The sequence below is a fragment of the Giraffa tippelskirchi genome, chromosome 3 (assembly GCF_054371585.1).
Source record: "Giraffa tippelskirchi isolate mGirTip1 chromosome 3, T2T-mGirTip1v1.2.pri, whole genome shotgun sequence".
NCBI classification, from domain to species: Eukaryota; Metazoa; Chordata; class Mammalia; order Artiodactyla; family Giraffidae; genus Giraffa; species Giraffa tippelskirchi.
The window spans coordinates 180,420,547-180,564,725 of record NC_137277.1 but is presented as its reverse complement, the minus strand read 5'-3'; the positions used below and the strand labels follow the sequence as shown (position 1 = coordinate 180,564,725).

The 144,179-nt window shown below is 47.8% G+C and overlaps 1 protein-coding gene, 1 long non-coding RNA gene and 1 pseudogene across 3 annotated transcripts in view; 2 read left to right on the top strand and 1 right to left on the bottom strand.

The window, feature by feature from the left end:
• Positions 1 to 342, bottom strand: part of LOC145543775 (uncharacterized) — a 3,553-nt gene extending 3,211 nt beyond the window's left edge. Inside the window, exon 1 of one of the 2 annotated variants that reach the window (XM_081586441.1) lies at positions 168 to 342. The gene's annotated coding sequence lies outside the window, so the exon portion shown is untranslated. The remainder of the gene's footprint in view (positions 1 to 167) is intronic. The other variant, XM_081586443.1, reaches the window with a different exon arrangement.
• The window catches only part of LOC145543776 (uncharacterized), a 7,399-nt gene extending 771 nt beyond the window's left edge, over positions 1 to 6,628 (top strand). Inside the window, exons 2-3 of the long non-coding RNA XR_014081040.1 lie at positions 3,250 to 3,447; positions 5,801 to 6,628. This is a non-coding gene — a long non-coding RNA (uncharacterized LOC145543776). The remainder of the gene's footprint in view (positions 1 to 3,249; positions 3,448 to 5,800) is intronic.
• A 51,004-nt stretch (positions 6,629 to 57,632) lies between these two features.
• Positions 57,633 to 129,290, top strand: LOC145540507 (cytochrome c pseudogene; annotated as a pseudogene).
• Positions 129,291 to 144,179: the final 14,889 nt, after the last annotated feature.

Sequence of the window (144,179 nt, the reverse complement as noted above, 5' to 3'; positions counted from 1 at the left end):
GATGAGTAAACAGAGAGGAACCTGGAGCCCAGAGGTTCTCAGATGATCTGCATGTTATGGGATGTGCCTGTCTGGTCCACGTCTGGGTAGTCAGAGCCCAGGGATCTGGCTTCCTACATACTGGAAGGGTACTCCAGATCTGTGATAGGTGGCATGGAGTGACTCACCCCACAGGGACCAGCACCCATGGGGGCCTGGAAGCAGCGGTGCACCTTCTTGGGTGACCTGGTTCCAGTGGTGGCATCACTTGGGGGGCCCTAGCTACACTGAAGTAACCAATGGCCACAGCATCCCCAACTCAAGAGGAGGCCCCCTCTCTGTGCTGCCACGCCCAGGGCAAGTGACCAGCTCTTCTCTCTGCAGTCACTCTGGGCTGACACGGCTCCACCTCCATATGGGCTTTCTGAGATCACTGAACAATTGTGTGCTGGCTCTTAGTGCTCCCTCCTGGAAGTGGCAGATGCCACGGCCTCTCATGTCTCACTGGCCAGAGCAAGTCACAATTAAAACAAGTCTAACTGGTCACACAATGTTGCTGTTGTTCAGCCACCAAGTCGTGTCCGACTCTTTGCGACCCCGTGGACTGCAGCACACCAGGCCTCTCTGTCTCTCACCATCTTTTGGAGTTTGCCCAAGTTCATGTCCACTGGAATTGGTGATGCCATCCAACCATCTCATCCTCTGTCACCCTCTTCTCCTTCTGACTTCAATCTTTCCCAGCATCAGGGGCTTTTCCAATGAGTCGGCTCTTTGCATCAGGTGGCCAAAATATTGGAGTTTCAGCTTCAACATCAGTCCTTCCGATGAATATTCAGGGTTGATTTCCTTTAGGATGGACTGGTTGGATCTCCTTGCAGTCCAAGGGACTCTCAAGAGTCTTCTCCAACACCACAGTCCAAAAGCATCAATTCTTCGGTGCTCTACTACTCCAATTACTTGACCTCTCTGGACTGTCTTCTTGATGGTCCAACTCTCACATCCCTACATGATTACTGGAAAGACCATAGCCTTGACTATACAGACCTTTGCTGGCAAAATGATGTCTTTGCTTTTAATACACAGTCTAGGTTAGTCATAGCTTTCCTTCCAAGAAGCAATCATCTTCTAATTTCATGGCTGCAGTCACCATCCGCAGAGATTTTAGAGCCTAAGAAGAGGAAATCTGTCACTGCTTCCACCTTTTCCACTTCTATTTGCCATGAAGTGATGGGACCAGAGGACATGATCTTAGTTTTTCTAACATTGGGTTTTAAGCTGGCTTTTGTACTCTCCACTTTCGCTATCATCAAGAGGCTCTTTAGTTCCTCTTCGGTTTCTGCCATTAGAGTGGTATCATCTGCATATCTGGAGAGGGCAATGGCACCCCACTCCAGTACCCTTGCCTGGAAAATCCCATGGACAGAGGAGCCTGGTAGGCTATTGTCCATGGGGTTGTAAAGAGTCCGACATGACTGAGTGACTTCACTTTCACAATTAACTTTCATGCGTTGGAGAAGGAAATGGCGACCCACTCCAGTGTTCTTGCCTGGAGAATCCCAGGGACGGGGGAGCCTGGTGGGCTGCCGTCTATGGGGTCGCACAAAGTCGGACACGACTGAAGTGACTTAGCTGCAGCAGCAGCAGCAGCAGCAGCATCTGCATATCTGAGGTTGCTGATATTTCTCCTGGCAATCTTGATTCCAGCTTGTAACTCATCCAGCCCGGCATTTCGCTTGATGTGCTCTGCGTATAAGTTAAATAAACAGGGTGACAATATACAGTTTCGTTGTACTACTTTCTCAATTTTAAATCAGTTATTTCAAAATTGTTCCATGTAAGAGTCTTACTGTTGCTTCTTGACCCGCATACAGGTTTCTTGGGAGACAGGTAAGATGGCCTCGTATTCCCATCTCTTTAAGAGTTTTCCATAGTTTGTTATGATCCACACAGTCAAAGGCTTTAGCATAGTCAATGAAACAGAAGCAGATGTTTTTCTGGAATTCCCTTGCTTTCTCTACAATCCAGAGAATGTTGGCAATTTGATCTCTGGTTCCTCTGCCTTTTCTAAACCCAGCTTGTACTGCTAAACCCAGAATTTCTCGATTCAAGTACTGCTGAAGCCTAGCTTGAGAGATTTTGAGCATAAACTTACTAGCATGGGAAGTGAGTGCAACTGTCTGATAGTTTGAACATTCTTTAGTACTCCCTTTCTTGGGAATTGGGAGGAAGGTTGACCTTTTCAGTCCCGTGGCCACTGCTGGGTTTTCCTAATTTGCTGACATACTGAGTGCAGCACTTTAAGAGCATCATCTTTTAGGATTTTAAAAAGCTCTGCTGGAATTCCATCACCTCCACTAATTTTATTGGCAGCAGTGCTTCCTAAGGCTCACTTGACTTCACACTCTAGGATGTCTGGCTCTAGGTGAGTGGGAGGAAGTAGCCCAGGTTTAACAGACCTGTGGAGGAGGGCGCAGTTCCTGGGGCGGGGTTTTCCTTTGCCCTGGGCTTTGCCAGTGTGATCTCTTTTGCTCTTTTCTCTGTTCTCTCACCACACCAGTGGCCTCTGAAGGCTTCAGGCTTCTCACAAAGCAAGTGGAGTCTGCTGACTCCCACCTGGGACTCCTTGATGCCAGTGAGCAGGATATCTGGCTGGCGCTGGACTTTATGGCCGCAGGGACTTGGTGTCAGTGCTCAGTGGGCCTGGGTGCCAAGCAGCAGTTTTCGTCTGATGTCTGGCTTTTTTTTTATCTCTTAGTGATTCCAATTTCAGGATCATTTTTTTGTGTGTGTCTGTGTTTTCCTTCTCTTGTCTTTCTTCCACTTTCTCTCTGGGTAATCCGAGGCTTGCAGGCAGCTAAGTACGACATGTACATTTCAATGAAATGCAACAGAATATAATTGAATATAATTGAACATGTTTCTCTCATGTCTGGGCGCTGGATTAATCTCCATGACACACCTGTTTCCTCTTCACTCTCTTTGCTTTTTCTCTGAGATATTTCCTCCTCCCCCTAGAATCTCGGGGGTTTGAATGACTAAGCGTCCCCTGCTTGATACAGACACACACGAGATGTTGAGTTTACAGCCCATGTACCTGTGATCCATAGATCAGCTGGAGCTGAGGAGAGGGAACTGCCAGCCACCTATGTGGGCTTGGGAGAGGTCTTCACTGTTGTTGCGGACAGTTGTGGAGCCATGGGTGGGACTGGGAGGGTTTCCTGTGGATGCAGAAACCATCTGAGATACACTCTTTGTCTTTTGTTGCTCTAGGACTGAGACTGGATGTTTGCGATCATGACTTTCAGCCAAAGCAGCCATCCTGGGTCCTTCAGTGAGTGGAGCGGTCAGCCGGGAAGCCCCAGACACGACTGTGAATTATGAGCTTAGCTCAACCAGGAGACTGAGACATTTCAGATGGAGCTGAGCAGGAAGGTTCTACTGCCTCAGCTTACTCGCTATGTGATCTTGGTAAGTGACCCAAACCCCTGGGTTTCAGTTTGCCCATCTGAATGATGGGCATGTATCAGTACACTCTACAAGGGGTTGTAGGGAGGATTAAATGAAACGATGCTTGTAAAATGTCAGCATGGTGCCTGGTACACAGTGGGTCCTGAATAAGTGGAGGCTAGTCATATTCATTCATTCATTCACTCCCTCAATCATTAGTCTAGACTACTTTGAGAGTTACTTGGTGATAGGCCGTGTGCCAGGTATCAGGGAGAGAAGAAAAAACTTCCTGTCACCTCCAGTAGCTTGTAGTCTAGTGGTGAGACTAAAACAAGCTCTGTAGGAGGGACGTCAGCTGAGTTTTCTGGGAACGGAGGAGGGACAGCAGCAAAGGGGATCAGAGAAGGCCTCCTGGAGGAGGTGACAGTCGACCTGAGCCTTGAAGGGGACTTGAGTTTCAGAAGGTGGGGTGGGGGGAGGGGCATTCCAGGAGAGGGGTCAGGAGAGTAAAGGTGGGAAGCATGAATGCAGTGTGGTGGATTGGGGACCAGGGGGTGGTCTGGAGACCTGAAGCTTAGGTCTGGAGGGAGGTGAGGCAGGGAAGGTGGGTTGAACAGGCAGCGCTGGGAGCCATGGATGGTTCTGGAGCCTGGCAGGGATGTGGTCAGAGTGGCGGCTCCTCCCACAGATGGGAGACTTGAGCAGAGATCTTGTTTCTCTGGGGAGACCAAGTGTCCCTCCCATCCCTACCACCTCCCCAGAGCAACTCTCATCCACTGTTCCCTGACATGGCCTCAGGGGCTCCTGGCTGGAGATGATGTCCCCCGAGTTCCCAGCTGTATCTCAGGGCCCCTCTCTGCCCTCCTAAAGGTCAGGCTATGTTTTCCTGGTTTCATGAATGAGGACACTGAGGCTCAGAGACGTCAAATGAGGCCATAAGCAGTGGAGTCGGGGTGCGCCTGGTTCTTTCCCCAAAGCCCTACTGTCTCCGAGAAAATAAAGGCTGCTCTGAAGTGAGCACTGATCTTGTGCCAGGCTCTCCCCCAGACAGAGCAGATCCTGTTCTCTCCACTTTTTAGGTGAGGGATGTGACGCTCAGGGAGGTTAAGTTACTTGCCTGAAGACACACAGCTGGTGAGCCCTGGAACTGGGATGCAATCCCAGGTCTGTCATTATCAGACTCTGTGTCTGTAACCATTGCACTGCACTGTCCCTCCTCCCAAAGTTCTTCTTGAGGTCCGCCACCCTGATTTTTAGAACAACTATGTTAGAGTAAGAAACAGATTATAAACCTTCAGAGGGCAAGGGAGTTTTATTCATCTTGGTATGTCCCATAATAACTGATGAATGAATGGATGGACATGCAGTCATCTGTATGTTGGTAAGGAGGGGGCCAGGCAGGTAGGAGGATGTGGCTGCCAGGTAACTGATGAGAAGAAAGCACTCAGATCTGAGGGGTAGGAGATGTTCGAGACCATCATATTAGAGGAGGCATTAAAATTGATCTTGGTGCAGCTAATACGAAACTATGTGTCAGGCCCATAAATTGCCCATTTAATGGGCCAGAGATGCCATGGTGGGGTGTGGGGTAGGGTTCAGGCCCCACTTGGAGAACCACCAGCATCCAGGGTGATGCTGAGAGTGCATAGATCATGGGTGGTGATCTGAGCAGCCAGGATGGGCGTCAAGGGGTCAATGTCCAGCCTCAAATCCATCCTCTGGTAAAGCGATGGGAGCATGGGATACAGGCCCAGAGGAAGCTCGGACATGGAAAGACAGGTCGGACCCTGGAGCCCGTTACTGTTCAGGGCTCACATTTGCCAGCTTCTCCAGGTGACTCTGAGGGCAGGAGGGCAGAACAGTGAGGCCCCTGTCTGTCTGCTGACCGCGCCCCCCCCCATTCTCCCCACCACGGCCCCAGGACCTTTTCCAGACACCACAAATATCAGACGTCAGTGGAAAGAAAATGACTTCTCATTTTGCCAAAAATCCAACTCTGGGTGAAGCACAATGATGTCAAGCGGTTAACAGAGTTCTCGTGGCGGGCTGTGTTTTGCTTTCTTCTTTGATCTTGTCTGCTCACAAAACGAATTCTGCCAGCCCCCTTGAAGCCAACTGTCAAATTAAAGCATTTTAGGGGAGACAGATCTCTTACTCTGATGGCAAAATTCATTTGATTTGATTCTTTAATCCAGTTTCTCTGAAAAACCCAGAGCTGAAATGTTAGAGTCTGTTCATCCTAAATGGTTTTTTCCTCACTTCTCCCGCCGCCTCCTCTCCCAGCGCCCGGTCCTCTGTCTCTTACAAAATAATGCAGTGAAGAATTGCATCTGGTGTAATGATAGCCATTTGGTTTCTCGAAACAATTTTTTAGGGGGAAAATGGCAGAGCACAAAGCCTGTCTCTCCGGCTTGGGAAAGGAGGCGCTGGCTGTCAGAGGCTCCAGTAGCCAAGGGAGTGATCCTGCAGGAGATGGACGGGGTCTCCCACCTGACCTCTGTGCCAGCAGCATGGAGAGAGTGGGGGACATCTGGGGGGACATTGGCCTCATTCCTGCTGAAACAAAGGGGCTGCCACGTTTCCTTCAGTCCCTGCTCTGCACTCTGGTGGCTCAGAAGGTAAAGAATCTGCCTGCAATGTGGGAGATCCAGGTTCGATCCCTGGGTCGGGAAGATCCCCTGGCGAAGGCAATGGCTACCCACTCCAGTATTCTTCCTTGGAGAATTCCACAGACAGAAGAGCCTGGCGGGCTACAGTCCATGGCATCACAAAGAGTCAGACATGACTGAACAACCAACACTCTCACTTTTCACTGCACCCTGTATCTCTTGCAACTGCTATTTCTGTCCACCTTTCAGATCTTAATCCTGCATTTGGGCCCAGCACTTTACAGTTTGCATTTTCACATCCATTATGCTTACCTGTTCACCATTTGTTCACTCATTTGTTTGTGCGTTTGCTCATCATTTACTCATGTTACTCTCCTTGTGGGGTTGGGTTGACCGTGTGTCATGCCCTGTTTGCCCTTGGGGCCAGGGAGGTACAGAGATCAGCAAGACAAAACTTCTGCCCTCTAAGAGTTCAAGGATTGGTGAGCGAGACAAAGTTGTAAACAAATAGCTGGGTGCTTGATGCATAGTGGGGTGCTGCCATCAGTTAAGATTTTCTGAGCAGCAAGTAATAAAAAATTCAACAACAGTAACTAAGCTATTGAGACATGAAATAATTTCACATAAACAGGTGTTGGAGGGGTTTCCAGGGTGGTCAGAAGCTCAGAGATATCAACAAACCCAGGCATTTTCTCTCTCTTCTTTACCATCTTTGGCCATCTTGGCCCAGGGTCTGATATGGGAGTCTGAGGTGTAGATGAATAGCCCTGACTCTGTGTTGGGGGTTAGGGTAGACAAGAGCTGGTCACATGGTAAGTGCTTCCATTAGTTGGGATGTGTTGTGTATCAAGTAACAGAAAATCCAACAGCAGCAGCTCAAGTTATTGAGATAAAATGATTGACCCTAGAAAGATATCTAGAGGGAGGGAGTTCTGAGGTGGGTCAGATACTCAATGATGCCAAAAATAAGGTCTTTCTCTCTTTTCTGGTTATCATCCTTGACCATACTGGACTTTTTCCTTACTTGTTGCCTCACGGTTGCAAGATAGCTGTCACAGCTCCAAACATCATGTCTCACACTAAAACATTCAAGTTGAGAAGAAGGGGGGGAGTGAAGTGAGACAGAAAAAATATTTCCCAGGAGCAGTCCCTCTACCAGCAGATTCTCCCTTACATCTCAACGGCCAGATCTGGGTCACACTCTCACCCCTAAAACAATGGCTGGAGAAGGGGGCTGGGGTGCCAAATTTGGCTTTATTTTTGGGCTGGGGAAGCCCACCAGGTCTGAGCCTGTTGCTGCAGGACAAATTCAGGGCTCTGCAAGTGAAGGAAGGAGTGGTGGGGTGCTGGGTGGGCAGTTATGAGTGTCCACCACCTACTCATCAGTGCTTGTGATTGAGTGTCCTGGGCTGTGTGAAGTGGTGGCCCAGTCCGGGCCCTGAGGCCGAAAGCCCTGCTCTGAGTTTCTGCTCCTTGCGGGCTGTGTGATCCAGGAGGTACTTGACCCGCCCAAGGCACAGCCTCCCCTCCCCCTACCATGGAGGGGGGCAGTCAGAATAGTGCCTGCTGTGTAGGGCCCTTGTGAAGGGGACATGGGGTCAGGAGTGCAAACACCTGGCCCAAAGACTTGTCAGCAGCTGGGAGTCATCGCAGCAATTAGCCTCATCTGTGAAATGGGCCCATGCACCTCCTCTGTCTCAGTCCTGGGATGACAACAGCAGGAGCATCAGTTCACACAAGTGAGCACTTCCTATATGTGCTGGGTGTCCTTCACTCACACATGCTCCCTTAATACTCACAGTCACTCCTCAGAGAGGAACTACTTTCATTCCCATTTTAAAGCCAAGGAAATTGAGACTCAAGGGTGACCCCAGGCGAGTGAGGACAGATGGGGCTCCAGCTCTGACCCCCTGCAGCACCCTGGGTGGAGCCACAGGCAGATGCTCAGGAAGCCCCTCCTCTCCGTCAATCTGGTTCAGGCTGGTGGCTACTGCTGACCTCTCTCCTGACCCTTCACTCTGTCTCTCCTGGAGCTCCAGGACCTTCCAAAACTGTGGGGAAATTTGCCCACTGTGCCCACTGCCCCCTCCTCCCCAGGACGATGAATGGACATGTTCCATGTCCTGGGTGATGGAGATACATGACTATGAACCTGGGGTCCCTGTGTCTTGGTTTTGAATCGGCAACTTGCATTCTCGGGGAAACAATGCACACTTATGCAGAACATAAGCATATGCTAATGATGGTTAATTACCATCCATATTTATAGATTTATCGAAATATGCAAAGCCATCTGACAATTACACACCTACAGCAGATCACAGTTAATAACTGCACGCCAGGCTCCTGGCCAGCACCGTGATGCAAGCTTGGACACCAAACGTGAGATGAAACTGCCACTCAGCCCTGTTAGGGGGCCTTGGCTGTCAACCCATTGGCTCCCTGCTCAGACCTGTGCTCATCCCCATCATTTCTGGTCTTTCTGGTCCTCCTGGCTCTCAGACAGACAGACTTTGTGGGGGATAGACATGGGAGAGACCCTGAAGACCACAGAGTGAACTTCCCCTTCCCAAATGGGGAAACTGAGGCTTCACCCATCACTCTCACACCCAACAGTGTGCTGAGTGCCTGCCACCTGCCAGACTCTGTTCCGGGCACTGGGATGAGCTGATGTTCCCTTTGGGGAGACATAGAAGTGCCAAGTTGTGATGGGCCACGTGCAGAGACCTGAAGTGGACGAGGGGAGAGACTGATGGGAGGGGGCAGCAGGGGTCCAGGAAGACCTCGCTGAGCAGGTGACATTGAGTAGAGAGCTGAAGGGAGTGAGGGCCTAGCCATGCTGGCTCCGAGGGGACAAAGTGTGTAGGAACTCGGTAGGTGGGAGACCAAGCCCACCCAGGAAGGATGCCCCTCCATCTACTCTTGGATTTTGCAAACCTTCAAGTCTCTAGGTCACAAGTGGGGTCCTCATCCTGAGGGCAAGGGGGACAGAGAGGAGCAAGGCTGGGTCCTTGGCCTCAGGGGTTCCTTAGGGACATGGCAGTTAGAGAAATGATTACAGTCCATGGTGATCAGGCACCAAATAGAGCGATGTCCCAGGAGCCGAGAGAAGCAGAGGGTGGATCCCAACAGGCCAGGGCTCAGTCCTCACACCGACACTTCCTTCTTCAGCCCCTGTAGCCTCTGTTTTCCCATGTGTACAATGGGTGGGTGAGGGTGTGTGGACATCAGGCTTATTTCAAAGCCGGTGATGCTAATGGTCACAGGATGAGACCCCTCATCTGGGTGGTCTTGCAGGCGTACTTCCAGTCCTGAGCGGATAGATAATAGACATTTAGATGGCCAGGAGGATGGAAAGACCTGAATTCAGACCTCTTCTGAAGCTCTTTCCTTTAGCTCCCTGCCCCTCTTGAGCTGTCCTGGATCATCTGGGACTTTCCCCTTCCTGATCTCAGGAAAGCATCTGAATATAGACGCTTGGGGACCTTTCCTGAAGGGTTTTCTATTAAGATTCTGAACCCCAGTAGTGGAGACTCAGTCCCTGTTAATGGTCCCTACCCCCAGCATGGTGGAGGGAGGCAGTGTTGCCTACTGGTTAGATCACAAGCTCTGGCCTGACCCTGGTTTCTAGCCAGGACCTCAGGAAAATTACTTAACCTCTCTGAGCTTGGCCCCCTCAAGTATGAGTTGAAGATGATAAAAGCGTCTGCCTTATGGGTTGGGGGCCAGACTTGGATGTGGTAGCACAGGTGACAGCTCAGTGATGGAGTCTGTTATTATCAATATTACCCCTGAGTTGTGTCATGGCTGGTGATCTCTTTGGCCCTGACCCCACGCAGGTGGGCAGCTCCCCCTCTACCTGGAGGGCTTTGCCTCCACCTGGGCCTCTCACCACTGAAGCAGTGAGACGAGACCAGCCTCACATCCTAACAGGCCTGGGTTAGATTCAGTCTCCACTGTTCACTTGCTGTGTGACTTGGCCAAGTGGCTTAACCTCCATGAGGCCCATCACTTTTCCTCTCTGTATAATGGGCGCAATAATACTGACCACATCTGACTACTGTGAGGGTTTGATGAGGCTACCTCGGTGGGAGGCAGGTCCCTGGGCTCGCAGGACACTTCCAGGCAGCACTTGGAGGTTGGACTCTGGGTGAACCCGGAGCTCTCTGTGTCTCGGATGCTCATGTGTATCTTGGTGACTGTGCTGGTCACTGATGTTGAAGGATGTAAGGATGTATTGAAGACTCTGTGCCCTAACCAGTGTTAAATGCCTGATGCACGGTGAGCCCTGAATGCATGGTCACTGGCTTTGTCACCATTATTATGATGATCATTTATCAGTTTATAGGCAGATGCCCCCATCTAGACTTTGAGCATCAAGCCCAGCCCTGGCACAAGGTCTGGACACAGTAAAGGCTGACAATCAACAGAACAGGAAAGCAGGGACTGGGGAGCAGACTGCCAGGGTTCAAGGCTCCAGCACTTCTGAGCTGTGTGACCTTGGATGAGTATCTAAACCTCTCCATGCTTCAGTATCTTCATTTTTAACATGGGGATAACAACAGTGCCTCATTGACAGGATTGTTGAAACGATTATGTGAATTAATGCATGTAAAGTGCTGAGCACATGGTCTAGCACAGAGTCAGCTCTCACTATTCCAGGCCCCAAGGGAGGGTTGGCATTGAGAGGCCTCTAAAGATCTCCCTTTCTGCTGCTGCTGCAGTTGAAGATGAGAAACTGAGGCCAAGAAACACTAAATTAAACATTTGAGAACAGACAGTATATGACCGTGCTAAATTATGCAGGGAGGACAATTGGAGAACAAAACGATCAGTAATAAAGGGCTAATTGGGCAGGACAGACGCTCTGCATGCCTGGAGCCCAAGATACAGCCTGGGACAGGATGGCCTCGCCAGGGCCCAGCGCTCTCGGTAATAATACTGACCCTTCCCTTTAGAGAGAGTGATGCCTACTTATGGTGAAGCATTTGGAAAGTGCAAAATGGTAAATACATGAATCATCTAATACCAACTTCTCAAAGATGGTGGCAGGTAAATTATTGGTAGGGGCTTCCCTGGTGGCTCAAAAGGTAAAGAATCTGCCTGCGATGTAGGAGACTTGGGTTTGAGCCCTGGGTTGGGAAGATCCCCTGGAGAAGGGAATGGCTACCCACTCCAGCATTCTTACCTGGAGAATTCCGTGGACAGAGGAGCCTGGTGGGCTACAGTCTATGGGATTGCAGAGCTGGACATGACTGAGTGACTGGCACTTCTACTTTTTTTTTTAATTGTTGATATCCTTTATTCTTTTGTTCGTCTACGTACATTTTCACTTTCATGTGACTGTCAGGGTAAGCTCGGATATGACACAATAATAAGCAACCCTCCAAACAACAAGCAACCCTGCTGTCCACTGGGATCAGCAGGGAGGGCTTGGCTCATCATGTGGGACCCTCCCTGATGGAGGCACCACTGTTTCAGGATGCTACCATCTTCGCGTGGTGACATCATGCCACATTCCGTCTCAGCTGTTACAGGGAAGATCGGAATGTTGAAGTCTGACCCTTCAGTGCTCCTTTCTGGAAAGGACCCAGCCCACCTCCCTTCATGCTTTCTTAGTGAAAGCAAATTTCACCAAGATGGACATGAGGGTGTGTGTGTGGGCATGCTGCTTCCCCATTGCAGGGCAGTGGGGAGGGGCTCAGGACAACCGGGTCTTAGAGAACCCCAGCTGTGCCCTCCAATGTCGCACACGCAGATTTGGGTCTTGCTTGCCTGACACTCATGTTTGACCAGCTTTCCATCTCATAGTTTCCTGAAAGTAGTCCATTTGATTAATGTTTTGTAATTTAACATCCTATTTATGTGATTTGGATGATTTCATTTTATATGACTATGAATAAAATGCAATTAATATTTTCATTCTTTAATCTTCCTCTAAGTTTCTGTTTTGTTAGAATAGCCATCTATAGGGAAGGAAATGCTAAAGCAATACGACGTTTTAAGAACTGATAATGCCTAACATACAGGGAGTGAATCATTTCCATTTGGTCAACTGTCACTTAACCCCAGAACTGAGATCTTCTCCTGCTGTCCATGCTGGTCCCACCACCATCACGCCTGGGCCGGGGCAGTGGGCTCCTGCCTGGTCCCCGCCTCTGCTCTGGCCCTGCTCCTGTCACTCTCTGCAGGAGCCGGGTGACCCCGTGAGACTCAGGACGGAGCCATCCCTGCTCTGCTCCACACTCCGAAGCTCCTGTTTCATGGGGACACAGTCCACACTCACAGCAGTCCTGGGTCCCAAGGTCTCATACCATCGCCTCTAAGCACAAAGCAGCCAGAAGCAGCTTTAAAAATACAACTTTAATATACTTCAATGACTTACTGTGGCACTTCAACTCAAGTCCTGAATTCCTAATGCAGCCTCCAAGGCCCAGGGAAGTCTGGCTGTGTCCACCTCTGATCCCCCTGTTCAAGATGGTTCAGTCATGTTTGTCTTTCTTTTGCTACCCAAACGTCCGAGCCTTGGCACATGTTGTTCCCTCTGCCTGGAGCATCCTCACCAGGGAGGCTGGAAGGAATGACAGCTCAGGAGGCGTGGGCCTTGTGGGACACACCCCACAGGTTTGCAGGAGAGGCTGGCAGCTGGACTGGTTAGCAGGTGGTGGCGGGTGAGCAGGTCATGGGCTTGCCTTACTGGGCATGGCCATTGGAGACCCCAGGAACGTTCCTCACAGAAGCTCTGCTGGTGAAGGGAAGAGTATCTTCCCCTGGGGTCAGGAACGTCACTGCTCATGCCCAGGCCGTGATGTGGGCTGGCAATTCACCTCTTGGGCAGAACAGGGCTGTGAAGCTCTGTTCTACTCACTCTTTGGGAAGCAGGTCTGTGAGGGACTTGGGACAATGCAGAGGTTGTCCAGGTTACCTGTTACCAGGACAACCGTTATCCAGGGTGGGAGGAGGCAGGGGGCAGGGGTGGGGCTGGGGCGGGGCAAGCCTCCAGGTCCTGCTCAGGCCTCTCTCCTCACTCACTTGCCTCAAGCTCATTCCTGGCATCTCAGGGACCCGTGGAGGGAGCTGGCTGCTTCCCATGGGGCAGAGGAAAGAACTCATACCAGATTCCTAGCTGCCCATCAAACTGGAAGGAAAGGCGTGACAGTTATCTATGTGAAAATGCTAGTCTGAAAATAAAAATAAAAGCAAGAAAGGCCATCTACCCTCTGTCTTGAGAGAGACTGCATGGGGACCACTTGAGACCAGGTCTCTCCCACCTACAAGTTCCATACTTGCATCTCTGCTCCCAGCCTGCACAGAAGATCTTTCCAAACACATCTGGTTTTACAGTACACCGACCCTGAGTTTTCCACTGGGTGGAAACACGGGGGTCGGCCCCGTGTTCCCGGGCAGAGGTAGTGAGGGCTGAGGGCCATGGGGCTGGATGGATAAAAGGGAGGAAAAAATCTCCCATCCCAGGAGATGGTGAGGCTGGCCTATTAGTACATGCATGGAACTAACCCCTAGTTAAGAAATGATTGGCTGAAATAACAGGCTCCCATCTTTTCCCTGTAATCACCGCCTGCTCCATGGCCGCCTGTCTCCTCTCTCACTCCCTCCCCCTCAGGATGCTTGATTATTTTCTCCTTCTTTTTGCTTGACTCTAAGACAACACTTTTGCCACATCATTTTCATAAAAATCCTCCAGGGAGAAGCACAGCCGAGCTGACTGTGTAGCCCCTTTTGCAGGAACCAAAGAAACCGTTTTGCAAATTGCACAAAATGATTAGACATTAGAACAGCATTTATGTCAATTACAGCTAGAGAGGGAGAGAAGGGTGGTCTGTGTGGGGGTGAAGCTGGGCTGCATTAAGCTCTCCTCTGTAATTGGGGGGGGGGGATGCAGCAAGGGTTGTGGAGAGAGCACTGGCCTGGGCGCCCCGGGGGGTCTGGAGTCAGACCCTTGTGGGCTCCACCCAGAACCTCTGTATGTGTGCACATATGCTCAGCACACACTTGGACACACACAAGCAGAGACAGACACAGATACACGTAGACCCACGCCCAGATTCACCCCAGATACACATACACACATCCACCCTGCACGTACATATTCACGGACGTGTGTTCATTTGTCCAAGGTCAGAGGCAGAGGTAGCTAGAGAAGCCTGGTCTGCAGGGGAAGACAAACCCTCCAGGCAGAGAGGAGTGAGGACTGTGAGTGTCTGCCCCTGCCCCCTGCTCCCCGACCCTCCTTGGGATGCAGAGGATGAAGAGGGTAGAGCTGGAACCCTCACCCTCTCAGGAGTCAGGAATGGGTTCTGCTCCCAGCCCTGATGAGCTCCCCCCCGAGCCCCCTTCCTCGAGCCCCTGGCCCCACTGCTGGAGGCAGAGACACGTCCTGTGCTGTCTCCGTTGCCCAGGCGAGGAAAGAGCTCTACTTGCGTGATGACAGGCAACCCACACGTGATTCAGGGCAACCTGCAGACATATACAGATCCGAGAGGCTGAGGAGTCTCAGAGTCAAGAGATGAGGTGACCCACCCGTTGGGTCTGGCTCTGGGGGCCCATGACCTGAGGATATGTGTTAACAAAGGAGGAGGCAGGTCATGCTGGCAGTGAGAGAAACGAGCTGCAGAGAGAAGGATGAACAGGTGCCCAGAGAGAAGCTGAGATGAACATCCCTCCCTGGATGGGGTGGGCAGTGAGCAGCTGTCTCAGGTCCCAGTAGGGGCTCCAGCCCTAAGTTTTAGGTTCTGGTGAAGCAGGGCCTTCTGAGAGACACTCCCCCCACCCCACGCCTGGTAAAATACTCCATCCACACACCGTTTCTTCTTATCTAAGCTAGACTGGATGGTTTCCTGCTACTTGCAAAGAGCCTTGACTCAGACACCAAGGAAACCTTTTTATTTTTAAAACTGTTCTTTAGAAAAGCATCATTTCCAACAATGAATGTCTCCCGCTCATAAAGGCCTCGACAAACATGAGGATTGAGGCATTTGCAAACCTATATGAAAATTAAATCCACAATCTGGGCACACACTTGTTTGACAAGTGATAATTAACTGCTGACAATATAATTTCAGTTTGGATGCAAATGTGCTTTTCATTAAAAAGTAATCAAAGAAGAAGATCTATGAATGGCCAATAAGCACAAGAAAAGATGCTCAACATCGTTAGTCATCAAGGAAATGCAAATTACAGCCACCATGGGACGCCATTACACACCCACTAGAGTGGCTAAAATTAAAAAGACTGAAAATAACAAGTATTGGTGAGGATGCCGAAGAACAGAGCTTTTATCATTGCTAGTGGGAATATAAAATGTTACAACAATGATGGAAAACAGTCTAATGGTTTCTTAAAAACTTAACTGTCTCTACCGCATAATCCAGCTGTTCCACTCCGTTTACCCCAAACTCTGGGCTTGACTGTGAGAACTCAGCTCTTCTGCTGAAAAGCTTTTCAGAATAGATGTTATGTTCACTACCTTTTGCTGGGATGAGTCTCCCCTGAGAAATGACACTGGGATTATGTGCCCCTGGACCATTGCTGACCCATAGACCTGGGGGCAGTCCCCAGAAGACAGCTCAGACAATCTGTCTCTTGCTGAGGGACCGACATCCTCCTTAGACCACGCCCAGCCATGAATGTGCCCAGATCCAGCTGGTGGGGGCTTAGCACTGACTCCAGGTTCAGAAGAGATGGGCATCTCTACAGCCCCTACCACACTCCAGGTCCTGCAGATGTCATACCACATCTGCCCATTTCACAGAGGAGGAAACTGAGGATCAGAGATCTGGAATTACTTAATTAAGACCACACAGGTGATGAAGAGCAAAACAGGGAGAGGTGTGGACTCTGATCTGCTTGACTCTCAAGTTCGTGCTCCTCACCTCACCTACTTCTCTTTCCCGTAATCAGTTCAACTCTTTTGTGTCTCAGTTGTCTCGTGTATAAAATGGGAACAACAGCGGTACTTAATCTCACGGGCTTATCATGAGGATTAAATAAGTTAACACAGAGAACATTGCTTGGTACATAGAATGCTGTCAATCCATGTGAGTGATGATACTTACTATTAATTAATTTTGACAATTAAAAATATCTTGGTGCCATCTTTATTCCTTCCCCCAGTGAGACAAATTGGCTCTATTCCCCTTAATCATCTCTGTATCCCTCTGGAGATTTCACCCTGGTTTCCCTCATCCACTTAAGAGGGAGACCAGAAAGGGACCCGGTGACATGGAGTGGGGGGTGAAGATTGTTTCCCAGCCTGTAAAGAGGCAGACTCCTCTGAGCTGAGAATCCAGGATTCCTATACCGCTAAAACAACCTGAATCTCCAGTTGCTTAGTTATAGTAGAATATACTCTAATCGTGTGAAAGGGGATTTTAAATTCCCACCTCTGATTGTGTAGAAGGAAGCTTGATCTCATTTCAAAGAAATCACCTCTATCTATTTCTCTTTTCTGTTTTTAACTTCTTCCTCTAAGCGCAATTTGTCACGATCAAGGACAATTTGAAGAATGCAGAAAACTTAAAAAGAGGAGCCTGGTCTCCCTCTTGGACTGTCCTCCAACTCTCCCTCTCTCTGGAAGCAAGCAGAAATTTTAGAATCACTGATACAGCCTGGATCCATGGCATTCAATCCACATGATGGACAGCAGGGGTGGCATCAAGGTTATTGTCAGGGAACTGGATCCTCCATCTTGCATCCTCCAGATGCTCACGAGGGACTTGGCAGGTCTTCCCCTACCTCTTGTCAATGCTGGCACCAGGTCAGGGTCAATATGGGTGCCTGGAGACTTATTAACCCTCATGCCCTTTGATCAGAGGATGAAATAGTTAGATAGCATCACTGACTCAATGGTCATGAATTTGAGCAAACTTTGGGAGATAGTGGAGGACAGAGAAACCTGTAGTGCTCAGTCCATGGGGTCGCAAATAGTCGGACACGATGTATTGACTGAACAACATCGCTTTGATTAGGTCAGAAAGCAGCCTGTCAATACTCACTCTGTGCACAGTTATACCAGCTTGTTTCCATACTTTCAGGTCCACCAGGTCCTACAGGAGAGGGGGATGGGCTGAGACGGGCAGACACAGGTGGAGTCCAGGGAACCAGTGATGCCCGAAACAGCAGCAGCAATGGGGCCACCGTGAGAAATTCTGTGAGGACGTGGTGAGGTCACCTGCTCAGCAAACTTTGTGGTTCTGAAAGAGACTGAAGCGGTTTCTCAAACCTGCACTGCACACTGCACAAGATTCACGGATTCCTCCCCCAGCATTTGCTGAGCAACTACCATGTGCAGGCCCTGTGCTGGGAGCTGAGTGCATGTTGAGGACCAGATAGGTCCTGCTCCCAGTCTGATGGGGGATAAATGGAGACCCCGTTACCCCATGATGAGGCTGCCTGAGCTGTGGGGACACAGCACAGCTCGGGGGTCACTAACTCTGACCTTGACCTGGGCCTAGAGTGAGAGCTCCTGGATAGCCCAGGGAGTTTGGGCATTTGGAGACCATCTTCATGTCACAGGGAGGCTGACCAGGCCCAGATGGGGGAGGGACTCACCTGATGTCCTGGACCCAGGTTTCCCCAAACCTGAGCTCCGTCCCCAGCATCACCTGGCCTCAGGGGCTCCCGGGATGATCACGGTGACGTGCCAACCCCCTTCCTCATTCCCAGTCCGCTCAGCAAACTTTCCCACGCTGACAGTAATTATGCTTACTAAAGTCTTATTTACGAGGAGACAGTGAAAATGTGTTATTTAAATAGCGATTATTAAAATCATGCTGGGGGTTTGCTACATAATAAGTAATTATCTTGAACATAATTGGGAAAACAGTATAATCAAGGCTATTTAGCTCTTCCCACTGAACCCAGAGTTAATCCTGGGGTGCGAGCAGCACACTCAGTGGCACAAGTGATATTTGCAATCGTATCTTATTACTAAACTGAGTGGAGGACTTCCCAGGTGGTCCAGTGGTTAAAAATCTGCCTGCCAATGCAGGGGACACAGACTCGAGCCCTGGTCTGGGAAGATCTCACATGCCAAGGAGGAACTAAGCCCGTGTGCCACAACTACTGAAGCCCATGTGCACTGATGCCCGTGCTCCTCAACAAGAAAAGCTGCTGCAATGAGACGCCTGTGCATCGCAGCTGGAGAAAGCCCGCATGCAGCAACGAAGACCCAAGCACAGCCAAAACACAAATGAAAAAAATAGAGTGGAGACATTCCTCAGAGTTACTTCCCCTCCTGCTCAGCCAGAATGCATCATCAGACCATTGATCTATTTATACCACATTATTGGATTAGCCAAAAAGTTCGTTCAGGTGTTTCCAGCAGATTTTATGGAAATATCCAAATGAGCTTTTTGACTAACCCAATGCAATTATTTATCTGCTTTTTGTTTTTTATGTTTTTATATGCACCTACTCTTGTAATTTTATTTTTCATACATTTGTTGCTTCATTCGGTCATTTATTCAGACACTCATCCTTGCCTGGAAAATCCCATGGACAGAGGAGCCTGGTAGGCTACAGTCCATGGGATCACTAGGAGTCGGACACGACTGAGTGACTTCACTTTCACTTTTCCCTTTCATGCACTGGAGAAGAAAATGGCAACTCACTCCAGTATTCTTGCCTGGAGAATCCGGGGGACGGTGGAGCCTGGTGGGCTGCCATCTATGGGGTCGCACAGAGTCGGACACGACTGGAGCGATTTAGCAGCAGCAGCAGCAGCAGCAGCAGCATTCCTCCTTCCATTGATTGTGCTTTCATTCATTTTTTACTTTCCTTGTTTATTTATGTACCCAATTCCTTACTCAGTCAACCAGCAACCTGTTCATTCTTTCTTGCTTTACTTGGTTGGTTCACTCATCTGCTCACTTATGGATGTGCTCTTTTGTTCCCCACTTCATTCTTTCATTTATCTATTATTCCTTGGTTCAGTCATTTATTCAATGGTTCATGCAGTTGCCCACCCCTTTACTCATTCATCATTCGACAGCAAATTGTTTTTCTATATACAATGTGTAGGATGTATCCTTCAGATGCGATGGCAGCCATGCCACACATCTGGCATTTTCTAGACATTTCAGTAAAAGGGGCCTTGGGACCTATATATATATCCTATACATATATATTTAAAATTTTATTTCTCTATTTATTTTTGGATGTGCTGGTCCTTCATGGCTGCATGGGCTTTTCTCTAGTTGAGTGGGGCCTACTCTCTAGTTATGGTGCGTGGGCTCGCTTTTGCAGTGGCTTCTCACTGTGGAGCACAGGCTTTAGGGCAAGTAAGCTTTAGCAGTTGTGGTTCCTGGGCTCTAGAGCACAGGCTCAATAGCTGTGGCTCACGGGCTTAGTTGCTCCGTGGCATGTGGGATATTCCCGGACCAGGGATCAAACCTGTGTCTCTTGCTTTGGCAGGCAGTTTCTTTACCACTGAGCCACCAGGGAAGCCCGGGGGTTTATATTTTTTTAAAGCCAACTTTTTATTATGGGATAATATAATGTAAAATTCAGGTAGAGCAAAGTCCTTAAATTGTAAGCGTATGTATGGATAGAAGAATTTTCAGAAATTCAATATACTTGTAAGACAAGCACCAGGCCAAGCAAGAGAATGTTACCAGGAGCCCAGCCTGTTACTATCCCTCCAAGCCTAGACTGGGAATCAGCAACCAGACGTCTAACACTGGATTACTTTTGCCTGTTCCAGAACTTCATCCAAATGGATTTGCACTGTTTTGTGTCTTTATGAGTCTTTTTTGGGTTTTGTTCAACATTATGTTTGTGTGGTTTATCTGTGTTTCTGCATTCTGAGTTACACATCATTCACTCATGTTGATGTGTGGTATTTGTATATTGTATGAATATGCAACTGTTTATTTACCCATCTAACTCTAGAAAAGACTGAGCACTGCCTAGATTCGTGCTATTATGAACAGTGCTGCTATGAAATTCTTGCGTGTGTCTTTTCGGGAATACATGGGTGAATTTCTGCTGGGTGGACACTTAGGAGTGGAATTTCTGGATTTCATAAACTATTTCATGGACATATGCATAACAATATACACATATACTGACACATATCTACATAGTATATGTGTATTTGCTATTGTTGTTCAGTCACTAAGTCATGTCTAATTCTTTGTGACCCCAGTGGACTGCAACATGCCAGGCCTCCCTGTCCCTCACTATCTCCCAGAGTTTGCCCAAGTTCATTTCCATTGAATCAGTGGTGATATCCAGCAGTCTCATCTTCTGCTGCCCTCTTCTCCTTTTGCCTTCAATCTTTCCCAGCATCAAGGTCGTTTCCAATGAGTTGGCTGTTTGCATCAGGTGGTCAAAGTATTGGAGCCTCAGCTTCAGCGTTGGTCCTTCCAATGCATATTCAGGGTTGATTTCCTTTAGGATTGACTGGTTGGATCTCCTTGTAGTCCAAGGGATTCTCAAGAGTCTTCTCTGGCACCACAGTTCAAAAGCATCAAGACTTTGATGCTCAGCCTTCTTTATGGTCCAACTCTCACATTTGTACATGACTACTGGAAAGACCGTAGCTTTGACTATGTGGACCTTTGTCGGCAAAGTGACGTCTTTGTTTTTTAGTATACTGTCCAGGTTTGTCATAGCTTTCCTTCCAAGAAGCCAGCTATGACTATATATGTTCAGCCATCGGAGATACTATCACGTAGTTTTCCTAAGTGGTTATTACAATTTGCATTCTCACCAGTAGTGTGTGGGACCCATTCTTTCCCCACAGACTTGCCCTTGAACCGCTCGCCCTCCCCGTGATCTCACCTGGTCATGTCTCAGGCCCCTTGGCCCAGCTACTCAGTGTTCCCTTCCAGTCTTGCCCTTCCCTGGGGCTTCAGTGAAGGTCTTTCTCCTTCCTGGTTCTGCTGTTGACTCCTTATAGCCCTGGTCCTGTGGACATATTCTCAAGCCACTCTGGGTGACATTACCTAGACCTGGCCCAGCCTGGCTGCCTTTCCCACCCTGGGGATTCTGTTGGGAGATAGGGCTCCCAGGCATCCTGACCTACCTCCTGGGATAACTGGCCCATGAGTCAGGCCTCCTGATGAGCACTGGGGGTCTTTGATAAACCTGTCCTTGCAGTTTACAGAGTAGTGTCTAAGATATTAAATGGGTTCTTTTTTTTTTTTGGCTACGACTCAAAGATGCGTAGTCAGATTGGAGAGGAAGAAATGGATGGAGGCAATTTCACATGGAGAGAAATCATAGAACTTGGCATTTGATCTACTGAAGGTGGTGATGTTATAGGATAGAAAGTACATGGACTTTAAAAATCAGTCAGATGTGGGCTCAAATTCCAATGCATTCATGTCCAGCTGTGTGACTGGAAGATGACAGCCCTGATTTTGGTGATTAGAACACGTGGAATTGCCAGCAGTGCACCCAGAAGGAGGTGTCCAGTAGGTTGTTAGGTATCCAGAGACTGCTGGAAGGAGCCCTGGAGTTGGAGCTGGGGAGTCTCACCTCTGTGACCCTCTCTGGGGCCTGCAGCCAACGGAACCCACTTTTCCTTCCATTTTCCCCTCTGATTCTCCAGCAGTGTGACCTCAGGCAAGTCCCATCACCTTTCTGAGTCTCAGATGCCACAATCATGAAGTGTGGATAAGAAGACCAGCCTCCTGGGAATATGGGGAGGATTGAGTGAGACGATGGGGGTGACAGGTTTGACAAATCCTGCTGCCTCATCCATCCCAGGGTTGATCATCTCATCCTCACAAAGGGTAGTGTTTCCCTTACTTTGGTTCTGTGCATCACCCTTTAGGATTCCACTTCTCTCCTTTTTACTACCTGCTTGCTTACCTTCCTTTATCTCAGTTTTGCTTTGACTTATTTTTTTAGAAGAAATCAAGATCAAGCCAATCATTTAAAAAATAATTTTATTTATTTATTTTTGTCTGTGCTGGGTCATCCTTGCTATGAGGGTTTTTCTATAGTTGTGGAGAGCTGGGGCTACTCTCTTGTTGCAGGTGGGTTGTGGAGCACAGGGTCTAGGGCCCACGGGCTTCGGTAGTTGTGGCACATGGGCTCAATAGTTGCAGCTCCCACACTCTAGAGCACAGGCTCAATAGTTGTGGCAAACAGGCTTAGTTGCTCTAAGGCATGTGGGAAGAAGCTGACTTGAAACTCAACATTAAGGATCTAAGATCATGACATCTGGTCCCGCCACTTCATGACAAATGGAAGGGGAAAAAGTGGAAGCAGCCACAGATTTTATTTTCTTGGGCTCCAAAATCCCTGTGGATGGAGACTGCAGCCATGAAATTAAAAGACTCTTACTCCTTGAAAGGAAAGCTATGACAAGCCTAGTCAGCATGTTGAAAAGCAGATATATCACTTTGCTGACAAAGGTCCATATAGTCAAAGTTATGGTTTTTCCAGTGGTCACGTATGGATGTGAGAGTTGGACCATAAAGAAGGCTGAGCACCGAAGAATTGATGCTTTTTGAATTGTGGTGCTGGAGAAGATTCTTGAGAGCCCCTTGGACTGCACAGAGACCAAACCAGTCAATCCTAAATGAAATCAACCCTGAATATTCATTGGAAGGACTGATGCTGAAACTGAAGCTCTAATACTTTGGCTACCTGATACAAAGAACCAACTTATTGGAAAATACCCTGATGTGATGATGGGAAAGATTGAAGGCAAAAGGAGACAGGGATGGTAGAGGATGAGATGGTTAGATAATATCACTGACTCAATGGACATGAATTTGAGCAAACTCTGGGAGACAGTGGAAAACAGGTGAGCCTGGCGAGCTGCGGTCTATGAGATCACAAATAATCAGACCCAATTCAGTGACTGAACAACAGCAACAGCATTTAGGGTCTTCCTGGGTCAGGGATTGAACCCATGCCTCCTGCGTTGGCAGGCGGATTTTTTACCACTGAGCCATCAGGGAAACCCACTTTGACTTATTTTTAATTTTAGACACAGAAGTATTGTTAGAGACCAGCTGGTCCAACCCCCTTGCTTTACACATTGGGGAAACTGATGCTGGAGAAGTGGGGCAGGGGGTTCAAGGTCACCCAACCAGCCGTGGTCCAGCTCCTAGGTCTGCTCAGAATCAAAGTCTTTGTTCAATGCGGCTCCTATTCTATGCTCCAGGGAGATGTTCTACCTCGTCTGGGAACTTTCTGATTGATATTCTCAGAAAGAACAAAAGCCAGCAAGCATAAATGCTGCCTTTGAAAAGTTGGAGGCTAATATGCCTTGGGACCATATTTTCTTTTCAGACTCCACCCAAAGCCACATTTTCTGATCTGTACTGGCTGTCAGCTTCACTCCAAAACAAGCACGTTTGATCTATTGCCTATGTGAACATTGCATGCTATTGATGTAATTAAAATGCCATCAGAAATGTTTATGACAAAAGAAGGGCTTTGATTTGGGAGAATTCGAGTTGCTTTCAAAGTTTGAATTTAATTTTTAAATCAGGAGAGAGCAAATTATTTTAAAAGGTTACCTTCCCCTTAAAAAGGCTCTGGATGTATGTCATTCAAGCACATGTTGAATGTGTGAAATGCATTTTATCACTTGTTGTTGTTTAGTCACTCAGTTGTGTCCAACTCTTTGCGACCCCATGGACTGTAGCCCACCAGGCTTTTCTGTCCATGGGATTTTCCAGGCAAGAATATTGGAGTGGGTTGCCATACCCTCCTCCAGGGGACCCTCCTGACCCAGGGATCAAATCTGCATCTCCTGCATTGGCAGGCAGATTCTTTGCCACTGCACCACCTGTTTTATCACTATCTAAGCCTTTTTCTAATGAAGGGAAGACCAAGGCCTTGGACTTCCAGCTGTACTGCGCTGTCAGCAATTTCTCTTTGCAGCCCGAGCATTGGTTTCTTCAGTTTCCTCCAAGAGACCAGATGGACGAACTGGACTCAGATGAGGCCAGGCAGCTGCAAGACTTGATTTCAGATTTATCAGCCCATTCCATTTACTGCTAATAACAGCTATCATCTCTTGAGGACCTGTGATGTGCCATGTACTCTTCTGGGTGCTTGTTTGTTTAGTTATTATTATTCATGATCCTTATCATAACCCTGGAAAATACATTTATTTAAGCTCTCACCCTGGTCACAGCCATATCTGTCTGGATTATTGCAGTAGCTGTTCAACTTTCTCCCTGGTTCCATTTTTTACCTTCTTTGCTCTCATCTCCATGGGCCAGAAAAAGAGTCTTTTGCAACCAGGTCCTTCCTTCCTCTGTTCACAACTTCCATGGCTCCCATCTTCCTCAGATGAAAGAGGTCTTTACTGGCACCCAAGATCCCTGTGCTGTGACTCTCTCCTCTCCCCTCCCCCATCTCTCCTCCTGACTCTGCTCTAGCCGCATGGGGGCTGGCCCTCCTTACTGACCCTCGACTATGCCAGGCACACTCCTACCTCCTGCCTCACACCTGTGGTCCCTGTGACTTGGGATGCTCTCCCTAGGTACACTCATGGATCACACCTTTTATGATTCAGCTGAGCTTTAGAGATCAGGGTTAGTGAGGGTTTGGGTGATCTGTTGGATGCTGGTTAATGTTAAAGGTGATGCTCTTGAAACTTTTCCTACAACACTGTCTTAGGGCAGGGTGCTAAGAATGTGCTCTGGGACTCTGAGGGCATCAACAGAAATGAACCATCACAGAACATAACATTTTCAGGACTGCTCACGATCTTTAAAAATGTCATGTTAATTTCCACTGTTTTCCTTTATATATTTTTTCTGTCTTGAATTAAAAAAAAACTTTCAGTGGTATAGATGTTCTAGTAAGGATGGTTTATCATTTAAAAAACTGCTGTGCTTGAAACTCCACCAACTGGAGAAGCAAAAATCTGGGCATAGGAGAGATAGGGTGAGGTCTTGAGGTAGATAGGATAAGGTGAAGCTAGAGGTGACATAGAAGGTCTTTGAGAAATAAAAAGCATGTAGTTAAGAGTACTTGCATATACTTCATATTCCACACCAACCAGCCAAGTGTTTCTAATCCTCAAGTTTCTTATCTTTAAAATGGCACTAACATTGGGGATTACTTCATAGGGGCTGCCGTCAATGATCAGTGGGATAACGAATGGCATCATTGCTGTTGCTCCCTATTACCATAACAGGGCTGATCTTTAGGGTCTTCCACCCAGGAACATGATGGAAATATTTTGGGTTGATTTCTCCAGCACCTGCAGATGGAAGTGAACAGGGATGTCAGCTGGGGACCAAGATCTGATCTTGGGTCTGGTTCCAGCTCTGTCACTAACTCATAGAGAGACTTTGGCAGGACTTTTTCTCTCCCTGGGCCTCAGTTTCCTCAACTATAAAATACAGAAATTTGGATAGAACAATTGCCAAAGCATTTCCAGCTGAAACGTTCTCTTAATCTGTGAGTTGCTTTCCTGACCTGTTGAAAACCATTTCAATGTCTCATGAGGTCTCTGAGATAGAAGCCCCTAAAAATCTTGTAATTAGTTTGGTGTTGATGAATATGGCCACATTTCTAACCACTCACTAATGATTTTCTATATAGGAGAACAGAAGGGTTAAAATACTTGGAGCACAAAATACAATGGGCAGTGAGCAGACTCACAGCCTGTTGGATGCCCTTCCCCATATGAGGACAGAATTAGGACTATGGAACTCGGAAACAGCACCCGCATTGTACCTCAAACCAGGCATGCTAGAATCATAGCATTTGGGTGTACTGTGGCTCATGCAGGGGATCTATTTTGCCCGAGGAGACCTAAGACTGACCTAAGATATGTGCCTTTTAGTTCAGTGAACTTTTCATCAACATCGCTACTCAATTCAATACTCCTGGCATCTCTTCATTTGTAAAATGAAGAGAGAAATTGTTAAACTAAGATGGTCTCTGAGATTCCTTTCCACTATATTAATTTACTATTCTTTGAGTCATGAAAGACATACAGAAGCTGGGGTTAGAACCTAGGTGAGCACGGCTACTGTCCAGGGTCCTGAATGAGCATGAGGGCCAGGCCCACAGCCAAGGGGACGAGGACACATGGGCTTGAAAGTTCCATTCCATTCACCTTAGAATCATTATTTCTACCATCTCATGGCTTCCCAATGTGCCAGGCTCCTGGTGCCCTCCCCAGTCAAACCTTGGAAACCACATATGAACAGAGGCCTTTAGAGGCAGGACAGCAGTGGTGGATGGTGCTGTAGTTTTGTTTTCTCACTGATGAGGCACTGAAGCTGTATATGTCCTAGATTTGGGTGGTCCAGCAAAAAGGATGCCAAAGCCAAGTTCTCTCTATCAGTCTTGATATCGCCATATGATGGGGGGAGAGGCATTCTTGGGTACAGAAACTGGAGCATTCACAAGCTGTGGCCAGGTTATTATCTAGGACCTCAGATGGACAACTGTCAGGACCCTGTATAAGCACTACAGCCAACAGGGTAGGAGACCATGGATGTGGAATAGATGGGCCAGGAAGAGTACGAGACCCCCGGGTTTAGACTCACAACCTGGAATCAGTTGGGCTGGAGAACAGCAGCAGAGAAGGTAGATTTGAGGAGGCTGGAAGGTAAAATCCTGGGAAGCACCTGATGAAATCATCTCCTTCCAATTTAGTTTTATAATTACAGAGTATTTACTGTGTTACACATGTGGTTTCATTTAATTCATGTTAGTTACACAATAAAGAATGCAACATTGTCACCATTTTACAACTACATAAATGCAGCCTCAGAGAGGTGGAGGGACTTGTCCAAGCTCTCTCAGTTGGGGAGAGGACAGAAGTGAGGTTTGAAATAAACTCTGTCTGCTATAAAACCCTTATTCATTCCTCAGCAAACACGCCAATCCCTGACTCTGAATGCAGTGGAAACAGGGCTGAACTTGGCCAGAATGATTGGGCAGGGTGGGCATAGCAAGGTGAGTCCCTTCTCTTGCCACTTGACTTTTGTGCAAATATAACATTGAATTAGAATGACCTGGAAGCCTATTTCTGAGAGAAGAGGTAATGTACACTGGCTGGCATCTTATGGGTGGCAGTGACTCTAAGTTGTTCATGGGAAGAGTGGTGTGGGAAATCCTCCGGTCAGTTACTCAAAGGAGAATGGTGTATGGGTCATACTTGGCCTTTAGGCCAGGAGTCATAAATACTGACTCACCCACCAGATGTATCTGGGACATCAAGTACCTTCTCTCCCTTGAGGTCATATGATTCCTTGAATAGATGAGAGCCACTATTTGATCATGGCACCCCACTCCAGTACTCTTGCCTGGAAAATCCCATGGATGGAGGAGCCTGGTAGGCTGCAGTCCATGGGGTCGCTAAGAGTCGGACACAACTGAGAGACTTCACTTTCACTTTTCACTTTCATGCACTGGAGAAGGAAATGGCAACCCACTCCAGTGTTCTTGCCTGGGGAATCCCAGGGACGGAGGAAACTGGTGGGCTGCCGTCTCTGGGGTCGCACAGAGTCGGACACGACTGAAGTGACTTAGCAGCACTATTTGATCATTTACTGAACTCATTCAACAAATATCTATCGAGCGCCTACTAGGTGCTGGGCACGGTGAATCCTGCAAAGTGGGCAATGACAAAGATAGGCTGGCCCGACTGCAGCTGTATCCTCTGTGAGTTGCTGCTTTGTCACCACATGAGACCTCTGCATTCACACTCTGGCCTCTCCCACTGCTCAATTTCAGATGCTACCTGCCCCTGCTCCATCATTTGCTGATCCTTGGTCTTAGAACTGGGGCTGGGGATGGGAGGAGGGAGACAACAGGCACGTGGAAGACAAATCACAGAGCCAACGTGGAGATTTTCTTCCTGTTTCTTCCTCTAAGAAATGACAAGTTTAACTCAAATTAATTCAAGCTCAGTTTATACCTGAAGAAGAAAAAGGAGCAGGTTAGACTCAATTTCTTGGTCGGCTTTTCAAGCCTGTATTAACCTATTCATCAGCTTAGTTCATCAGGAGAAAACATGCTTCTTCAGGAGTTTTCTAACTGAAAATAATGCCTCATTAAGTTAAACATATTAGTCTGAGAACAGTATTGATGTCAGACAGACTAATGAATGTCATTATAGGGAATGCACACTGGTCCTCGAGGAGCCTGACTAGCCAATAGAAACTCCCTGCAAATCCCACTCAGCTATTGTCCCATGAATGTGGAATCTTGAGAAAGGGAGGGAGGGAAAGAGGAAAGGAATTGGCATGGATCTGTGGTCATCCTGGGGAGCAGGGCTCTGATGAATCCCAACACCTTTGAATGCTGTGAAGGGCACATGGCCAAGGGAGGCACCATGTGTAAACTCACTTATTGCTGAGTCCAAAGGGAGAGACACTGGGTTTCGCTTCTACAGCAGAAGGGAAACAGAAGGGTCAGAGCTCAGGCATCAGAACCCTGGGTCCTGATCCAACGTCTCCTCATCACAGTGGATGTGGTTTGGTTCCAGCTCATGTTTAAAACTGAGCCAATGCTGTGCTGGGCACTTTCACATGCATTATATTCATGCAACCCCCACAGGATGCTAGGGAAGCTGAGGCTCAGAGGGATTAAGGAGTTTCCCAAGGTCACCAGTGGGGGGATGGGAGAGCTGAGGCCGAGGGTCAGTCTGGCTGACCCTGATGGAGGCTTCCTCTCCCAGCCCACCCGACCTTTCCCTTCTGGTGGTCTGTCTTCAAAGCCCTCCAGAGTCCATCATCCAAGACCCTGCAATTCCTTCATTACAGCTGTGTGGGACTCCTCTGATCTGGGGCTGGTATCCTCCCTCACAGAGGGAGCAAAGCTGTTCACATAGGCGTGTGAGTTCCCCTCACTGTGCACATCTGCTCTCTTACAAGATGGGCTCGGAGCATTCTGGCTGAGTGTCATGGCTGCAACTTAATTGCAGGTTGGGGATATTTTATAATGCTAAATGGAACAAATTCTGGGTGAAATGCTATGTACTCCACTGTAATTATTTCTGCATTTATTTATTTGATGTTCATATCTCCTATAAGTTCTTTGGTGGCAGGTCTATCACTATCTTCCTCATTGTCTATTCTTCTGTGCCTGGCATATGCAGTGGCACATTTTAAGTATCTGTTGGGTGGCTGAATAAAGGGTGCCCTGAAAGGGGGAAATGAGTTCTACCAGTTCAATTACAGTTTCTTTAGGCAGAGGGAAATACCTGTGGAATCTTAGGGACAAAGATGATGGTGAAGGGATGATTGGGAAGAATCCAGGCACTAGAGTAAACAGTGCAATCCAATAGCTCTGCAGTGAGAGATGTGGTGTATTAGTTAGCTAATGCTGCATGACAAACCACTCCCAAAATTATTGGCTTAAAATAATGAGCTCAGGAATGTGAAGGTGAGCTGGATGCTCTCTTGATGGAGTGGGTCTGCTTGATCTTGGTTGAGTTTACTCAGGCACCTGCAGTCAGCTGTGGACTGGCTAGGGTGTGGTCCCTGGTTAGCAAGGCCTCAGCTGTAATGGCTCATTTCTGTTTCACATGGCCTCATCTGACAGTGGGCCTGTCCCTATCTTCATGGTGGAGATAGAAATTCAAAAGAGAAAGTGAAAACATGCAAAGTTGTTTTGAGACGTGGGTTGGCAGATTGACCATGTACTTTTATTTTCCCTCTTCTTGATGCTCTGTGTTGGAGGCTGGTCCTCTTCAGGAGGGGCTAGCTAATTCCTAGAGATAACAAGTGACTCCCTTGTGAGCATGGCTTTGGTGTACAAACCAACCAACCCAGAGCCCCAACCACCCCTATCTAACTCTCACATACCACGTCAACATTCTTCTTGCCCTAAATCACCCCAGGCCAGGTACTGGCAACCAGGGACCACCCCTACTGCCCAGAGCTGCCTAAATTATTTAAACTATCTGATCCTAAGCTCACTCAGTGTTTCTACCTTATCTTGCCCATTCCTTCCCATTAAAGCCCCAATATAGGCTCTGGGCCTTGGCTTCTTCTCCTTCTGCCTCCTGCCTCATCTTGGTGCTTCCCCACATGGCCCTGCATGCTGTACTGTGCCTCCTGTTTCTAGGGATCTCTGCCTATAAACTTCCTTCTTTACAACAGTTGTTTGTCCTCATATCTTACCATACCTGGTTAAAACAAAACCTGAGTGTGTTAGTTTCAGGTGTATAGCAAAGTGATTCAGTTATACACACACACACACACACACACACACATATGTATATATGTATATATAGTTATATAAATATTCAGATTATTTTCCATTATAGGTTATTACAAGATATTGAAAGGTTGTTGCTGAACCCACAAAAAGACGCCAGGATTCTTGGCCTCCGGAGGAGAAGAATTCAATCTGGGGCCAGAGACGAGGCTTGATCGCTCAGAGCTTTTGTGCAATAGAGTTTATTAAAGTATAAAAGGGATAAAGAAAGCTTCTGACATAGACATCAGAAGGGGGCAGAAAGAGTACCCACTTGCTAGTGTTAGCAATGGAATTATATACTCTCAAATTAGTTATTACAGTGAATCAAAAGAATGTCTGGAGGTTGTAAAGACCTCACCAGACCCACTCCCATAATTTACAATTTAAGATAACAGAATTAGCCAGAAGGTTTTTTCCAGAGACTGTCCTCAAGCAGGATACATTATTGTTATATAATCCTAAGGAATGTAGAGGGAAAAAAATAGTTTGTCCTTTCTTCCTCCTTCAGAATTTCAGACCCCTCACTCCTTGGGGACCCCTAGACTTCTTATCAACCTGTCTAGGAAATGACTCTCTGAATATTGGATGTAGTTCCCTGTGGTATACAGTAGGTCCTTGTTGCTTATCTACTTTATGTATAGTAGTGTGTATCTGTTAATTCCATACTCTTAATTTATCCCTCCCCCTCCTTTCCCCTTTGGTGACCAGAATTTTGGTTTCTATGTCTGTGCGACTTTTGTGTATAGATCCATTTGTGTTATTTTCTGGCCAACAGACCCATGAAAAGATGCTCAACTTTGGGTTCACTGTAACACAGCTGGTAGAGCAGGCAGGGTGGTTTGACTCTAGATGGAGATGCTATGTCTTCAGGCTGCTCTCTGCTTACTAAGCAGACCCCATAGACAGAGGCCACTATCTGGAGAGGCACAGCCGGCTGTTGGGGGGCATGGGGCTCGAGGGTGGCTGCATCTCGTTGTTTCTGTCGAGTATAGCTGTGATTCCCAACTGAAAGTTGTGGAGCTCAAAAACTGGAGTCCTTCCCGAGTTGCCAGGGGGCTAGAGTTTCAGGTGTTCAGGACAGAGCACCTGGGGATGTGGAGGTAGTTAGTTACTACCATTTCCCCATGCGGTCCCTCTGAAGGGGATGAGGAGTGACCACCCTCCTGTTGCCATGACCTGCTGACCGGTCAGGACTTACAAGCTGTGGGGTCATCTGAGTGGTTCAATGAATGAGTCTAGCGCCCAGGACATGGTGTGCTCCTAGGGACACTCCACAAACCATTTCCCCTTTTCCACTGGAGCTTCACAGAGTCACATTTATGCTGTTTTTTTTGAGAAGCGGGGGAGTGAACATTTGCTACATGCCAAGGGCTGTTTGTGGGGTGCTTTCGAGTTCCTGCTCCTCCTCCTTCGGGTAGTGTGACACCCTGCAAACCTCGTGGTTCAGGCTGCATGCTTCTCTGAGGTCCTCTGCTTGCTGCTGTTGCCATTTGTCCCCCGCTCCACATGGTGAAGCGGGCCACTCTCTGGAGACCAGTGGCTCAATGTTTAATACAAGAGGGAGAGGAGGAGAGGAAAGGAATATTCAGTCCTAGACCCCCTCAACCCCCCTGGTTATATAGTTCAGTTAAAAAAATAAAACATCTGTAAAGCATCTAATCAATGTGCGAGGGTTCTCTGAAGTGGTGCTTGTCAGTATCAGTCAGTTCCACACACGAAGGAAAAGAACTTGATGAAGAAAGCTGATCGCACTGGCACTCACTTGGATGTAAACCCCACCCCCTCTGAGCCTGAGTGGGATGCCCTAGAGAGGGGGCCACTGCTCACGGCAGAGGCCACTGGGGACCGCCTGCAGCCTGGCTGGTAAACACCCTAAGGACAAGGGGAAAAAGGAAAACTATGCTCAGGGACAGATAGAGAAAAAAGGAAAAAAAAGTACACGGCTAGAGATACGAGCCAGATTTTGTTTAAAGAAAAGAAAAAGATTTTTATTTAAGAGAGAGAGAAAAGGAGAGAAAAGGATAGGTTCAGACCGAGGGAAAGAATGGTCTGGAGGCAGGTCCACAGGCCTCTCCCTCTTCTTCCCCTCTTTCCTGCTCATCATCAGACAGAAACTATAAACCATGGGTACGTGTGGTTAAAAGCCTAATATACAGGGAAAAAATAGATATAGATTTCCCTGCTAGATATAGGGGAAAAAAGTAGCTAATTAAAATATACATATAATATAGCATAAAAATGCACATAATATAAAAATATAATACATATAATACATAAAATATACATATAACACAAAAATATAATACATTTAATACATAAAATATACATATAATTTATGTACACATAAATATACACATAATTTATGTACACATAAATATACACATAATTTATGTACACATAAATATACATATAAAATATGCATAATTATGTAAAATATACATATAATAAAAATATATTAGTCTTACATATATATATGTATGTATGTATAGGGCTTCCGTAGTGGCTCAGATGGTAAAGAATCTGCCTGCAATGCAGGAGACCCAGGTTTGATCCCTGGGTCAGGAAGATCCCCTGGAGAAGGAAACAGCAACCCACTCCAGTATTCTTGCCTGGAGAATTCCAGAGGAGCTTGGTGGGCATGGGGTCGCAAAGAGTTGGACATGACTGAGCGACTAACACTTTCACTTTTTTCATATATATTTGTATATATATGTGTGTGTCATAAAATTTTGGTATATAGATGTTAGATTTCCAATAAACCAGTCCTGAATATTCATTGGAAAGACTAATGCTGAAGCTAAAACTCCAATACTTTGGCCACCTGATGCGAAGAACTGTTCCTTGGAAAAAACCCTGATGCTGGGAAAGATTGAAAGTGGGGGCAGAAGGGGACGACAGTGGATGAGATGATTGGATGGCATCACCGACTCAATGGACATGAGTTTAAGTAAACTCTGGGAGTTGGTGATGGATAGGGAGGCCTGGCGTGCTGCAGTCCATGGGGTCGCAAAGAGTTGGACATGACTGAGCAACTGAACTGAACTGAAATTAAAACAAAATTCCATAATTTGATCTGGTTGGAATTCTAAAATTTATATACTAAAATTGCATGTAACAAATGACATGTATAATAATTATATATAACATATATTCAACCTGTACATACTAAAAGAATTTACAGAACAGAAAGATAATAGAGGTGCTGATTGACTTTGTGACTCTGTAGCCTAGATTCCAAATTAATTTTATTTATTTATTTATTTTAAGCATTTGTTAAAATGCACTGATTGACAAAACACTTTATCAGTAGTGGTACTCGAAATAGTTATACTTGGGAGTCACACTAAATTTAAACTTGTCACCCCAGCATAATCCTAGGAAATTAACTAAATATCAAACAGGGAGAAATAGACATGTCTCACTGTAATTGTGGTTTCCCTGATAGCTCAGTTTGTAAAGAGTCCGGGCTGCAATGCAGGAGACCCCGGTTTGATTCCTGGATCAGGAAGATCTACTGGAGAAGGGATAGGCTAACCAGTCCAGTATTCTTGGGCTTCCCTTGTGGTTCAGCTGGTAAAGAATCCACCTGCAATTCGGGAGACCTGGGTTCGATCCCTGGGTTAGGAAGATCCCCCGGATACTCACTCCAGTATTCTGGCCCTGGAGAATTCCATGGACTGTCTAGTCCATAGGGTCTCAAAAAGTTGGACACGACTGAGCGACTTTTCACTTTCACTGTAACCTTATCTAAATTTCCCATCATCATAGTACCCATTGTCCTAAGAAATCCCATGCTATGCATAGATACTCTGACACAATGAATAATAAAATTAAATCTTTGGCTCCCACAAGTGAAATTATATTGAAAAAAATGAGATCCCATAGGATCTCTCACTCTCCTCCCCAGTTAAAACTGTTAATATGGCCCAATGGCATTTAATACAGGCCCTTGCAAGTATTAAATTGTGTTACATACATCTTAATTAATAAAAAGTGATTATCCCCACTTCTCTGTTTGACAGCCCAATTTTGCCTGCTTTTTAAATTGGAAAAAATAAAGGGCATGTCATAGGGGATTGTTGCAACTTGAATGCTGTGGTTCCATCCTTTAGGGCCCTCCTTGGTTGTTGTTGTTCAGTCGCTTGGCAGTGTCTGACTCTTTGAGACCCATGGATGGCAGCATGCCAAGCTTCCCTGTCCATCATTATCTCCCAGAGCTTGCTCAAACTCATGTCCATTGAGTCGATGATGCCACCCAACAATCTCATCATCTGTCACCTCCTCCTGCCTTCAATCTTTCCCAGCATCAGGGTCTTTCCCAATGAGTCAGCTCTTCACATCAGGTGGCCAAAGTATAGGTGCTTCAGCTTCAGCATCAGCGTCAGTCCTTCCAATGAATACTTAGGTTTGATTTCCTTTAGGATTGACTGGTTTAATCTCCTTACTGTCCAAGGGATTCTCAAGAGTCTTCTCCAGCACCATAGTTCAAAAGCATCAAGTCTTTGGTGCTCAGCTTTCTTTATGGTCCAACTCTCACATTTGTACATGACTACTGGAAAAACCATAGCTTTGAGTAGATGGATATTTGTCAGCAAAGTGATGTTTCTGCTTTTTAATATGCTGTCTAGCTTTGTCATAGCTTTTCTTCCAAGAAGCAAGCACCTTTTAATTTTATGGCAGCAGTCACTATCTGCAGTGATTTTGGAGCCCAAGAAAATAAAGTCTGTTACTGTTTCCATTTTTTCCCCTTCCATTTGCTATGAAGTGATGGGACTCGATGACATGATCTTAAGTTTTTTGAATGTTGAGTTTTAAGCCAGCTTTTTCACTCTCCTCTTTCACTTTCATCAAAAGGTTCTTTAGTTCCTCTTTGCTTTCTGCCAATATGCCAGTATCATCTGCATATCTGAGATTATTTATATTTCTCCCAGCAATCTTGATTCCAGCTTGTGCTTCATCCAGCCCAGCATTTCACATGATGTGCTCTGCATATCAGTTAAATAAGCTGGGTGACAATATACAGCCTTGATGTTCTCCTTTCCCAGTTTGGAACCAATCTGTTGTTCCATGTCTGGTTCTAACTGTTGCTTCTTGACCTGCATACAGGTTTCTCAGGAGGCAGGTAAGGTGGTCTGGGAGTCCCATATCTTAAGAAGTTTCCACAGTTTATTGTGATCCCTCATACCCAGTATCAAATATTATTAAAATTATTGACTCCTTGTGGCTCAGTGGTAAAGAATATGCCTGCAATAGAGGAGACACGGGAGACCCAGATTCGATCCCTGGGTAGGGAAGATCCCCTGGTGGAGGGCATGGCAACCCACTCCAGTACACTTGCCTGGAGAATCCCATGGACAGAGGAGTCTGGTGAGCTACAGTCCATGGAGTTGCAAAGAGTCAGACACGACTGAAGCGACTTAGTACATCCAATCAGCAGCCAGTAAATATTTTGCTCCTAAAAATTTGGCTAATACATCCTGCTCAGCACCAATTTCTCCAGCCTCTCAGCTGTGGTTTGCCTTCACCTTGGAAGAGATACACCTTTTCCAGACCACCCACCGGGCCCCTTGAGCTGTCACAATCTTCACAGACAAGATCTTCACTACATCCACTCTTCTCCAGGAGAATAGCTGTCATTATATTGATGACATACTCCTTCAAGGAGACTTATTTGACACTTATTAAGGCTTCTCTGGTGGCTCAGACAGTAAAGAATCCACCTGCAATTTAGGAGACCCGGGTTCAATCTTTGGGTTGGGAAGATCCCCTGGAGAAGGGAATGGCAACCCACTCCAGTATTCTTACCTGGAGAATTCCAAGGACAGAAGAATCTAGCAGGCTACAGTCCATGGGGTTGCAAAGAGTCAGACACAACTGAGCCACCAACAGTTAAGGGCATTTAAGCCCAGCTTTTTTTAGTCATTTTGGGGTTCTGATGGCAGCAAATTTTACTTCCAAAATGGATCAACAAGCACTTAGACTTTGGCAGCCTCTTCTCAGGCCTTCTCAGCCTCTTGTCATGCCCTCCACCAGGGGATCTCTGGACCACTTATGACAGCCAGGTTTACCCAAAGCTTCCTAATGCAAGAAAATGCTCTCAGCCTCTAGCTACACATGATTAAAACAGCAAATAACTGGCTCCATGCTGGGCTCTCTGGACAATGGAGGCTCTCACAGACCTTGAGCTTGTGACCCTCTGTACCCAGACATGCATTACACTGGAGCATGGAGACAGAAGCCTCCTTAAGGCTTAAGACTTTGAGACATGGTGGAGCAAAATTTGGGCTCTCTGGCATGTTCCTCCTGCAGAAGGGGGTGGCTTCCCCTGTCCTCAGTCCTGTGCCAAACGCCACGTGTGAGAGGATGTCACCCCTCCCCCCAACTTTTTGGCTACTTGGAAATCCCTGCAGGATTCACTGAGTGAATAGCAATGGAAGTTCACTGATTACGTGAATGGTGCTGATAATCATCATGGATGATAGAAGTATGGTAAAATGTTGCTCTTTTCTATCCTTCAGCCAGGATGATCCCAATAAAGGAGGGGACCCAAGAAACAGCACACTTAGCCACACTTCAGGCAATCATCTCTGCACTGGGTGTCCTGGCCAACAAGTGGCTCCCACTTTCACGTTTATTGTACATTGTTGGGCCATGGCCTAAAAATCGTTCCCTTCAAGGTAAAATTCACCTGCAGTGCAGGAGGCACAAGGGACTCAGTTTTGATCCCTGGGTCAGAAAGATCCCTTGGAGTAGGAAATGGCAACTTGCTCTTCAGTATTCTTTCTGGGATAATCCCATGGACAGAAGAGCCTGGCGGGCTACAGTCCATAGGGCTGCAAAAAGTTGGACATGACTGAGCAAGCGAGAGCTTCAGGGTAAAATCAAATAAAAACAAACAGAACCAAAATCATGACCCTGGGAAACTTTTGCCTCACAGACATCCAAAATATAAATCAAAATCACTCATTTATCTGTATACTAAGGCCACAGTGCAAGGTCTAACTATAACACTTCTAACTTTCTTTGGGATTACAGATATTACTTGTAGTAACAAAGACATATACTCACTTTTCAAAATACACAATACTGGGTACTTGTAAAAGGTATTTAATAGGACTTTCTTGTTCCTGATGAGTCCCAGATAACTGGTTTGATTGAGAGGCGTAATGATCTTCTTTTCAAATTCTATTCCAGGTGGGGGGTCCAGGAAGGGGAACACATGTAAACCCATGGCTGATTCATGTCAATGTATGGCAAAAACTATTACAATATTGTAAAGTAATTAGCCCCCAACTAAAATAAATAAATTTATTAAAAAAAAAAAAAGAATAAAACCACACACACACACAAAAAAAATTCTATTCCAACAGTGGACCCCTAGATAGGTTTCTATCTTGTCCTAGGTTGTAACCTGTCTTTATAAATTTTTTATCTTACTTCCATTCCATAAGGGTTGGAGGCCAGATGGAGGGTGCATACTTTCCTGGGACATATTACCCAGAGGTTATGCCACAGACCAGACAGCTGCTCATCTGATATGGGACCCCTTTGAACTATTTAAACTTCCACCAAAAAATAAGAACAAAAACGCTCTCAAGTGAAGTTGTATATCCTGTTGACTGAGTCTTCTTACTACTAGTCTAGGTGTTTTCATTAGTTTACAGTCTGGAGGCTCAAGTCCTCAAAGTAAGCCATTGTTTTCATCCAGAAACAGCAAATGCTGAGACTCACATCAGCCTGTGGGTGGGTGGTATCCACTTGGTATCCACTTGGACAGGTCACTCCAGTCCCACATCCTAGCTGACAACTCCTTCCAAGAGCTCATAACTGGGGTGACATGGTCCCAGTCAAGGATCTCACTGTTGGAGATGCCTTCGTCCCCTGGATACAACTTTACCCTGGATGATGAGATCTCTGCCCCAGCATTGCCCATAAACTCATTGTCTCTCTTAAGGCGCATGTTGGACACAGGACATTTTTGCTTTTCTTCCTTTGATATTAGTGATTCTGCTGTGCTTCTGACCTTGCTGTCTGCTTAGCCCATGCCTATGCAAAAGAGTTCATACCTTACATCACTTAAAAACTTAATTCAAAATGGATCACAAATCTAAGTATAAATCCTAAAATGATATAACTTCTAGAAGAAGAGGAGAAAATCTTTGCAACCCTGGGTTAAGCAGAGCTTTCTTAGATATGATACACAAAGCATGATCCTTAAAAGAAAACACTGATAAGTTGAAGTTAATGACAGTTAAAAACATTTATTCTTTGAAAGATAATAAGAGAATTAAAATACAGGTCATGGACTTGAAGAAAATGTTTGCAAAGCATGTATATGACAAAATATTTAGATCTAGAATATATAAAGAACTCTCAAAACAAGCAACCAATAAGCAATAGGCAAAGGAGTTGAATACTTCATCAAAGAAGATCCATGAATGGCAAATACATAAGTGTGTAAAAAATGCTGAACATCATGAGTGATTAGGAAAGCTCAAATTAGAACCACAGTGAAATGCCTCTGCAGACCTGGGGTATCACAGTGGCTAAAATTTAAAATATGGATCACACCAAGTTTTGTCTAGGGTGTGGAAGAACTGGAACTCTCACACATTGCTGGTGGGGATGTAAAAAATGGTACAACCAGTTTGGAAGACAGTTCGGCAGTTTCTTATAAAGCTAAACATCTACCCTGTGGTCTAGCTCTTCCACTCCCAGTTATTCACCCAATGGAAACCTGAAAGTCCACAGGAACTTTAAACTCAACAGCCTCAAGCTAGAGACAACCCAAATGCCCTTTGGCAAGTCAATGGATGAACAACTTTGACCTGTCGGTATAATGTGATGCTACTCAGCAATAAAATAACTATTGATACATGCAACAACATGGATGGATCTCAAAATAATTACACTGATGCCAGATATAAAGGAACACGTTGCTCTGTGATTCCATTTTCATAAAATGCTAGAAAATGCCAACTTATTGATAGTGGCAGAAAGTAGATCCATGGCTGTCCAGGTAATGGGGACGGAGGAGGGCAGAGATGGACAGGAGAGAGGGATTATAAAACAGCACATGAAGACTTTGGGGAGGTGATGGGTTCATTGATTATCTTGATTGCAGTGATGAATGTATACCAAAACATTTTAAATACATGTAATTTATTTTATGTCAATGATACTCCAATAAAGTATTAAGAGACTAAGACGAAGAAACACGTGTAAAGCACCAAAAGGATCAGGCACGTATATGATCCTAGTGGCTGGAAGCTGATGTCATTACACTTTATTTTTATTGAGTGGATCTGTCATCAGATGAAGGTCTGGCTGTTGCTCTTTTCAGCACTCCGAGTCTTTGGAATGAACCCCATCATTTATCTCTAACAGTTAGTGGTCTGCCTCTCTAGGCTCTCCCCTAGCCCTCTGTCTCCTTCCAGAAATGATCTCTGCTCATTCACAACCCCAGATCTGGCCTTCCTTACCCTGGTGAACTCAGGCATCGAGGTGACATTCAGGTTCCCCTGCTCCCACTGCTAGCTTGCACATGAGGATGATTGATTCACACTGCGAGGGGCCCCTCAATCCACACAATTACCAAAATATTTTGTGTTTGCAGAGCACAGACCCTTTCCAGGGAGAGACCTGGGAGCCCCTCCCCTGCTGACCACACCGGACTGGCTATTTGTACTTTCGATCATCTTCTTTGGTCTCCAAACGAACTTTAATTTCAGGCAAAGGGAAAAGAAAAAGCTTACGGAACCTTGTTTCAGGGCTCCCAGCAGAGCTGCCACTTCTCGGTCTTAGTCAAAGGCCCCCTCCGTCAGCGACTGGCCACTTAGCATTTGTTAATGGATCTATCTTCCACAGGCTTTAAATGTTTTCTTGGGATTGATCTTCCCCTGAAAAATATGCTTTGGAGACATGAAATAACCATGAGAACCTTAAACGAATTTCACTTTATTAAACAGAGAAAAACAATGCTCTTAAATGTGCGATGCAGGGAATAAAGGGCTGTCAGGCATCAAGACAGGGAGGGTGATGAGAGGGCCTGTGGACCACTTGCGGCTGAACTCTCGGCTTGCCACAGATGTCTGCATTTGCATTCGAGAGGCAAATGTACACTGTGAATCAGTTTCAGTGCCTTGTGATACAGCACTTCCTGCTCTGTCCCCACCCCAGGCCTGCCCCCACTAGGGTGGGGGAGTATCTGAGTCACTCTTCTCTCTTCCAGAGGGTGATGGCTTTGCCTGGGAAAGAAAGATGAGGAGGCATCCTGCTCTCTCCTCACCGCTTTCCCCCATCTGCTGCAAAGAGCTTGTAGACCCTGGGAAAAGGGGGTGTTGGGGCCCCAGTTCTCCAGGAACGTGGTGGTGTGGAGACATCTCATCAGGATGGGAGAAGAGAGATTAGCCCTCCGCCCATCTTGTCCACCCCTTCTTCACAGAAGTGCGTGGGGAGGGGGCTCCATCCCTCTGGACACTCCGTCAGCAGGTATTGGCCGAGGGCAGCCCGTGCCCAGCTCTGTGTGGGGCCAGAGGTTCAGGCGGGACGAGCCCTGGTCCCCTCCTCACTCTGCGCGCAGTGAGGCCACATCAGCCTCTGGCCCACATGCTGTCAGACCGTCCCATCACCAGCCCTGTGTTCCCTTAGCTCGTGTCACCACCTGCCTCTGGACACAGCTGTGTCTGTTCGTGTTTCCCCACAGAATGTCAGCTCCACGAGGATGGGCCTTTTCTTGTCCTGCTCAGAGCTGTGTCCCCAAGCCTGGGGCAGCTCCCGGCGCGTAGTGGACACTCTGTTTTGTGAGCGAATGTTGTTGGACATGCTCTAGTGGAGGAAACAGGAGGCACAGAGGTGCGGGTGCCCTCAGGCACCTTGCCTTCCTTGGTGTGTGAGGGTGAGTGCCCAGGGGACACGGGACGGGCTCCCACAGCGTCTGCTATGATCACCAGAAAACATTCCCATGCATGGAGCACCTGGGCTCTGAACAGCAAACTCCATCCTCACTTAACTGAGGCCAACCCAACTCCCTGCCAGTGACAGACAGCCTCCCACTGCCACTAGGCCACTTGGATCTGCACGCATCCCGCCCAACCTGGCCCTGTGCGCAGAGAGAGGGCCCCGCTGGGCCTTCCGAGCTGTGTCTGCTCAGGTCATTGACCCTGGGGTCGTGCAGATGTGATTCTGATGCAGGAGGCTGGGCGGGCTCAGAGACGCTGCTCTTCTAACGTGCTCCCAGGTGATGCTGCTGGTCCACAGAGCACACACAGGGTAGCAGGGTGTTAAGAGGACACCTTGTTTGTACATTGATGTGATAAGTGCTTACAGAGGGCCTACTGCGTGCTGGACACCAGGACATGGTGGCGAGCAAGATGGGCTTGGCCCTGCCCTGTGGAGCTCACACTCTGTCAAGAACACAGAAAGGGATGAGCCAGTGACATGTGCCTTTTTTGTTTTGCAGTTGTTAGAGGGGAAGCTGAGGTCTAAAGACGGAAAAGGATCTTATGATGAGGGAGCTGGGATTCAGAGAGGTTAGTAACCTGCCTGAATGACAGACAGGAAGTGGTGGAGCAGAAGGATACCTAGCAGTGTGATCCCCAAGCCCGCACGCTCACTCCAGGGTCCACCCCGGGCGCTGCCTACAGAGAACCTGCAGGGGAGCCCAGCTCCTCCTGCCAGGGTGTGGGGTGGGGTGGCCCAGGGAACAGGCTGGCTGGGCTCCCGAGCCTGGTCTTAGGGTGCATCCTGAAGGGTCAGGTCAGAGGATGGCTCCCATCCTGGACAGAGCCCGGATTTGGGACAGGAGGACTGTTCCACAGCAGAGCCTAAGGGGGAGCTGGGAGTCAGGCCTAGGAAAGCTGAATCCCACAGCCAAGGCAGAGGGGAAAGCGAGGAGTAGTGCCTGGTTAGGAGCAGGGTCCCTAGGGATGCCTGAACACCCAGGAGTGTCCCTTGATGGGTCTGTCCAGGCCAGGTGTGACGGGTCTCAGGAGCCCACTGGGAGTGCACAGCCTGGAGCTGCTACTGGCTGTGTACCGATCCCTCTGAACCCACCCACCACATTCTTGGCTGTGCAGCAGAGTCCTGGATTGACCTCTTGGCTCTGTAGAAAGCTGGGCTTCAGCCCCTGCTCCCTCCCAATGCAGGTCCAGTGCCTGTGAGGATGGGGTCAGGGTGGGGATGCACCATGTCAGGGTTTGCTCAGCTCTGGCAGAGGTTAGCGGTGTGTTACTGCAGGGGCTCCCTTTGCATCCCAGGGAGGCAGGATACCTTCAGTTATCAGAAGCAGGTCTTCTGGGTGTGCCTCCTGGATCAAGTCTTCTTTGGAGGAAATAATTAAAGCAGGCACATTAAGAAAGTGACAGCCCCGGGCTCAGGGGAGGAGGAGAAGGGAGGATGGGGTGCAGACCTAGAAAGAGGGATCTGGGCACCAGGACAAGATATACTCAGATGGAGGCTTCTCTGTGAGCCCAAGACTCCCCCGCGGCCCCAGGGAGGAGGGGGTCTCAGTCTGTGTCAGTTCCTTGAGCTGTAAAACAGCTTAACACAGTCCCTTCCTTGGAGAGTGGTGGTGAGAATTAATGGGGTGGTACACACGCAGCCTGGGACCCAGTAAAGTCCCTGCCCCAACCCCCTGCCCCTCTGCCGATCAACCGTGGACAGTATCACTGGTGTTCTGAACGGGACCTGAATCGGAGGCGTGTTCAGGCTCCTGGTCTCCACTGACTCTGACTCTTCATAACTGTAGGGCCTGGTCTCGCTCTGCTTTGCTCTCTCTGCTTTGGGCACCCAAACAATTTTTTTCCCTCATGTCTTGGGAATGACCAAGGGAAGAGAGGAGTTTGGATTGCACTTCCCCAAAGAAGCCTTGTTGTCACGCTTAGCAGTAATAGAAGCCCTTAGGACTTTTGGATTAACCCCAGTCTATAACAAAGCTTTAGGGAAAAAATATACTCTCAGCTACCAAAAAAAAAAAAAAAATAGGAACATGACATTCCTAAATTATTGGAGAAGAATAAATATCTGTCATGCACCCTTGCATGCCAAGCATGGGCTAAGTTCTTGCATATATTAATTTACCTAATTCTTACAATGATCCAATGAGATTGATAGTGTTAGTCTTATTTATTTTTTTTCTGGCATACATTTATTTTATTTTAAAAATTAACCTTTTAGGGGGTGGGGATAATTGAAGAGACCTATGAAGTTATACTTTGACTGTGTGGATCACAATAAACTGTGGAAAATTCTGAAAGAGATGGGAATACCAGACCATCTGACCTGTCTCTTGAGAAACCTGTATGCAGGTCAGGAAGCAACCATTAGAACTGGACATGGAACAGCAGACTGGTTCCAAAGAGGAAAAGGAGTACGTCAAGGCTATATATTGTCACCCTGCTTATTTAACTTATATGCAGAGTATATCATGAGAAACGCTGGGCTGGAAGAAACACAAGCTGGAATCAAGATTGCCGGGAGAAATATCAATAACCTCAGATATGCGGATGACACCACCCTTATGGCAGAAAGTGAAGAAGAACTAAAGAGCCTTTTGATGAAGGTGAAGGAGGAGAGTGAAAAAGTTGGCTTAAAGCTCAACGTTCAGAAAACTAAGATCATGGCATCTGGTCCCATCACTTCATGGGAAATAGATGGGGAAACAGTGGAAACAGTGGAAACAGTGTCAGACTTTCTTTTTTTGGGCTCCAGAATCACTGCTGATGGTGACTGCAGCCATGAAATTAAAAGACGCTTACTCCTTGGAAGGAAGGTTATGGCCAACCTAGATAGCATATTTAAAAGCAGAGACATTACTTTGCCAACAAAGGTCCGTCTAGTCAAGGCTATGGTTTTTCCAGTGGTCATGTATGGATGTGAAAGTTGGACGGTGAAGAAAGCTGAGTGCCGACGAATTGATGCTTTTGAACTGTGGTGTTGGAGAAGACTCTTGAGAGTCCCTTGGACTGCAAGGAGATCCAATCAATCCATCCTAAAAGAGATCAATCCTGGGTGTTCATTGGAAGGTCTGATGTTGAAGCTGAAGCTCCAATACTTTGGCCACCTCATGTGAGGGGTCGACTCATTGGAAAAGACCCTAATGCTGGGTAGAATTGGGGGCGGGAGGAGAAGGGGACAACAGAGGATGAGATGGTTGGATGGCATCACCGACTCGATGGACATGGGTTTGGGTAGACTCCGGGAGTTGGTGATGGACAGAGAGGCCTGGCGTGCTGCGATTCATGGGGTCGCAAAGAGTCGGACACAACTGAGCGACTGAACTGAACTGATGAAGTTATAGGAAATTATACAGTGATCTTTCCCTGTTCCTCCCTAGGATGTAACTATCGTTGTTGGAAATAACAAGAGAACCAAAGGATCACTCTGAAGAGAGGACAGAGGAATGCAGATGGGCCAGGAACCCCAGGCCTGGAGGAACAACATGGTAGCAGGATGTCTTAGACCCCTCTCCCCAGCCCTGCAGAAGAAGGAGACCCAGGCCCAGTTTCTCTATTAGCCCCACTTGGCAGCCCAGATAAGCCCCTTCTTCCACTGGATCTAATGGGAGCCCTGCCCACATCATTTAGGCCAGATGGATGCTACCACAGCCACCAGCCAGGAAAGCACTTATCAGCCTGTGGAGGAACTGACATTTAGTTTAGTTTAAAAAAAGAAAGTAATAAGAGAGATCTTATGTGCCCTTTATCCATTTCTCCCCAATAGTAACATCTTGTAAAGCTGCAAGACAATATCACAATCAGGAGATTGACATTGACGCAACCCACTCATCTTACTCAGATTTCTCCAGTTTTCACTTGTACTCACTCATAAGCATGGGTGTGTGGGTGGGGGGAATCTCTGGGCACCCTGAGCCACCATGCCCACACCAAAATGGTTGCTTCTATCTGCCCTGAGCTCCTTGTACTTCCAGCTTGCTACCAGAACTTGGTGACTGATTCTACGTCCCAAACTGAGATTTCCAGGAGGGGAAATTTGATAGCTGGGCCAGTGTGGACCCCCTGTTCATCTCAATACTGTTTGTAAGCTGAGGGTTGCTGGTGGTGGTGGAAGGCGGAAAGGAACTTATCAGGGCTATGGGCTCAGCCGGGAGGGATAGGCTAGGAGAAAATAATCAGCATTTCTAAAATGATGGGAATTATAGTCCTTAGTTTTCAGATAAGGAAATTAAAGCTCAAAGAGGTACAGTGAGTTCTGAAGATGGCAGAGTGATCCCAATACTCATTGCAGCGCTGTTTACGGTGGCTAGGACATGGAGCCAGCCTGGCTGTCCATTGATGGATGAGCTGATGGAGAGGCTGTGGTGCACCTGGGCAGTGGAGTATTACTCAGCCATTAAAAGGGAATGTATTTGAGTCAGTTCTAATGAGGTGGATGACCCTAGAGCCTATTATACAGGGTGGGGTGGGTCAGAGAGAGAGAAAAAAATGAATATCACATATACGTGGAGTCTGGAAGTGTTGAGGAACCTATTTGCAGGGTGGCAATGGAGATGTGGGCTTCCCAGGTGACTCAGTGGGTAAAGAATCTGCCTGCCAATGCAGGAGATGCAGGAGATACAAGTTCTAACCATGGGTCGGGAAGATCCCCTGGAGGAGGACATGGCAACCCACTCCCGTATTCTTGCCTGGAGAATCCCATGGACAGAGGAGCCTGGCGGGCTATGGTCCATAGGGTTGCAAAGTGTCAGACACGACTGAAGGGACTTAGCATGCATGCACGCATGCAATGGGGATGCAGACATGGAGAAGGGAGAGGGTAGGGTGAACGGAGAGAGTAGCATGTATGCAGAGTAGCATATACACTGCCATATGTAGGGTAGCATATACACTGCTGGGGGAATTTGCTGTGTGACTCAGGGAGCTCACATCCGTGCTCTCTGATGGCCTGGAGGGTTTGGGACGAGATGGAAGGTGGGAGGGAGGTTCAAGAGGGAGGGGACGTGTGTATGCCTATGGCTGATTCATGTTGACGTGTGGCAGAAACCAACACAATTTGGTAAAGCCATTATCCTTCCTTCAGTTAAGAATAAATAAAAAAAGATGGTACAACCAGCAAGCTGGAGAATCACGATTTATACCTGAGGTTCAGCTGCCACCCAGCCTGCAAACTCAAGCCCTCTTGCTTTTCTGGCTGTTCTCCCATCTGCTCCTCTCACCTGCCACTTCCCACTGGGTCAAGCAGAACAGGAAGTGGGGAGAAATGACTTCCCTGAGGGGAGGGATGAGGGGGAAGCTCCTGGGGCCGGTGAGGGTGAAGTCCCACCACGGCCCCCTGTGGACCTGGGGCGTCGGCAGATCCCCCCAGGGCCCTGCTCCCGAGGCGGGCCGAGGCTGCCCCAGCTCTCCTTCCCGAGCAGGCCTGAGGAAGTCAGCGACCCTGACTCTCGCGCTCAATTATTCACGCCAGGAAGGGTTTAATTAAAATTTCATGACAGTCATCTTGTTTCACCCAGACAGCTGATGGCCTTGCGTTTTTGCCTGAGTCCAGCCGTCCCACCACTGAGATCTTCATCCAAAGCCTTTCAGTCTCCACAAACCGGTTTTGATAACAAGCCCTCTTGTGATTGCTGCAAAGTCCAAGCAGGCCTCCTGTAGACCCAGAGCCCTGGTGACTGTGGTTAAACAAGGACCTCTCTGGAGCAGGGCTGTGGGGTCTGCCAACTGTGTGGTCCTACCCTCGGGTTCCAGGAGACAACTCTGATCTCTGCCATTTACTCAGCGGGACCCATGGGATGATTCCAGGTAAACAACAGCCAGTTATAGAAGAAGGGAGACTGTACCTGGAGGTTACAGAAAACCACATCTCTGTAGATGGGGGCAGTGGGAGGAAGTATATGCAGCCCCTTAAGGGTGTCTTAGGGTCAGGTAGGTGACCTTGGGGTACATCCCTAGTTTCCCCACTTGGAGGGAGGGCTGATGAACGCTCCTTCACAGAGCACTAGTGAGGGTCCCAGGAGAGGGGCTGTGGGAAGCTCTCGGCATGGAACTGTGCACAGCACCTGCTTGGATAAGTGGCTGTTGACTTGTAGTGGGTGCCAGATGACTTGCTCAGCTGGGTGAGATGGGGATGGGGAGCCCTGGCTTCTGGGCCTCCCCTCTCCCACTGCTGATTGTCTGAGGAGGCTCTGGGCACCACTGGGCAATGAGAAGGTGGATCTGCATTGAGCAGAACCAGACATGGAGAGTCAGGGATGTGGGCAATAGACTTCTCTGCTCTAACAGACAAGAGAGCTTCGGAGGGAGCCCAAACAGAGCTGATAGGAGATGGCATTTAGAGAAACTGGGGGCCGGTGAGAGATGGCCGGCAAGGTCAGTCCAGGCCTTCCAGAAACAAAACAGAACAGGGTGTGTCCTGAAAGCCGGCAGAGCTCCATCCACTGTGAGGGCTGGGAGCAGGTGGTGCCTAGAGATCCGGGTGAAGAGAGCATCCATAACATCTGAGAAAAGGGGCGGTGCCTGAGCTCAGAGATTCAGTGCAGGCCCTGGGAATGAGTGCCGCAGACCCCGCGGTGTCCATCTATATCCCCTCTGCATCCACTGATGCCGGGCCTGCTGATGGGATAACTGGGAAGACCTGGCACATAACTTGGAGCATTCAGTGTAGTGTAGGTTCTTGGAGATAGCAGGGATTCTGTGGGACCATTGCTTAGGACCTGGGGAGGAAACGCGTCTAATCCTGGGAGGGAGCCATGGTAGAGTGAAAGGAACACCTGGACCCAGAAGAGGGATATTTGGGTTCTGGGTCTAACTCAGTCTCCAGACCACTGTGTGACTTAGGGCCAGTCGCTCAGCCTGTCTGTCCATGTGCAGAACAAGATCATTTCTAAGACCTCTCCCAGAGCCTTGATTCTAGAGGGTTCGGCGTAAATGCTTCTCCTCCACCCCCACCTTAAACATGACCAGTGGCTTCCCAGCTCAAATCCTCTTTCTGCCAGAAGAAGGCATGTCAGGACCAGGAAGCCATAGCGCAGAGTTAGCAGGCCTCATGGTCACTGTGTGATGCGGGTCTGGCAGTGACAAGGCTGCTCGGTTCATTAGGGTCTGGGGATAATGTGCCCTCGCCCTTGGAGATACCATTACAGGGTGGTTTCTGCAGCTTCCTCTGTGGGAGGAAAGAAAATAGGGAGAAGGGGCAGCGAGGGATGAACCTGACTTACATCCCTGGGGGAGAGGCTGACACAACAAAGTTTTGTGCTGGTCTCAGCTTGGAGACCTGGATGCTGGCGGGGAGGTAGCCATTAGGCTCTTTCATTTCCTGTGACAGGAACCTCAGGGCAACCTGGCTTGAGCTCAGAAGGGATTTATTGGTTTTATGCCACTGACAAGCTCAGGGATGAGCCTTTAGTTCGACCTTGTTGCAGGGGCTCAAATGATGCTATCAGGACCTCCTCCATCTTTTAGCATCTCCACCTCCTGCAGAGTCATGCTTAGATCCCCCTTCTTGGAAGCCAGATGGTTTTCCATCCAGACTGAAGTCCAGCAGAGAAGAGAGAGCTTCCTCAACAACGAATTGAAAGTCCTGGGCCGATTTCTATTGGCTCCAAGGGCCACACACTTATCCCTGAACTGATGTGGGTCAGTGAAGAGAAATGTGGTGATTGGCTTAAGCCAAGGAAGAATCATCCTGCAGTCTGGATGTAGCATTGATCCAGCCTAAGCCAGAGATGGGCTGAGCATAGGGGAGGAGGAAATCCTCAGGGGGAAATTACACCTTTACTAGTAAAAAGGTGCCAGTGCACTGGGTAGCAATGGCTTACAGATATCCTCTACTGGCCTTAGGGTGGAGGGCAAGAAAAACAAATGTGTAAAATCAAGGGGAATAGCGGGGAGAAAAGCCTAGCAGACGTGAAGTATGGCTGATCTTATATCATCTTCCCAACAGTTTAATGAGAGTGTGACTACTATTATCCTAAACCCAGAATCCATTTTTTCGTGTTGGAAGAATCTTCAAAAGCACATGGTCTGACATCCTTGTGTTCAGAGATAAGGCAACAGACCTAGAAAATTTAAGTTACCATCTCAGGGTCCCACAGTTCATTAGCAGAAGACTCAGGTCTTCCCAGAGAGAGGCTGTTCCACTGGTGTCCATCTGCTCAGAGGAGCTGCAGAATTACAATGAAAGCTCTGCAAGGCAAGCCTGGCTCTCACTCAGATAGGCAGGACAGTCTACGTGGGCCAGAGTCCACTCTGCCCTGGCTGAGTGGAAAAGGGAATCCCTCATCACCTCCCTGTCCCTCCCACCTCCTCTCCTACATGAGCAGGTGTCTCAGTAGATACACCCAGCTGGGCCCTGCTCGAGACTCTCAGAGGATCCTGGGGCTCTTCACACTTCACACTCCTGAGCGGTAATTGATGCCAACCTCTGCCATCAGATCCTATTTCCCTGCAGGTCTGTGAAAGCAAACTAATTAACTGCGGAGTATGAGAGCTGGTGAGGCTATCCGCAGTCATCTAGCCAAAACCCTGCATCTTATAGGAGGCAGACTGAGGCCCAGGAGAGGTGGGGCATTGCAAGTCAGGCAGGGCGAACCAGGTAGAAGGGCTCCTGGCTCCCAGGCTAATGCTCTCCCACCATCCACTGATTTGGCTGACTGCTTGAGCCCTCAGCTGCCCTTCTCATGCCCCCTGGTCCCCCTTCATCAACCCTCTTAAGTTATACACATTTACGCACCAACAACCTCTCTCCCATAAATGAGGGAGTGAGTGAAAGTCACTCAGTTGTGTCCGACTCTTTGCGACCCCATGGACTATACAGTCCACGGAATTCTCCAGGCCAGAATACTGGAGTGGGTAGCGTTTCCCTTCTCCAGGGGATCTTCCCAACCCAGGGATTGAACCCAGGTCTCCCGCATTGCAGGCGGATTCTTTACCAGCTGAGCCACGAGGGAAGCCCTTTGCAAGGTGTACCCACCCTCCTATTTAAACGTGAAACAACAGGGCCAGAAAGCAGTTAGGGGTTGAGCAAAGTCAGTTGCCCACCATTCAGAGATCAAGGCCAGCTCCCTGTGTCTCAGGACAGAAGCCTTCAGAGTTTGTGTCACTGTTATCCTCCTAGATCCCAGCAAGGCTGGAGTCCCTGGAACTGTCGCCCTACTTGTAGATATAAGAACCAGGTTCAGAGAGGCCCAGCCCTCTGGGCTCCCTCACACAGCTGATCAGTGGTGACGAGGGTGTGGTCAGGTTGCCTGGAGTCCAGTTTCTGGTACCTTGTCACCTTGAACACTGCCACTCCTACAGCTGGGATTGGCCTTCCCAAGAGCAATGGAAATCTGACCAAGAGAGGTGCAGAAACTTAGGGGTTATGTTTTTCATCCAATGAGACATCTGGGTGGGGTGAGGGTTGGGGTGAGGGTTATGAAAACCCAATAGCTTGAAGATGCTATCAGGCCAGCCTCCTCCTCTACCTCCTCTCAGAGTTCTTGGGTGTGTGGACACCATTGAGGTCATAGCATGGCTGTTCCACGTGGGCTTCAGGCTCCCTTTCAACCTGGGCAGCTGGTGGCCAACCAGGAGAATCCAGAGGTCCCTGAACTTCCAGGGAATTTCCCAGAATGCCCCACAGCAACCTCAACCTCTGTCTCATTGGTAGGAATTGTGCCACATGACTTCCTGCAGGGGGCGAGACTGTATGTTTTCCCATCTCATTGGCCTGAGCAGTATGACACGACAGCCTGCAGAAGGGTGGAAAATGTAATGTTTTTAAGCAGGGGAAATTGTTGTCCCCAACCAAACTGGGGTTGTGTTAGTAAGAAAGAAGAGGAAGATGACTATCCTGTAGTTTCTGCCCCCGCATTTACAATCTCATTTTCATGCTTGCCACCGTCATGGATCCAGACAGCTGGTAAAGAATCCTCCTGCAATGCAGGAGACCTGAGTTTGATCCCTGGATTGAGAAGATCCCCCGGAGAAGGGAATGGTTACCCACTCCAGTATTCTGGCCTAGAGAATTCCACGGTCTGTACAGTTCATGGGGTCACAAAGAGTCGGACACAACTGAGCAACTTTCACTTCCACTTGGATCCAGACAAGCACATTTGTTGTGGTCAGGAAATGAGCAGCTGAACCATTTGCCTGGGTCCCCACAGCGGTGATTTGAAGAACCATGTTAGAGCCCAGTTCCCTGCCTTGGACACCCAGTAGCTCTTCAGATCTGCACTCCTGCCGATGTTGTCTGCTCTCTCTTCTCTCACTGTTCCAATTCTCTGCCTTTTCAGCTCCCCAGACCTGCTGGAGTCAGCACATTTCTGCAGCCTGAAGATGAGAGGACAGAAGTTGGTCACTTATGGCTCTGACAGATACATTCAGGCTGAACTACTTTAAGCAAGTTGGTGATGGAAAGTCCAAACTCAAATCAACCCCCTGGTGTTATACTCCTTCTCTCACATCCTGCTGGTGGGATATTCACTGGGATAACCTTAGCAGGGGGCTTCCCAGGTGGCTCTAGTGGTTAAAGAACCATTCTGCCAAATGCAGGAGATGTAGGTTTGATCCCTGGGTTGGGAAGATCCCCTGGAGGAGGGCATGGCAACTCACTCCAGTATTCTTGACTAGAAAATCCAGTGGACAGGAGAGACTGGTGGGCTGCAGTCCATGGAGTCACAAAGAGTCAGACACAACTGAAGCAACTTAGCACACACACGCATGCCACCTTAGTGGAGGACAGTTGGTCAGTGTCTACCAAAATTCAAAATGCACATATCCTTTGTCTCAGCAATTTAACTTCTAGGAGTTGCTCATTCTGAAATACTCTATAGAGTACAAAGCTATGTAAGGGTCTTCACAACGGTGTTATTTGTAATAGCAAAATTGGAGAAATCTAAATGCCCATCAGTAGGAGATTGGTTACTTAAATTATGGTACAGTCATACCATTGAATACTGAGCAGCCATTAAAATGATTGAATTTGGCCTCTAGGCTTTGACTTGGGAGTATATTCTTGCTGTGTTTTTGAATAAAGGAAGTAGCGTGCTGAAAAATGTGAACAGCATGACAAAGATTCTAATAGTCTTGGTTTGTACACAGATAAGTATCTGGCAGGGTGTATATCTGTGAGAGACTCTCAGGAAAATTTCTCATGCATTGAGGCCTGTGTGTTACCTGAACTCTATGTCCCTTATTCAAAGCTGTTTGTGCCTGAGATCCCTTCCCATTTTGCCTACATCATCAATGTTCCCATCTCTCCTGGATCATTCCAACTAGTGTACAAACATGTGCATGCTCATTCACTTCAGTCATGTCCAACTCTTTGCAACTCCATGGACTGTAGCCCGCCAGGCTCCTCTGTCCATGGGGATTCTCCAGGCAAGAACACTGGAGTGAGTTGCCATGCCCTCCTCCAGGGGATCTTCCCAACCCAGGGAGTGAACCTGAGTCTCTTAAGTCTCTTGCATTGGCAAGTGGGATATTTACCACTAGGGCCTCCTGTGTACAAACACACCATTCTCTAATCCCCCCAAGTAAAAACAAGTCAATATTAAATCTCTTCTGCTACCTTTGCATCCCTTTGCAGTAAAAACAGAGGAGTCACTGTTCTTACTATCTTTGATTTCCCTCTTTTCATTTTCTTCTTACTGCACTCTAATTGGATTTCAGCCCCTCACACTCCACCATAACTGCTCTTGACAAGGTCACTAATTACCCATGAATTAATAAACCTAATGGTCAAGTTTCAATGACATTTGAACTATCAGTATTTGAAATAGTTGCTCATGCCTCTCTGAAACCTTTTCTCCTCTCTGCTCTGGGATCCCACCCTCTCTTGGTTTCTACCTCCCTGGTTACTTCTCCTCTGTCTCCTTTGCTGGTTCTTTCTTGGCTCCTCAACCTGTCACCCTTGAGTTATTCTAGGGTTCTGGCCTATGTTCTCTGCTCCTTATCCTCCCTCACCCCCTTGGGCACTTCACCAACTTGTGGCTTTATATGCCTTTCATATGCTGATGGCTCCCGAATGTACATTTCAGCCTGGACCTTTCCCTGAGCTCCAGGCTTGTATATCCAACTGCTTGTTCACCCCTCTCTCCCTACCTTTCTGCCTCCCTTCTTCCTTTTCTTTCTTCTTCCCTAACTCCTTCTCTCTCTCTTTCTTTCTTTCTACCCCAAATCACATATTATCTCTGTAATTTGTGCACACAAGCTCATGTGTGTGTGTGAAACAGGCTTACAAAGAAGAGCTGTTCACAATAGAAAGCAATTCCACACTTGACAGAAAAGGTTTGCCAAAGCCTTCCTTGAAATGCTGTACTCACCAGGGGCCTACAGAAAAAGATTTTGATTTATAAACCCATTTCTTTTATGCTTCAATGCAACCCTTAAAAACATGCTCAATTTCTGTTTCAAGTTCTGTCCAATTCAACGAATATTTCCCCAAGTTCTTACTAAGAGCTGGGTGCTGCGCTCGGCATTGTAGGAGAACAGAGATGAATTAGATCTATATTCCAAGGGAAGCTGGCACTGTCAACTTTCTCACAGAGAAGGCTTTTAAGAAGAACTTACCTGGGGAGCTGATGCCACAGGAGATTTAGCAAAGGCTTAAACATCACAAGTAGGTTGAACTGGCAGCCCAGAATGAAGACATGCCCCTGGTTTCTGACAAAAATCCTTTCCTTGATTGAACTCTAGCCTGGTCCCTCTGAGCCCTCCTCTTACTAGGCCTAACCTTAGCCTATAAAGAATTGAACAAAACACTAACATAGTTTCTAACAGCTCAAGGCCACATCCCTAGGATGTCCACAGCCCTTCTTAAAGAGCCTGCCTGACAAAACCCAAGGCTGCTAAAAGCAGTTATTGTTTGGTCTTCTAGCCAACACCTGAAGATATGGCTGCAGTCTCAGCCTTCCTGGGAAGGCAGGAGCTTAGTTCATTGAGCGCCACTGAGAAAACCCAGATGGGTTTTACATGGACCAATCTTCCTTCTCACTTTTTGTAATGTTTCACTTGCCTGACTCTGCTCAAACCCCTGCCATCTCCCCTCCTCCTCCATCATTCTCTCTTTAAAATGCCCAATCAGAAGCAGAAGATATTAAGAAGAGGTGGCAAGAATACATAGAAGAACTATACAAAAAAGATCGTCATGACCCAAATAACCACGATGGTGTGATCACTCAACTAGATCCAGACATTCTGGAGTGTGAAGTCAAGTGGGTCTTAGGAAGCATCATGATGAACAAAGCTAGTGGAGGTGATGAAATTCCAGCTGATCTAGTCAAACCTAGTGTCACTAGTTACTGAATAAATTCTGTTTTCACTGGGTAACTAACGTCCAACTGTGTTTATCTTTCATCGTCTCTCAGACTGGCGGGGTAGCCAGAAGGGTAGCTGAGGAACGGCAGAGTGAGTAGGTGCCAAAGTCACTATGATTTCCTCCTATGTTTTCTTCTAGAAATTTTATAGTTTGCATTTTACATTTAGGCCTATGATCACTTTTGAGTTAATTTTTGTGAAGGATGATGTCAGGCCCTTGCTTAGGTTCATTTTTTTTTTTTTGCAAATAGGTACACAATTACTCCAGCACCTTTTGTTGCAACCACCATTTTTTCTCCATTGACTTGCCATGCCCCTTTGTAAAAATTCAGTTAACTGTATTTATGTGAGTCTATTTTGGGGCTCTCTGTTCTGTTCCATTGATCCAAGTGTCCAGCTTTCATTATCTTGAAAACTGTAGCTTTACTGTTAATCTTGAAATTGGATAATGTGAGTCCTCCAACTTTGTTATTCTTTTGAGCATTATGTTGGCTCCTCTGGGTCCTTTGCCTTTCCACAAAAATCAGTTTGCCAATATCCATGAAATAACTTACTGGGATTTTGACTGGTATTGATTTGAGTCTATATGTCAAGTTGAGAAGAACTGATGTCTTAACATTATTGAATCTCAGTTCATGAATATGAACTGTATCTTTTACTTAGACCTTTAAAATTTTCTTTTACCAGTGTTTTTACTATATAGACGCTAATTGTATTTTGTTATGTTTATATATAAGTTCTTTGGTTTATTGGTGCTACTGGAAGTGGTATTTAAACAATTCAAATTCCATTTGTTCATTGCTGGTATACAGGAAAGCAACAGACTTTTGTATATTAACCTTGTGTCATATGGTCTTCATGAGTTATAGGAGGGTTTATTTTGGCTGAATTTTTTTTTCCTGTAGAAAACCATTCCAACTATGAATAAAGACAGCTTTATTTCTTCCTTTATGACACACCCACTTTTAATTTCTTTTTCATGTTTCTTTGTACTAGCTAGGATTTCCAGTATAATGCTGAATAGGAGTGATAAGAAAGAGACATCCTTACATTATTCTTGACCTTTCGATTTTTCAAAGTCACTCAGTCGTGTCCAATTCTTTGTAACCCTATGGATATAGAGTCCATGAAATTCTCCAGGCAAGAATATTGGAGTGGGTGGCTGTTCTCTTCTCCAAGGGATCTTCCCAACCCAGGGATCGAATCCAGGTCTCCCACATTGCAGGCAAATTCTTTACCAGCTGAATCACAAGGGAAGCCCAAGAATACTGGAGTGGGTAGCATATCCCCTCAACAGGGGATCTTCCTGACCCAGGAATCAAACTGGGGTCTCCTGCATTGCAAGCAGATTCTTTACCAGCTGAGCTAAAAGGGAAGCCCATTCTTGATCTTAATCTTACTATTAAGTATGATATTGGATGTAGGTATTTTGTTGATGTTCTTTATTGTGTTGAAGAAGTTTTCTTCCATTCCTAGTTTGCTGATAGGTTTGTTTTTTTTTTTTGATGATGATGATGAATAAGCATTAGATTTTGTCAAATGCTTTTACTGCATCAACCAATATGATTGTATGATTTTTCTTCTTTAGCCTTTTGCTGTGGTGGATTATACTGACTGATTTTCAAATGTTGAACTATCCTTGACAATATGAAGTCTTCTAGCCCACGAACCTGGAATAAAATCCACTTGGTTGACATGTTTGTTATACATTGTTAGACTTGATTTGCTAATATTTTCTTGATAATTTTTTTGTTTGTAAGAGATACTGATCTGCAGATATTTTATAATGTTTTTAGTTATTGGGATGCTATTGACTTCATAGGATGAACTAAGATGTGTTCCCTCTGTTTCTCTGTTTTGGAAGAAATTGTAGAGAATTGGTAATATTTCTTCCTTGAATATTTGGTAGAATTCACCAGTGAAACCAACTAGGCCTACTGTTTGCTTTTTTGTAAGATTTTAAAATAATTATTGATTCAATTTTTTTAATAGCTGAAGGGCTATTCAGGTTATCCATTTTTCTTTCTGTGAGTGTTGGTAGTTTGTGTCTTTCAAGGAATGAGTCCATTCCAGCTAAGTTATCAACTTCTATTAAACAGAATTGTTTCCTTATTATTACCTTAGTATTCTTTTAATGTGAATAAGATCAGTAGTGATGACCATTCTTTCATTTATGATATTGATAATTCATACATTCTCTCCTTTTTTCTTGTCCAGCCTGGCTAGAGAGGAGAAAAAGAAAAACTCTTTAACTGATAAAACTGTAAACTGCAGGGTAAAGTTTTGCTAGTTGCTTTGTAGAATTTTTGTTCTCTGGCACAGGAATATAATAGTTGCATATAATAATCAGGAATATAGTAACTACATAATGTGATGAGATGTTACATCTCAAAAATGACAGAATTTTTAAATACTACAATCCTTTGATCTTAAGAAGTTTAGAATTTTAACTTTTGGTGCATCATTTAACAATTAACTGAGCATCTACTATGTGTCAGGCACTGTGTTGAGCCTTGGGGTACAGTGGTGAGCAAATTAGACATGGTCCCTATTTTCAGGGTAACTGGTCTAACATGGATTAAATAATGTTACAAATAAATGAAAAGTTGCTACTGTGGTAAACTACATAGAGAAAAAGGCATAGGGTCTATGACACCAATTCATAGAGGGATTTGACCAAGCTTAGGAAATCAGAGAAGCCTTCTTCAAGGAAGAGACAATGGAGCTGAGGTCTGAGACTGAGTAGAAGTTAAGTAGGCAGAAAGCAAAATATGTTTCTGGCAGGAGTGATAGCACATGCAAAGGCCCTGAGGTGGGAAGGACTATGTCAATATGAAGTCCTAAAAGGTCAGTGTGTCTGAGAAGGACATAAGGTGTAGGACCGTGGTGGGAACTGATGGTGGAGAGGGCAAGGCCTGGCCAGGCTGGAGTTGGGCCTTTCTTGTAAGAGCTGTGGGAGTTGTTCTCACTATGACTAGTCTGAAACCTTAAGGCCACTCTCCAGCTCCCGCCTTTTTTCTCAGAAGAAAATGAGAGCTGGCAGAGGACTGTATTCATCACCTATTGTCTTCTGCATTTAACCAGCCCTGTGGGGGCATTTCCATGGAGTTATATTTTTAAAATAACTAGTTTTATTGAGGTATAATTTATAACAAACTTCATCCACTTTAAGAGTATGAATCAGTGAGTTTTAGCAAACTTCAAGAGTTGTTAGGACTTCCCTGGTGGTCCAGTGGTTAAACCTTCGCTTTCCAGTACAGAGGGTCCAGGTTCAATCCCTGGATGGGAAGCTAAGACCTCACTTGCCTCATGACTAAAACACCAAGACACAAAACAATATTGTAACAAATTCAATAAAGACGTTAAAATGTTCCACATCAGAAAAAAAAAAAAATCTTTAAAAAGTTGTGGAGAGAGTGGACATCTGACTTGTATCTGGAAATTTTGTAACACATGTGACCAAGGAACAATTTAAAAGTGGGTGATGTTGAGAAGGGCAAGTTGATTTTTCAGAAGCATGCCCAGTGCCATACCATGGAAAGGGGGGCAAGCACTAGACTGGGCCAAACCCCCATGCTCTGTTTGGGTGAAATACAGTTCAGGCCCCTAGACTCTCTTATGCAGGTGCTCACAAGAACAAAGGCATCACTGGGAAGAAGAGACATGGACAGAGAATTCAGAGAATCACATGTAGTACATCCCTGGAGCAAACGTAATCTTCACTGGCATTAAGAAGGCATAAAGAGCAGACTTGATTGCTGTTGTTGATCAGTCATTAAGTTGTGTCCAACTCTTTGCGACCCCATGGACTGCAGCAGGCGAAGCTCTCCTGTCCTTCACCATCTCCTGGAATTTGCTTAAATTCATGTCCACAGAGTTGGTGATGCCATCTAACCGTCTCATCCTCTGTCACCCCCTTCTCCTCTTGCCTTCAATGTTTCCCAGCATCAGGGTCTTTTCCAATGAGTCGACTCTTCACATCAGGTGGCCAAAGTACTGGAACTCCAGCTTTAGCATCAGTCCTTCCAATGAATATTCAGGGTTGATTTCCTTTAGGATTGACTGATCTGATCTCCTTGTTGTCCAAGGGATTTGCAAGAGTCTTCTCCAGCGCCACAATTCAAAAGCATCAATTCTTCAGTGCTCAGTCTTCTTTATGGTCCAATTCTCACATCTGTATATGACTACTGGAAAAACCATAGCTTTGACTATACAGACCTTTGTAGGCAAAGTAATATCTCTGCTTTATAATATGCTGTCTGCTACTGCTGCTAAATCGCTTCAGTCGTGTCTGACTCTGTGCGACCCCATAGACAGCAGCCCACCAGGCTCCCCCGTCCCTGGGATTCTCCAGGCAAGAACACTGGAGTGGGTTGCCATTTCCTTCTCCAATGTATGAAAGTGAAAAGGGAAAGTGAAGTTGCTCAGTCGTTTCCGACTCTTAGCGACCCCATGGTCTGCAGCCTACCAGGCTCCTCCATCCATGGGATTTTCCAGGCAAGAGTACTGGAGTGGGGTGCCATTGCCTTCTCTGATAATATGCTGTCTAGGTTGGTCATATTTTTCCTTCCATGGAGCAAGTGTCTTCGAATTTTGTGGCTACTGTCACTGTCCGCAGTGATTTTTGAGCCCAAGAAAATAAAATCTGCCACTGTTTTCATTTTTCTGCCATCTATTTGCCATGAAGTAAAGAGACTGGATGGCATGATCTTATTTTTTGAATGTTGAGCTTTAAGCTAGCTTTTTCACTTTTCTCTTCCTCTCTTATTAAGAGGCTCTTTAGTTCCTCTTCACTTTCTGCCATTAGAGTGTTATCATCTGTGTACCTGAGGTTGTTGATGTTTCTCCCAGCAATCTTGATTCCAGCTTGTGATTCATCCAGCCCAGCATTTCACATGATGTACTCTGCATATAAGTTAAATAAACAGAGTGACAATATACAGTTCCATGTCCGGTTCTAACTGTTGCTTCTTAACCTGCATACAGGTTTCTCAGACTTGATAGCTTATGTCAGGACAGCTAGTAATCAGTAATAGATGGCTGCTGCCTTATTTATTACAAAACAGAAATGTCTATGATCTTTTTATATGTACAGTATCTAAGTTGATTGCATATACAAGAATTCAGATCATAAAAGGCTGATAGACTATTTCTGTTGGAAAGTCCTGATTTAAATAAGATTGGCTTGTGGCTAAATCATGATCAGCTTTTTGAATTTTGATAGTAATTCTGATTCAGCAAGTGGCCAAAAAACTAAAAAATAAAACAATATTTTAACATTGTTTTCCCCTTGTAAACTTATGACTGGATTTGACTGGTAATGTTCAACCTTTTACAGAGATGGTGAATGCCATCTCAAAACCTATAGGAGATTGGTTTTATAGTTAGGTCTATATAACAGGCTACATTAATATATTTAAGTACCAAGGAGATCAATTTACTGTTTCATAGAACAGAGAAAGACTCAATTGTGTATTTCAAGTTGTTTTGATTAGCCTGCTTAAGGCAAGGGCTGAAGATACGCTGGCAATGTCTGATTTATCTTTTTGATCTTAACTATGTTTATTCAATGAAATCCGTTGTATCTAAAATGTTCTCTTTTATTTAATGAAAGGCATTGTAGTGTAGTTTACGTATAATATCAAAGAATATTTCACACACACAAGTTGTGTAACCATCACCAAAATCCAGTTATTGAACATTTCTATCACAGCGAGCTCCCTTGTGTTTGTTAGCAGTTAATCTCACTTCTCCCCTCCCCTACAAAGACACATAATGTCCTAGGCGTTCAAGGTCTGATTTTTGTCACTATAAGTTTGCCTTTTGTGGACTCATCATATAAAGGGACTGTTACTGTATATAGTCTTTTGTAGCTGGCTTATTTGCACAATAGATCTGAGGTTCATCATGAGTAGCATAGGTCAGTTGTTCTTCCTTTTTATTGCTGAATGATATTCCACTGGATGGATACTCACATTTATGTATCCACTCAAAGTTGATAGACATTTGGGTTATTCTGCATTTCGGCTGTCATGAATAATACTGTTATAAACATCTGCATGTGATCCTCTTTTGTGATCCTAGGTTTTTTAAATTTCTCTTAGGGAGATTCCTGAAAATGGAATTGCTGGGTGTTATGATAAGCTTATGTTTAGCTTTTTAAGAAACTGCCATACTGTTTCCCCAAAGCAATTGTACATTTTACATTCCTACCTGCAATATAAGAAGGTTTCCGTTTCTCCACTTCTTTAACAACATTTGATATTGTCCTTTAAAAAAATTATAGTCATTCAAGTGGGTGTGAATTGGTATCTCACTGTTGGTTTTAGTTTGTATTTACCTACTGACTAATCTCATTAGTTGACTATGTTAATCATGTTTTATGAGCTAATTAGCCCTTCATATATTTTCTTTCATGAATGTCTACCCAAGTCTTTAGCCTATTTTAAAATTGGGTTGTTTGTCTTCTTATTATTAAATTAGAGGTATTCTTGATATACTTTGGGTATAATACCTTAATCAGTATGCTATTTACAAATATTTCCTCCCAGTTTGTGGGCTTGTTTTTAATATTCTTAATGATGTCCTTTGAAATATTTTTAAAAATTTTGACAAAGGATATTTGCTGATATTTTTTTCTTTTATTGATCTACTTTTTGGTCTCTTCCAAAAAGGCAAAGAATTCTTTGCCTAACACAAGGTCGTAAAGATCTATTTGTTTTCTTCTGGGAGTTTTATGATTTTAGCTTTTATATTTAAGTCTTTGATCCATTTAGGGTTAATTTTTGTGTATGGAATGATGTGACGGTTTAAGTTCATGTCAGTAGCCAACTGTCCCAACATCATTTGTTGACAAGATTGAACAATGGTCAAACGTGCCTTGACAATTCTACAAACATTGAATTGTCTTTGTACTTTTGTTAAAAACCAATTCACCATAAATTTCATGGCTTTCTTGATGACTTCCAATTTCTTTTCTTTGATCTATGTGCCTATCTTGCATCAGTGCCACACTATCCTGATTGCTGTGGCTTTATCGTATGTTTCAAAGTCAGGCAGTATTGGTCCTCCAACTTTGTTCTTTCTCAAAATTATTTGCTCTATTTTTCATCCTTAAAATTTCCATATAAATTTTAGAGTCAGTTTGTCGATTTCTGTAAAAAAAATTGCTAAGGTTTTTTTTTTGCATAGGGATTGCATTTAATATGTAGATCAATTTGGGGAAAATTGCCAACTTGACAATATGGAGTCTTTTAGCCCATGGACATGAAATATCTCTCCATTTATTTAGATCTTCTTTAATTGATCTCAGCCAAGTTTCATAGTGTTCGGTGCACAAGCCTTGCCCTTCATTTGTTAAATTTATTCTTAAGTATTTTCTTATTTATGATGCTATTGTGAATGGCCATATGTTCATGTTTTATTTTCACCACTCTGGCTGTTAATTCTCTCAAATTCTTTTTCCTGGAAATGACCTCATTCTGAGACCAGGCAGAATCAGAAAATCAAGAGGGCTTCATGCTCTGTCCCCCAGCCTGACTTTGGAAGACCCAGGTTTCCCAAGGCCCAGACACCAGCTGGTTGCAACTCAGAGTACAGTTAGCCCTGGAGGCCCCACATAAATGACAAGCCTGTCCTGTTGGACAAGAGCATGTAGAAAGGTGGAGGCCACAGGAAGTGGACCACACAGGTGTGGCATTCACAGGGTCTTTGGGATGCAAGCAGACCCCAAATGTGGAGCCCAGGCTCAGGGACGGAACCAGGAGCAGGGCTGCAGGTGGGGATGGTTGCCTGGGTGGGGGGTGGGAGGTGGGGTTGACCACAGAACAGGACCGTGGGATGATGCTCTTCCAACAAGACTGCTCACCCACGGACACACATGCCCACCCCCCATGCCTGGCACTGAGCTTGGGGCCGAGCGTGGAGCTGAGCTGGAGCCTCTCAGATCCTTAGGGTGCCATCAGACCTGGAGCACAAGTCGAGGCAGATCCCAGGGTAGGAAGATGGTGCTACCTGAGAAAGGACCCGAGAGGGGCTGAGGGGGAGCTCAATCCCTATTGGTTTGACAGGGATTGAGCTCCCCTCAATTGGAACGATTATTGTCTTTATATAACCAATGAGGAAACGGGCTCTGAAAGATGACGTAACTGTCTGCCAGGCACCAGCCTCTCCAGCCTCCTCTCTCGCCTCTGCTCCACCCCTTAAGACACACCCCATCCTCCAGCCGTTCCAGATCACGTGCTCTTCCTTGAACAGGCCAAACGCTTCCCAGTCTCTGAGCCTCTGCAGGTGCTCTTCCTTCTGTCTGATGTGCTCTTCCCACCATGACATTCTAACCTATGGCCCCCCTTCCTTCCCAGATCAGTGAGACTCTGTGAAGCTTGCCCAACCTCTGCAGGCAGGTTTGGACAAGCCCTGCTTGGAGCTCCTTAGCTTCCACGCATCCCTGCAGCCAGCACCTCCCATTGCACCAGACTTGCTTGCTCCTGTGTGTTCCTCACCCACCAGGCTTAGGGCTGGTGTACCAGGGGTGCCAGGGCACGGCTTATAATGTGCTAAATAAGGGCTCCTGGGCATTTGAAAGGATGCATGAATGAGGGGTGAGTGAAGGCACTGGACCATAGAGAAGTGAAGAGACACTTGCCGTCATGTCTTGTCCTCCTGAAGGGTTAACATCAAAGGTCACCGACTCTTCAGTGACTCAAACAGGGGTTTTCAGGGGCTTGAGATGGCAGGAGATCTAGGCTGGAAAGTAGTGTCTTTATTAATTTATGGGTGAATCAGAGAGGTCGTCCTGCCTGGCCACTGTCACAAGGCATCACCCTGCCAAGAACCCTGATTTCCAACAGCCACAACCAGCATCCGCTAGTCCTCAGAGTGGCCTGGTGGCCACAGGTTCTGGGTGCTCATCACCTGCCCCGCCCTGTCGTGTGAGCGTTTCGTCACCTCATTCAACTCTCACTGCAAATCAGTGGAGTGTGTACTCACGCTCAAGCTCAGTTGCTACGTTGTGTCCAACTCTTGTGACCTCGTGGACAGTAGCCCACCAGGCTCCTCTGTCCATGGGATTTCCCAGACAAAGATAGTGGAGTGGGTTACCATTCCCTTCCCCAGGGGATCTTCCCGACCCAGGGATCAAACCCACCTCTCCTCTGTTGGCAGGCGAATTCTTCAGCAGTGTGCCGCCGGGGCGTCCCTGTCCACCCTCACTTTTATTTCTGTTTTGTTGTGCCTTGTTTTCTCCATACAAAAGAAATATCTGCTCATCTCAAATTTTTTAAAAAATAATAGAGAAAATGAGAATCCTCATCATTCCATGCTGTGATTCCCATTCACAGATGAGAAAACTGAGGCTTGTGGTACTTTCTACACAACATAACCTTCTTGCCCTGTGGTCAATCAGCTGGGCTCTCTGTCTGCCTGGCATGAGAGCGGCAGCTCAATGCCTCACAGGGGAAACCAGGGCCTTAGGGTGGGCTTGGGCACTTGGCAACAACTGGCTGATTGGTAGAGATTTTTCTTCAGGGTTGGTGCTTAGAAATCAATATTTACTTGTGCCATACATCGTGGCGCCTGCCTCCCTGCTCAGGGATGGCAGAGAAGAGCGATAATCTTGACAAAATCTAAATAGCGTTGTTTCAAGTGAACTGGAGAGGTGTCTTTGTACATTGGGTTCCCAGGGGGTCCATAAATCTGAGACTGATGAATTACCTGAGCAGGTGCCTCTGCCACTGGCATCCTCGCTGAAGACCAGAAAGTGGGATAATTACTTCTCTGGTGCTGGTTGTCGAGAGTGAGCCAGTCCATTTTTCTCTTTTATTACCACTGAATTTCAGGCAAGTGTCTGCTGGATCCCCCTCTTTTCCCCCCTTTTCTAAATGTTGGATTTATTTGATGACTCCACCAGGCCTGGTGGGTGGGAGTCAGAGCCAGGGGGCCAGAGGGAGCCCTGCAGGGAGGAGGACTCGGCCCCGAAGCCCCGCCTGCTCGAGGCCTCAGTTGGCGGGTGTGATGGGTGGGTGGCTGGACATCCACCCATTCATAACCGTCATCCCCATCAGTGGTTGCCATAAATTTTCCTTCCTTCCCTTCCCCTTGCTCTGTGGGCTGGCTGTGCCCAAGTCAAGGCAGCAGAAGTGGGCTGAGATGAAGGTTTTCTTAGCCTTGGGAAATGTGGTCTGAGCAGCCACAGACAAAGCTGAAATTTGAGGTTCAGTTGTTAAAGGAAATTGGGAGAATTGGCTGCCACGGGCGGGGGGTGGGGGGCGGGCAATGGCAGACCTGCCCAACTCAGGCGTGTAGATAAGGGTGTTTCTGAAAGTTGGGGGGTAGTGCTGACTATGTGAGGGGAAAGAGTCCGTTCTATCCTCTCCACCTTCTCTCCTGCCCCCAAGATCTGCTTTCCAACTCCATCCTTCTCAACCTTGACATTGATTTGTGGGGTTTTTTTGTTGCCTTAATTTGGATCTCTCAAAGTGTCCTCTGGATCATCTCTTAACTTTGGGATGCCTCATACTAGGGGGACTCCCTGAACATTTAGTTAATTTAGTTAATGTTTACATTGACAGAGCCTTATGCATCTGTGGTAACCGCTGCTGAAACTTCTTGTTTATTCACTCACTCACTCAATATTTACTGGCTTCTCACTCTGTGATAGAATCTGTGCTACACGGGTAGGGATACCACAGAGAGAAGAATCAGATAGGGTTCCTGCCCTCCTGGAGCTTAGACTACAGTGAGAGCAGACAATGTATAAAGTCAATCATCTATTGCATGTTTTATAGCTCAAGTAAGGGTCAGGGAAGACTGTCTTGAGGAAGTAATGAATGGGAGTTTCTCAGGTAAGAGGGAAGAAAAAAGGCATTCTAGGCAAAGAGAACAGCATGTGCAAAGGTCCTGGGGTGGGCAGGTTAGCATGACCAGGAGGCAAGTGTGGCTGGGGCAGATAAAGTGAGGGGAGTGGGGTAAAGTGAGCCTGGAGCAACGTTGGGCCCAGTCTGGGTAGGGCCATATAGGTCATGTTGGGAAGTTCTGTCTCTCCAGCTAGGGCTTCAAGAAGCCTTCAGAGGATACTTGAACAGGGAAGTATGGGTCCTACAGTCAGGCAGCCTTGCAGATCCTCCTCCACTTCTAGAGAGAGCTAAGGCCACTACAATTCTTTGCTGTCTTTGACCAACTGTGTTCCCTGGGCTCCCACACATCTAGATTTAGGCACAACACAGCCAGATTCACTGCAGCACATGGAGGAAGAAAGAGTCCAGAGTGAAGCCCTGGCTGCTGTCATGACCCCAGTTCACACTCCTGGGGTTGAGGCCCAGCCCTGGACACACCTTGGCTGCTAATGCCCTTTTCTTGGCGGCTGCTGTGATCCTGTGCACGGATGGAAATAGTCCCTGCTAGCTCTGTTGACTTCACTCTTGTCTAATAACCAAGTGTAAAGCCTTCTCTGGATTAAACATAGCCCTCTGAGCCTTGGCATAAAAGGGAAAGATCCATCCTTGCAGGGCACCAAGAGCCAAAGCACTTTCTCTTCTGGGAAACTGCTCACCCAATTCCAGGAAGGCCTGGCTAGGTGCTCTCAGGAGTGGCATCCACCCTGTCTCCCTTGCCTCTCCCCTCGTGTTCTGTGCTCTCTTGAATAGAAGGATGGGGTGGGCTTGAAGCTGGCTAGGAGTTTGGGTAGAAGTTCAGCCCACCTCACCTGTACTATGACTTACAGTTGGTGACCATGGATGATGCTATGTTAATAGCTGGAGTAATGGGGCCATCGTCCTCTCCCCTTCCCCATTTTACTACTGGCTCTTAAGTAGGAGCCACCACACTCTTGGGACTATTGTCCAGAAGCGTTTGCTGTAGTTTCTCTCTCTCCATCTTCTCTTATTTAAGAGAGAAGCAGCGGCTTGTCTGATGAGCGAATTCAGTTGGCATTGTCATCCTGTAATCCACACAATTAGATTGGATCCATCTAATTGGACCAGCAATACTGGTCCACTTGAGGACCACGGTGCAGGGAAATGTTCTCTGTTTAGTACCAGACAACGTAGGTCCTCTTCTGGGCTTTGCCCCTCACTAGCTGAGTCATCTTAGTCAAGTGACTTCACCTCTCTGAGCCTCACCTGTGAAGGGTGGGTGGGGTTGTCCAGAACAAAATATGCTTTGAGAGCTGTGAAGGGGGATGTGGACCACAGGGGGCATGGGTGTAAGAGTTCAGAATAACCGTGGTGTCCCCTGGCTCTGTGCCTATTTCATTGATAACGTCTTTTAACAGTCATGTCAGCACTTTGTGTTACCGTGAACTTTGTGTCCATTATGTTGCTCAGGCTCCAAATCAATAAAGCTCCAATCAAAATGGCTTGGATCATAATGAAATTCATTACTGTACGTGATGAGAATCCAGGAGTGAATGAGGTTACACACGGGGTTGATTCCACAGCCCAAGGGCTATTTTAGGATTTTAGGAGAATTCAGAAAGGGATCCCATCAAGCTGTCAGCAGGATCCAAGGGAGGGGGAGAGGGGAGAGGATAATGCCAGGTGCTAATTATAGAAACTTGTGTTGCATGATGTTAGGCAAACCTTTCTCCCTCAGTGAGCCTCAGTTTCCCCATGTGCACAATTGGACAATAACATCCCCCACCCCCACAGGTTGTCAGGAGGCTTGATGAGATTATCCAAGTGAATCCTTTTGTGTGGTGCCTGGTAGGCAGCAAGCACTTGGTAAATAGCTCATTGCCAGTGCTGTTGTTGTGGTCGATGTGTGACGGTTGTTGTGTGGGTGATTCCACTTGCTCTGTGTTGCTCCTGGATGTGGAGTTGGTATCTTCAAGAGGAACCTCTGGGAGACAGAGTTCAGGAGAAGGGACCTTCTGATCAGGTGAGCTGCCTGGCACAGGGTCGTGGGCAGTGCCCCTCCCTAGAGATTTGGGAGGCACAGCCAGGCCAGGCCTAGAGGGAGACCCTGTGGCGGAGACCCTGTGGCAGAGACCCAGGCCCCAGTGGAGGGGCTTCCAGCCTGGGTTAGGGACATTCTTGGGGATGAACCAATGATGGAAGCAAAGAGCACAGTCACAGCTTCTGAGCACCCAGTGGGCATGAAAGTAGCCTCTCTGGATACCACTGAGCTCCTTGCCCAGCTGGAAGCCAGTGCCTTCTAGCATTAGGCCTCAGCAAAGCCACTGGACCACGGGATCAATTCTCTCTTTGTTGACACAGCCCTTTCTGTCACTCCATGTGCAGGGGGAGGGGGAGAGCCCAGCCCACCCTGGACAATGCCCTGCAAACCAGCCAGCTCCTGACCCTGCCTCTTCCAATCACTTAAACTGTCTGAGCCTCAGTCTCCCTTTCTATAAAATGGGAACTAGATCCACTTCATGTTTCTGTTGGGCCTTAAATGGGTTTATATGAGGCAAGTCCATCAACAGGTGTGCTTTGAATGATGACTATATGCCAGGCATTGAGTTAGGCTCTATAGTTTAGTTGCTAAGTCGTGTCCAACTCTTTTGCGACCCCATGACTATAGCCTACCAGGCTCTTCTGTCCATGGAATTCTCCAGGCAAGAATACTGGAACGGTTTGCCATTGCCTTCTCCAGGGAATCTTCCCTACCCAGGGATCAACCCCGCATCTCCTGCATTGGCAGGTGGATTTTTACCACTGAACCACATGGGAAGCTCTATAGGGAGATAACAATGGAGACCTCGTAGAATTGCAGTGAGGTTTGGCTGAATCACTAGATATGAAGCATTTAGCATGGTGCCTGCCCCTCAGGCCCAAAGACACAGAGAGAGTAGCACTTAGGGTTTGGGGCAGTGCTCTTTGGACGTAATTCCCCGGGGAAGTTTTTTTTAAAAACTTCAGATTCAGGACTCCCAGCACTGGAGATGCTGATGCAGCAGCTGTGGGTGAGGTCCAGGGACCTGTGTCTTCAATGAGCTTCCCAGGGGAGGCTGCTGCAGGGGTTCTTTGGCCTAGGGTTTGGGAACCAGCACAACAGGATGCAGAGCTGAATGAAGCAGAGCTGCTGTCCTGATGGAGCACGGGGGCTGGAGGAGAGATGCCCATTCATGAGGAGCTCCAGGGTGAGGCTGAGTGAGGCCCCAGCCCTGGAGCTAAGAGGCCTGTGTTTGAGTCCCAGCTCCACCACTCTCCTGCTGGGTGACTTGGTCCCATCCCCCAGTCTCAGTTTCCTCTTCTGCAAAATGGGGTCAGTGCAGTTGGCTGTGAGGGCGAGAGGGGCTGCCCCACTGGAAGGAACGGCCGGGGTGACTCTTGTAGGACTGTAGGTCTCCGGTCCCTACCTTCTCCCCTGAGTCCCCCTCTGAACAACCTCATAGACTTGCCAGTGTCTGTCCCACACCTCCTGAGAGGTGGAAAGGGGCCATCCTCGCCCCCGGGTCCTGAATCTCTGCCAGAGGAAAGCCGCCTGCTGGGGTGGCAATGTCGGGGTAGCCACTGGGCCCTGGGGCCTCTGGCTGGCCCAGCTCCTGCAGGAACATGGGGAACCTGAAACTAAGGCCTGTACAGATGGAGCATCTGAGTGCCCCCCACCCCCCAGCTCCTGTGATGTCACTAAACCCAGCACCTCATCTTCCCCTGCACAGTCGTGTGGCCTGCCCATGTCCTTTGATCTTCTCACCTGGGAGGGAGTTTGGGGGTGATTCTGGCTGCTGGAGGTGGGTGGGGAGGGAGGAGGCCCTGACCTCCCCAGAGTCAATTGGCAAGTCGATGCCAGCAGGGCTCCCGGTTTCTTCCAGGCTCCCCATCGGTGCCAGACCCGCCTTTCTGGGCTGCATCCCGAGGGGACAAGATTTACAGTGGCCACAGCTACTGTTCACATCTTTCCATGAGGGCTCTCTGCTCTCTCATCTCCATCATCTCAATTAGCATCAGGGCAGCTTTTACCAGGAGATCTCCTTTCAGGAGTGACACACAACATGTTTGAATGGAAGTGCAGTTTCCATTTTCTCCCTCTCTTACCCATCACAACACATTTCCATTTCAATCGAATCTGTGTTCTTTTTGCACATCACATTTCAGAAGCCTCAGCATTAAAGGCCAGCTGGAAATGCCGTTTGGAGCTGTCCTTTCCCAGAACCTTCCTACTCCTCCTCCCCACCCCTCAGTGGGCTGGTCTCTTCCTGAGCATTGCTCCCTTGGAAAGAAGGGCTTGAGTCCACTTCTGTCTGCCTTGAAGCCTCTTAACCACCTACTCTGACCACCTGCAGGCCCCCAAGTGAAGATGATGATGGTGGTAAAAAGTGGCCCAGGAGTTGCCAGTGGAGTGGAATGTATGATTGCTATAAAGCTGAATTTTGTTTCTCCAAAAAGATGTATGGATGTGAGCATTGGACCATAAAGAAGGCTGAGCGCCGAAGAATTGATGCTTTTGAACTGTGGGGCTGAAAAAGACTCTTGAGAGTCCCTTGGACAGCAAGGAGATCAAATCAGTCAATCCTAAAGGAAATCAACCCTGAATATTTATTGGAAGGACTGATACTGAAGCTGAAGCTCCAATACTTTGGCCACCTGATGTGAAGAGCCAACACACTGATAAAGACCTTGATGCTGGGAAAGACCGAAGGCTAAAGGAGAAGGGGGCAGGAGAGGATGAGATGGTTGGATGGCATCACTGACTCAATGGACATGAGTTTGAACAAACTCCAGGAGATAGTGAAGGACAGGGAAGCCTGGCGTGCTGCAGTCCATGGGGTCACAGAGAGGCGGACACGACTGAGCGACTGAACAGCAACAATACAAAGATACGTGCAGGTTGTACCCTCAGTTCCTCAGAACGTCACCTTACTTGAAAATTGGATCTTTCGAGGGGGAAAGTTAAAATGAGGTTGTTAGGGTGGGCCCTAGTCCAATATACCTGGTGCCCTTATATAAAGGGGCAATTTGGACACAGACACAGGAGAAGACGATGTCATGAGACACAGGGAGGAGAAGTCTGTAAGCCAAGGCATGCCTGAAGCTATTGGAGTCCTCAGGAACAAATCCCTCTCTAGAGCCTTCAAGGGAGCATGGCCCTGCTGACACCTTGATATGAACATCTGGCTTCCAGAACTGTGAGACAGTAAATTCCTATTTTAAGCCACCCAGTTGGTTGCATCTTGTTGCAGCAGCCTAGCAAACTAATACAGAGATGATGACAAGGTGGTGAGGCGTGTGAGGGGTTGAGGCTGGGAAGGGGCCGCCTGGAGCTGCATTTCCCAGCCCCCCTGCATGTAGGTGGGGCCACATGACCAGCTCTCACCAGTGGGTTGGGAGAAGTGATGCGAATGTCACTTCTGGTTGAGGTGATTCAGAAGCAGGTGTGTCCTCTCCACTCTCTTTTTCCCCTCTGCCAGTCGGAAAAAGAGCAGTCTGAAGCCTTGGAGGAGGGGTGGAGCCTTGAGATGGAAGGAGCTGGGGGTCCTGAATCACCGTGTGGAGGAAAGTTGCCTGCTGAAGGCAGTATCAGAGCTCTGAGAACACGTGGCAGAGGAGGTGATGATGTTCATGGTCTAGAAGAAGTAAGACATGACCAGTGGGAAGGGGCAAAGTGCACTAGGCAGAGGAGTCAGCATGTGCAGAGGCCCAGGGGATAGTAGCTGAGCCCCGAGGACCTCTAGTAGGTTATGTGGTTAGGGTGTATCCTGTGATGGGGAGAGAGGTGATGGGGAGCTGGGTCCTAGGTAAGCTCGGTGCTATGTGGGAGAATTTGGGAAGTATGCTGAGTCTACTGGGTGGCCAGTGAAAGCTTTTGAGCAGAAGGACCATGCAGACTTGTGCATTTGAAAGGGCCCTCTGGCTCTCAGTGTGGGGCTGGATTGGAGGAGGAGAGATAAGAAGCAGCAAGACCAGGAGAGAGGCTAGCCCAGTGCACTGGGAGAAAGGGTGGGGGGGGGCGGGGCACAGGCCAAGGTGGAGGGGATGGAGGTGACTTTTAGGGGAATTCAGGTTTTAGAGTCAACAGGTCTTGGTGATTGACTTCAAGGGAGGGTGAGGAAAAGGGAGGGTTAAAGGATGATGTCTGAGGCTTCCCTGGTAGTTCAGCTGATTAAGAATCCACCAGCAATGCAGGCAGTGGCACCCCACTCCAGTACTCTTGCCTGGAAAATCCCATAGACAGAGGAGCAGGGTAGGCTGCAGTCCATGGGGTCGCTAAGAATCAGACACGACTGAAGCGACTTAGCAGCAGCAGCAATGCAGGAGACCCTGGTTTGATTACTGGGTCAGGAAGATCCCTTGGACAAGGGAGAGACTACCCACTCCTGTATTCATAGGCTTCCCTATGAATGGCTCAGTTGGTAAAGAATCAGCCTGCAATGTGGAAGACCTGGGTTTGATCCTTGGGTTGTGAAGATCCCCTAGAGGAGGGCATGGCAACCCACTCCAGTATTCTTGCCTGGAGAGTCCCATGGACAGAAGAGCCTGGTGGGTTACAGTCCCTGGGGTTTCAAGGAGTGGGACATGACTGAGCACAGCACAGCACAAAGGATGATGTGCAGGTTTCAGGATAGGGGATGGTGGGGCCATTGCTGAGATATGGGGACCCAGGGCTTGGACAGTGTCTCTGTTCTGGCCCTGGCCTCAGTTTCCCCAATTGCAGTCATGTGTCCAGAATTGCAGAAGTAGGTGATAGATCAATAGCTGGATGGATTAGACAAAGGGAACAGCAAGAGCAAATTCTCAGAGGTGGGAAGTTTATAGTGGGGACAGTTTTATTTGTATAACATCTGTCTCCTCCACAGGCAGGGGCAGTCATGCCTGTCTTGCTCACCTCTGCACCCTTAACTCCAACAGACATAGCCTTGCACATAGCAGATACTCAGTTAATGGTCATAAATGAATGAAACAAATCAACAAAGTGCTGTGATTTGGTTGCAGTCCAGAGAACTGGTCAGGACTCCTGGGGTGGTGGAATGGAGATCTTGAGTGCCAGAGTGGGTTCATATTTCATACCTTTGGTGATGGGTTTTGAGTTGAGGCAAGGCCTAAAAAGTAAGGGGCTTCCTGGATGACTTAATGATAAAGAATCTGCCTGCAATGCAGGAGACATAAGAGACTCAGATTCAGTCCCTGGGTCGGGAAGGTCCCTTGGATGAGGAAATGGCAACCCACTCCAGTATTCTTGCCTGGAGAATCCCATGGACAGAGGAGCCTGGTGGGCTACAGTCCATAGGGTTGCAAAGAGTCAGACACGACTGAGCTACTGATTTTGACCCAAGATTTTAATCTTGCTTGACCACGGGTCTGAATAAGTTACTTAACTTCTCAGCACCTCAGTTTCTTCATTTATAAACTGGAGATGTATCTCATGCCATTGTTATGAGGATACACGCATTAGTGTGTGTAAGATGTCTGCTCGGAGCAGTGCAGGACACACAGAAAGTTCTGAGCACTCCTCCTCCTCCCCCTCTTCTTCCTCTTCCTCCTCCCTCCTCTCCCTCCCCCTTAGACTTGCTATTTAACTGCTCTAAGCCTCGGTTCATTCATCCTGTAGATGGTAACGCCAACCCCACAGGCTTATTAAATGGATTGAATGTGATAGTTCATTAGAAAGACTTGGTGCACAGCGGGTACCTAATAATTCCTGGTTAACACAATCAGTGCTGGGCTGACATAAGCCAGCTTTGCCTCTAGAAGGGCAGGTAAGAGCCCGGGGGAAACCTTTTCCACCAGTTTGGCTCTGGGCAAGAGAAATGGAAAAGTTGCTAATTCTGAAGAGTAAATGTCAGAGGCTTGGGAAGGATTTTGAGGTTCTGAAAATAAACATCGGGACGGGAAGGAGGAAGGGGGAGAGAAAGGAGGGCATGGAGATGAAGGCGAGCCAGGATGATAGGCAGAGAAGAGATGTCCAGACTGGGTGAGAGAGAGAGAGAGTGCTCAGTTTCTGCCCCCAGATTCTGGGATGAAGAGCTGAGCAAGCGGGTGGCTGCTGAAACAGACACTGTCATGATTGGCTGATGGATGCCACTGGATAGAGCAGCTCTGTTCTGCCATCAAGTGACTTGAACAGGGCCAGCTAATCAGAGGGTAAAGAATCCGCCTGCAATGCAGAAGACCTGGGTTTGATCCCTGGGCTGGGAAGGGATCCCTTCCATTCCCGGAGGAGGAAATGCAACCCACTCCAGTATTCTTGCCTGGAGAATTCCATGGACCGAGGAGACTGGTGGGCTATAGTCCATGGAGTTGCAAAGAGTCAGACACTGACTGAGCGACTAATGCACACAGTTACTCAGAGGTAAAGAATCTGCCTGCCAGGCAGGAGACTCGGGTTCAACCTCTGGGTTGGGAAGATCCCCTGGAGGAGGAGATGGCAAGCTGTTCCAGTATTCTTGCCTGGATAATCCCATGCAGAGCAGAGTCTGTGTCCATGGGGTCCCTAAGAGTCGGATCTGACTCAGCAACTAAACCACCACCACCACCACAGCTAAACAGCGAGGGTTTGATTCGGCAGATATGTATGGAGCAGGTGTAGAGCTGGGCTTTGTATATCTGTTCCACATGGTTCGTGGGTGAATTTAGAAAATGAGTTAAGAGGGCTTGTCTGTGTGTCACACACAATAGTATTGCAAGCAACGATGTGCTTTTTCTCCTTCTTGTTCTATATCACAATTTCTTTTCTTTGTCAGAACCCATCAAATTCTACATGAGCCGTAGCCAGCTTTCCTCCTTAGATAAATGAAAGTAGTTTGTGATTTTCTGTGAAAGATGCTAGGTTGGTACTTTTATAGGACAATATAGATTTTTGTCTTCTGCTCTTGCTGCTGTTAAGTTGGAAGAGTGAAGGCATCTGAAACTCACTTTCTGGGAGCCCTGCTGCCCATGTGCACGGAATTTCCTACTGGGTTTAGCAGGTGCCTGTGGAGCTGGTTCCATCAAGGGCTCACAGGATGGGCCTGTCACTGCCTCACAGGCAGGAGCCTTCTTCCCCTGAATGCTTCTTCAGTTTATGAGCTGATAGCATGGTTTTAGCACATTTACAAACATTTGGGTATCTTCTTCAGTCATTCATTTTTTCAGTTATTTTTAGGGGAAAATGAACTGTCTTTACACTCTCATAAAATCACTGTGCTGCAGCCTTGGACGTGCCCAGTGAATGTGAGCCAACAGGATCTGGAAGAAGCCCTGCACTGAGACTCAGCAGTCCCTGGGTTCCAGTCCTGGTGTTACCGAGAGAGTGGGGGAGTCCAGCTGCTTGCCGCTCAAAAGCCAATAAATAGGACAGGTTGGTGGAAAGGAAAGTTTGCTTTATTTCAGATGTGGCAACTGGGTGGGGGGAGGGCCGATGTCTGTCCAAAGGCTGACCTTTCCCCCCACGGAGAGTCAGTGGGCAGAAGTTTCATAGACAGTGGCAGGGGTAGGGGCCACAGGCAGAAACAGCACAGTCATCTCCAGTCGGTCACTGGTGGTCTGACCGATGTCATCTTGATTGTTTTAGCTGCCGTTAATCTTCAGTTCCAGGGTCGGTTTTTTTTTTTTTCCCATTTCTTTGAGGCCAGTTCTCAGAATTGTGGCAGCTTATGGTGTGGGTACAGTCTGGTCATCACGTAGTTAACTTCTTCCACCTGGGGTTTCAGTATCTATAAGACAGCTCGCCAGATATGGCTCAGAATATTATCTACAGCCCTTGAGAAGGAACTAAAGGTCCTTGACGATGCTTCATGACTACCTGATTATTATTTGGTCTCTTTTGACTGTTTTCCTTTGTTTTCGTATGTTCTCATTTCTCCGATTAAACTTATTCTTTGACTAAAGTTTTCCATGGGCAAAAGGCAGGCAGAGGACATGGGGGGAGGGGCAAGGACCATAGCGTCTTGCTCCATTTCCTTGGATGGGCTGATAGCTTGCTGTGCAGCTTTGGGAAAGTCGTTTTCCCTCTCTGGGCCTCAGTCTCTCCTTCATCCATCCTGATATTTATAGTCTGAATGTTCCAGGAGTGTGAGGTTCCAGGCAAAGGGGAGCTCAGAGACTTAATTTATGAAACAAATGTGTACTTACTATGTGCCAGGAGGGGCTTCCCTGGTGGCTCAGTAGTAAAGAATCTGCCTGCAATGCAGAAGATGAGGGTTTGATTTCTGGGTCAGGAAGATCCCCTGGAGGAGGGCATGGCAACCCACTCCAGTATTCTTGCCTGGGAAATCCCATGGACAGAGGAGCCTGGCAGGCTATAGTCCCTGGGATCACAAAGAGTTGGACATGACTTAGCCAGTCAACAGCAACAATGTGCCAAGAACAAGGCTGTGGTCCCACGAAAGGCAATCCATTTCTTGGCCTCAAGGAATAGCTCTGGAGGGAGGAGATTCCCGGTGAAATGCGAAAAAGTCACTGAAACATACAAAATGGAAGCTCCAAGGGGATGGGGAGCTTTGTTCCTTTACTTCAGGGCTGTTCCCTCCTCTGTGGGTACCACTGGGCTCTGCCCTGCATCTCTCCTGGCTAGGGGGCAGGGCACACCAAGCTGAGCATGGTCTTTCCTTCAGGTCTACTGGCCCTCCTGGACACTCTGCCTCTCCCCACACCAGCTGGTGGCTGCTGCTGCTGCTGAAGCTTCACAGGCACCTTTAGTCTCATAATCAATGCTCTGGGAGGGCAGGGATGGAAATGATTGTGAATGCAGCTCATGTTACCCTGAAAGGCCCAGCCCAGCCAGTCAATCAATGGACCTGCAACACTGGTGACTTCTGCCTCAAATCAATAATGCTTGCAAAGTTAGGTGGGAGGGATGTAATTTCTTTTTCCTTCCCCCACATCCTTTCTGGAATAACCAACTGTCTCTCTTGGAAATAAATGCCTTGCACCCCACGTTCCCCTCAGGCCCTGGGAGGCTTTGGAGAGGTCTCCTTTTCAGTGGACCCTGGTGTCTCCAAGCCCTGGACCAAGAGCTTCATACCTGGACTTGATTCTCCCCGCAGCAGCCCCTGGGAGGCAGCATTGCATGGGGCTTGAGTCAATTACATGAGAATGCACAACCAGGAAGTGTCAGGGCCTAGATTTGAACCTGGGACTGAGAGATTAAAAATAATAACACAGAGCATTTATGGAGCTCCTCTAGTACCTGGGGAAGTGGACATAGAGAGAAGGGGCTCTCTGAGCTGGGTCCTGGAGAGCCCTGAGCACTGGTTGCCCTGTGGACGTGAAAGCAGAGGGGCTCCAGCTGGGTGAACAGGAGGGGCAAAGGCGGGGGGGGGGTGGCCCCAGGGCTGGAGGCAGAGGGCTGGTTGGGGGAGGACACTGGAGAGGAGACCTGATCCTATGGGGCCTTGCACGCCAAGCCAGGAAGCTTGGGCTCAGCAGTCAGAGAAGCTGTGGATTTCAGAAAGTTTTTCCTCGTGGTAAGCTGAACTCTGGCCCCTTTCAGCCTCTTTCTTTTGTTCTAGCTTTTCCCCCAAGACCCAGGGAAGTGGATGCATTTGTGGGTCTGCCGGGGACAACTAGAGAGATAGTTGCAAGTGGCCCTGGCTCTGCCCTTGGATGCCTCTCTTCCTGGTTTAAAATCCTCCATAGACATGGGAACACGTCCCTTCCTACCCTCACTCCTCATTATGCCTCTGTAGTCAGCCTCCAGGTCATCAGTAAAAATAGGTTACATGTAATACCTGCAGGTCTGCAGAACTGATGTCCGTGTGCTCAGGCTGTGAGCCAGCCCCTTTCCTCACACCATGCACGCACCCTCTCATGTCACCCTCACAGCACTCCCATCACCAAGGTTGACGTCATTCCCATGTCCCAGGTCTCTGCTTTCACAGCTACTCTCTGTCCCCAGGTACTTCTCTTTTATGGCACTACTCATTATTCTCTGAGCTTTTATACATGTTAAACCTGTCCATTTGTATATAAAAAAATAACTATTTAAGTAGCTGGATTATTACAACCTTGGTCCTGGACTCCCTGAGCCTAGAAGATGGTACCTGTTCATCTCTGACTCCTGTGTACTCAATGCTGCCCTGTGCTCTCCCTACACTAAGCCCTCTGCAAATTCTTCCTCTAGTCCTCCTATCCACCCCAGCCCCAAGAGACCAGTTATCTTTGTTATCCAGTCAAGAACAATGTAACTCAGAGATGCAGAGGGACTTGTCCAAGGTCACACAGCTAGGCAGTGCCAGCATTAACAACTGACTCCAGAGCCCTGTTCTGAACTCCTAAGCAGGCAGAGTTCCCTGAGTTTGACTTTCATAAGGGGAAACAGATGAGGGAGAACAAACTTGTCTTGGATTCTGATAGCCAGAAATCAGGAGCCCAAAGCTCTCTGTCACCTTCAGGCTGCTTGGAGGGCAGACAGGCTGAGCCCTTGAGATAGCTGCAGCCTGGGTCATGGTTCTGCCCTGGTTTATGGCCCCTGTGGTTAAAGGGCTCTGGCTTTGACTTGCCAAGCCAAGGAGCTTTGTGTCACTTTGGGCTATCTTTCCCAGAACTTTACAGCCTCCACAGTGAGGCAGGGACTTGATCATCACTGTCCCCTCCTCTGAAAGGCTAGACCAATGCCTCTAGTCACTGCTGCCCTCATCCCTGGCCCTACTGGAGCAGCATCAGAGAGGGAGCTTGTGAGCATAATTCAGTAGACAGTCACGGAGGACACCTGTTTTGAGGTGTTGCCTGAGTGAGCACTGTATCAGTCAGCATAGGTAAGGCTCTGCTTAGTAACAAACAGTCCCCAATGGCTTAAATATATATATATATATGTATATTTATTTGTGTCACTGACATTTTGTTTATTTGTTTCTCTATCTATTAATTTAACTTATTTTTAATTGAAATATATTTCATTTATAATATTATATTAGTTTCAGGTATACAACACAGTAATTCAATATTTTTATAGATTATACCCCATTTAAAGTTATTACAAAATAATGGCTATATTTCCCTATGCAGTTCAATACATCTTTGTTGCTTACTTATTTTTTATAAAAACTTTTAATCCCATACCTTTATCTCTCCTCTCCCTTCTCCCACTGGTAACCACTAGTTTGTTATCTATGTTTGTGAACCTGTTTTGTTATGTACATTTGTTATGTACATTTTGTTGTTTTATTTTTTAGATTCCACATATAAAAACCCAAATATTTATCTCTTGCTAATCCTACCTGCCTGTTTTGTGTTGGGTGGGGGTGGATCTGCTTGTCAGGGCCATTCATGGACCCCAGGTGACAGAGTAGCGACCAAGCCAGAGGAGGAGAGAGCTCTGATGGATTTTGTACCAGCCATGAAATGCTCAGCAGGTGAGTGACATGCATTACTTCTGTTCACACAACTCATTGACCAGAACAAGTCATATGGTCCCACTGAGCCACATGGGACAGGAAGTTCAGTCCCATCATGGACCTGGAAGAGGTGAGGTGTGAAAATATTCCCAGGCACCACAAGGATGTGAAGGGTAGTGACTTCTACCCCTGCCTCCCCCTTCACACAACCCCAACCCTGCACACCCTCAGGGGGCTGATTCTGCAGGTGGCCATGCAGATTTCCCCCTCATTCTATCTCAGCGGCCTATAGACATAATTATCCCAAGAGTCTGCAATTCAGCAGGTAAATGAATTGAGAGTGATCACAGTGTTTGGGAGTGGCTGGGCTGGAACTGGAATCCAGGTTTGTTTGACTCAAAGACCAGTCTTCTTCTCCCTGAACTTGGTGCCCCTTAAAACAATCAGAAATCATGGCAAAGCAGTGGAGAGTCTGGGATGAGATGCTAGAGTGCAGACAATCATGCCGCAGGCCACTGAGAGCCCAGGAACCCCGGAGGGCTTGAAAGTTCTGCATCCAGGCGGGCAAGGAAAATACAGGGTATAGTGTGTGGTGTGAGGAAGATTACTTAGTAAGAGGCATCAGTGACGGTCTCTGGATCGTGAGCTGTTCCACTGTGCCACGCCCCCTGCCAATCACTTTGCACCAATTCAGTCACTGAATTCTCAGAACAACTTCTTGATGAAGTACAATTGGATGGTACCAATGGATAAGGTACTCATTTTACAGATGAGGAAAATGGGGGCCAGAGAAGTTGATGCTGAGGTCACTCAGCTGGTCAGTAGCTGAGCTCTTTCTTGCCACCTGCAGTCTTGCTTTTCCTTATGAGCTTCAGAGCCTGACAATCAAGTTCTGGATAAAAGGAGCATATACAGCCCCCAACCTGCTGACCACCTTCCCTTACCACGCCTCCCTACTCGGCCAAATCCCAAGCCTGCCCATCTCCCCAGAGAGGGACCCACTTCATTATGAAAGGCCCCTCTCCACAAAGACACAACACAGAAGCCGATGAAATTCACTCGAATTCAGCATCGCTTTGGAAATCGATGTGCTATGATTGCGAATCCAGTGTCTGTCAGCAGCTGCCTAATTTTAGCTGGATCTTTGCAGGCTTCTCACCAGGCTCATCCGCCCCCATTGGCTGACAGAGCAGTTCCGAGAGGATCATTGATCTTTTGACTAAAGTGTCCTAATGAAATACAAACCTGCTGTTACTCAGAGAGCTGTCTGCCATGGAGGCAAGGAAGAAATGCAACGAGGACAACAATAACCATAATTTCATGTAAAACCCGCCCTCTTGTACCATGTTTCTCCCACCTCTTTGCTGTTTTGATCTTGGGCTCACAGGTCCAACATGGAAAATCAATGTCTTTCACTGTTTCAGCTCTGTCACAGAGAAATAGAGGGGAGAAAACCATCAATAGAGCGTTAAAGATATTTCCGGTTATGAGCAAGCACCCTGTGATGGGGGCCCTTGGCAACTTGCAGTGAGTTAGCACCTATTTATTTGCAGGAGGGGAGTTGCTGGGAGGCTGATTCAAGTGCTTCTGTTCAAGGCATTCCACCCAGCTAATCGGCTAAGGAAGTGGCAGAAGTGGAAGGTTGCCAGAGGTTTCAGAATCCCTGAAAATCAGAAACCATCGTCACTAAGGGCAGAAGTGGACAGAATAAGAAACAGATGTCTTCTCTTGCAAACTGTTGCCTAGGCAGTGGGGGTTCTGGGGAAGGAAGCAGGGAGAAAGACACCTACCACTTTGGAGACAAGAATTCTCTGGCAGGATAGGATCGTCAAACCTGATTTTAGGGAAGATTCTGAAGGTCCAATGGCCTCATCTTCGAGATGGGCCTCCTGAGACCAGCGGAGGGAGAGACATCCTGGTCCACAGCATGCCTGCAGTTCAGTGGCAGAGAGAGAAATACTGATGTCCCCAGGTAGATATTATGGATTGTGGGGGAAAGAGTACAGTTTCCTCCAGCTGGTTCTGACGGTGCCCAGTGGTCTAGACCAGGGATCAGCAAACCACAGCCTACGGGCTATAGCTGGCCCCACAGTCTGTTTTTTGCAAATAAAGTTTTATTGGAACTCAGCCCCACTCATCAGCTCCTGTACTGCCTAAGGCTACGTTCATGTTCCACCTGCGTAGCGGAGGAGCTGCATCAGAGACTGTACAATCCACAGGCCTGAAATATGGACTGTCTGGCCCTCCAGAAAAGGTTTGCTGACTCTTTTTCTAGACACTTGCCCGAGGGGCTCTTACGCATAATTTATGCAGTGTTTTTATGTATATTGTGATATTATTATGAAAAGTCAGACATTTGTTTTCAAAGGGAAATTGACATGGATTCCTCCAGATCTAAAACTGACAGCAGCAAAGCTTCTCAGTCTGGAGTGGGGAGGGTGCTGAGCCTGCCTTCTCCTGGCCTCTCCTCCTCCTACTCCACTCCGATCAGGGTTGTCTGATAGAATACAGGACACCCAGCTACATGTGAATTCCAGATAAACAACGGATTTCTTTTCTTTACAATAATTACATCCCAAGTAGAATTAGGGTCTTCTCCAGTGACTCTGCCTCCAAAGAATTTGCCTGCCAATGCAGAAGACTCAAGAGATGGGGGTTCAATCCCTGGGTCGAAAAGATTCCCTGGAGGAGAAAATGGCTACCCACTCCAGTATTATTTCTGGGATAATCCCATGGACAGAGGAGCCTGGCGGGTTACAGTCCATAGGGTGGCAAAGAGTTGGACATGACTGAAGCAACTGAGCATGACCACGAAAGTAGAATTAATTGAATCATTCATTATGTGTAGGAAAAAGCTGGCTTAAAACTCAGCATTCAAAAAACTAAGATCATGGCATCTGGTCCCATCACTTCATGGCAAATAGATGGGGAAAAAGTGGAAGCAGTGACAAATTGTATTTTCTTGGGCACCAAAATCACTGCTGGTGGTAACTGCGGCCAGGATATTAAAAGACTCTTGCCCCCTTGGAAGGGAAGCTCTGACAAACCCAGACAGTGTATTAAAAAGCAAAGACATCACTTTGCCGACAAGGGTCCGAATTGTCAAAGCTATGGTTTTTCCAGTAGTCATGTATGGATGTCAGAGTTGGAACATAAAGAAAGTTGAGTGTTGAAGAACTGATGCCTTCAAATTGTGCTGGAGAAGACTCTTGAGAGTCCCTTGGACTACAAGGAGATCAAACCAGTCAATCCTAAAGGAAATCAACTCTGAATATTCATTGGAAGGACTGAAACTGAAGCTCCAATACTTTGGCTACCAGATGTGAAAAGCCAACTAATTGGAAAAGATCCAATGCTGGGAAAGACTGAAGGCAAAAGGAGAAGGGGGCAGAGGATGAGATGGTTGGATGGCATCACTGACTCTAGGGACCTGCATCTGAGCAAATGCTGGGAGATAGTGAAGGACAGGAAAGTCTGGTGTGCTGCTGTCTGTGGGGTCACAAAGAGTCAGACATAACTTAGTGACTGAAGGACAACAACATGTAGGAAAACAGAAACTTATTAAGAACAGGAGCTTTGAAGCCCTAAACTGACTTGACCTTGATTCCCAGCTGCAATGCTTATGCTGTGTGTCATTGATGATTTCTCTAAGACTTAGACGTTATCTATAAAATGGATGTATTACTAGTACCTATCTCATAGAATGGCTGTGAAAATGATTTTGAAAAGGCTAACTCCAATACCTGGATTTCAATAAATGTATTTATTAAGTAGAAACAATAGGAAAGAATAAGTATGTCCCAAATACTGAATGAGTGATACTCATACAAAAAAAAAAAAAATCACCATTTAACTGATACTCAGATGTAACGAAGAGTCCATCTTACATTTTTATTTGCTAAATATGGCAACTCAACCATTGAGACATCTCAGAGGAAGCCCATCACAAAAGTCTTTTGTCTCTGGAATAGATTTCATAGTCCTTAGCCTGGCATGTCAAGTCTGTCCTTGGGCAAAGCCTGCAGCCTCATTGCTTGCCCCTACTTTTCCATGTCCCCATCATCTATCACTGCCCACCCTGAGCTCTTTCTTGCTTCCTTCCACACTTCTCTGTGCCTTTGCCTGCGCTATTTCCCCTGCCTAGGCTGCCTCCAGACACCTGCCCACGCTCATCTTTGCTTCTTGGCTGGTGCTGCTGAGTCACCTCTCACAAACTGGTCACGAAGATGGCAGGTAGGTAAACAGGACCTAAGAAACAGCAGATGGGATCTCCTGGCTTAGGTTCATTGTGGACTGTGGCTTCACGGAGAGGAGTGTTGGCCGAGTCGTCCCAGGCCGAGGCTGGAGGGGCTTCTGCCTTCTCCACAGGGGATTCCTCCCATTTGTTTCCCACAAGGTTGGAGCCTTTCATGGGCAACTGCTTCATACAGGTGAATATAGGTATGGGACTTCCGGAAGGCAGGCCAAGGCCCCGGTGATGCCTGAATGCTGCTGGTGGTAGGAACCCTCAGGGTGCCTTTGGGGAGGTGGGAAATGGGAGCAGGAGGGCAGGAGCCTGGAGGCAGAAGGTGAATGAGTGTGGGTGCCAAGTGGGTCTATTTACTCCCATTCGCTCCAGGTTACATTTAAATGAGATAAAATTATCCCCTGATCCCTTTTATTTCCATTTAGCACTTCTAGAAAAGACCCACTTGACATTTTAGGAGAAGGGAAAAAAGAAAGCAAGAGACTTAATTTTCAGTTGAAACTGCAGGATGGAGAAGTCTCAGTGAATTCAGCATTTGGTGTATCTTAGCATCTCCACTAATGAGACCAGGTGAGCGAGATGATAGAAAGCGTGCCAGGATCTCCCCAACCTGTCCTTGTCTTGGGGGGAGGGGCATTGTGGGGGGTTGCCTTGGCCCTCCTCACGTAGGTGTCCCCCAGTGACGGGCAGTGAGGCTCACAGCTCCTCTCTCCTCTTGGACAGACTTGAAGTCCATGTAAAGTGGGCACACCAGAGAGGGTCCCCTGGACCATGATCATTTCCTTGAGAGAAGTATCCAGGAGTGAATTTGTCAAGCCAAATGTTTTTGATGCTTGTTGCAAGGCTGCCTTAGGCCAAACCTTAGCTCTACCATCTATTCTTTATGTGACTGTAGACAAGATGCTTCCTCCCTTTGTGCCTGCATCTCATCTGAATAATGGGCATGATACCAGTACCCATCCATTCTAGTTTTGGTGTGAAAAATTTAGGCATTGGCTACACTGTCCAACACACAGAAAACACTCAAGAGATTTTGACTACTACTATTATTGTTTTATTATTATTCTTAGAGTGTGTTCAGAAATGTTGTGCCAATTTTAGTGACTGCCAGCACCTCCTGAATGTTTTAGACATGGAAAGGACAGGATGGAGAGGCCTGGCTACTTGTCCTGGGTCTTCTGACACACCCATGATCTTGCTGAGCACTTGTTCCTCTTTCTGAGTGTCAGTTTTTTTCATCTGTTAAATTAGCTATGGTCTTATGTGATCACTGAAATTCTATTTAGGTGATGAATTTGCGAGTAGAAATAGCTGGAAAACAAAGAACTTTCAAAAATAGAATAGACATACCTTTTACAACCTTTCAAATGACTTAGGAAAACTTGTTGATAAAGTAGAGATAAACTCCTGCCTGGATCTTAATATATTCAGAGTTATTTGGGTCTGCTCTACTTCCTACATCCATTTGTTAATTTAATAAGGATTTATTGGAAAGTGCCATGGGCAAAGTTAGGCTTTTGGAAAATTTTTTGTTGTTGTTCAGTCATTAAGTTGTGTCCGACTCTTTGAGACTCCATGGACTGCAGCACACCAGGCTTGCCTGACCTTCACCATCTCCCAGAGTTTGCTCAAACTCATGTCAATTAAGTCGGTGATATTATCCAACCATCTCATCTTCTGTTGCCCCCTTCTCCTCCTGCCTTCAATCTTTCCCAGAATCAGGGTCTTTTCCAATGAGCCTTCCCATCAGGTTGCCAAAGTACTGGAGCTTCAACTTCAGCATCAGTCCTTCCAATGAATATTCAGGGTTGATTTCCTTTAGGATTGACTGGTTGGATCTCCTTGCAGTTCAAGAGACTCTCAAGAGTCTTCTCTAGCACAACAATTTGAAAGCATCAATTCTTCATCACTCAGCAAGGTCCAACTTTCACATCCATACATGACTACTGGAAAAATCATAGCTTTGACTATATGGACTTTTGTCAGCAAAGTGATGTCTCTGCTTTTTAATACACTGTCAAGGTAATGGAAACCCTTCAATCACTCATTCATCCATTCACTGAACACACAGTTATGGAGCCCCAGCTCTGTGCCAATCACTATTCTGGGCACTGGGAATACAGCCATGAAAAAGACAGGAGCTCACGTTCTGGAGGGGAGGCAGGTAATTAACAAGCATATCAACAAGTAGATTGACTTCAGACCATGATGAAGGTGATGACAGTGATAACTGACGGTGATATGCTAATGCAGGGGATGCTGTGGGACAGGAGGATGAAAACACATGATAGGGTGATCAGGGAGGGCTTCTTGAAGGAGGTGTTATTTGGATTCAGGACTGAACAGTGAGAAGGATCCAGTCATGTGGAGATCAAGGGGCAGAGAGCTCCAGGCAGAGGGAACACCATGTGTAAAAGGCTGAGGGTGCACATTAGCTGGGTTCATTCTATGCACCGAGGAAAAGCCAGTGTGGCCGGAGCAGAGTGAGGGAGGGAGGAACAGAAACAGAATTGCACAGATTAAAAGTGTTTAGCCCAGGTGTTAGCATAGAGTAGGTCCTTTATAAGTATTACCTATTTTTGAGAGCTCATCTGGGTACGGATTACATGAGCAGGATGCAAGAGGAGTCCAGTGAGAGGATCTTGAGGTCCTTATCAGACCCAAGCATTTGTGAATAAGAGGCTGAAAAACAATTTGCTAACTTTAGTAGGGCAAATGCTCTCTTATAATATCAACTGGTTTAGCAAAATATTTTTTCCCTCCTTAGAATTATGACCAGTTTGTGTTGGTGATCTTTTACTGCATTTTCAAAGACAAGTTTAAATTTCCCTATTAAAATGCAAAGGCTAATTCAAGATTCAAAACTCCTTTTTTTTTGAGTTTTGGAAATATCTGACAGTATTCTAATATTCACAAAACTGTAATTTCACTGAATTTCTTTCTTGCACTTGGAAACTTTTCTTATCTTGGCCTGCTGCTCTATGCTGTCCAGAAGGCGGTCTCCCAAGGCCTTCCTGAATGTGCAGGCCCCCAGGTTGGCCCTATGTTTACCTGTTTCCCAAGGCTGTTCCTTTTCATCACTCACAGGACTAGAACCAGAGCTAAAGGTCAAGGAGTTCAGTCCTTAACCTACAGATGAAAAAAACCAAGGTCAGAGAGAAGAGACTTCTCCAGGATGTCTTTTGGGAATATACTCTGGGACAAGGATATCTCTCCCAAGCACCTTAACCCACAGAACATGGAGAGCAGCTGTCCTTCCAGGTATGTAAAAGGCCAGTTCTGCCCATAACTGCAATTCATTAACTGATTCATTTCAAAGACATCCACCGATGGTTACCATGTGCCTGGTGATGTGCAAGGCACAAGGTAAATAGAGGAGAATAAGATAAAATTTCTGTTCTCAAGTCAGATAGGAGTGTGAACAGAGGTTGACCAAGGAGAAGAAATCACCTCCCCCTCCTCCTACTCCTTATCACCTTCATCATCATCTTTGTGGTCATTGTCATCATTATGAGCATCATTACAGTTTTCAAGGGTGTGGTGGGAATGGAACACAGTATTTTAAGAGGCAGGACTGAAGGTTTAGCAGAGAAGGTAACATCTAAAACTTAAACAAGTGACAGTGTTTGCTGTGCAGGTGGTAGAAGGGAAGCCATCAGAGGCAGAGGGAACACATGGGCAAGGCATGGAGGTAAGTTGACAGAGTGTGGCATGCTGTTGTTCAGTTGCTCAGTTCTGTCCAACTCTTTGTGACCCCATGGACTGCAGCATACCAGGCTTCCCTGTCCTTCACCATCTCCCAGAGCTTGGTCAAACTCATGTCCACAGAGTCGGTGATGCCATCCAACCATCTCACCCTCTGTTGTCCCCTTCTCCTCCTGCCTTCAATTTTTCCCAGCATCAGGGTCTTTTCCAATGAGTCAGCTCTTTGCATGAGGTGGCTGAAGTATTGGAACTTTAGCTTCAGCATCAGTCCTCCCAATAAATATTCAGGATTGATTTCCTTTAGGATTGACTGGTTTGATTTCCTTGCAGTCCAAGGGATTCTCAAGAGTCTTCTCCAACACCATAGTTCAAAAGCATCAGTTCTTCAGTGCTCAGCCTTCTTTAGGGTCCACCTCTCACATTTGTACATTACTACTGGAAAAACCATAGCTTGGACTATATGGACGTTTGTGGGCAAAGTGATGTCTCTACTTTTTAATACGCTGTTTAGATTTGTCATAGTTTTTCTTCCAAGCAGTAAGTGTCTTTCAATTTCATGGCTGCAGTCACTGACCACAGTGATTTTGGAGGGCCCCTTCCTCCCACCCCCCCAAAAAAACTGCCACTGTTTCCATTGTTTCTCCATCTATTTGTCATGAAGTGATGGGACTGGATGCCATGATTTTTGTTTTTTGAATTTTGAGTTTTAAGCCAGCTTTTTCAGTCTCCTCTTTCACCTTCATCAAGAGGTTCTTCAGTTCCTCTTTGCTTTCTGCCATAAGGGTAGTGTCATCTGCATATCTGAAATTATTGATACTTCTCCTGGCAACCTTGATTCCAGCTTGTAACTCATCTGGCCTGGCATTTCACATGATGTACTCTGTATGTAAGTTAAATAAGCAGGGTGACAGTTATACAGCCTTGACATACTCCTTTCCCAATTTGGAACCAGGCTGTTGTTTCATTCCATGTCCAGTTCTAACTGTTGCTTCTTGACCTGCATACAGATTTCTCAGGAGGCAGGTCAGGTGGTCTGGCATTCCCATCTCTTTCAGAATTTTTCACGTTTTGTTGTGATCCCTACAGTCAAAGGCTTTGGCATAGTCAATAAAGCAGAGATAGATGTTTTTCTGGAACTCTCTTGCTTTTTCGATAATCCAGTGGACGTTGGCAATTTGATCTCTGGTTCCTCTGCCTTTTCTAAATCCAGCTTGAACATCTGGAAGTTCACAGTTCACGTACTATTGAAGCCTGGCTTGGAGAATTTTGAGCATTACTTTACTAGCGTGTGAGATAAGTGCAATTGTGCCGTTGTTTGAGCATTCTTTGGCATTGCCTTTCTTTGGGATTGGAATGAAAACCAACCTTTTCCAGTCCTGTGGCCACTGCTGAGTTTTCCAAATTTGCTGACATATTGAGTGCAGCACTTTCACAGAATCATCTTTTAGGATTTGAAATAGCTCAGCTGGAATTCCATCGCCTCCACTAGCTTTGTTCATAATGATGCTTCCTAATGCCCACTTTACTTCACACTCCATGAGTGTGGCATGAGGACCCTGCAAATATCCAGATGAATACCAAGTGCAGGAGGGATGTGTCTGGAAGGGGCTGGACAGGAAGCCTGGGGCAGATCATTAAAGGATTTGAATACCCAGTCAAGTGCCCAGCAACACCCCCTCCTCTCTCCATTCTTCTGCTAACAACCATTCATTTCCTTCTTGTTTGCCCTTCCCCATTCTTCTGTGGTTCTATGACTAGTGGTCAATAAACCACCTTTCTCCCAAAATAGGAGTGAGCGTGTGATCTAGATGGAGAAGGGAACTACAACCCACTCCAGTAAACTTGCCTGGAGAATTCCATGGTCAGAGGAGCCTGGAGAGCTACAGTCCATGGGGTTGCAAAGAGCTGGACACAACTGAATGACTAACACACACACACACACAGTGATTTAGAAGTGACCAATCACAGGCAGGAGGAGAAGGGGATGACAGAGGATGAGATGGTTGGATGGTATCACCGACTCAATGGACATGAGTTTGGGTAAACTCTGGGAGTTGGTGATGGACAGGGAGGCTCGGCGTGCTGCAGTCCATGGGGTCACAAAGAGTCAGACACGACTGAGCGACTGAACTGACTGAATCACACTACTTCAACCAATTGCCTACTATGATTGGTGCAGGGTTAAGCACATGGCTCAAGTCAGGCCAATCCACCCTTCTCTGGAGTTGTATGACTGGATGTTGGGCAGGGAAAGACCTCTCTTTCCTTTGGGCTGCTGTAAGATGGTGTCTCTCACCCTGTCATCTCCAAATGCACCTGGTCATTTGGAACAAAGGATGGGCTGTCCTTCTGACCCTGTGTTATACCCACTTATGGGTCTTTTATCCAGATCTGAGTGTGGAGTACATGCACATAATTACTAACTACCTGGTTGCATCCTTACCTGAAGCAGCACTGCCCCTGCCTATCCTGGTGCCTCCAGCCTCTCTGCACCTGAGCCCTCTTGCCTTTCCTGCCTCATCTTTAGATCAAGCCTTTTCCTTACCTCCGCCGGAGCACTCAGAAGCTCTGCTTTGCTGGGAGAACTGGGACAGACACCTTCATCGCTCAGCATCGGTCTTGGGAAGCCGAGGCACCTCTGCATTATTTATTAGGCAGACTTTCTCCATCAGAGGGCCTGAAGTTCTGGAAAACTTTCCCCTCTGTTGCCTGCTGGGACAGTCACAGGGTCTTACCAATTTAGTGAGCCTGGGAGAGAACGACAGTCTGTTGCTCCCCCAGGGAATTCTGGCTGGGTTGATCTAAAATAGAAGGGGAGGGAGGCTGACGTGGTTCAGGGCTGGTTATTTGGGGCAGATCTTCCCAGGCTGCTCCCGAGGGGGCTGGGGTGATGAGCGTTTGGAGGCCTGGGTGCTGCTGGCACCTCTGGGTGGCAGAGCTGATGGAGAGGCTGTTTGGAGGAGGGTGGGAGCCCTTGCCCTTGGCTGTCCATCTGTGGGAGGTCCCCATGTGAGGGAGCCTTGGTTACTGAGGCCCTGGTCTCTGAACTCCAGACACTCAAGCCTATTTGAGTACAAGTCTATTAACATTCAGTGTTCATTCACCTAAAGTCAACAGCCTTTGCTGCTCTGGCTCACGGAGATTTAGAGCTGGAAGGGGCCTTAGAAAAGCCACAGAGTGTGTCCTCTTCAGAAGTGTGACTCACTCGCTGATAAACATGTCTGGAGAGTCCCTTGACTCAGGATAGCATCTCATCTCTTCAGCATGATTTCAGGTCTGTCTCATGCAGCCCCCGGGACACTTGCAGCCCCACTTCTGGCTGCAATAAGCATTTCTCCAACCTATTGTGAGCCTGCACTGCTCTGGGCCTTTGCTCCTGTCTCCTTGTCTGGATTCTCTTCCTCCCTCCCACCTGGTGCCATTCTAAGCATCCATCAAGATTAGATGAGGTGTGTCTGTTCCTCCCTAGAGCCTTCCCCTCCCCCCAAGGCAGAACTAACCACTCTGTCTTCCTTCCTCAGTTCAGCTCAGATTCCCTGTCTCAAAAAGACCTTCACTGACCCATCCATTCCATGGGCACTGTCCCTCCCCGGCCCCTGAGCCAGCCGGTATAACGTCAGCCTGTTCACTTTCTTCCAGCACCTCTCCCGCCTGGGATGTTCTTGTGGATGGTGGTTTACCTGCTCCTTGCTGCACCCCCACTCCAGCTCCTGGGGGCAGACACCTCGCCTGTTTGTTGCTGCACCTCCGCCCCTGTACGGGCAGGCGCACAGTAGGACCTCAACAAGCCGATTGGCAGGAATGGACCTGACATTGGGCCTTTATCCGCATCCCAGGTTCTCTCCTGGAGGACTGACCGTGTCCTGAAGTATCTGCAGCTCCTCCCCTCCGGTTCACCCATGCAGAACGAGGGGCTCAGAACCCAGGGGCTGACTTCACCAGCCTCGCCCCGTCATGTTTCATGGCTTCTCTCTGGGCTCCTAATAACGGCCACACTTTGAGGGTTTGGAGTTAAGGCCAGTCAAGCGGATAAATCACATTTTTTCAAATGGGTCAACCATGGGTTTACACAATAGCCTGTGACAAACGCACATTCAGGGGACGATCTGGCAGGAAGCAGCCCTTTTTCCAAAGGGCGCCTCAGCCCTGGGAGAAATAATGAGGCTTTTTTAGGATTCTAATTATTCCCGGTGCTGACAGCCTGCAGAGCTGGAGCTGCGGCAGCCCGCCCAGTGCTCACCCGGGAACCTAGAATGTCTGTTCCTGGGTCTCCAGGTGAGCGCCTGGCTCCCAGGGGTGCCTGAGGCCCCAGGATCCATCTCCATGGCTTCTGCTCCCTCCTGCCGATACATATACAACCTCAGCGGAAAGGGGGCTTCCCTGTGAGCCCAGGACCCAGACGCATGGGGTGTGTGTGGGGGGTCCTTACTTAGTGAGGGGTCTCTTCTCCAGCCTGCAGGTGTAGGGGCTCAGCAGGGAGATTTCAGGGTCTCCTGAATGCCTCTCGACAGGCTCCTGAGGCTGGGGGTGCAGGGGTTAATGCTTGGGCTGTGAGGCTCTTTCTCAGGAAAGAAATAAGGGGCCCCCACACTATCCGAGCTGAAAAGGACCTTGGTGACTATCCACCCAGTGCCTTGACCTTCCAAATGGGAGATGAGGGAGATGTGGGGATGGTAAAGGCAGAGTGACTCAGGGGCTGCCTTCTAGGAGCATCCTTAGTGCCAAGGTCTCTGCAGTGCGGATGGGGCTCACCCACGTGGAGCCTCTGCTGAGGGCCACGCACAGCACCTGGGTCACTTCCCTTGGGGCTCACACCAGCCCTGTGATGCAGGTGTTAGCCCATTTCCCAGATGAGGTACGTAAGGCTTATGGAAATTAAATGACTTGCCCAGTGCCCCACAGCTAATCCCTCCAAAACACAAAACTGTCCAATTGGGAAAAGAATCTCATATTTCCTGGCTTTTACACCAACCAGGGATCCCCTAACCTTCCATTTCCTGTCCTCCAGGGGTGGAACCTAGAGGGAAAGATGCAGGGCAGGATCAGGGACTTTTGTTGGAGTCTGAGATGAATCTTGGTTCTGCTCCTTAAGAGATGATGGAGGATCAGTTGCATCACTTCCCTGCCCCATGCTGTCTCCCCTTCCCCAGACTGAAACAATTAGATGGAGAGAAGATATGAGGCTTATGGCTCCTGGTTTAGTGCCTTAATACTCCCTTGCCTGGAGCTGCAGGAGGGTATGGGCTTCCTGTTGTCCCAACTCAAGGCAGCTTTTCCCCAGAGCTCAGAGCAGCTCCTGGCTCCCATTGGTACCCTTACATCTGTCCTTCCTTCTTAAACCCTAGAGTGCTGATCCCAGGGGGCCCTCCCACACTGAGCTCCTCTGACCCTGCTCCAGACTCAGCAGGGGGGTCCTTGGTTCTGCATCCTGCAGTTCCCCTTTACTGGGGAGTTGAGGACTCTAGACAAGGAGTGTGGGAGCCATGGGTTCTGTAGAGGTTGCAGCTGTCCAGTCTGGTCTGGGTTCTGTCTCTGATGTGTCCACCTAGGACCAACTTCAATAGACCTGCCTGGACCCTAATGTGTCACCCATCCACCCTTGCCTCCTCTTCTCGTCCATTTCCACAGTAGCCAGGGGGGAATCTTTCTAAAATGTGAGTCAGAATAAGTCCCTCCCCTGACTAGTGGCTTCCCCATTTGACTTCACGTAAAATCTGAACTCATTATGCAGAATCAAGTATGGTCTTTGCAGGGAGCAAATCACCAGTGGGGGAGGGTAACTGAAGAGTCTGATAGAGGAATGATTCTCCAAGGTGTAGACAGGATACAGGAAATGAACAAGGGATGGTGGGGTCCCTGGGGATGAGCAAGAGTTGGAGGCTGTGTCCATCTCAGTCCTGATGGGGCCAAAGGCGGGGCAGTTATCAGACTGTAGATAGAGCTTGGGAGAGGGGCTGTCTGTTGGAGCTGGGATGGCAGGAGAGAGATGCAGCCACGGACAGATGTGGCCAGCAGCACAAGCCATGAATGAATACCTGACCTCCTTCCTCCTGACCCTGGTCTCCTCTGCTGCCCCCAGGACCCAACAGAAGCCAAAGGCCAGGAGGACATAGGGCCCTGTCAGCGCCATCCCTGCAGATCAGTTTCCCAGGCACAGAGCAGTGGAGATGGTAAGGAAGAATCTGGAAGACGCACAGAGGTCAGCAGCACATATGGCCCTTGAGGCCCAATCAGATCTCCCCTGCCTGCCCCTCAGACCTTGTCTTCTGCCCTCTACCCCTCACTTACCCTATTTTTGCCACACTGACATTTTTTCAATTTCTCAAATACATGGAACGCCCTCCTGCCTCAGGGCCTTTGCACTTGCCGTTTCCTCTCCCTGGGAGGCTCTCTTCTTCCTCATGCACTCATGGCACTGAGGTGTTAGGACGAATGTCACCTCCAGGGACCATCTAATCACCTACCCAACTTTGTCCCCATCCCCTACCTAGCCATTCCTTCTATTGCATTGCCCTTCTTTATTTGCATCATAGTCTGTTTCACTGATATTTGTTGCTCTGCTTCTTTGTCCAGGTGGAGTATCCATGCCAAGAGACCAAGACCAGGTCTCTCTTGTCCCCTGCCATATCCTCAGCACCAAGGGCAGTGTCTGCATGTGCTAGGTGATTAATGAATGCTTGTTGAATGACTGTCTAATAACAAGGCAGGCGACGATAGTGGGTAAGAGCACAAGCTTTACAGTGACATGATCTGTGTTTGAAGTCCAGCGTCATCACTTGCTTAGCTTTGTGACCTTAGTCAAGCTGCTCAGCCTCTCTGTGCCTCAGTTTTCTCATCTGTTAGATGGGAATAATAGGCTACAACAGCTCATTGATTTGTTGTCAGGTTAAGTGAGTACAGGTACACCAACCTGGACTTTAGTAGTACTTGGCACATGAGGATTTGCTCCTATCCTATTGTTCTGGATTTCAGCATCTGAGCTGCTGCTTTGCTCCCTCTCCTGAGACCCCAGACCTTCCAAGGCTGAGACACAGCCCCTCCTCCCACCCCACAGATACCCTCAAGATGTGCAGGATTTCCAAGGAGGGCCTAAGCCTCCACCCCAGGCTCTAGCTACCCTCCCAGCCTCACACAAAACCCTCTTGTTTCCCTTTCTGAATGCCTACCTGGGGGTCTTAGTACAGCTCTTCAGACAGGCTCTGCCCCTGCCACCTCAGGAGAGGAGTCCATGCTGCCCCTCTGCCTGCCACACCTTTGCCCACTACTTACCTCATTGCATCCCTCATTCTCCCATCAAATGTCACCTTTAAGAAAGCTCCCCTGACCTCACCTGGGACCAGATCAACCCCTTGAGCTGTTACCCAGCTCAGGCACTTGTCCTTCTCCTTGGCAGCACCCTTGCCAGTGGAAATTAGCTTTGTTATTAGCTAGTAAATGTTTTACACCCTTCAGTCCCTGCCAGGATATATACCCTGAACTCAGACTCTTCCGTGTCAGGGTTGATGGGTCTTTGGGCAGCTGCTACCTGGTCTGGGCCTGGCTCTGCCTGGTCACTGACCTGGCATCCGACCGTAGATCATCTTGTCCCTTTCACCCACGGCTCATTTATTTGCCCCCCTCTACCTTCCCTCACTTCCTCTCTCCCTCTCTTTCTCCCTTCATTCCTTCTTCTCAGCCTCCAAGGCAGTTATTAACCTAACTGTTCATTCTTGGCCTTATGCTGGGCCCTGGGGTTGGCAGATGCTGCTCCTGACCTCAGGGTTCCCAGCCTACCACAGGGGATGTGTTTACCCCCTGAGTGCTGTTAAGGGAGGTCTTAACCAGCCTGCTAGAGGCTGGATGGCTGGTCAGGGAAGTCTTGTGTCCCTGAGCTGAATGTTGAAAGATCTTATCAGAGGAAATTGAAGAAAGAGCACCCCAAGCAGAGGGAACAGAATGTGCGGAAATCTGGAGCAGCAGACAGGTGGCGGGAGGTGGCAAGAGGTGAAGCTGGAGACAAGGTATGACAGATCATAATGTGCTCACACACCTCAAGCCCCCGCTCCCCAGTGTATGCCCTTTGCTATGCAGTGTTGCTGCTCCTCTGGCCAGGAGGTTGAATCTGTTTCTCCACCTTGAATCTGGGCCTGGCCCAGTGCCCTGCTCAAAATGACATGAATAATATAACACAAGCAGGGGTCTGAAAAATGCTGTGCATGGGGCCAGCCCTTTCCTGCTGCTGGGAGACCTGTGACTGCCACCCCTGGGCAAGCTCAGGTTGGCTTTCTGGGGATGAGAGACAATGTGGGCAGATGACCCAGGCTTCTCAGCTGTTCCATTGGAGGCCCATACAGCTGGCTGAGGCCATCTGAAGCTATCCAGTTCCATTCAGGCCAGCTTGGCCTGGAACAGCTGCCTTGCTGACAGGCAGAACTATTAGAAATGTACATGCTTGTGTTTTAAGCTCTAAATATTAAGACAGTTTGTTATGCAGCAAATGCTAACTGATACACATAAGAAGGAGACAAACTGGGGAGAGCTGCCTTCTGTGATAGGCTCGGGGGGAGTGGTCTGGACTTCATTACAGTGACTCTGCTACAGATTCTAGAACCTGGCGGTCTGGGTTCAGATCTCACTCTGCCACTTGGGCAGGTCATTTCACCTCTCTGTGTCTCAGCTTTCTGACTTTCTAAATGGGGATAATAAACAGTGACTGGAATATAGTAAGTGCTCAGGAAACACTGGTTGCTAGTTTGTTGACCTCACATTGTGGTTACCAGTTGCTATGTCTGCAGACTCTGGGGCTCTGTCCTATGTCAACTGAGTCAGACCTCCAGGACAACATGAGGGGCTGGGTGTGACCCTGAAACATTCAATGTGTGGAATTGCCAGGGCATCCTGTGGAATGCCTGCTCATGACGCCCAGCCCATTCAGGCCCATCCAGATATTCTATGGGGTCAGCATCTCCTCCGTGTCTCATAGCTAAGACCCACCTGGGTTTTCAAACAAATGCGTGTAGCACTCACTGGGCTTCAGAGAGAGCATAATTCCATGTGCACATGAGACAGGAACCATATTGTTATGTTGTTTCTCTAAATACCTGGACGCCTTTGGGCAATGGCTGCATTTAAATGAAGCAGCAGAGAAATTAGAGATGACATTCTTGTTCCTATGACAGACTGGCTTTATGAGAAGTTAGTCAAGTATCAAGCCAACGCCAGTACTGTGGTTACCTACTCTGCTCTGAGACAGGGGTATGGACATCCACTGTCTCTACTCCCCCCAGTCTCAGAGCATAGAGGTCCCAAGGATGATGGCACTAAGGTAGGGGGTTTGAAGGCCAGCGAAACAAAAGGCGTGGAGGTGAGTGATGTAGGAATCAGGCAGACATGATGGTTGCACTTCATCCTTATAATCTGACTGTGAGGAAAATCCTATTATTTCCCCCACTTTATAAAACTGAGCTAACTTATCCAAGGTATAGTAGGTGATGACTGCAGTTGTTCTGACCAGAGTAAACTGTTCCAGGCACTGTGCCATCCCCATCCATGATCTGGTTTAACCTTCCTCATAGCCCTGCAAGCTTTCCAGGAGGCATTAGGGGTAAAGAACCTGCCTACTAATGCAGGTAGATGTAAGAGATGTGGATTTGATTCCTGGATAGGGAAGATCCCTTGGAGGAGGGTATGGTAACCCACTCCAGTATTCTTGCCTGGAGCATCCCACGGACAGAGGAGCCTGGCAGCCTGCAGTCCATAGGGTCGCACAGCGTTGGACACAACTGAAGTGACTTAGCATGCATGCATAGCCCTGTAAGATGACTATTAAACTCTCTGTTTAATTTTCATCATTTAAATTTTTTTTTTGGAGTTTACTTGATTTACAACATTGTATTAGTTTCAGGTGTACAGCAAAGTGAATCAGTTATACATACAAATATACATATATCCACTCTTAGTTTTTTTCGATTTTTTTTCCCGTATAAGTCATCACAGAGTATTGAGTAAAGTTCCCTGTGCTATACAACAGTTTCTTATTACCAACTCCCTGTTTATTAATGAAGAAACTGAAGCTCAGGGTCACAGAGCTCATAAGGACTCAGGGTCCTTGAGCCTGTGTGTCTCTGACCCCAAAGTCTAGTTCATGTTATGAATGTTCCCCACACATCTTTGTGTGTGTTTGTATGTGTTAGTCCCTCAGTTGTGTCCAATTCTTTGTGACCCCATGGACTGTAGCCTACCAGGCTCCTCCATACATAGGATTCTCCAGGCAAGAATACTGGAGTGGGTTGCCATTTCCTTCTCCAGGGGATCTTCCCAACCCAGGGATCGAACCCAAGTCTCCTGCACTGCAGGCAGACTTTACCAACTGAGCTACCAGGGAAGCCCATGTGTTTATGCTTAACAAAGCTTAAAAGCAAGACTTGAGATACGTGTGTCCATGTTACTTATCTGTGTCCCAGGACAAAGTTTAAGAGGATTTATAAGAATATAAAAATATTAAGAACCCTGAAAGACAAAACTGATAATGACTCGTATTCAGTCAAGAATTTCCAGGCAATCAAAGAAAATATGACCTATGGTGAGTATAAAAAATTTAAGCTTTGAACTGAAGCACATGATATGATTAGCAGACAAGAATGGTAAAACCAATGATTTTAACATTATTTCATACACTCTGAAATAGAGGGGACAGACTAAAGACTGGAAATGATAGTTAGAGCCATGGAAGACATGCACAAAACCCAAATTGAATGTCTAGAGGTGAAAATAACCATGTGTGAGATGAAAACGATGCTAGACAGTTGTAATGGCAAATTTGACATTGCGGGAAAAAAGGCTGGCTAACTTGGTGACATAGAAATACAAATTATGCAAAGGAAACACACAGAGAAAAAAGAATAATGTAGAAAAGATAAACAGATTATCAGTGATCTGTGGGACAACTTCACATTGCCTGTTACATGTGTAGTTGGAGTCCCTAAAATTAAGAGGATGGGTTCAGATATACATTTGAAGAAATAATAGTCAGTTTTTCCCCCATATTCGGTTAGTACTTTGAATCTGTGGATATAAGAATCTCAGAAAACTTCAAGCACAAGAAACATGAAAAAAATTATACCAAGGCATACCACAATGAAAGTCTTCAAAACCAGTGATAAGGAGAAAATCTTAAAAGGATTCAGAGGAAAAAGACACATTACTTACAGAGGAAGAAAAAAACGAGGACAACAGATTTCTCATCAGAAACAATGTAAACCAGGTGACAGTGGAGCAAAATCTTTAAAATTCTGAAAAGGAAAAAAAACTAACAACAGTACAAAACAGTCATCCTAGAATTCCACAGACAACAAAAATATTTTTCAAAAGCAAAGGTAAATTAAAGATGCTTTCAGGTACATAGATGTTGAAAGGCTTCACTTTTTAGATGATATGCGCTGCAAGACATATTACAGGCAGTCAGAAGGAAAATGACAACAAGTAGAAATATGGATCTAGACATTGAAGGATAAAGAGCTCTGAAAATGAGAACTATGTGAGTAAATATAAAATACGTTTTTTCTCTCACAATTTAAATATATTTAAAACATAATTGACTGTTTACCATTTGTTATGTAGAAGTACATGTACGACCACTTTAACACATAGACTCGGAGAGGCTGTTGTAAAGTTCTTCCACTAAATGTAAAGTGGTATAATAACACTTGAGAGTAGGCAGCGATAAGCTAAAAATGTATACTGTAAATCCTAAGGCAAGGACCAAAATAACAAAACAAGGAGGTATAACTTAGAAACAAACAAAGGAGATTAAAAGGAATCATAAAAACTACCTAATTAGTCCAAAAGAAGGCAGAGCAAGAGGGAAAAGGGAACAAAGTACAGATGGAAGAAATAGAAAATAAATAGCAAGATGGTACATCTAAAATCCAACCATGTCAGTCATCACATTAAATATATTCAACTAAAAGACACAGATCATCATATTGGATGCAAAGGCAAGATACAGCCATAAGCAGCCTACAAGAAACACATTTTAAATATCAAAAGACAGAAATAGGTGAGACGGAAGGGATGGAAAATTATATATCATGTAACACTAATCAAAAGAAAGCTGGAGTGGTGATATCAGTAACAAAGCTGGAGTGGTGACACGCAAACAATGTTGCCTGGGATAAAAGGGTCATTTCATAAAGACAAAAGTGTCAATTTATTAGGAGGATGTATCAGTTATTAATGTTCACAAACACAATAACAGATGTTCAAAAGACATGAAAGAAAATTTATGACTTCAAGGAGAAATAAACAAGCTTCCAGTTGGCTAGAGACTGCAAAATACTCTGCTCTCAATAAATGACAGAACAAATAGAAAATTAGTAAGGATATAGAAGACTTGAACAATGCCATCAACAAACTTAACCTACTTGGCATTTATAGAAAATTCTACACAGAATATGCACAGAGTGCATATTCTTTTCAAGGGCAAAGCAGTTACCGAGAGACACACGATTTTGGGCTGTGTGCAACAAATCTCAAACATTTTAAAAGTGTTCAAGTTATGCAACATATGTTCTCCAACCACAATGAAATTAAATTAGAAATCAATAATAGAAAATCTCTGGAAGATAGCCCCCAAATTGGAAACTAAGTAAACACACTTTTAAATAATCCATAGTTCAAAGAAGAAATACAAGAGAAAATTATGAAGTATCTTGAAATGAATGAAAATCAAAACACAACACAGACACATTTGTGAGATGCTGCTAAGACAGAAATTAGAGGGAAATGGTACACAAATGTTTCAGAGCAGTTTTGTCTGTAATAGTTCCAAATATGAGACAACTAAAAACTCATCAACAGGGTCATTAAATGGACAAAAAAGTTCTATCCTTACCAAGGAAAACTACTCAAAAATAAAAAAGAATGAACTATTGATACACAAGAATTGATATACTATTGCAACAGCATGAATAAATCTGAAAATAACTATGTTGAGTGAAAGAAGCCAGACAAAAAGATTGCATATGGTATGGCTCCATTTATAAAAAGTTCTGAGACATGCAAACCAATCTGTAGTGATAAAAGGCAGATGGGTGGTTGTCTGAGGACAGAGGGTGAGCATGTGTTGTAGGTCAGTATTACAAAGGGAACGAAGGAAAGTTTGGGGTGATAAACGTCTTTATCATTTTGACTGAGGTAATGGTTTCACAGAGGTACACATATGTCAAAACTTAAACTGTATACTTAAATATGCAGTTTATCACAAGCCCATTATCCCTCAATAAGCCTGATAAAAATAAACCTTAGCTATGGTTCACATCAGTCAATCCTAAAGGAAATAAGTCTGGAATATTCATTGGAAGGACTGATGCTGAAGCTGAAGCTTCAATGCTTTGGCCACCTGATGCAAAGGACCGACTCATTGGAAAAGACCCTGATACTGGGAAAGACTGAAGGCAGGAGGAGAAGGGGACCACAGAGGAGGAGATGGTTGGATGGCATCATCGACTCAATGGACATGAGTTTGAGCAAGCTCCGGGAGATAGTGAAGGACAGGGAAGCCTGGCGTGCTGCAGTCCATGGGGTCCCAAAGAGTCAAACACGAGTGAGGGACTGAATAACAACAAAATGGTTAATATTTTCTCTCTGGCTTAGTAATTTTATACCCTTGGGGTTTTGTTTTTTTTAATATAATATGGGGGAGTTTCCAGTATAATCCCCATTTCATGAGTAAACACACTGTCACATAGCAGACTAGTGTCGCTTCACTTGGTGGGCAGGTGACAGAGCTGACATCCTGTCCCAAGTCAATTTTATCCCAGAAACAAGGCAGCTGAGATCTGGGATGCAGATTCCAGATCCTTTCCTGGTTACTATTATTGACCCAACTCACAGCGGCATTTGCACAGAGCCTTGGGAAGTAAGGAGATTGCCTGAGAAATGGGTGGGGGCGAGAGCAGAGACTGGGTGTTCTCGGAGGTGATGATTAAAACTCCGAGTCGTGCCTCTGAATGGAAAGGGAACAAACATCCGTTGCCACGTGCCACGTGCCAGTCACTCCCGGGTGGTGGTTTATTGCTGTTTCCCGGGGAGGTGAAGGTCACAGGGGATCACAGAGCAAGAGCTTGGTGGAGCCGGGACTCATTCCAAGTGCGGCGTCTCCAAGTCTGTCCTTCCGCACCCCTCCATCACGCGTGCTGTGTGACCCTCCCTGCAAAGCCAGACACTCCCCTGAGCTTCCTTGCCAATCCTGAGCTTTTCTGATCCCCAGAATTTGGCAATGGCGGGGTGGGGGGTGGGCTCCCCGGAGGGGCTGAGGGCGGGGTGCTTCCAGCCGGAGGGACAGACGCGTGAGGAAGCAGTGACCAGAGACGGATAAGGAGCCGCCCCCAGCTTTGCTCCATGACCCGGACATCGGGACCTTCGGCAGACTCATCAATTTCTTTGCGCCTTGGGTCCCTTCTCTGTACAGTGGGGGAAAATCACAGCAATTTCGGGTGATTCTTATGAGGCTCTGAGCTCCAGACAAATTACACTCCAGTCCCCGCGACATCCTTTGTTCCTCGGCGGGGCAGCGCCTTCTCTTCAGGGACAAGACGTTTGGAGGCCTCCTTCCTCTCCCCCTCGCTCTCCCCACCCTCTGCCAAAACTTTCCTTAAGAACTACAGAAGAAAACTTGTTTATCCCGGGGCTTTGGTGCTGGGAACACAGGCAGATGGCCCCGGAATTAGCAGCTCAGCAGACACAGAAGGTTCCAAACACAATCAGCTCAAAACAGCCAGAACTTTCCCCCCTCCCAACCAAGTGTGGGGAGCAGCACTCCCAGCCCTTTCCTGGGATGCTGATCTGGACCCCACGCCCTCCTGACCCAGATATCAGTGCCAACCAGAGGCTGAGAGAGAGGTCTCAGGGCCCAGGGGCCTCAGGAAGAGGAGAAAAATGACAAAGAGTCATCAACTGCCACGGCAGAGGGGCAGAGATGGCTGTTGACCATCTCTGTGAAGATGGCTGTTCACTCTCTCCTTTCACAGTGCAAGGCTGGTGCTGGGGTTGGCTGTCCAGCCTGGGGTGACATTTCTCAGCCCCCATGCATCCAAATGGGGCAGGGGACACATTCATTCTAGCCGGTGATAGGTGGGTAGAGATGAGGTGGACCCCTCTGGGCTGAGCTGGTTACTCACCTGATGACCTTCGCCTCACTCAATCCCCTTCCCTGGTGATCCCAGAGGCCTTGTGTGGAGATGACATCATCACAGATGGAAGGAGCCTAGATCCCTGCATCACTGCTCAGAGGAGGTGCCTCCCTGCAGGAGATCCTCAGACCAGCAACCTTCATGTGGACTTCATGAAGAGAGAAACCAGCTCTTCCTGGGTGAAGTCACTGGGGCTACTTGTTACAGCACCTCACCTGTACTGACTGATACAACCCATTCTCACTCCTCATCAAACCCTTCATCTGGCAGGTACTTATCAGGCTCCTCTGGGTGCCAGGCTCTGTGCTGAGCACTGGGACAGAGCTGTGAACAAGATAGACAGGTCTCTGCCCTCAAGGTCTTGGGCAGTTTGGGAAATAGCTGAACAAAATAAGTAAATGAGCCAAAACAAAAAATTACATGGTATGGAAAGTGCTGTGACGGGGGAAAAAAAAAGGATAATAAGAAACAAATGCCAGATTTGGGGAGGCTGTTGGAGGACTTCGAGTAGGGGATTGAGAAGTAGGTAAGGGAAGCGGGTAAGGTAGGGCTTCTGTGGTGGCTCAGAGGGTAAAGAATCTGCCTGCAATGCAGGAGACCGAGGTTCGATCCCTGGCTTGGGAAGATCTCCTGGAGAAAGGGAATGGCAACCCACTCTAGTATTCTTGCCTAGAAAACTCCATAGACAGAGGAGCCTGGTGGGCTGTAGTCAATGAGGTCACCAACGTCAGACAGAGCTGAGAGGCTAACACTTTCACTTTCAAGGGAGAGGGTAGGGGCTTGGTAGGAGGCGCTTGCTCCCGAGAGGACAGGTTGCTGGCCATGTACCCCAGCTTTATGAGAATTTCTTCACTCTATCCTCATTATAACCTCAGGGGGCTGGAAACTGTTGTTTCTCCTTTTATAGGAGAGGGACTGTGATTCCAGGGAGGTACAGCGAAGGGACTAAGTCACACAGCCAGGAAGGTCCCATCAGCGATCAACCCACCCTCATGGGGCAGGGAGGGGTAGGGCTGGGGAGGAAGATGAGCTTGGTGGCCTAGTTTGGCTAAGTGCCAAGGTCCTGTGGAATGGCCTAAGAGGCCCCTCAACCCCCAGGATTGTGATCTCAAGGACTGCAGAAGGTGCCTTTGGGGGCAGAAATGCAACCCAGGATCATGGGAAGAACATGGGGCCAAGATCTGACCAAGACCCTCTGGGGCTAGCTGTGTGCCCTTGGGCAAAGCATGTGACCTCTCTGAGCCTTGATTTCCTCGTGTCTATGTGGGAGCAGTACCTGCCCAAGGGGTTGGGGCAAGGAGTGAGGGAGAGGGGGTTAGTCAGTGTCCCAGAATCCTTGGAGCTCCTGTCATCTCTTTGCTGTTGACCTTCACCCCACAGACAGTCCCTGAGCTCCTGCAGCCCACAGGGCTGGTGTCCTGGGTCCCAAGTCCATCACCCTGACCCGTCCAAGCTTGGGACACAGGAGGATCATCCACTAGATGGGAACTCGTCTGCATTCACATGGCTGGTGAGGAGAGACCAGAGCTCAGACCTCCTGCTCTTTCCTAGGGCCTGATGCTAGGATTGCTCTCTGGCTCCTGGAATCTGGGACTTGTCCAGCTCAACATGAAAAGTAAGAGATGTGAGAAATGTTTTGCACCAGAAACTCTCAGATCTACTAGGGGACAGGGTAATCTGTTCCTGATAAAGCCAGATGTCATAGGTCACCGCCGGACCATTTTTTCATGTTGAAGCTTTTCTGATTTTCTCACTCTCACAAACTACTAATTTCCAATTCTACCCTTTGTCTATGAACTGAGGCCCCTCAGTACCCCCATCTTCCTTCTCTGCCATGTTTGTGAGTTTTGGCTATGAGTTCCTCACTGTTCCAGGCCCAGGGAAGCATCCTGGAGCTTCCTGTGCAGAGGGAAGATGACAGAAGGAGATGAAGATGTGACCCCACCTGTCCTGCAGAGTCTGGCTCCCATGGGACCCTGGGGTTGGGGGGGCATTGCATTGCATTGCACTGCATTGCATTGCATTGCATTGACAATGCAATGACTGCTGCCCCTCTGCAGGGTCTCCCTCTATGAATGTATGTGTCCCCCTAAGACAGGTGAACCCTAGGAGGTAGGAAGCTGTCTCTCCACATCCAGATGACACCCCCCCACCCCCACGAGCCCTCACCTGACTGACATCAGTAACTGCTTGTTGAAGACATGTAGGCAGAAGGTGAAGGGGATTTGAGGTTTAAAAGGACTCGCTGACTCAGCTTTGGGGCCTGAATCTGGAAAGCTGTCTGTGAAGAGAACGGATGTGTCTCCCCCTGCCCCCAAATCAGGCATCTGACTCCCCAAATAGTTTCTCATTAGTTGGTCCCAGCCACACACAGAGAAGAATACCCCACAGAGCAGCTGATGTGTGTTTTCCTGCCGGGTGATGGTGTTTGGCTTCTGCGGGCTCATCAAAGGGAAATGTGCTGTGAACACAGGCTTTGGAGGCTGAACTTGAGGGAAACGGGCTAATTTTCCCCCAGTTGTGGACATAATGGGGGGATTATCACCTTCTCGGGGTGCTGATCCCATGGGGAATTCCAAAGGACATCACAGGGCCTGCTGGCAGTGCAGTTCCAGGGCTGATGAGACGTTTGTGGGAATTGTGTCTGGTGGGCTGCTTGGCTGATGGAATGTGGTCTAATGACCCCATCAGACACTAGTGAGACCACTATCCTCTCAGAGCAGACGGGCAAGGTCACTGCCATCCTTGCTCCCATTCAGAATCACCTGGGACAGACACCGAGTGAATGTTCCTAGGAGCTCCTGCTCCGCCCTGCCCATCACCCTTACCAGGCGGCGGCCTCCAACATGGCCCAGGATGCAGCTCCACCTGCTCTGGGGAGAGGTTCTGGGGCACCTGCTCGAGGAAGACCTTGAACCTTCTCATGGAGGATCCCAGGCCCAGAGGCCTAGAGAGCTGGGAGTGGCAACCTGGGCTATTTCTCCCTTCCTGCATGCTCTTTTCCTTCAGTTTGTCCATTAGGGCCTAGCATGGATGGCACCTCCTCCAGGAAGCCCTCTCAGATGCCTCCAGCTCATGCTGGCCTCTTCCTTTCCTATCCTCTCTGGGGCAAGGTGGGGTGAAGGACAGAGCATGGACTTTGGTGATAGAAAGCTGAGATTTCAACCCACTCTACCATCTGAGCTCTGTGACCTTGAGCAACATACTTAACTTCCCTGGGACTCCATCTTCTCTATGTAAAATGATGTATTTGAATTCATTCATTCATTCATTCATTCCTACATCTGAGCATCCGTGCAGGCATGCATTCTATGGTGGTGGAAATTAGGTATGGTTTCTGTTAACCACAGAGTCTGGTGGGAATATCAGGGATGTCATACTGGCCATTTGAACTTAGCTCATCCCCTCAGTGCTCTCGGCAGAGCGCCCAGCCCTTTTGGGTATCCTGGGGTCTAACTGAGTGATGCGTGTTCAGGCAGCTGCTCCCTGATAGAACAGGTACCTCTGGGCTCTGGATCCTCCTGAAACTCTAAGCAACCTCCTGTCACCTCCTTAGAGGAGCCCAGGTGCAGGAGGCAGAGCAGAGGGGGGCTGACCATAACACAGTGGCGATTTATGGTGCACTGACTATGCAGCAGTCTCTGAGCTGAATCTGATCCTGCTCCCTCCTCCCAACACTCTGTGAACTGGGTTGTTTTGTGGACGAGAATCCTCAGAACCAGGGAAGGGATGTGATTTGTCCAAAGTCATGTGGCTGGTAAGTGGCAGAGCCAGGGTTTCAGCCCTGCCTCTTCCCATTGGTCCATTCACTCTGTGTGAACTCCATCTGGATGTGTGCGGAGTCACTTTTATTATCCTTTTATCCGATGTCCACTGGCCAAGAAGGCAGGGTCCTGGTGCCCAGTCTGGCAGTTCTGAGCCCCTTTCCAGTATGGCCTGGGGGTGCTTCTCTTGCACAGAAATGCTGACCACTTCACTGAGCCCAGCCATGCTCTCCAAGTGCTCGGTGAGCAGACGCTGCTGTGGGGAAAGCAGCTGAGTGGCCATCAAGCCTCCTTTATATACCCATGATTGATGGTCCAACTAGGACCTCTTCCCTGGAGAGGATGGGGGTAGCTCTCGGGGAGAGCTGAGAGGACCAAGAAAGGGGAGATGGTCAAGTTCATTCACTTTTGTGTTCCCTGCACTGTTTCTCCAGGTGTGTGGGGATCAGCAGCTACAAGGCACCCTTGGGACTCATTGAGTTACTATCAAACCCAACTCGAACTGGTTTAGATAGAAAAGAAAAACTCTTTACTCAGGGAAGTATGGAGGCTTCTGCCTCCAGGGCTTCCTTGATATGGGGGTTCTGGTAGTTGCAGTTGCTCTGTGCCACGTAGTACCCAGAGCTGGGAAATAGCAGGAGCAACACAGAAGGTCCCCTCTGCCTTCCCTGGGCTTTGAGTCAGTGTGATCATGTGCCCACATGAGCCTGTCAGCACATGCGCTCTTTGTCTGTTTAGCTCTCTCTTTTTCCTTCCTTTCCATCTTTCAGAGCTGCATTTGTCTGTATTGGCTTCACTTTCAGGCAGGCCTTTCTCAAGATGACCACCAACCACTGTGCTTCATGTTAGCTAGTTTACACATGTTAATTTTCAGAAAAATTAAAAATACAGGGTCTAATTCTGATTGAATCAGTGAGGGTCATGTGCCAATTCTGAGCCGGTCACTGTGGCTGGGGGAAGGGAGTTACTGATTGGTAAGGCCTGCATCACATGTTCACCCTTGGAGTATGGTGTGGGCTCAGCCCCAGTTGAACCACTGAGATAAAGAAGGGAGAAGGGTGGGGTGAGGGGGAAGGAGAATGATATACAAAGCATCGATAAATCTGGTTCTTATCTCTTGCTTGGTCGCTGGGATGAGATGACCAGACTCTACTGGGCTATCGTTGGTGACCTTGAGGAAGCTCCACAATCAGGTGACAGTGCACCTGCAATCTAGCACCTTCTCCAGCTTCTGACCACCTGGGTCAGGTGACCCCACCTGCCTTTGGTCCTCCCCAGCAGGTCTAGCCTCCTTGGGCCACCCACGAAGGGGCGTGGGTGGCCAGAGAGCACACGCTGACTCAAACTGCCTCCCTGGCTGTGTGACTGTGAGTGAGTTCCCCAACCTCTCTGAGCCCATATCCTTATCTCTAAATAGCAGGGACAGTTGTTGTGGGGGCAGTGAATCGGCAGGCCATGGCACCAGCACACAGTAGGCACTAAATGATCAGGTTGTATACAGGGGGTGCTCTTGGATCGGCTCCCATTGCTGTCCCCTCTAGTCTGGGGCTTTGCTGGGAAGGTGGTGTATGTTGCTGGCAGGTCAGCTTCCCCCAGCTGACCATGACCTCCCCAACCACGGAATATACCCGAGCTTTCTCTCTGTGACCAGAGCATGGCCTGGGACTCTGTGGTGACATCTGCTGAGTCACTGGAAACTGACATCCCAAAGGAGAGAAGGAAGAGGAGGGCACACTTCACGCTCTTTGTCCAAAAGCCGCCAGGCCTTGAACCTCTCTCGCTCATCTTTCACAGCTGCACAGATCTCTGTGGGACACAGAATACAGTTCTTGGCAGCTGAGAGGTTATTTAAAGTCCCCTTTAGAATAATTGGATCTTGGTGGAAACAGAGAGGTCAGGCCCAAGAGGTACCTGGGAAGGACAGGGATGCACGGGCGGGATCTGTTCCAGGCTTTTCAGAGACGCCTGCATTGTGCCACGTTCAGGATGTGAAGACACTGTCTGACCTTGGTGGTGTGATGGGGCAGCCTTGTGTTCACGACGGGTAGGCCTTTGGGAATGCTGCTGTGACTGGGGATGTGGGGAGTCTTGCTCATTTTCTCTTCTAATCTCATCATTTCTTAGAAGTTTGCTGAGAGCTGAGAGCTAGGCTGCACATGGCAGACATGAGAGGAGGTGCCCTTTCAGCAGCATCAAAAATAGACCTTACTGATGGCTGCTGGACGAATCAGTCCAACCAGCACAGACACCCACTGTGTGCCAGGCCCTGGGCTAAGTCTCTTTACAAAGAGTGCTGAGAAGGAGGTTGGTGCGTAACACACATGAGCTGTTATTATTATTGTTGCTGTTTACTCACCTCTCCTCCTGGTTCTTACCACCGTTTTTTTTCTGTCATCAAAGACCAGGCCCCCTCCTCCTTGATCTATTCCCTCCCTGCCCCCAGACTCTTACATCAAGAAGGGCTTTCGTTCATTTTACTGATTCAGTTAATCCTACACCCTGTGTATTAGAAGAGGGATCAAATTGTTATGTCCTGACACATCATCTTAGTTTAGTGATTAGAATTTAATCACTCTGGGAACAAAATTATCCCTCTGTTCTGTCAGTGGTGACAAGCGTGAGGGTAAATCTTTTGGTTTCTGATTACGGTTCATGATTAAGTTGATGTTTTCTCCTTTCTCACCTCCCAGGTAGACACCATCGTCAATTGATCCTGGGTCATCTGTTACGAAATACCTGGGCAAGTCCTCCAGCACAGAATCAGAGATTCCTGGGCTCCTAGAGTGGAGAGGGACAAGGTAGCTCATCCATTTAAACCCCCTCACGGTCCAGTTGGGAAACTGAGGCCCAGAGTGGGGACATGACCTGTTTGGGGACATGACCTGTTTAAGGTCATGACTGAGTCAGCGGCAGAACAGGGACCAGAACTCGCTCTTCTGACCCATGATTGGTGTCTCTCAGCTCTGCCTTACTCCACTTGAATCCCAAACCTGGGGCTGGCTGGACCAGAATCCTGAGCCAGGAACAGATGAGAGCAGGGCAGAAGAAGAGGTATGGACTTGGGTGGAGGGGATGAAATTGAGCCCATGGAGGAGAGTGTCCACTTGGGGACCCTTTGGGCTCTGAATAGAACACTGAATGAGGGTTTCCTGGTCCTCATCCCAGCCAGTGCACGTATTTGAACCTGATGTCATGGCAGCCCGGGATGAAGTTGTAACAAGCTCTTCATAAAATGAGAAACAAAAGGTCAGTGTAGTCTGTTGGCACAAAGTTGTCAACTGTTAACATCTCCCAAACCGATGTCTTTTGAATCCGGTATAGAAAATGCTTTTCAAATTTGGTGTGATTCAGTCATGAGCTTTGTAGAACTGGCTGGGCTTTCTAGAGGGTTGGTGCACAGTGCTGGGAGGTGCTAGCATGGGTCTGCTCTCTCCCTCCGCCATTCGGATCAGAAATTATCCTGCAGAAGCCCCATGGAGTTGGAGCCCCGCCTCCGCCGCAATCCAGACAGAACAATGAAATCCCCACAGGACATTACAACACCAGCAGGAAGGCCATGTCCCTCCAAATCCTGCCTCATCAATTTGCCTTGTCATTGTTTCTAGTTCATTAAGGGTGTTTCTCACTCATATATGATATTGCAGTTCCAGGAGTGGGCGCTAGCGGCATAAGGAAGATGAGTCTCACTGCTGTGTCTCCATTGTCAGGGTGGGGGACAATAGGGCCATTGCTCTTGGCTTCGGGTCTGGATTTAGTGGCACATTAAGTGGCCATGTCCCTGCTGGGAGGTCTGGACTGCCCCCCTCTTTCTTTTCCACAAGAATTGCCCCCAGTTCCAAGACTGGAGTCATCTAGTCTTTGGACATCTCCCTAGAGTGGCTGCCCAGTATTCAGGATAAAGAATGGGACCCTGATGAGGGCCTTTCAGGCCACGTGACAGCCCTGATGGTCACCCTCTGCAGTCACTCAGGTCTCCTTTCACTTCCTCCAGCTCCTCTTAGCATCATGCTCCTTCTCACCTCTGGTCTTTCCACATGAACCTCCATCTTTTTCTCCATCCTCATTTCTTATCTCCCTGTGAAGACATAAACTATCAGGAGCAGGAGACTTGTCTGTTCCCCTCTCCACTGTGTGCCCCATATAAAAGCAGTACTGGGGCAGAGTAAGTGCTAAATACAACAATGATAATTGAATTGTGAGGTTTTCCAAACAAACCTTTTTAAATGTTGAAAGTGTCAACTCCCTAATCCAATAAATCAGTGATGTATTAATAGATAAAAAATCCATCCTGTAAATTCTTTAAGCAACATAGTCCAAGTGCTTGAATGTGAGAGGCCCTCGATTAGGAATTTAAGAGATGCAGAAGGAAATGATTTCTAATGGTTGGAGACTCACACACTCAGGACCATGTAAATATTGGGCATAATCAATCACTCTTCGTCGACAGGAAATGAAATGACCTTGAGATCATGGAGTCATTGTCTGAGATCCTTGAGAACCATGACAAGGGCTGAAGACACAAATAAAAATGGCTAATGCAGTCACCCCAAGGTCTGTAGGTTAACAGAACACATGAGCCTCGGATTCCAAGAGGCCAAGTCACTTGAGTAGAATAATATGAATGATGATTATCGTTATCACTCTTTCAGTTCAGTTCAGTCGCTCAGTCGTGTCCGACTCTTTGTGACCCCATGAACCACAGCACACCAGGCCTCCCTGTCCATCACTAACTCCCTAAGTCCACCCAAACCCATGTCCATTGAGTTGGTGATGCCATCCAGCCATCTCATCCTCTGTCATCCCCTTCTCCTCCTGCCCTCAATCTTTCCCAGCATCAGGTCTTTTCCAATGAGTCAGCTCTTTGCATCAGGTGGCCAAAGTATTGGAGTTTCAGCTTCAACATCAGTCCTTCCAATGAACACCCAGGACTGATCTCCTTTAGGATGGACTGGTTGGATCTCCTTGCAGTGCAAGGAACTCTCAAGAGTCTTCTCCAACACCACAGTTCAAAAGCATCAATTCTTCGGTGCTCAGTTTTGTTTATAGTCCAACTTCACATCCATACATGACCACTGGAAAAACCATAGCCTTGACTAGACGGACCTTTGTTGGCAAAGTAATGTCTCTGGTTTTTAACATGCTGTCTAGGTTGCATATTATCACTCTTTAAACTAACATTACTGAGCCGCATACAATGTGCTAGCTCAGTGTATTCATAGATACATTTATACAGTTTGATCCAACATAACAACCCTAGGAGGTAAGTACCATGAATATCCCCATTTTATAGATGAGAAAATAGGTGCCTGGTCCCACAGGAGTGAGTGGTGCCGACCCAGGTCCTTTGGGCCCCAGAACCCATGCTTCCAGCCCCTGGGCTGCACCACCCTCGGAACCTCAGTTCCCTCATTGTACCAGGAGGGCTGGGGGACGAGAAGTGAGCATCCTGCCCTGCCAGCTCCTGGACATGAGTAGGGATGGAGTGCGGAGGGCCTTGGGACTGCTGACCCAACATCCCTCGTTCTTTGCCTCTGTGACCAACTCTCTCCCTGACTTTGGACCTTCCAAGGTGAGGACTCCACTGTATCATGGCTTCTGAAGAGAACAGTCAACACTTGAGCATCACTTGAGCATCTTTTCCTGCAATGCTCTGATCAAGACACTTCTGATCTAAGGTTGGGAGGTGGGATTGGGGTTGGCAAAATGGGAGTCTCTGGCCATGTTCCAGGTGAGAAAGCAAGGCAGCCTGAACCCCAGCCCACAGATGGAGACCCCTTGAGAGCATTTGTGGTACGATGACCCTCAGGGGTCCATGAGGCTGGTGCTTCCTTTACAGAGTCTTCCTTGTTCCAGGCTCACCTTGCCTGGACCACAGAACCTTGGCCTCATTCAAACTCACTCTTCACTCTGGCCAGTTCATTTCATTTGGTCATCCATTAGTACGGGTTTGCTAACCCACAAGAACAAGGCCATTATTAGTGAGTTTTAAAGTGAAGAAGCAAAAAGAATTTAAGTGATATCTGCCAGGATAGTGTATCAATATGGTTCTTAGTGAGACTCCTTCAAATTTCTCACCACTAAGTATGATGTTCGCTGTGGGTATTTTTTGTAGATACTGTTTATCAGCTTGAGAACTTCCCCCTCTATTTCCAGTTTACTGAGAGTTTTTGTCATGAAAGGGAGTTGGGTTTTGTCAAAGGCTTTTTTCTGCATCTATTGATTCAGCCATGTGACTTTTCTTTTTTAGTCTGTTGATGTGATGGATTACATTAATTGATTTTTGAGTGATGAACTAGTCTTGCTACCTGAGATAAATCCCACTTGATCATGGTGGAATTATTATTATGATTTTTATTTGGCTGTGTCAGGTCTTCGTTGCGGCACACAGGATCTTCACTGTGGGAGTGAGCTTCTCTCTTGCTGTGATGTGTGGGCTCCAGAGCATGTGGACTTAGCTTCCCCACAGCACGTGGGACCTTAGTTCTCAGACCAGGGATCCAACCTGGTTGGAAGTCGGATTCTTAACCACTGGAATACCAGGGAAGTCGCAGTGAAATCATTTTTATGTTTTTTTGAATTTCGTTTGCTGATGTTTTGTTGAGGATTTTTACATCAAGCATTATGAAAGATACTGGCCTGTGTTTTATTGTCTTATAATGTCTTTTTCTAGCTTGGGTATTAAGGTGATGCTTGCCTCACAGGATGAGGTAGAAATCCTTCTGCTTCTATGCTCTGAAAGAGATTGTACAGAGTTGGTATAGCTTTAAACATTTTTTAGGACTGACCTGTCACCCCTTCTGGGCCTGATGCTTCCTATTTTGGGAAGTTATTATTTATTCAATTTCTTTAATAGATATTGGTCTATTCAGATCATCTATTTCTTCTTGAGTTTTGGCAGATTGTGCCTTTCAAAGGATTGGTCCATGTCATCTAGGTTATCAGATTTGTGAGCATAGAGTTGTTCATAATATTCCTCTGTTTTCCTTTTAATTTCCACGAGATCTGTAGTAATGGCTCCACTTTCATTTTTGATAATAGTAATTTGTGACTCTCTCTACTTTTCTTAGCCTGGTAGAGGCTCATTGATTTTACTGATCTTTCCAAAGAACCAACTATGGTTTCATTAATTTTCTCAACTGACTTGCCTGTTTTTTTTTTAATTAATCACATAGTACCTCAATGTATCTCTTTAAAATTTTTCTTTATTTAGTTTTCATTTATGTAATTTTTATTGTCCTAGTACTGCATGCCATAAAATGTTCTAAGTGCTTGGGATTCAGCAGTGAAGAAAGTGGACAAAATTCCCACCCACATGGAGTTTATGTTTTAGAATTAGAGAAAGTAGGTTGGGAGTGACAATAACCACAAATTTCAAAAATTTATTTTAGCCTTCAATTTCTTAGCAAGGTTTGCTCTGAAAAAACATAACAAAGCCATAGAGTTCTGTTATTTTCTTCCCCCATTCCTCTCTTAAGTGTATCTCTTTTAAATCCCAAGTAATATTCTTACTCAAACTACCGCACAATTGCACTCATCTCACATGCTAGTAAAGTAATGCTCAAAATTCTCCAAGCCAGGCTTCAGCAATACGTGAACCGTGAACTTCCAGATGTTCAAGCTGGTTTTAGAAAAGGCAGAGGAACCAGAGATCAAATTGCCAATATCCGCTGGATCATCGAAAAAGCAAGAGAGTTCCAGAAAAACATCTATTTCTGCTTTATTGACTATGCCAAAGCCTTTGACTGTGTGGATCACAATAAACTGTGGAAAATTCTGAAAGAGATGGGAATACCAGACCATCTGATCTGTCTCTTGAGAAACTTGTATGCAGGTCAGGAAGAAACAGTTAGAACTGGACATGGAACAAGACTGGTTCCAAATAGGAAAAGGAGTACGTCAAGGCTGTATATTGTCACCCTGCTTATTTAACTTATATGCATAGTACATCATGAGAAACCCTGGGCTGGAAGAAACACAAGCTGGAATCAAGATTGCCGGGAGAAATATCAATAACCTCAGATATGCGGATGACACCACCCTTATGGCAGAAAGCAAAGAAGAACTAAAGAGCCTCTTGATGAAGGTGAAGGAGGAGAGTGAAAAAGTTGGCTTAAAGCTCAACGTTCAGAAAACTAAGATCATGGCATCTGGTCCCATCACTTCATGGGAAATAGATGGGGAAACAGTGGAAACAGTGTCAGACTTTACTTTTTTGGGCTCCAGAATCACTGCTGATGGTGACTGCAGCCATGAAATTAAAAGACGCTTACTCCTTGGAAGGAAGGTTATGGCCAACCTAGATAGCATGTTTAAAAGCAGAGACATTACTTTGCCAACAAAAGTCCGTCTAGTCAAGGCTATGGTTTTTCCAGTGGTCATGTATGGATGTGAGAGTTGGACAGTGAAGAAAGCTGAGCGCCACAGAATTGATGCTTTTGAACTGTGGTGTTGGAGAAGACTCTTGAAAGTCCCTTGGACTGCAAGGAGATCCAATCAATCCATCCTAAAAGAGATCAATCCTGGGTGTTCATTGGAAGGTCTGATGTTGAAGCTGAAGCTCCAATACTTTGGCCACCTCATGCGAAGTGTTGACTCATTGGAAAAGACCCTAATGCTGGGTAGGATTGGGGGCGGAAGGAGAAGGGGACGACAGAGGATGAGATGGTTGGATGGCATCACCGACTCGATGGACATGGGTTTGGGTAGACTCCGGGAGTTGGTGATGGACAGAGAGGCCTGGTGTGCTGCAATTCATGGGGTCGCAGAGAGTCGGATACGACTGAGCGACTGAACTGAACTGAACTGAACTGAACTAATATTCTTACAATCAATTCACATTTAATGAACTTGACTAAATGCTTTGGTTTGTGACAAAAAGGAGTTGTGTCTGCTGGACTCCTGGCTGCGGGGAGGAGTGACTGACATCCCTGAGGGAGTCAGGTGAGAGGAACTTTACAGCCTCTAAACAGGAATGGCTTCTCCATTAACTGTACAAAGTGATCTTAGCAGTCTGGAGTGGGGTCAGAGTTCCCAGACTGCTACTGGGGCCCACGGCCACAAGAAAGTAGTTATACCAACATCATCAGGTTGGTCTTTCATCTCAGAATGTGAGTCTTACAACAGGAACATAACTTGGTGACTGTTGGACAAGCCAGGGGAAGGGTGGTCCAGGGAGCAGGCCCAGCACAAGCAAAGGCCTAGAGACCTTGACTGCATTTCACTGTCACGTGGCTAGAATCTTGAGCCTCAGAACAGAAGGATGAGAGTCAGATCCTAGGGTGCCCGTGCTGAAACATGGCCAATTCTTGAGCACCCAGCTAGGAGGGGGGATGGAATAATTTGAATGCAGTGTTTTAAGTTCCTTGAATTTGGAGCCAACTGTTGATTGCAAATTCTGCCTCTGCTGTTTTGTGTTTGTTTTACTGATGTGATGTTGAGCAAGTTACTTAATCTCTCTGAAGCTCAGTTTTCTCATCTGTGAAGTGGGGAGAGTGACAGTGCCACCCCCATCCCCCTCACTGGGCTGGGGTGGAGATTCAACTATGCAAAGTGCTTCAAGTCGTGCCTGGCCCCCAGCGGGCTTTATGAGAGTGTCTGCTGGGTTTGATGCTCCATTGCTAATTCTTAGAACCAGCAGATGGGGTGGGGTGGTTGACACCCTGGGTCCCCTTGAAGAAACTGAATCCCAAGAGGCTTGAGGAGATCACTTGACTGAACTGTGAGCTCTGCCCTATCTGTCTGACTTCGGAGCCTGCCTGGGGGCCCAGGACAGTGTCTGATCCGTGATGGGGCTGCCCTGCTCCTCTCATCCTGCTGGGGAAGCTCTTCAAGCACCAGCCCTGGGTGAGCCCAGACCCAGGGGTTCGCACGGAGACCCCCAGATGCTCACAGAGAATGGCTCGATCTGCGTACACGGCCCAGACCCGCTGGGGCTGCCCTCCCTCCTGCCTCCTCCCACTTCGGCCCAAAGCCTCAGCACACAAAGACCCCTCTCAGTCCCTTCCTGGGGAGACAGGAGCCCTCTTCAGATAGTGCCAGAGGCCCAGTTACCAGCCCTTCCTTGTAATTAATATAAAGAAAGCATTTCTGTTGAAATCCCTGCCTGGATTTACCACTGGCTAGAGGATTTAACTCATGTACACACAGAAAATCTCCACAGACTCGTCTCCTAATATTTATCCTTACGACTGGAACATGCAGATAAGGTGAGTGCCTGATGCTGGAGCTGCAGAATAAATTTACATTCTCTAAGCCACAAAGAGCTGCAGATGTATCCATGTTATGGGCCTGGCTGGGGCTCGGGAAGGGGAACAGCCAGCTTCTGACCCACGGAAGGTTCTGACTGCTGCTTCTCCAGCAGCAAAGGCTCACATGTGAAGATGCCAACACCTTAGAACCAAATAATCCTTGACTTCCAGAATCGTAAATTCCCAGGTCATAGAATCTTTACTTAATGGAATCTTACAACTATAAAATATTGAGTCCGATCACAAGGTTTTAGGATTCCGGGAATCTTAACCGTAATCTTGCCCAGACACTCAGCCGTCATTCCAGTCCCTTCCCCAATGTAGTTCTGAGCAGTGTGAGGACATTTCCAGGCTTCTGACTATACTCCAGCATTGCTTCCTCCTGGAAGCCCTCCCTGACTCCCCTGGCTGGTTCAGAGCTCCCACCACAAGCCCACTTGGCTCCATCTCCTTTGTCTTCTGAGATCCATCAAAGGTGTTATTTTAAACTTGATCCTCACCCTCACTGTAAACCGTGAAGTATAGGGGAGAATCTGCTTTTGTTCATTCATGAATTCCCAGCACAGAGTCTGGCACATAATCGATGCTAAATGAATATATCCTGAACAGCTACCCTTCATCTCCAGCCACAAAGGATGTGCCCTGGAAGCAGAGGAAAAGTAGTAACCTCACCTCTGGGTGGTGGGCCCGGCTGAGCCTGCATGGGGGAGGGTGTGCAGATGACAGCTCTCGGGTGACACCATCCCCCATCCAGTGTCTGTTTCCATCCCCTGAGGAGCTTTGGGCTGAAACACCTGCTTGGGGAGCAAACAGGACCAGGGTCTGTCTGGGTGCTCAGAGAAGCCACATGACACCACGGGTCAAGCCCTGGCTGTGGAGCCAAATGCCTGCATTTGAACCCTGGCTCTTCCACTGTCTAGTTGAGGAGAATTGGAAAGTTATTTGACCTGTTCTGTGCCTCAGTTTCCCCACCTGTAAAATGGGTATGGTGAGAGTTCTTATTACTGAATAAGCTAATAGATATAAAGCTTGTAGGTCAGTACCTGGTACTTAGTAAATGCTCAATGAGTGCTCAAGTCTTTGTATCAGATGCTCTTCCTCTAAAGAAGATGCATTAAAGGACCAAGTAAACAAAATGATCCAACAGTTGACACCAGCCATTGGCCACCCCATGTTGGCCTATGGAGATGAGGGCCGTGCTTGGGCACAATGGCCTAGGTTCCACTTACCAAGTGGACCTAGCTACTGCTCCTTCTGGAAACCAACCCACCAGTTGCACAGGCCATTGCTGAGCCCCTGAGATGGCGCCATTCCTGCATGAGACCAGCTGGTAAGTTGGCCACATTGTGTCACATTGGGCCACCTTGGGCTCCTCGCATGTGGAACACTGTGCGTGTCTCAGCCCAAAGCTCCTCCGTGGGTGGGAACAGACACTGACTGGGGGATGGTGTCACCTGAGAGCTGTCATCTGCACACCCTCCCCCAGGCAGGCTTGTCCTTCCTTCCAGCCCTGCTTCCTTCCCTTCTTTTCCAAGTTGTTGATCCCTAATAAGCTTCTCATCCCCAAGTGCATCTCTGTTGCTTCTGCTTCTTCAGGATTCATTCTGTAACCAGGGGCAACCAGTGAGTTTGCCTCAGTCACCCCCAAGCTGGAGTCCAGAGTCCATTACTGAATTAGCTAAATGTAACTGGATGAAAGATGACTTGTCTCTCTGTATCTCAGTTTTCTCATCTATAAAATGGGGCTGATAACTCCCCTGGCCTCACAGAGATGTGAAGAATGATAGGAAAATGCTTTGTCAAGGAAAATGCACACAAATGTACACAGATAATTACAAACCTCTCTGCTTGCATCTCTCCCGGTGGTACAGACTGAGTGTTACAAGAAGTGAGGGCCTGGCTGGATCAGAGATCCTGCTGGCAAAGAGGTCTGGGCAGCCTGACTCCAGTGGCCAACATATCAGCATGTCCCCACTATATGGCTGCCATTCTAAGTCCCCACAGAAGGGAGAGGTGGACGGTAGAGGTGATGCTAGGGCAGGGTAGGATGAGCTGGGCAGGGGGGATCTATTCCCTTCTCTCCTCCAACTTCCAGGAAGCCTCTCTCCCTGCTCAGGCTGATGCAACACATTTCTGATCAGAACATCTAGATCCATCCAAATGAGAGGTGGATGGGATGGCCACACACTCAGGGTAGGGGGGGATAAAGTCTGGGGTGGGGGTGGCTTATGAGATTCCCCTCCACATGTGAGTGAGCGGACAGACCAAGATAAACCATGTATCGTCCGAGAGCCCCAGGCTTGGTGGGGAGAGATGCGGGCAATCCAGGCAGTGCAGGGGCATCAGAAACTGATGCACTAAAGAAAACAGTTTTCAACAAATTGGGGGGAAACCATCACCCCTCCCTGCTTGAGGAGCCCTTGAGGGATAGTTCTGGGATCCCCCTGCCCTGGTGTTCACCTTTCACTGATGGTGATGGATGTGAGAGCAGCTCTAATCAGGGGAGGCCTGGGCCCTTGGACCTTCACAAGGTCCTCCATCTCCACACATCTCCCAGCTGTCAGCACAGCCCGTTGGGGAAACACCCTGAGTAACTCGGAAGACTGGGGGTTGAAGGGCAGGCAGATGTGGCCAAATAGAAAACAGCGGCCTGGACCAACTTGGGAAATAGTCAAGATAGGCTCTAGGCCTCAGATTATCAGGGTGGTCAGCAGAGCCTCCATGGTCTCCTGACACAGCACATGGACTGTCCAGGAGCCTGGGGCGATGGGCAGTGATGCAAGACAGTGCCTGGCCCTCTCAGCTCCAGCAGGACTCAGTAAAGGCAGGCGTCTTCCAGACCAGAGTTCATATCACAGCTCAGACTCTCAGCTTTATGACATTGGACATGGCACTTAACCTCTCTGTGCTTCATTTTCTACCACTTACGTCCATTTGGGGGTTAAAGTCTTTAGCATAGTACATGGTGTAGAGAGAGTACTCAAAAGCTTTTCTTTTTATTGTTATTATCAGCATTATTACCTACCCCTTTCTGTAAGCATGTATTGTAGATTTGAATATATCAATACAATATAGTTTTTGTTTTTGAGATCTTACTATATACTCAGCTTTCTTTCTTATTTATTGTGGTGTCATGAGTGTTTTCTCCCATCATTGAAAAGTTCCTCAAAAGCAAGATGTTAATAGCTTTGTAACAGTCCCTTATCTAGAAGTGTCATCGTTTACTTTGTCGTCCTTTGTGGCTGGATAAACAGGGCATCACGGTTTTTCACTTTTATCCTCAGGCTGTAATAAACATCTCAAGGCATAATCCTTGCTCAAATTGCTGACCGCTTCCTAAGGACGGATTCCTGGAGGTGCTATCACTGTATCAGGGTGCTGACATTTTGAAGGCTCAAGATCTTTATTACTTAATTGCCTTCCAGAGAGACTTCCAACAGCGCCCGAAAGTGCCTGGCTCACCACACATTTACCAGCATCGATTTCTTCTCTTTTTATTTAGTCTTTACTAATTTCATGGGCCTGAAATTATATTTCATTGTCTTTTGGAGACACAGAGCCCTGGATTGTGGCCCCTGTTTCCCAGCAGGGTGAGAATCAAATTAGATTCGGGGGCTTCCAGCAAACCTCCTGATGAAAGGCAGCCTGTGACTGGGTAGCTGGGAGCTGGAGGAGCTGGGTTCTCATCCAGCTCTGGGTACCGGTCTGAGCCCCCTCCCACTTCTCAGACCGCTGTCATCGCTGTGTGACCTGGGTCTCTTACACGGCCCTCCCTGGGCCTCTATTTATCAGTCATTTATCAGTTTATTATTGCCTCCCAGCAGCCTCCACTTTATCTAGCGCCTTGAGCAGTACCTTATGCATAACTCATGCCCAACAAATACTTGTTGAAGGCTGAACTGCAGAAGTGACCTTTATAAAGGGAAAATCATGCCCCCTCATTATGCTGCTTCCAACCTTTGCTCAGGCTTCCTAACATTCTGTTTACTTATTTGGTTGGCTCACGGATTTCTGCTTCTACTTCAGATATGAAAAGACACAAGACAGAATATGAAAAAAAAAAAAGCCAGATAAACTACAAAATCACAACTTTTCTTGAGCCCATCAGGGAGCCCAGGGCTGCAAGGCACCCCATGAACCCAAATGCACAGATTGACAAGACCCGCCAAGGAGAGACAGCATACACAAACCCTTGCACCTTTGGCAGAACTCCGGAGAGAGAGGTGGCTGCCATGAAAGCAGGCATGAAATAAACAGCTAACATTTTTAAAAACATTTATTTTTGATTGATTGATGCTTGGTTTACAATATTGGTTTGTTCTGTCATACATCAACATGAATTAACCATAGATGCACATAGTCCCCTCCCTCGTGAATCTCTCTCCCACCTTCTGCCCATTCCCACCCCTCTAGGTTATTACAGAGCCCCAGTTTGAGTTCCCCGAGTCATGCAGCAAATTCCCGTTGGCTGTCTATTTACATGTGTTAGTGTGTATACATCCATGCCACTCTCTCCATTTATCTCACCCTCTCTCTCTTCTCCCCTAGGCTTGTCCATAAGTCTGTTCTCTATGTCTGCATCTCCACTGTAAACAGCTAACATTTAAACGAACTCTCAGAGGCTGAATGCGGACTGGCATGCCAGCTGAGCATTCCTGGGAGCCCCAGACACAAGGGGAGTGCCATTCATTCGTGGCGGTTTCCCATGGTGCTCGGGAGTGCACAATTCACTTACAACAGCTTCTCATGGAGCCCGGGAGAAAGAGGTCCCACTTCCCAGACCCCTGTCTCCTGTGAAGCATAAGCCCGGAACAACTTCAGGGGGACAGGAACACCTCTCACCCCTCAGGGCCCAGGAAAAGACTTATAGTCCTGGAGGAGGCGGGTGGGGCAGAAAAAAAGCCACTGCTTGCTGGGAAAGGGGGGTGAAGCCTTCCAGCCCTGGTCCCAGGCGAAGATAAACTGCTGCTGTGGATAGAAGCCACGGCTGCCTGTGCCTGGGAAGGGATGGGCCTGGGAACCTGAGCTGATACAAGGCAGGACACGCATACCAACAGGTGGGCTGGATCCACGGACCCAATCCACACCGTCAAGCTCTGGTCTCTCTGGCTTCATCCCTAGGCTCTGCTTTCTTCTGTGCACTTCTTCTCACATAGGCCCTGAAACTTCCAGACCAATTTTCTTACAGTCCCCAGTTCACAGGAAAGAGGTAGCTTCTCTTCCCAGTCCTTATGACAAACATGTTGGGAATTAAATTTACTGACACAGTGACTTCTGAACCCAGAGGTTCATGTCCTGGTAACAGATCCAGAAAACCCCTTGCTTGTCCCTCCCTCATCCCCTAAAGGGGTCCCCTGGGCCCTCAATAAGGCCAATTTCCAGGCCGGCTGCAGGATCTCAGGGACTCCACACTGTCCAGGCTGATAGATCCTCCCTGCATGCCACGGTCCTCACAGCAGTCTTCTCCGAGCATCCCTGAGCTGCCTGGGGCTGGCAAAGCTGGCCCAGGAGGACACAGTGCCCCTTCAACGCTGACACTCACCTCCACAGACCTCTATAAATGGGATAGTCACTGTTTCTAAGGCACTCTTTGAGCAAGGATAGAAAGGCTGCAGCCTGGCTCTGGGAGTGCCAGCCTGCAATCTGGAGGTTTCAGGCAATCCCAGAGGTGTGGTAGGCGCAAACAGGGATAGGCAGAAGCCTCGGGCCCCTCATCTCTAAAGTGGAATGAGTAGCAGTGTTCCTCCAGAGGCTGTAAAGAATCCTAGAGACAATGCCCAGGGTGGGGCTTGGCCCAGGGCCTGGCATGCAGTGGCTGGTCATGTTCTGAGCAGCATGATCAGATGCCCTCGGGGCTGTTGGATTCCTGGCAGTCCTCCTCCTCCAAGTCTTCCCAGAGTCACCGCCTGTCCACACTCGGGACCAGAGGCAGCATCAGAGAGGAAATGGGTTTGACTGGAGCCACACCCCCTTGGCTGTGTCTTCCCTCCCTTCCCCTCCCACCCCCTCCACCAGGTTTTTGCTGCTACCAGGGCTTCCAGAACATACTCCCGGGCTCTGACCACAATCTAGTTACATCGTCCTGGTCCAAGGAGGCCCCGTGGACTGGGACCAGAGGATGGGTGGGTAGAGTCCCGTCTGCCTGAGGATGGAGGTTCACGGGATGGGAAGTCCTCCTCTTGGGTCTCCATCCCAGTCCTTGGGGGTTCACTAGCTGACATTTCCTCCTCTTCCTGGGCCTCCTGGTGGGGGCTGATGCAGGACCCTGTCCCCAAAGGGGCCCAGAAGACGCCAGGGGCCTCTTGGCAGGGTGTCAAATACAATCCTTACAGACCCCCAGAAGGCCTTCAACATCCAAAGGAGTGGGGGGCCCTGCGGGGGTATTCCAGAGCACAGAGGAGGCTGGGAAAGGGGAGAAGGAGCAGGTCAGCAGGGGGACCTGGAGGTGGTGGGTTAGTGGGAGGAAGCACAAGGGCTTCAGGAGGCACAGCTTGCTTGTGGGCGGGGCCAGCCTGGGGCTGCAAATCAACTACAGTATTTTAAATACTGGAAATGGGGTCACAGGGTCCAGTCAGGTGAGTGTGGGCTGGGAGGACCCAGGCTCACTGTGAAGCTGATGCGGCTGCTCAGAGCTGGGAACCGGGGGCTTCCCTCTGCAGAGAAGCACCCCCAGCTCCCCCCACCACGGGGGCTCCTGTACCTTTGTCCCCTCTGCCGGGGATCTCCTCTCCCCTGTCTGCTCTGCAGCTCCAGGCACTGAGCACAGCCTTCAGCACAGCTGTGCTTCATCACCTTCGCCACCTGTTCCCAAGTCCCCCGCTAGACCATGACCCAGAGGCACAACAAGGCAGGGATGCGACTGGCTTGCTCACAGCTGTGCCCCAGGTGCACATGGGCACATCATGGGTCTTGGTACATTTGGTGAATGAATGGGGACAGGAGTGACTTAACTGACCTTTGGAGGAGTGATGAAGGAGAGGAGGCTTCAGACAGCTTTTCTGGGATAGGAAACCCCAAGGAGGGGCAAATTCAGAGGCAAAAACAGTGAGCTCTGAGGCCCCTGGGCCATGTGGGCAGGAGCAAGGCTTCTCTCTGCACCGTGAGAGCCTCTGGCCGTGGCCTCTCACCAGAGGGTACCATGGCTGCCTCTGCAATACTCATTTTCTAGCCACAGTTTGAAAAGTTCTTGTTTTCCCAGCATCTGGAGGCTGCTATAGAAGCAGTAAAACCCACCAGATACCCAGGGATGGAAAGGAAAGGTGAGGAAAGGAACTAATTTTATGTATCTGGATCTAGATGTAGAATTTTTTTATAACTGAAGCATGCAAGAACATCATGATGTGCTTGGCCCTGGAACAGCTTCCAGAGCAGCTGGCTTGGCTCTTCCCTGGCTTCTTGTCTGTGAGCATCATCCGCTTCTCATTCTCCTTTTTGGTTATAATTCTGTCACCCTGTTTTGGGCCACGGCCCTAGACATGGGGCTGAGCAGCTGGGCAGGGTGGCAGGTTTGCCAGATGCTGGAGGTGGAGGCGATGCGGCCTTGGGCTGGGCTGCACTGAGGAAGGAGGAAGGTGGGGAGGGAAACACGGAGGACTGAGATATGCAGAGGGAAAACTGCCTCCATCACCAGCCCTCACTCCACGCTGCTGCAGAGGTGTGCTGTGGGCAACTCCTATTTCCTCATCACTCTCTGAGGACTGTCCCCATGAGAAATCACCTTGGGTTTCTCAGGAGAATCCCATACATGAGGGATGCAGGTTCCAGACCCTCCAATCTACGATGTGACCTTGGACAAGTACTATAACTCCCAGCCTCAGTTTCCCCATATTAACAATGAGATGATGGGTGTAGCTCAGTGGTTCTCAACCCCAGCTGCACAGATTTTCTCTTTCAGGCAAGACGGAGTGACCTTCCCACCTGGAATGACAGAAAACCACAAAATTTATGCAACAAAGGCTTCCAAGATGCAGGATGCCAGGCAGTGGGACAGAGGTGAAAAACAGACTAAGTGAGCCCTAATTTGCCCTGGTTTCCAGCCCTGAGAGTTTCTTGGTGATGGGCAAGGAGGAAGAACCGAGGTGGAGCCTGGGAAGGTCCCAGCATTGAAGAGGTGGAGCTGAGATTCCAGAAGACCAAGGTGGCTGGAATTCGCAGGACACAGTGCCTGAGAAGAGAGAGGAACGGGACAGAGAGAAGACTCTGGAGAGGACATGGAAGGGTCTTGCCTCAGGTGTGGGAACCTTTAGTCTTAGACTGAGAGCTACTGCGGTCCCACCTAAGACATCCTAAAGAAGATTCTGAAGAACCACACTGTCTCCAAGTAACTTAATGTTACATTACAGAATAAAGCTCAAGAATATTTATACCAAAACAAAAATATCCAGCACCCAATAAGGTAAAATCCACAGTGACTGGCAAAGAAAGCTGGAGTGGCTATAGTAATATCAGACAGAGTGGGTTATAGAGAAAACAATATTACCAGAGATAAAGGCGATGATATTGTGAATTCATCAAGCGGACCTAACAATGTTTATGTACCTAATAACAATGCTTCAAAATACATAAAACAGAAAAATTATACAACTGCAAGAAGAAATAGACAGATCCACAATGATAGTCAGAAATTTCAACATCCCTTACTCAATAATTGATAGAGCAAGTAGACAGAAAGTCATAAAGGATATAGAGAATTTGATCAACACTATCAACCAACTTGATCTAAGTGACATTTATAGAACACTCCGCTCTGCGACAGCAGAGCACACATTCTTTTCATGAGTATATCGAAATATGCCCAGATAGACCATATTCTGAGTCATAAAACAAGTCTCAGTACATTTGAAGGGTTCAGGTTCTACAGAGTAAGTTCTCGGACCACAACAGAAATAAATGAGAAATCAGTGATTTAAGAGAAAGTGCTCTTCGAGTAACAGAAAGATCTCTGAAAAATCTCCAAATATTTTGAAACTAAAAAATAGCACACTTCTAAATAACCCATGTGTAAAAGAATCAACCAAAAGAGGAATCAGACAGCATTTTTCACAGAAAGGAAATGAAAACACAACATATCAAAATTTGTGGGATGCTGCTGAAGCAGTTCTTAGGGGAAATGTATAGTACTAAATGCCTGCATTAGGAGAGAAGAAATGTTGCAAATCAGTGACCTCAGCTTCCACTTGAAGAAATTAGAAATAGAGGAACAAATTAAATTCAGTGTAACAGAGAGGAAATCATTATGAGCAGAAATCAGTAGAGAAAAAAGCAATAGAGAGCATCAGTGAAACCAAAGCTGGTTCTCTGAGAGTATCAATAAAATCGATAAACCTCTAGTCACACTGATTAGGAAACACGAAAGGGAAGACACAAGATACCAGTATCAGGAATGAGCCAGCTGACATCACAGATTCTATACATAAATTATTTAAAGTTCTGCATGTGAGATCTTCTTCATATGTATACATGTGCATGTATTCGTTCATTCATGTCAGTGTGAACTCATGCATATTTATTTTATCTTTTGGGTTATAACCCGATCTTACTTCATGTGTTCTGTTGTTCCTTCTTCCAGCTCTGGCCGTTGGAAGTTCTTCCAGCTGGCTCTTCTGTCCCTTTGAGTGTCACCTGTCTTTATGAGTTTTTCTTCTTTTTGGTTGCTGTTGGCACTTTCTTACTTTGTGGCATTAAACAAGGTGCCATGCTCATCTTATGTATTTCCTGCCCTAGATCTAGAATCAGCTTTTTCTTCAAGGAGCCTTGGCTCCTTTTATTGGAGAATGGTCTGAGAAACTAAAGATGTGGGTATCAGATTTGCTTGTTGTGACTGGGATGTCATTGCCTCTCGGCTCTGTCAGCTCGCAGAGACAGGAAATAAAGTTCTGTTGCACTAACCCATGCATAGGCCTTACGCATACATATTTCTATATGTAAATCTCTATGTCTATATTCAGCTAAACATGAATTCATACTGATGTCTCCAACTCTGATCTATTACCACATGGATCATTCTAGCTTTCTCCCCTTTTTTGTCTGGAACCTCCCACCCCAGCAGTGAGAAAACATGGCTCCCAACATCTGCCATCTGCAGGAACACTTGTTCCCAGTGTAGGTGTATAGTCATTTCAGAACTGTTAACCCATATTCCACAGCAAACAGCTTTATCCACTAGAAAACGGTGCTTACATGCAGTTCCTGGTGCCTTTAGTCTTCCAGACTCTACCCATATTCAATGTTACAGAGGCCAGCACCTTTGTCTTCACCTGCCTCAGTGAGGGTATTTCATACATTTGTGAGAAAGTTAGATTCTTTTGTCACTGTCTGCATCCCACCCTGGAATCCCAGAACTCCTACAGGATTTTTCAAAATCTGCATACATTTGCCCTTTCTACTGTAAGTTGTATGGATTTGGACAAATGCATGGTATCATTCATTAATCCACCATCATATTGCAATAGTATTACACATAATAACTTTATTGTCCTGAAAAAATCTTCCATACTTCACCTCTTCAATCTTCCCTGTTCCCCAAACTCCTTGCAATCACTGATTTGTTTACGATCTCTGTAATTTTTCCTTTTCCAGAATGTCACATAAATGTAGTATTTTCAAATGATATTTTTCCCCTTAGCAATGGGCATTTAAGATTCATCCATGTCTCTGTGTAGCTTGTTGCTCATCCCTTTTTATCACTGAGTCACATTCCATTGTTTGGATGTACCACAGTGCCTTTATCCATTTACCTACAGCAGGACATCCGGGTTGCTTTCAGTTCTTGGCAATTATGAATAAAACTGCTATAAGCAATCACACGCAGGTTTTGTGTGTTCACAAATTTTCAGATCAGTTGAGTGAATACCTGGGAGTGTGATTGTTGTTGGATCATATGGTAAGACTATGTTTAGCTTTTTTTAGAAACTGCCAAACTGTCTTCCAAAGTGGCTGTACCATTTAATATTCACACCAGCAATGGGTGAGAATTCCTGCTGCTTTGCATCCTCTCCAGCAATGAGGATTGTCAGCAGTGAGATTTTTTAAAAAAATATAGATACATGGGTCCCATTCCCAGAAATTCTGACTCCACCAGCCTATGGTGGTGCCTAGGACTTAGCATTGCTGAAAAGCCCCCCGGAGATTCTGTTGTGGATTCAGGCTTGGGAACCAGGGAGTTCCACCAATCACTGCATGTACAGATGGAGAAACTGAGGCCATGAGGACAGTGGCGCTGCCGTGGGGCTGACCTCTACGGTTCTCCCGGCTGGCTGACAGTCTGGGAGGGGCTGTGTGGTTCCTGGGTAAGAGGTGGGGCTCTGGACTCCCACAGTCCTGGACTGGAATCCTGAATCTGCCTCTCTCCAGCTGGGTGACTCTGGGTGAAGGCCTGCACCTCTCTGAGCCCCTCCTGTGTGGGATGAGGATGGTCCCAGGACCTGCACACAGGCTGAGTGAGGACGTGTTGGGTCAGTGAGTCCAAAGTGCTCACCCAGAGCTGGGCTCACAGTGGGGCCGGGACACTGCCAGCAACTGTCCCTAGGACTCTGTCACGTGACTCCATTCTCTGTGCGGAGGTCCCCTCCAGGGAGGCCTGTTCTGCCCCTTCCTGGACCCCTGGGCTCCCCTGCCCCACCCTCCCATTCACTGTTCTTCTGACTTTGTCTCCAGCCCTGGGGGTGGCGGCTTCATCTCACTTCCCTCTCCTTCCACCCCTCCTTTTTCTTCTCCCAGTTAACAAAAAAGCTTCACTTAAAACGCCATCTGGGAGGATGGATGGGACAAAGACACATTTTGTAGAGTAAGTTTTCAGGGAGAAGAGCCAAGAAATTAAAGGCACAGCACTTCGGATTCCAGTCTTATTAGGCCTCGTGCTCTGAATGCTGGGGAGTTGTGCTCTGTATCACAGTCCATCCCCCACCGCAGCGCCCAGTGCTCAGGGCTCATCTTCTCTTGTCTTTGAGAGCTCCTGCTGCCAACGTGTAGGCTGATTCCCTCCCTCAGGATGAACCCCCCTCCTCTCTATCACAGGGAGGGGCTGCAGCTGGGGCTCCCCTAACCCGAGACTCCCCACTCCTGTGTGAGTGCAGTCCAACCTTGGGCAGCTGCTCCCCCTCCCTACAGGAGTCCTAGGTGAAGGTTATCTTCTCCTGTGGGGTCTCCCAGGGCAGATTTAGGAACAACAGGAGAGATGTATCCACTGCCGGGATGGACGGGCAGCCCCGTGGAGGGGTAATGAACTTCCCGTCACTGGAGGTGTGCACAGAGGAAGGGTGGGTTTGGAGAAGCAGAGAGGCTTTGGAGGCCAAGAGATCTGGACTGAGTCCCGGTCACATTGCTTGCAAGGAGTCTGATCTTCAGCAGTGACTTATACTCACTGAGCCTAGGCTTCTTCATCTAGAAAATCAGGCAAAATTAGTTCCCATGTCCCAGGGTTGTCATGGAGACAAAAGGACATAATGTGTGCAAAGCATTGAGCATGGAGTGCAGAGTATCCTTGCAGGGAGGGAGGAGGCTGGGTTGTGACACCCTGAGCCATCTACGATTCCAAATTGCTGTAGTCGTAGACCTTGAGATCCCATAATTCAATTATCCTAAGATTATAAGATTTCCTAGGATTCTAAGACTTTAAAATTTATGATTTTGTTATTCTTCTCATCTAAGTCTCCTCAGGAACGTAGGCTGTGTGATTCGAATTCTAAACCCGTCCCTTCATTGGTGCGGCGGCTCAGCCGTGGGCTGTCTGCTCCACGGGGAGTGTTTTTCTCTGTTCTCTTTCCACTTCAGATCTTCCATCTTTATCCCCCACCGGCCCATTGCTACTTCTCCAGGGACACTTTTTCTAATCCCAGCCTTATCCACTGCACCTTTTGTTCAAAGCACACCAGGCCCCCTGTGGTGCTGCCGAATTGTGCCCTGTACCCCCGCCCCCAGCACACTCTCCTGCCCTCCCCACCAAACCTCATCATTGCCTATTGAAATCTTCCCTTATTTTCAAGGCTGAAGTCGAAGGCGGGCCTTCCATGAAGTTTTCTTCACCTCCCAGTTGAAATGAATATCCGTTGCCTCCGTGTTCTGCCCAGATTTTGCTCTAATCACGATTACAGCAGTTGTCAGCAACTAACGCCTGATTTCTGGAGGCCGCAATATCTGCCCTTCACCGCATGGTGACCCACCTCTGGGAGACCACTCCGTGCTCCTCTGGGTTGGAGGATGCACGGATCTGATTGGTCAGAGGCGGGACACTGATTGGGCCATGCTCACTAGTGGGCAGGGTCAGCGCATGGAAGGTGCGGGTACTGGACCCGCTCTCTCCTTCCACGCCTCACCCGCCTCCCCCTGCCTGCAGCCAGGAGGCAGTCAGCCCAGCCAGGATGGAGCCGGGGCGGGTATCCCTGCTTCCCCGCATCACCCTCCTCTCTTCTGTCTCCCTGATTGAGCTCAGCCACCCCTGTGGGCCCATCCCCAGTACCCGTGCTAACAGCCTGATGTCTATCAGCTACCATCAGCCCTCCCCGCAGTCATGATTCAAATCAAGAGTCGTTGATGTGCCAGACCTGTCAACGGCCTGGCCAGACAGAGCTGAGTTGGAGAGGCCACCCCTGCCTCCTAGATCTTTCCCTCTGGGGATCCTGCCGCCTCCTGCCCCTCGAGAAGTTTAAAGTCAAATCCTTCATCTCCCCTTCAAACCTGGTCCTTTCCACCATTCCCATCTTAGTGTTGGCCCCGCAGCTCCCACTCGACCAAATCAGAAGCGAGGGGGCATCCCTGACTCTCTTTGACACCTCAGGGACCATTGAGCCCTGACAAGTTTAACTCTTGTAACTTCTGTAGTCCGCTGTACTCCATACCCACTGTTCCATCTCAGGCCCTGGGCATCTCTGACCAGACATCCCCCCACCACACCACACCCGCCTGGTCCCTCAGCCCTCCACGGCCCCTTCACTCCATCCTGTGACCCTGAGACATGAGTAGGGGGTCCTTCCTGGGGTCCCATTCTTTGGGGGGGAGGAGGCTGTTGCTGCCTCTTCCAGCTGTGCCTCTCCCCTCTGGGACAAGGGGGACAAAGGAAAGGACAAGCTCTGGTCCCCCAACCCCAGAGCTCCCTTCCTGATTGACCTAAACCTGCTTGCAGGACCTGCATGGCCTCATCCCAGGTCTCCTTCTCTGAGGGTGACCCGTGTGGCCAGCACACCCCCCCTAAACCCCAATGGGTAGCCATCAGTGGGGAAGTAAGGACAGGGCTTGCACACACGTTGGGGGCGGCCTGCACTGACACCCCGGCCAGGAAGTGATTGTTCCAAAGACAGGACGGTCACCTTGGTCTCTGCCTAACACCCTTCATGGCGCCTACCTGCCTTGGGATGACATCGCATGGGGAGCCTGGCTCACGGGACTCTTGGTGTTGTAACCCTCCCTGCCTCTCCATCATCATCTCCCATCTGGGCACCCAAAACACCCTCTGAGAAAACCCCAGGCTCTGTACAAAATGCTGCCTGTTCCCCACTGCCCAAAACTGGCTCTCAGTCTTGGTGGTGGCAGGATCAGGGCTCATGGGTCTCACTGCAGGCGGGGGTGGGGGTGGGGTGGGGGTGGGGTGGGAGCTGTCCCTGCACCAGGTTGAAGGTGGTTTGGGGCTTATGTGTCCTGTGGTCAATTGAGTCTTGGCTGTTACTTTAGGAGGCCAGCAGGCCCTGGATCCACATCGACATGGCCAGGCCAGAGCCTGTCTGCCTGGGAGGAAGTGGGAGACAGCAGAGACCCTAAAAGGCTTTGAGGACTTTGCCTGTCAGGGAGCATCCTCAGGAAGTCAGGGCTGATGCCAGGGGACTGTGAGTGTCCTGCACCCCCAGGACCCCAGCTCATCCATCCAGAAAAGGAGCAGGCTGAGCCCAAGGCCTCAGGAGGTCTTAGTTATCGTTGTTCAGTCGCTCAGTCATGTCCGACTCTTTGCGACCCCATGGACTGCAGCACACCAGGCTTCTCTGTCCTCCACCATCTCCCAGAGCTTGTTCAAACTCATGTTCATTGAGTCAGTGATGCCATCCAACCATCACATCCTCTGTCATCCCCTTTTCCTCCTGCCCTCAATCTTTCCCAGCATCAGGGTCTTTTCCAATGAGTCGGCTCTTTGCATCAGGTGGCCAAAGTATTGGAGCTTCAGCTTCAGCATCAGTCCTTCCAATGAATCTTCAGAGTTGATTTCCTTGGTCTTAACAAGCCCAAAGTGCTGCGAGTTCCCTCTTCCCCACCAACCCCAGCAGCCTCAGTGTCCAGCTCAGCAGCTGTGGTCTCTGACCCCAGAGGCTCAGGCTCAGCCTTTGTTCCTCTCACCTCTGCTGGCAGGACCTGGGGGCAGATGCAGCTGGCCCAGGAGAATGGGTGACCTGCCCCGGGGTCCTGAAGTGGGGATGGAGAGGTTCTACCTGTGCAGTGGGAATGATGATGGAACCAAAGGCTGAGTCCCTTGGTTTAGCCTCAGCCCAAATGGACCGGGCTCTGGAGGCAGGAGCCTGGCTGAGGGCCTCTGCTTCAGGGCCTGCCTTCCCCAGCCACCTATTTCCATGGCAACCAGAGCCCTCTGGCTGGAGCTGAGTTCCATCCCTACCCCACCCCTGCCCCCTGTGTGGGGAGGGAACTTGCCCTTGTCACAGGTGAACAGGTGGGAGGAGGAGATTATTACAGCCAGGCCTGGCTGTGAAATCCACAACCAGATGCTGTATCAGGTTGATTACAAATCCAGGTGTCCTCTGCTCCTACTTGTTCTTGATAACAAATCAGGGAGGTTTTAGGACAGGAAAATGGATCCTTGTGTATTTCCCAGCCTGTGAGGCCGCTCCACCTGGCTCTCCCTTACTGCTCAGTCCTCATCCAGTTGATTATCTCTGGGCTCTGCTATGTGAGCCCGAGTGAGCACACCCCCTCCCTCACTTCAATCTGAACTCCTCTCTTACCTGGAGACTGTTCTGCCATCGTGCTTCCTGGCTGGTCACCAACATTGGGAATATGGCTTTTCCCCCTGAACTCCCAGCCCATGTTCCTGCACCACTGTAGCCCTTTGGACACTGTGACTTGTTCCTCCTCCCTCACCCATCTGGCTGTCTCCCTGGATGCTGGTCCACACTGCACTGGCCTATCCCTGCCCCACTCCTGAGGGACCTCCCTAATTTTCCTACCCTGAGCAAGAAATATTCACTCATTCATTCACTCGGCAGACATGTAGTGAGCCCTGCCCTGTGTCAGTAGCTGGGGCTACGATGGAGAATGACAGCAGCAGCAACAGCTACAAGACTCTGGCCTCCGGAAGCTTCTCTTCTAATGAGGAGGACATCCTGTAACCATCTCTATCAAATGTATCTCTTGTATAGGCTGGTGACAAGTGTGAAGGAGACCAATCCAGGAGAAGGGGAGCATGGGACCCTCAGGGCTTGCAGTTGAAGAAGAGCTAGCTGAAAAGCTGACATTTTCCCAAAGACTTGGAGAAGGTGAAGGAGAGAGCCACATGGATGTTTCAGTTCAGTTCAGTTCAGTTCATTCGCTCAGTCGTGTCCAACTCTGTTACCCCATGAATCGCAGCACGCCAGGCCTCCCTGTCCATCACCAACTCCCGGAGTCTACACAAACCCATGTCCATCGAGTCGGTGATGCCATCCAGCCATCTCATCCTCTGTCGCCCCCTTCTCCTCCTGCCTGCAATCCTTCCCAGCATTAGGGTCTTTTCCAATGAGTCAACTCTTTGCATGAGGTGGCCAAAGTATTGGAGTTTCAGCTTCAACATCAGTCCTTCCAATGAACACCCAGGACTGATCTCCTTTAGAATGGACTGGTTGGATCTTCTTGCAGTCCAAGGGACTCTCAAGATTCTTCTCCAACACCACAGTTCAAAAGTTTGAGGAAGAGCATTTCCAGCAGAGGGGATGAGGAGAGCAAAGGTCCTTAGTCGCCACTTAAGTATCAGCTCCTGAGACCCCCATCTGAGTTAGTCCCCCTTATTATCCTTCCACATTGCCCCCTAAGCAGGATGTGCTTGGCCCTATCCCAGGGCTTGATTGAATATCAGTTGGAACTTTTCCTTGAAGGCCATGTCCCTTCCTGACTGTGAGACTCAGGAGAATAGGTACCTGGTCTGACTTGTTTATTTCTCATCCCTGTACCTGGTTCACATCTAGCACATAGTAGGTGCACTGAAAATCACTTGGGTGAAAAATACAACCATAAGAATGAGAAAGGAATAAGAAATAAAAAAGCTCATGTTCTTTAAAGCAGAAGCAATCCAGAATGTTGTTCATTGCTTTTACTTGTGGGATGGGAAGGATGGTTTCATTTCTATGCTATGCTATTCTATTTCATTTTAATTCTATTCCTAGTCCTAGTCCTAATCCTAGTCCTAGTTCTTTTCTATTCTATTTAACAAAAAAAACCCAACACGCACTGCATAATCGGAACTAGTAATTACAGCTCCCATCCCTGGTTTGTGCCTCCCATGACTCTGGCCCTGAAGAAAAGATCATTTCATATTTAATCAGTATTAGTTCTGGGATGCTCGCAGGGAACATGCTCCCTTCAGGGCTGTGGAGTTTAATTCTCAGTGAGGCTAATTAGATCAAGAAAAGAGCCTGGCCTCAGGGCAGGACTGCTGTGGGGTTGCCCACTATCAAGCAGAGAGGCAGAACCCCACCTGGCATCCTCCTGCCCACATCTCTCCCATCCTGCCCATTCCAGCCCCTGCCCCAGGAGAAGGGCAGAACCACACGTCCCTCCTGTGCCTGCAATGACTGACAAATCTCCCGTGGGAGGAAGGACAACAGCTGGTGTCCAGAGAGGTAGTGGGCCCCCCACCCCTTGAGTCATCCTCAGAAGCTTTGTGGAGCCTCTCTGGCTTGGCAGGTGGTGAGGAGCAGGTAGGCATCCATAATCAGCCCATCTTTCCCTGGTGGGGACAGGATCTTCCCTTAATCAACTCTCTTCTCCCTGTTCAGTTCAGTTCAGTTCAGTTCAGTTGCTTAGTCATGTCTGACTCTTTGTGACCCTGTTAATTCTGCTCGATTCAACCTCTGTTATCATTGACATCATCATCTTCATCATCGTCATCACCTTAACTACTAGGTCATGGATGTGGATGTTACCGGGTCCCAGGCAGTTGAAACACAAGATTGCAGGACTTGCTTGAAAACCTATAAGAGTGTATCACTATCAGTATCCCTCACATGAGGAAATTGAGGCTTAGGAGGTAAACTCGCTACCCTCAACCCCCGGTCAGTGGAGGAGTGAGGACCGGAGGGGAGGCCAGCAAGGCCTAAGTCCTGGTTTCAGAGGTCTCCAGTGAGGCAAGCTGAGGGCACGTGCCTTATACCTCAGCATCAGTTTCCTCCTCTCTCTTGGTTCCTTTGAATCCCACAACACCGCTACCATGTCCATCTGTGTCGTGAAGCTGCAGAAAGTGAGGCTCAGGGGAGGGAAGAATTTTGTTCATGTTTGCACTGATCAGACTTGGTGATGCTGGGGCCCAGCATGGGTCTGGCTGGTGCTGTTCTCCCCCTCTGCCCACACCGAACCAGCTCAGTCCAGTGGAGCGATTTGCCACCCCTCCCCTGACTCCCCAGGGAGACAGGTTTGCTTTTGCTTTCTCCATGATCCAAACCTGTCAGACACAGAGTGTCAGGTCATCCACACAATTGAATACATATTATGTGCTGTCGTGGGTGCCACCTGGATCCCTTCAAGGCATGGAGAGGGTGGAGCTTCTCCCCAGGCCCTCCCACCCCCTCCTTCATTCTCTCTCTGCTCAAGGCACCAATAGGTGTGGTTCATGGGCTCTAGGACCAAACTGCCTGGGATGGAATCGTGGCTCTGCTGTGTATACCACATGTGCTGTTTGTCTGGTCTTTTCACCTCTCTGAGCCTCAGTTGCTCACCTGTAAGGGGAGACAGAGCAAGCTCCGGGAGTTGGTGATGGACAGGGAAGCCTGGAGTGCTGCAGTCCCTGGAGTCAGACACGACTAAGCGACTGAACTGAACTGAAGGGGAGACAGACAATAATGGTATCTGCTCCAATGAAGCCTAGAGAGGATGAAACAAATGATGATGTATAAAGCGCTCAGACCAGAGTTTCATGAATAGCAACCACGCAGTTGTAGTTGTTCAGTTGCTAAGTTGTGTTCAACTCTCTGCTCAAATTGGAGTTTGCTCAAATTCATGTCTGTTGAGTTGGTGATGCTATCTAACTATCTCATCCTCTGCCACCCCATTCTCCTTTTGCCTTCAATCTTTCCCAGTATCAGGGTCTTTTCCAAGGAGTTAGCTCCCACATCAGGTGGCCCGAGTATTGGAGCTTCAGCTTCAGCATCTGTCCTTCCAATGCATGTTCAGGGTGGATTTCCTTTAGGATCAACTGGTTTGTTCTCCTTGCTGTCCAAGGGACTCTCAAGAATCTTCTCAAGCACCACAGTTTGAAAGCATCAATTCTTCAGTGCTCAGCCTTCTTTATGGTCCAATTCTCACATCCATACATGACTACCGGAAAAACCATAGCTTTGACTATATGGACCCTTGTCAGCAAAGTGATGGCTCTGCTTTTTAATATTCTGTCTAGGTTTGTGATAGCTTTCCTTCCAAGGAACAAGTGTCTTTTAATTTCATGGCTGTAGTCACTGTCCACAGTGATTTTGGAACCCAAGAAAATAAAATCTGTCACTGCTTCCACTTTTCCCCCTTCTATTTGCCATGAAGTGATGGGACCAGATGCCATGATCTTCATTTTTATCATGTTTCAAGTTTCAAGCCAGCTTTTTCACTCTCTTATTTCACCCTCATCAAGAGGCTCTTTAGTTACTCTTCATTTTATGAGAAAGGGAAAGATATACCCAACTGAATGCGGAGTTCCAGAGAATATCAAGGAGAGATAAGAAGGCCTTCTTAAATGAACAATGCAAAGAAATAGAGGAAAGCAATAGAATGAGAAAGACTAGAGCTCTCTCCAAGAACACTGGAGATAACAAAGGAACATTTCATGTAACTGCTACTGCTAAGTCACCTCAGTCGTGTCCAACTCTGTGCGACCCCATAGATGGCAGCCCTGCAGGCTCTGCCGTCCCTGGGATTCTCCAGGCAAGAACACTGGAGTGGTTTGCCATTTCCTTCTCCAATGCATGAAAGTGAAAAGTGAAAGTGAAGTCGCTTAGTCGTGTCTGACTCTTAGCGACCCCATGGACTGCAGCCTACCAGTCTCCTCCATCCATGGGATTTTCCAGGCAAGAGTACTGGAGTGGGGTGCCATTGCCTTCTCCGATTTCATGCAAGGATGAGCACAATACAGGACAGAAATAGGAAGGACTTAACAGAAGCAGACAGGATTAAGAAGAGGTGGCAAGAATAAACAGAAAAACTATACAAAAATGGTTTCAATGACCTGGATAACCACGATGGTGTGGTCACTCACCTAGAGCCAGACATCCTGGAGTATGAAGTCAAGTGGGCCTTAGCAAGCATCTCTATGAACAAAGCTAGTAAAGGTGACAGAATTCCAGCTGAGCTATTTAAAATTCTAAAAGATGATGCTGTTAAAGTGCTGCACTCACTATGTCAGCAAATTTGGAAAACTCAGCAGTGACCACAGGACTGAAAAAGGTCAGTTTTCATCCCAATACCAAAGAAGGGCAATGCCAAAGAATGTTCAAACTACCATCCATCCAATTGCACTCATTTCACATAATAGCTAGGTGATGCTCAAAATCCTTTAAGCTAGGGTTCAACAGTACATGAATCGTGAACTTCCAGATGTTCAAGTTGGATTTAGAAAAGGTAGAGGAATCAGATATCAAATCGCCAACATTCACTGAGCTCAATGGGGAGCTTGATGTGCTGTAGTCCTTGGGGTTGCAAAAGTAAGTCACTACTTAGTGACTGAACAATAACAACAGCAAAATAACATCTGCATATCTGAGGCCATTGACATTTCTCCCAGCAATCTTGATTCCAGCTTGTGATTCATCCAGCCTGGCATTTCACATGATGTACTCTGCATATAAGTTAAGTAAATAGGACAACAATATACAGCCTTGTCATACGACTTTACCAATTTTGAACCAGCCAATTGTTCCATGTACGGTTCTAATTCTTGTTTCTTGTCCAGCATACAAGTTTCTCAGGAGACAGGTAAAGTGGTTTGATAGTCCCATCTCTTTAAGAATATTCTACAGTTTGTTGTGGTCCACACAGACAAAGGCTTTAGCGTACTCAATGAAGCAGAAGTAGATGTTTTGCTGGAATTCTCTTGCTTTCCCCATGATCCAATGAATGTTGGCAATTTAATCTCTGATTTCTCTGCCTCCTCGAACCCCAGCTTGTACATCTGGAATTTCTCAGTTCACGGACTGTCAAAGCCTAGCTTGAAGGATTTTAAGGATAGCCTTGCTAGCATGTGAAATGAACACAATTGTATGGTATTAGCTTTGTTCATAGTAATGCTTCCTAAGGCCCACTTGACTTCATATTCCATGATGTCCAGCTGTCAGCAGCTATTTCTTGCTTTGGTTTGGGTAACTTTGGAGGGTGATGAACCCCCAAATGCTGACACCAGTGCACACAGGAAACTGCTCCTGGAGTCAGGTGTCCCCAAGTCCTTACCCTGGCTCAACCATCACTCTGTGTGACCTTAGGTTCAACCCTCTCTGGCCCTGATTTTCTATCTTTCCGTGAAAAACTTGCCATATAGAGCTCATCTCCAGGTTCCTTTCTGCCTCCAAGCCCCAGCATACTGAGGTCAGTCTGAGCCTTCACCTACAGAGGCCCCAGACCCTGGGAAGAGGAAGGTGGCAGAAAAATCCACCCACAAACCCACAAGTTGCCCGTTTCATCGTGGCTGCTGGTCTTTGTCATTGTGGAGCACTTCTTTCACACTGCGTCATGCTAAGCACGATGCAGGCGTTGCCTCTTTCGAAATAATACCATGAAGTAGACACAGTTAATGTCCCCATTTTAAGGCCTCCTGCCCAAGGTCATCTCATCCAGGAAGTGACAGTGATTCCAGAGCCTGGGTTGTTGAAGACTTTACCATGGGCGTTGTGCTGAGTCAGAACTCTCTGTGAGTAAGCATGGGTGGGTGTTCTGGATCCCATTTTACAGCTGAGAAAAATGAGGCCCAAGGAGAGGAAGCAAGGTCACCTAGCTTGCAAGCCTTATAAACCAGACTCATGCCACGCTGCCTTGACACCTAACCCCACATCCTTTCCACCACGTTCCTCTGCTTCTTGATTTAAACCAACTGATCACATTAGGGCTGGAGTGGGGTGGGGTGTCCCATGAGCTGCTCCATCATCATTTTTCTTCTCCCTCATCTCCTCTTCTTCTGCCCAACCCTGCAACCTGTCCCAGTCTGTTACTGCTCTCCTCAAGTCACCCACTTGGCAGGTGACATTAGAAACGACAGTCTTCTTCACTCTCGACAGAGTTTCATCTCCCCTGGTTCAGTCCTCATCCGGGTTATCACCAGGCTCTCTGCTTCCCTCTCGCCTCCCACCCCCCACTCTTGGCCTCACCCACAGGCCTTCCTGCAGCTGCTCTCACACAGGTTACAGGGGATCTCGGTGGTGACATCCAAGGGGCACTTCTCAGCGCTGCCCTGGCTGGACCACCACCTGCTGGTGACCAGTGTGGACCACACAGATCACCATTCACTTTTGTCAAGTAGCACTGAACACTGACCATCACTGACTACGAATGCCCAGGTTGATTATCACTATGGACCACTGGTCACTGCTGACTACCATCATTGCTGCTGACCATTGTCTACACCTGATTCTTCTTTTATTTTTAATTGGGTGGATTAAAAATTTGTATTGAAATATGTGTTTCAGGTGTACAGTAAAGTGATTCAGTTATATATATATATATATATATATATATATATATATATATATTCTTTTTAAGATTCTTACCCCTTCTAGGTTATTACAGAGTATTGAGTAGAATTCCCTGTGCCATACAGTAGGCCCGTGTTATATACAGTGTGTGCATATGTTAATCCAGCGCTCCTAGTTTATCTGCCCCCTCCTTCCCCTCTGGTAACTGTAAATGTGTTTTCTATGTCTATGGCACCCACTTCTTGCTTCTCCGTTCCACTCCCCTCTCTTCACATCGCTTTCTTTCTTATTCCTCTGCCCGGTCTCTGATGGATTATTCTCCAACCACTTGGCTGGCCTCTCAACCTATCTTCATAGCACACTCACATTTATCATTGAGCTCCTCTACAGGGACTTGTCCTCCTTTACATTCTCTTGGGACAGTCTAACCCACACCATCAGCAGGTAGCATCAGCTATGACCTCCAAGGCCAAGGATCCCAAACCTCCATCTCCAGGGCAGTGGATAGAGGGTTGGGCCTGGCTCTGTCACTTACACTCTGTCCAAGACTTGGCCTTAGACAAGACAAGCCATTTCCCTGGTTTTAAACTTCTTCCTTTGTAAAAGGTCAAACATGATAACCTCCTCCCTCAGAGGACTGCTGTGATGTTCAGATAAGGTCACAGTGGTGGCTCTGACCATCAGTTATGGAACACAGCAGGTGCTCAGCACACACTCATCTCTTTTCTTCTGATGAGATTCCCCTGAGCTGTGAGTCTTCACTGAACCTTAGCCAGTCCCTCTGTGGGTCCCCCAGAGGCAGGAAGGGGCTCTTTAGTGGGGTGGTCGGGAAGGGTCTGGTGGGCTTTTGACCATGAGCTGGTGGGGGATGGAGAGATGTGACAGTAGAGTATGTCACTCCCTCAGGGGTCAGAAGGCATCCTGATGTGACCATAATGTGACCTCGGGACTTCCAAACCTAGGTCTAACCAGCCAGGCTGCTGCTGGAATGTCCATCTCCCTGCAGAGGGCCTGGGAGACTGTCCAGAGTGGTCCCATCTGCTCCCCATGCTCTCCCTTCTACACCATCCTAACTGCTTGGAGAGGGGTGTCAGTGGACACATGGGTGCAGGCTCCGGCCCCAGGCTTCTGCTCGAGATGTGATGTGTAGAGACCAGCATGAGGGTGACAGGTCAGTGATGCTCACCCCACAGCTGGCTCACAGTAGGATCTCAGGAACACCACGTTCTGGTAATATCTCCATAGAGAAGGAAACGCTTGGTCTCTCAGGAAAGAAATTCCTGCTCCCCAAGGTGGTAGAAAGTGAGAGGGAGGGGTCTGAGTCCCCCTTCATGTTCTGAACTCACAAAATCCAGACATATATGTCCGCTGCTTCCTGCAGGCTTGCTCTATTTTGCCTGCTAATTTTTTTTTAAAAAAATATTAATTTATTATGTATTTATTTGGCTATGTAGGCCTTAGTTGCATCATGTAAGATCCTTCACTGCAGCACACAGGCTCAACTGCTCTGTGGTGAATAGGATCTTAGTTCCCAAGTCAAGGATGGAACCTGAGTCCCCTGCAATGGAAGGCAGATTCTCAATGACTGGGCCACCAGGAAAGTCCCTGTCTGCTTACTTTCTCCCAACAAGTTTACTGATTCTTCTGTGCCTGACTCTGAGCTGAGCATGTGGCATCTGGAAATAACAAGCTGTGACCCTTGGCTTGCCCAGTGGGGACTACGACACACAGATGACCACCGCATCACCACGTGGTACTGTGTAGGATCTGGTTCTGCCTGGATGAGGAGGGGGCTGGGAGGGGAGTGTTTCTCCGTCATCTGTGCTGCTCAATTCTACCCACAGTGCCAGGGCTGCAGAACTTCAAGGGTCTATGAAAATGTTTAAGGCCTGAAGAGAGTCAGGGGATTTAAATGCAAACAGAAAGCTGTAACATAAATGCAGCAGAAAGCTGATACATGCTTAATTAAATGTCTACAAAATCTTACATTGTCCAAGAGTCACTTTCTGCTCCACGTGGCTCTTCCACAGTTACCTATACATGGATTTAATGTGGGATCCGATTGCAATACCTATGAACTGATGGAGGAAAGAGCTTCTCAAAGAAAGAAGATCTAGGAGTGGAAAGGTCTTTAGAGAACAATGGTTGGGGTAGGTGGGTGCAGAGGAGTGGGGGTGGAGGAGAGCTGAGACTTCACAGAGGAGGGGGCATGTGTTGGGAAGGGTGACAGGAGTTTAGCCAGGAGAGAGGAGGGCGTTCCTGGGCAGGGGGAAGGGCATGTGCAGAGAAGCAGGCCTGGCAGAACCTGACGGGTCTGAGACACAGGGACCATTCATTGCACCTGCTACAAGGAGTGGAGTAGGGGCAGGGAGGAGACGGGGGGCTTGGGCACAGGAGTTCTTTTCCTTCTTGAGCCTCTGTGTACTTGCATCATCTTCTCCATCATTCAGTTCCAGAAAGGAAGAAAAAGGCAGTAGGTTGGGGGGAGGATTGCAGACAAATTGCACCACTTCCACCAGGACTCTCTGGGAGAAGGGACTGAGCTGCTGGGCTTTCTGATTCCCGTGTCTGTGATGGCTTTGAGGAGGGGGTCTCCAGCACTAGAGGACAGCGTTGAAACAAAAAAAAAGCCTGTTGTTCTACGGGACAGCAGGCTTGAGAGGCATGAAAGGAACCAGTACTATGCAGCAGGAGAAAGGTTACTTCCCACGGGGGTGAGTATTTCTAGCCTAGATGGCTTCCTACACAGAAGCTGGGTGGCAGAGGGATGAGAGGCTGGTTAACCTATATTACAAGGGAAATAGATTAGTTGTGAGAGTATTTAGTACAGCTTACAGTGTACTCATGCTTGTCACCCATGCTGGGCATGCTTGTGGCTCTGCTCACAGCCAACTCAGTGAACCTTCTTAGCAACCATGTTAGGTGCAAACTATTGTTATGCGTTTTTTTTAAACAAAAAGGAAACTGAAGCCCAGAGAGATGATGTCAATGCCAAAGACATCAGCTGGTGAAAGATGGAGCTAGGAGATGCCTTCAAGTTTCCTGCAACTCCAAACTCTTAAAATCCTAGGCTTCCAAGATTTTTTAAATCTTGTGTTCTAATTCTAAAAATCTATAATTTAAGGTGAATCTAAGGTGCTCTATTTCTAACATTCCATGATTCTAAGAGCCTTAGAGTCTGTAATTTGATGCTAAGTCTGAGGATCTAAGACCCTATTGCTCTAAGATTCTCTGTGTCTAATATTTTATAGGTGACCCAGGGGGTTATTCAAAACCAGGGAATTTCTTTTCCTTCCTTCGGTCAGTGCTATGTTTCCACTGGTCTGAGCTGTCCCTCTGCACCCCTGGCCCTGGAGGTGGGCAGGGGAAGCTAAAACCTTTGCTATTTTGGGCCCATTACTCTGGCAAGTCCCCAAGGGGGATGGCGGGACACCAAGGCATGGGGGGAGAAAGTGACCCAGAAAGCAGCAAGGAGTCTTTAGGGGCATTTTCTAGAGGTGGGCCATCAGTGTCTCACCCCCGTGCAGTGGGGGTGGGGGATCCTTGGAGGGGAGGGGCTGCAAGGTCTATCCCGGGAGGTTGGTCCTAAGGAGGTGTTCCTCTCCCTGTTCAGTTTTCCTCCCTGTGTGGATCACTGAAATCATCGTCTTCAGTCATATGTTCATGTTTAGGGCTCGTCATCCCTATTGAAATGCCAGTTTCCTGAGGGCAGAGACCAAGTCCAGGCTGGCATGAAGTAGGTTATTTGTTCTCAGAAGGAGTACATCTGAATGCCACCATCAGACCAAGACATCATCTCGGCTGCCTCTTCTAATCAGCAGCTCAGGCTAGAGGGTCTGTCTCCTAAAGAACCCTGGGATCCACTCCCACCCCATCCCACCTCCCTTATTAGTGTCCTTGTTGAGGTCACAGGCTCTGGAGCCCTGATGCTGGGGTCAAATCTCTGCTTATGAGCTGAGTGACTGGGGGCAGGTGACAGTCTCTCTGTGCCTGCTTCTCTCTACAAAACAGAGATGGCAAGAACTATACCCACCTAGAGCTAGTGAAAGAAAGGCCTAAGGTGTTCAGAATGTGCCTCATCAAATGGAAGCCCTCAGTCAGTGTCCGCTGCGGCTACTGGAGAACCATTACTACCATTATAACCTGTTTCCCTAATGCCTACTGAAGGAGATCCCAAAAACTCTTCCCTCCAACCTAATCCCCCTCCCACCTTTTCAATCACACAGTTCCCTTTCTCCCGTATTTTCTGGCCTCCCTGCCTTTGATATGCTGTTCCCTTTCCTGGAAGGCCCTTCCATCATCTTTTCCAGGCACATTCTGACTCTACCTGGGTGAATCAGCTCAGACGCCACCTCCTCTGTGAAGCCAGATCAGAGCTCCCCTCCCCTCTTCGCAGAATCCCCCTGTGTTGCCAGCACCTTCTCTGGGCTCCCACAGTAACTGACACATTCCAGGTCCTGCCTCCGGTCACCCAGCACCAGCACCGTTCCTTATATTCCCCAGGGCAGGGACTTCCTCCGCTGTCTTTCCATCTCTGAGTCCCTGGTCCCGGAACTCCACTTGGCACAGCCTGGGTGTCCATGAGTGATTACTGAACAAGTAAACAAGTGCACAGCGCCAGGCTTTCCTGGGTCCACAGTGACTCACCCCCGCTCACCCTGTGCGAAACTTGAGTTCCCCATCTGTAATACGGGCATGCTAGCCCCTGTGCTGCCCTCCCTCCCAGGAGAGCAGAGAACACTGGCATCCCCAGGCTGGCGACACTCCGGGGCACGGGGCTGTGAAAAGGAAGGAATTCTGCTATTAGGCACATGAGTTCTGTCGTCTGGTCTTTGGGAGAAGAGCTTGCCTGGTAATTAGGGTTGTTAGGGGAGATAGAGGCGGCGATGGTATTGATGCCAGGGTCGACCCAGAGCAGCCAGATCCGAGGCTGCGGGGGAAAGACGGGGGCCTTGGGACCGGGCCAGGTGGGCGGGCACCTCTGTGTGTTCTCCAGGAGGCAGAGAAGGACCCGCGTCTTCCTGGTATGGGAGACCCCGCGGCGGTCCCGGCTCTGACCTGAAGGTGGCGCTGCCGATCCTCGCAAGGGGAGGTCAGCCGGGATGCAGCCCTGTGCCTGGAGGTGGGGAGAGTCTGGAGAGAATGGAGCGAGTCGATCAGGGAACCCGGGTCGGAGGAAGGAGGAAAGGCAAAGAGAGAAGCGGGGATGGAAACGGGACTGGAGGAGAGGACAGAGAGAGAGAGAGAAGCAGGGGCATCAGAGGAGGGAGGAGGGAATAAGCTAGGGCGGGAAGGGGAGGAGGGGGAGAAGGAAGGTTCTTCCCAATCAGGGCTTGGAGAAGCCGGATCCTCTTGGAATCCGCCCCCCACCCCAATGCCTACAGACGGCTCTCTTCCTCCCTGACCCCCTCCCCCACCCCTGCTTGGCTCCCAGGGCCCTCAGGGTGAAGCTCAGTCTGCACAGCCCAGCCCCATCCTCTGTGATCTGATCCCAGAGGAGTCCTGTCCTGTCTTTCCCCACCTTCCCACCCCTCATTCCACACTCACACCCCAGCC